General features: G+C 37.9%; 1 protein-coding gene across 1 annotated transcript; it reads right to left on the bottom strand.

Moving 5' to 3' along the window:
- Positions 1 to 5,690: 5,690 nt before the first annotated feature.
- LOC139745434 (uncharacterized) lies at positions 5,691 to 92,851 on the bottom strand. Its single transcript, XM_071655823.1, has 5 exons — positions 92,652 to 92,851; positions 50,586 to 50,687; positions 9,859 to 9,972; positions 8,503 to 8,580; positions 5,691 to 6,008 (listed from the first exon to the last, which is right to left on the bottom strand). Exons 3-5 carry the CDS (start codon positions 9,957 to 9,959, stop codon positions 5,744 to 5,746), a joined length of 444 nt encoding a protein of 147 aa, XP_071511924.1. The 5' UTR covers positions 9,960 to 9,972; positions 50,586 to 50,687; positions 92,652 to 92,851; the 3' UTR covers positions 5,691 to 5,743.
- Positions 92,852 to 109,955: the final 17,104 nt, after the last annotated feature.

Raw genomic sequence — 109,955 nt, 5'->3', positions numbered from 1 at the left:
GGTTTTATCCCTTTTCCGCTTAATTTCACAAATGAAACTATTATGGAATAATCTTCAAGTATAATTCTTTATTGATAGATATATCAGATTAGTGCCCGGGTACGCCCAGTCGTGTAATTTTCATCTTTATTTCAGCGTTTTTTGCTCAATTTCTGTTCGCTCATCCTCGTGTCTGTACCACCTACCTTTTATGAAAAGGGATAGCGAAAAGTAATTACCATCACAAAGGCATATCTTCCTTTGAAAGTGGCTGGTGATTATGCAATGAGACACGTCGAGTCAATTGTCTTCGTATCTGCGCGGCAGATCCTTTTTGCACTTGCCTGTTTGGCACATGCTTCAAATATTTTTGAGCGGCGGCTTCGAACATCTCTCAAAGAAAATGAGACGGTTGTGACTCCATTCTCTAGAACCTCCTTGTAAAACGTTCACCTCCGTTGTCACTCACAAAGCACTGCGCACACGAAAAGCTGCCTTAAACTTGAGGGGGGGGGTACATTTATTTCCTCTAAACGCGGTTTGTTCCACGACGTTTGCTCCAACGACAGTGGTTTCCATTAAATATCTGCACGTAAGCCAAATATTATTCTACCTCACAAACACAACTTTTACCCTAATCCTAATCCTCACATCAAACTAGGTACAACCTTAAATCCGACCCAAGGTCCTCAGAGGAAATGAGACCGGAGCAAATTGTCGCAGGAGCAAGTAACCGCTCTCGGCATCTCTGAGCCACTTGGAATATAGGAATAGAAGAAGTTCATCTGATTTGCAAACCCCTCTTAGAAGCGGAGTTCGTTTAGCTTACAATGTGACTTTGATTTTAATACGAGTATTCGCCTACTGAATGGTTTTTTGCAACTGCAGCAGGAGCTGCGGGCTTTGTCAGAGTGGCGTTGATTCGCCGTAGATGCCGCAATTGGCGGTCTTGAGATCCGAGAGAGAATAATGCATCAGCTATTCTTCACACCACCCACTTCATTATGCTTGTTGTATACTGGAGGCTCGTGGAAAGGATCCATTTTCACTGACAGACGCAGAAGAGATTGAGACTGAGGAAGATGATTTCAAAAGTCCTCCTCAGTAAGACGTGGATACGCGTCTTTCGGACTGGTCTTTCGGACAAAATAAACTATAGATCAACAGTAATAAGCCAGTTCGTAAATGACCTTTCTATTTTCTCAGTTGGCTAGGCGCTTCTCTCATATTCAAAGCAACATAATGCGTACCGGCAAGTTTGTCTGGCGTAACAATTTATGGAACTCGTGTTAAACAAAATATTATCTCGCATAGCGACACCAGGTGACCATAATGGTTCGTCAAACAACCCTCGGGTGAATCATCCATTTCTTTGTTTGAATTGAATGCATTAAAACATATTTATATTCGTATTGCCAAATACCAGGTTTGCAGTCACTACAGGTGGATGTAATGTCAAGTATCATGTACAAGGATTGCATAAATAATCATTGATGACAGATGCTTATCTCCGTGAATTTAAAAACTATCATGCGTTTTGGTACAAAAGTAATTACTTTTTTCTGCTCATGCGCAATGTAGAACTACGAACTGGCTTATTGTATGAGAGTTCCAATACCAAACAAGAGCCTTCAAAAACAGACACGGAAGAGAAGCCATGATCACCATACTGTATGTCAATTACACATTCTCAGTGAAGCACTGCCAAGTAATCTTCAAGAAAATGCCAATTCTATGACCGCCGGGACCGGCAAACCCTCGTCAGGAGAGTCAGGTTATTCCTACCACTTATCCGTCTGCCATTACCCCATCTACGGCAAGTCAACGCCAGTCTGACGACGCTTACAGAAACCAGCTACTTGTATTCTGAAATTTTGCTTCTAATCTCTAAAACACGTCTGGAATGGATAAATTATTTCAAAGATGGAATTAAAAGCTGGGATCTAAAATATGCAGTTATGGGCTTCTGGAATCACCCCCACCCCCTACCAAAGCTGGTAAACAAAGATTTTATTCAATGTTTTGGCTTAGTGATAAAAGCGTTTGAAAGCTGCGAAAAGTGTGATGGAGTGTATTGAATTCAATACTTTTTTTTTCTCATTGTGATAAAAACAAATCATGCCTCAAACAGTGGAGCTACTGGCCTACTACATGCTCAAACCAGGGAGGTGAGTCTCACTTCCCTGCTCAAACTGTGGCTTATTGGTGACATGAAATCAAGGGCTTTGTGTGTGTGTGTGTGTGTGTGTGTGTGTGTGTGTGTGTGTGTGCGTGTGTGTGTGTGTGAAAATTATTTTCAGTGGTTCATACATTACATTCCCTCTTTAGTGGTGCGTTACAATATAAGCGCACGCTTTCATGATAGCCAAACAACTCGTTCTTATAAAAAACAATACTGGAATGGCGATATTGTACAATGTATGACATTTTGTTGGCTATAACCTCAACCAGATTGGCTCTAACACAAATCACACTCATAAGCAACAAGTACTTTTGTTTAATTCATTACAAAATGAAATATGAAATACATCACATTTAAAGAATGCACGAGTCAGGACACACTTTATTTCTTTTTCAAAAGTTCGGGAAATTTATTTCAATTGAACATGACTATACACCTTATAGCGTAAGAAGATGCTTACTAGACTGTATTTAAACCAATTGTTACAATTTCGATTGCTTTGCATGCACGAAAATGACCTGTCGTTTTAATATTTTTTTTTCCATTCTTTGTATCCATACAATACTTGTCTGCGTTAAATGACTGTATTTAGAAAAGACATTAGTGAATTAATGATCAGAGAACGATAGTGGGTTTAATTTGCCGACTTTCATTTCAATAATCATTTTTTTTTCTCTTCTGATAAAAAGATAATCGTTGAAGATGGACATGAGAGATTCAAACGTATTCAATAAATAGCTACTACGAGTGTTTACAGTACAGATACCCTAGCGTTTTCTCGACAGTCAGAAATTAGGAAAGGTCGATAAGCTGTAACTTTTATCTAGTTCGGGAAGGGGGGGGGGGACTTTCATCCACAAACACTTTTGATAATCTTTTTATTATCGGAAAATAACCGCCTTTACATCGTTATACAATTGCTATAAGGTGGAGCGATGTCAACCCAGTCGTTTATCGAACGTTACTCAAAGAGAAACTACAGGCCTCAGAATCCACGGAATACCTTTAAAACTCAAAACCAAAAGCGATTGACATAAGATATCTTGCGAAAATGATTCAAAGTAGAATACGCAACCCTATGTGATAGTTGAAACAGTTAATATACCTTCATATTTTATGTACAAAATATAATGTACCTTATGAAATTCTTTTCAAATAAAAAAAAGAAAACATTTTTAGAGTACTGCCATTTTCGATCAGCATTTCCTTGTCTTGCATTGCTGTCATCACGTGTGTTCATGTTCCAAAATATTGGTACTTTTCTTCTGTGCTGATTACTTGACAAAAGCTATCCTAAAATCTGCGACGCAAAAGCTAAGACGACGCTCTGCAGCCTCCCGGTTTGGACGACGGAAACAGCCATCTCGCACATGTGCAGAACACAATTTTTGCCTAATTAGCGTCGTCTTAGCGTTCGCGTCGCAGATCTAAAGCTTCGTTATTATGTAACACAGTGAGTTACTCCTGTAAAGCTCTGACCCTTTGTACCTTGAAAGGATCATGAGCTATATAAAAAATGGACTTCAACTTTTTCGTGACGTACATGGTCGGCATGATCGGGGAGCTGCAATTGTCTAATACGATGGTTAGAAAAAAAAAAAAAAAAACCTTAATGTGAGTTTATTTTGATTGTGCCGCTCTTAAAGTTTTGACACAGACTGCATTGGTCTAGTACAAATGCCTGCTTGAATATGAGTGTGTGTGTGTGTGTGTGTGCGCGCGCGCGCGCGTTATGTGAGTGCATGTGTGTGTCTACAAATCGATAGATTGATGGGTTTATGCTGTAGAAAGAGGTTTCTATACTTTCATTCCTGTTTAATAACACGGAACATTGCAAGAATGATATTCGTCAGCAGCAGTCGCATGTGGTAACTCCATAGTTGCTTTTGGAATGTGGGTAAATTGTTGAGATGATTTGAAATAATGTTGAAAGAATACCATATTATCTATGGTGTACAAGAACTAAAGCATTGAATATTTACATAACACATACGGTGTTTTTATGGCTACATAACGATAACGATAGCTAACGATCGGAAACAGTAACAGTTTGCTACAAGCTTCTATATTTCAGAAAATAAAGTGCACTTTAAACAAAATTATTCTGATTTTCTCCATTTTGCATGCAGCAAAATCTTTTAGGGAAGTACATTTACGCAGAAACTACGTGCAAAGCAAACCGTTGAATGATACATGACTGAAACATATTTCAATTAGAATTCACTGCGTACTTGGACCAGTTAGCTGCTGGATCTTGCGAAAAACAAATCCCGACAACAACAAATGTACCAAACTCGCTGGCATCAGGGCAGCGAAATCGGTTTACAGAATAATAGGATATGATACGCTTCATACAAACAACGATATATACAGCACGCTCAGTATGAACGCAAACACATACGCCAAAACAATACAACTTCTACGACCACGTAAATACCTACGGTAAAATTCATACGAAAATAGAACACCTTATTTCTGGACTAAATAGCAGCTTGATAGTAGTTGCAATATATACCATGTAGTACTCTATATATGAAGCCATTGCGGGCACCGTCGTTGCATTTTAAACGGGTCGTGACATTATGCTGTCGTATACACAGGGGGAACCCTAGATCTTAATTTAATGTATTTTTTTTTCACAAATGATGTGAACATGATGAAAAAAAAATGTATATAGTAGCACAAGAAATTTGAATTGATACCATAAAACATACAAAATCAAATCGATAAAACTACCAAAAAAATCTGCTAATTTGCGAATTTCAAAAGTGTTAAACTGTTGCAAAATTCAAGTTTTCTTCTGATAACCGAAGTAAAGAACTTAATAAATTAACTTAAGTAAAGCTCGTGTTTTATTCTTTGCTAGTGTAATTGTTTATTTGGTTCTACTGTACAGATGGTTGGCAATTCTAAAATCAAGTTATCATTGCGTGTTTTCATTTATACCTTGCCAGTGTTACAACAAAACCACAAAAGCAAGCAAACCGAAAACAATCCCGAATTGATAAGAATAATTGAAATTTGAAAATTAAAGTAAAAAGAGAATTATTTTGCAAGGAATCTCGAAAATAAAAAATCGTTTGGGGTGCAACGTGTTTTGTGAAAGTGATTGTTAACACGATGTGCCTTCCCCATATCTTTGGAAAGTAACATGTCTTTCAAAAACGGAATGTCTTCCGAAAACGCCAATGCGTTTCGATATCACAAAAATGTTAGTGGCTTTTCAAAGTTAGATTGTGGAGGTACAATATTTTTATTATGAAGTTTTAAGGGATTTCACCTGTTTGCAAAATCGTTATAACTCCTCCTCATTCTATCGATGACAAGACAGCCTTGCAAAAACGATGTAAATTTAAATTTTGCTAAACAAATCTGAAAATAAAATATAAAAAGAAAACAGCTGTAAGATTTCGAGCTGGGGAAAAACAATACATTTTCCTATTTCATTTCAAATAAAAGTAGTGAAATCCAATCCGGAAGTAAGATAAAGAATGTTGATTTTATTTCTTTTTTTTCTATCTTTTCTTCGGAGAGTTGATCAGCTTGAAAGAAAAAAAGAAGCCGTCCTATTTTTTCATGGTGTTACAGGTCATCGAACTTCTCGCTCTCAAGGTCATCGAGTAGGGCTCGTACAAAAAGTAACTCGAGCTCCTTTTTCCTCAACAGGTCCTCGTCCCTACTCCTCGCTGCGAGATCCGCCTCGCCGCCGGAGGCAAGGCCCCACTGTTCGGCGTCCTGCCTGTTGTCGAAAGCTTCATTCCCCAGCTCATCCTCCTCTTGTCGATCCCCCATCTGCGTCATTTCATCTTCCCATCTCCTGGTCTCGTCGTCTTCGCCAGCTTGTGTCCTGCGTGAAGTATACAGGAAGGGGAGAGATTGGTTTGGTTTGGTTTGGTTTGGTTTGATTCGGTTTGGTTTGATTTGATTTGGCTTGGCTTGGTTTGATTTTGTTTGGTTTGGTTTGATTTTGTTTGATTTGGTTTGGCTTGGTTTGATTTGGTTTGGTTTGGTTTGGTTTGGTTTGGTTTGGTTTGGTTTGGTTTAATTTGATTTGGTTTGGTTTGATTTGGTTAATTTTCGCAGTCAATCAAATAGAAACCCAATGCAAATTTCAAAGCCAAAAAGACCCCCCCAAAAAAGATAACAAGTGCTATGACTTAAAATTATAACATTGCATTTTCAAACATATAAACATAAACAATAGTATTGTGCAGTAAACATTTGCAAAACATGTAAATAGGATGTAAAGTAAATATTTTTTTCCAGTGATATATGAGAGTTAATTAAATGCAAGAGACCACTATCGTAAGCAGTTAAGATAGAAATGGACAAAGCCTCTTAAAATTCGCCCACTGCACTCTGTCGAGATATGATACTATAAATGATGTTTATTTTTTCCGAAGGATCGTTAATCCGGAAATGAAACGAGTTTCGTTATTCCAAGGGTTCATTGCTCCGAAAATGAAACAAGGTTCTATATTCAGAAAGTTCAGCATTCCGAAACGTATGAATCCCCTATCCCTTGATGTTCAATAATCCCAAAGGGGGAAAAAGTTCGTTCATCCGGACATAACTGATTATGTGGTGTTCGAAGATTCGTTATTCTAAGGTACGTTAATCCGAAAATGAAATGAGATCAATTATTCCGAAAATTCGTTAATCCCTTAATGACACAACGTTTGATAATTAGGTCTATTCTTAAGTTTCCTTGGTCAGAAAATGAATTAGGTTAATTAATCCGAAAATATAATGCGGATCTTTATCTGAAAAGAAATTAAAGTTTATTATTCCGAAGGTTCATTTGTAAGAAAATGAAATAAGATTCCATTTTTTATTTTCGAATTTTCGTTACTCCAAAAAAAAAAAATGAAATGAAATTTGTTAATCCGAAAATGAAATGAGGTTCGTTTCAGAAGGTTTGTTAATCCAAAAATGAAATAAAAGTATTGATTTTGAAGGTGTGTTGGTCAGAAATATGATAAGGTTCCTTAATCTCAAAATGAAATTAGGTTCCTTAATCCCAAGATGAAATTAGGTTCCTTAATCCCAAAATGACATTAGGTTTCTTATTCTGAAGGTTCGTTGGTCACAAAATGATATAGGTTTTGATAATCCATCAATGAAAGGAAGGGGCATATCATTAGCGAACTACCGGAATTGTGAACTTTATTTTATTTTCGGATTGACGTATCTTGGAAATAACGAACCTCACGTTTATATTTCCGGATCGATTGACATTCGGAATAACAATCTTATTTCATTTCGGGATTAACGATCCTTCGGAATAACGAGCCCTTTTTCATTTTGGGATTGACGAACCTTCAGAATAACGAACTGTAACCGATATGATGATACATCAATCCTTTTTATATTGTATGCTTTATAATAGTTATTGGAATGTATCCGTAAAAGTTGATATCATGGTAATATAAATACACATTCGTACTCAGTTACACATTCACAAAGGTGCAGCAGTTCAGAGCACAAGATCTAAAATAAAAGGATGCACCTATTTTGCAAATGAAAGCATGCCATCTACGACGAAATGCCACGCAGTCATTTTAAGCAAGATTTATTACTGCACCATAAAGCAGGCTGGGTTCTTCGTGCTCAGTGTATGGTGTGCCTCTCTTTTTTTTTCTTCCTCTCTCTCTCTCTCTCTCTCTCTCTCTCTCTGTCGCTCATTCTCTACCTTTCAGTGATAAGACTGGTCTCTTGGTGTGAGGCGACGCCATTCCCTCAGCCACAACGCCCCCCCCCCCCCCCCGAAAGAGAGTGAACTGTCCACAATGAAAGCCCATAGATTAATGAAATGAAGTTTCTCATTAATTCTTTATAATAATTAGCTGTCATATTAAACGCAAATATGTTTCATTCCAGTCGTTTGTCTTCTCAGAAGATTCCCCACAATGTAAGAGCGAAATACAGCATTGCGTTTACGGTCGAGTAGCCCCAACTCGCCGGATTACCACTCTACTCCATGCGATAGTCACGCAGGCTTTCGCCACATTACGTCGTAGAGGTCGCACTCATCTTCATATCAATTGTCTGATTGAATGCCTTGGGATGGGTTTTACATTTTTGTCTTTCGTACAGCAAGACTATAGATTCATCAACTCTCAAAACTTCCATCACCTATTTTTTTTTTCGCTCGGTATTGCATAATTTCTGTTCATACCTCCAAGTTACAATACTTCTCTCAATTACGATAGTCCTCTGTATTGATTACAGGTCAATTCTGATATTTTTCTTTTAGGTCAGATACGTCAAAGATTAGTTAGTCAGAACGGCTTGTTATGACGGGGAAAAAATACTAACGAGTTAATTACAAATGCACTCACCTTTGCAAAACCTCATCGAGAATCCGTTTGCTTATGCTGATATTGCTGTTTGGACACGTTGGGCGTTTTATTAAACCTCTGTGGAAAGACAGGAAACGATGAATCGCAAATGAATACATTGTATGACATAATAAAATGAGACCTTATTATTTCTTGCCTTGATGACACGGTGAAAAAATGGCCTTGCATCACGAAGCCAACATACTATTTAAAGTTTAAATTTTAAAGTTAAGATTCAAAGTTAAATTCAAAGTTAAATTGTCAATTCAAAGTCGAAATTCAAAGTTAAAATGTTTTAACCAGTAAGAGAGAGAGAGAGAAAGAAAGAGAATTCATTCTTTCAGAAATGACTGTAGTTAATGACTGAAAATCGAACTTTAGGAACATTAAAAACTCTGTAACAAAAACCAATTGTGACCCTGCACTACAAAACACACAAAAAGTCGCCAGACATGGATTTTTAGTTAAGGGCAGATTCTGAAAGAGCAGACTCTAAACTTTAAAATGACGTATAACTCAATTCAAATGGATTTTCCTATCCTATATAGATATTGGAAAGAAAGCGCAGACTCTGGAAAAGTTTGAACTGAGGAAAGAGGCTGTGAAGTACGGGGTCTTTACTAAGCTGTGGTACCCGTGCCATGAATGGGACAAAAAAACTTGATGTAAACCACTGTAGCAACAACAATGAAAAGATTATTGGATTAAGCTAAAATTGAGCATGATTGATTAACACATCTAGTTCATAATGGATCTCAACTTTCAAAGCAGTAGATTTATTCTTTCAAAAGTTTTTAGAGTTGAAAGTGAAGAGTGTGCAAATGATTTTCAAGAAATTCAAAGGGGCCTCTAAGAAAAACCTGATCACACTACTTTACCAAAAAAGGGGTTGTAGAAAAAGTGCTGAAAACCCACTTTCCCATTCAGTTTATGATTTCAAACTTAGGGATAATATAGAAGAAAAATAGCTCTTTTAGAAAATATGGAAAACTCAAAACTGACTTGGTTGACCCGTATCACCTTTCTTGAGTCCTGACATGAAATCAAGGGGTGCGACTTTTTGTTTGTTTTGTGATGCACGGTCACAATTAGAGGAGGTTATTGTGATAACAAGAGAAATATCAACACAAGAAGGACAAACAAAATTAATTATAACGGCTACTGCAACAGCCGTAACGAAAGCTATCGTAATCAAGAATTAGATTCAGTGCTATGCATTGAGAACTTTTCCCTGCTGCGAAAGAAATACTGCGTTTTTCCATGGGGGCGAGGCAGTAACATCCAGGGCGCTTTTCTACGATCCACTTGTATGGATTCAATGCATTATACACATAATATTTCTATTTGCATACTTACACGCAGTTTCTACCGGGTTTCCTCGGCCTGCTTTCGCATAGCGGGCAGCAGTGGACTATAAGACATAGCACGTAGAACCACGCAAACAACTTCGTGTCCATTTCCTGACGATTTCTGTGTGACGTAGAACAGAAGAAACAAACGTCATCAGGTTAGCTTCAATGTCCAAATTCAAACGACACTTTACAAATAAAGACATGTGCTCTGGTGAGCAGGTTTCTCATCAATGTCGGGGGGCCCAACGCTTTTCTCGATTTATCTGACTGGTTTGAAAGAGATTTTACATTGTCACTCTTTTGACTATCATTGCTATGCTGATGATATCCAGATATATACATCAGTTCTACCTACCCAAACCAATGTCGTTGACATCATCCAGAAACTTGAGGCTTGTATCCATGATGTTAAAAAGTGGATGAGCTCGCATTCATTGAAGTTAAATCAGGAAAAGTCAGAGTTATCATTTATTGGCTCCAAAGTTTTACTTGACAAGGTTAGTCTTGCTTCTTTAACGGTTGACAACGATGTGGTTATTGCTCCATCTAAATCGTGTAGAAATCTTGGAGTATTATTTGATTTTACAATGTCCATGTCTGTTCAGATCTCTGCTGTCTGTAAATCCGTGAGGTATCAGTTACGCAATTTGGGCATTATTCGCAAGTATTTAACTCGTTCAGCCACAAAAAAAAAAAAAAAAAAAAAAATAGTCCATGCTCTTATATCATCCCGACTTGACTTTGGTAATGCACTCCTATTTCAGCTACCACAATCTCAACTTTCACGGTTACAAAAATTGCAAAATTTAGCAGCCCGCATTGTTACCCTTACCAGGAGAAATACTCACATTACCCCTGTTTTGTCCTCATTGCATTGGTTACCCGATGAATCTCGCATTGTATTTAAACTATTACTAGTTGTTTTTCATTGCAAAAACGGATCTGCCCCAGAGTACAATGTTAATTTGCTGACATTTTATAATCCTCTCAGATGTTTAAGGTCATCCGATTGTAGATTGCTTGTTGTTCCAAAAAAAAAAGAGAAATCATGAGGGGTGCTGGACGTGCTGGACGTGCTGGACCTTACCTGTGGAATCAGTTGCCTCAAGCTATCCGTTACATTTCGAATGTTGACTCCTTTAAAGTTGCCCTCAAGACTCATTTGCTCGTACCCATTTTCCAGTAGAATTGTATATTATGATTTTTATTTTCATTATCATTATTGTGTCATTCATTTTCATGTGCATGTTTGTGTAAGGATTTTTGTATTTCATAAGTTACTTCTACTGCGCCTTAAGCACGTTAGCTATGTGGAATTGGCGTATTATAAGCACCCTGTATTATTATCATTATAATGTTGGGTTACTTCAATATCTTTATTTGTCGAACAGCAGTAAAGTTGTATAATAATCAATTTCTCCGCTACTCTCTGCCACTATTATTATTATCATTATTATTATTATTACTGTTATAATAATAATAATAATAATAATAATAATAATAATTATTATTATTATTATTATTACTATTATCATCATTATTATTGTTATTGATATTATTATTATCATAACACTCTAAAAGAAACCAACAAAAACGTTCAATGGGGGTGAATGGGTGACGTGGGCATGTCATTTCATCACAGTATTCGTTCCAAATTACAAAAAAAAAAGACACCAACAATTAACATCAAGCAAGACATCTAAAAACATGAACGCAAAACAAAAAATGTATTAAAACAAACATTAAGAAACACACGGACACGCAGATTATCAAAAAAAAGGACAGACATTTCTGCGCCAAGCAACGTCATCAGAACTCGAACAGTGTTGCGTGTGTTATACCATCCACCATGCGATCCCAAGGTAACGGAAATAGGAGGGACAAAAATGAACACTTGCAGCGGACAAAATAAGCTAACGCCTAATTCATCCTAATGCTAGATGATATGACCATGCCTACGGAGGGACACGTAGTGTATCAAGTTTCTTTTCCCACCGAAACTCTCCTCCCACACTAGAGCCTAAGAAAGGCAAAGGCAAATATCTTACATTGACAAGAATAACTGGCATTATCTACATCACTGCTATCCTTGTCCTCCCCCGCGAAAATGATGAATTAGAAAGAGAAAAAAAAGCAACAAGAACAACAAGAAATACGCCCACGAAAAAGAGAGCAACAAAACCCCGCTACGATATCTTCATAGATTTGGCATCACTCGATAATCACTCCTTTGCGCTGAAAATGATTAGCGCCCCCTAGAATAATCATGAAACCGGTAGACGCAGGTTGCAGTTCCCATCATGAATATTCATTAATCGAAAGAAGCGACGCCCCCCCCCCCCCCCCCCTTCTAGACCCAATACACTTGTGACGCTGTTATGTAAATGAGCGAGGGAAGGAGAATACAACGATGGCATGGAAGGGATTGCATTGGTGAAAAAAATGGAGTATTACTATAACTCGCACCCCCCTCCCACGGGGCAATAATGTTACATAGAAAAGAGAAAGGGGGAAGGATAATAAAAGATAGAAATGATTTTAAAAAAAGAAGAGACAGAAGCAAAGAAGGATAGAAAGAGCTTTTAATAGTAATTTTAATAGTAAAAGGTATTCACAGCACGTCTCTCTAACTGTCTTTTGTCTCTCCTCTGTATCTCTATCTCTCTCTTTCTTTCTATCTATCTCTATCTATCTATCTATCTATCTATCTATCCATCTATCTATCTATCTATCCATCTATCTATCTATCTATTATCTATCTATCTATTTATATATCTATTCATCTATCTCTATCTCTCTATCTGTTTATCTATCTATCTATCTACCTATCTCTCTATCTATATCTATCTATCAATATCTATCTATCAATATCTATCTATCTATCTATCTATCTATCTATCTATCTATATATCTATCTATCTATCTATCTATCTATCTATCTATCTATCTATATATCTATCTATATATCTATCTATCTATCTATCTATCTATCTATCTATCTATCTATCTACAGCCTTCGCAATATTAGTGCATGCTGAGAGAGAATATACAGTAGTATGCCTCTCAGTTTTTTTCCCTCTAAACGTAACTTTGTATTTTGCTGATATGCATGTATGTATCTATCTATCTATCTATCTATCTATCTATCTATCTATCTATCTATCTATCTATCTAATGTAGTATTCTTAATTTCTTAACTATCATTTATCTTTTGCACAGTCGAATGTGTACTTATGATAATATAATTTCTGAGTTATTTTGTGTTATTCTCTGGAACTCATTACCCCTTTCAGTTAGGAGCATATTATCTTCCTTTGACTCTTAGAGGAAGTCACTGAAAATGTACCTGTTAGATTATTGATGATTGTATATGTTATGTCAAGCGCATAGAGAATTCATGATAATTCTTATGCGCTTTATAAATATGAATCGTTATTATTATGATTATTATTGTTATTATTATCATCATCATCATCATCATCATTATTATTATTATCATCATTATTATTATTATTATTATTATTATTATTATTATTATTATTATTGTCAATATAGTAGTAGTATTCTTTTCATTATCATTATTACTATTTTTATGTTATGTTAAAAAAAGAAAATGAATTAAATAAAAAGAAATATATGTCAGGTGGGCTAAAAAGAGATCGAAAGGAAGAAGGAAAAGGAAAATTAGAGAGGGGGCTAGAGAGAGAGAGAGAGAGGGAGAGAGAGGCAGTTCGAGGAAAGGAGAGGTATGACAGAGAACGTAAAAGAGATATAAAGAAGGGAGGAGACTGGGAAAAAAAGTGTGTTTGTGATTTTGCGAAAGGGAACAAAAACGAAACATATACCTCAGAGGGATCATAATTTCAGGGCTTCACACGGGAGGATTTCCTTCTGTACTTTTTTTGAAGTTATGACAGTTGTTTTTATGATTCAAAATTTGATCCATGCTCCTAGTCATATGAAGAAAAAAAAATCTGAGGCGGAAAAGCAAAAACTGATTCTATTCCTATTTTTGGTATTTTCTCTTTTGACGGAGACATATCGGTTTCCTGTGGCAGTGGATGGCATAATACGTCATAAAGCTCCGTTGCGACCTCTTTTGCGGAAAGATTCATGACCGAGAGAAAAAAAATAGAAGTTGTATTTTCCTTCTTTGTTTCGTTCTTATTTTTTTTGGATATGATAAAGGATAACAGGAATGATGCAATACGTCGGAAGCGTCAACTGGAGAATGTTCACATTGACCGAAAACTCTCGACAAAGCAAATCTAAAAGTAAGAAAGTTATTAAAAACGTCAATTTGGTATGAACTTGAAATTCTTCCTCAGAATTAGGCACTCAATATTGTCGTCTTGGAATGGTAAGTGTCTTTATTATGTCGGTGGATCTCCATTTTCGCACCGAATATAGATGCACAAATTCGCACACCGGTTGCGGTCCATCGATTGCGATTCGATGTATCGATCACCCCTATTCCATCACCAAGAAACCGAGACACGCGACCGGATGAGGACTGTCTCGGTTCGAAATTAGAGGAAAAATTGAGAAGAATATTCTCATTGCATGAAGTGTGATGTTGTTCACGTTGTTTCGAAATAATGTGATCAATTATCAGTGTCAATTCAGGTTTAAGAACATAGCGGGTAACACTAATTGGACGCAGGGAGACTATCGGTGTACGTGCTGCTCATATCGAGCTGGTGGGACGTTAACCCCATTGGGGAAGTGATTTGCCGCTTTTGGGTTTCTGTTTCACCTTACGAATTATGTATTTATTCTCGCTCTACATGAGGGTCTATATCACTAGAGGAGACGTCGGCACAACTGGTGCGACTCGAAATACATGTACCAAGAAATTGCTCGAGCTTTCCCCAAGGGGGCGGATCCAGGGCGAACGTCCGAGACGTCTACAAACAAGGTGACAACTTCTTCGCCCGAAAGTTGCGGGGACGTCTCGATGACGTTACCGCAAAAGGAAACAGTGAGGGGAAAACATCTCTGAGACGTTTTCACAGTCGCAGAGACGTCTCCAGGACGTCGCCACATCGTCACCGGTAGGTCTCTATGAATCTTTACAAGGTCTGGGAAATAAAACTAGTCTCTGCAACTTGGTCTGAACTGGAGAGACGTCGTGGAGACCTCTCCGAGACCAGCTGAAGACTGGAAAAAGTCCCCGAAAAAAAAAAAAAGGACGAGTTTGATATCTTTAGCAACTCCCCGGAGACCTAGCAATGCTCCGGGAAACGTCACGCAGAAGATTGGCTAAGAATTTTGTCTTAGCCAGAAAATAAGCAAAATTGCTTAGATTTTCTGACGTAAGCATGCTTATCTAGTTTATGGAATACCGGCCCCGGAGACTTCTCGACAACCAGCGTGACTCGAGTCGCTACCAGGCCTCTCGTCTCCATGTCGTCTCCAAGCCAATGAGTTTCCCACTTGAGCCTGCTGAAGTGAGAAAAGCCTTACCAAAAGAGGGCGCCATTCACAAAACAGACAAGCATTATCATTGAGTGTGCCTGATTCTGTCACGTTCCCGCACTTTCTTCCACTCTCTTTCGGACTAGTTCGGCTTAATCTGATTGAATCCCTCTTGAAACAAGCCTAATTTGATTATGGCGACTAGCAAGGATACAGCACAATAAGAGAAGTTCCAAGTATTTTTCTTTCGCTTCTTAAACCAAGCGATGTTGCTAGTTTTTGTTCCTGTTCCTCATTGTGATCCTGTGTTGTTTAATCATGAAAGAGGTTTTTGACCTTGACTCGATTTAGACACTATGATAAGGTAATTAGTAGCATAGAAAGGGGAAGAGCAAAAGGAGTAAATACTTAATAAAGAAACAAGTTTTAGATTTAGAGCACATTAACAATCAATTGTTCTTGATAAGCACAGAATGAAAACCCGTAATAGCAGCTGCAAACATGAAACAATTTTGTGACTTATCGCGCCGTTGGTCTGGGAAAGACTGAAACATCACATGCTGGTCCAGAAAACAGCAACTGAATAATGATGTAATGAATACCGCGGACGATGAATAAAGAAAATGCTACAGAAGCATCATAAAGTGTGAAGTTTGAAACTGGTTTTCACATTCAATAGTTTTGATTGAAATGAGTTGAAGGCATGATGAGTATACTGGCAGACGAAGCCTTTTTATGTTATTGGGGTTTCATCAAATTTCATCTTACTTTATTTAAGGTCATGAACCTTTCTTGCTATACGTACCAATGCAAAGATAAGAGAAATTAGATTTTCTAGCCAGACTGGGCAATCACCCAAGAAGTTTGGTATGGTCATTTAAAATGTATTTTTGTCCCAGTCGATTAAATCAGATTTCACCTGTCTCTTTTACAAAGAATTCAGCAGTATTACGAGAAAACAGAAATATGGCTGGCGCCGGGAGTTCAACCGTAGTCTTGTCATCTGGAAAATTGCTGATTCCGAGTTAAAGACTGGTTTCAGAGAATAGAGAGTCTGTTTCACATACCCAGGATTATGCAGCTAAAAAAGAATACACTGATGGGAACTTTAGAAATTAATCACAACTTAGCAGTGAGATGTGAGACTTTAAGACAGTACATGGAATTTCATAAGGAAGTTTTGCTGTTTAACCCTTCTGTATTCCGTCACTCTCTGGTATAATCAAAACTTTCACAGAGTGGACTTTCACGTGAACAGAGACTTTCCACAAATTCCACGATCAGACTTTATTGAAACATCCTCCCCCTCCCCCCCCCAAAAAAAAAAAAAAAATCTTGTTCATTTTGCATTGTATGTTTCCTCAGAAGAGACTAGACGTCTTACAAAATCATTCACAAGAAGAACATTGAGCAGGTTAAAGGTGACATCACAATGGATCAATACGATCAATACTTAGCCACACACACAAAAAAAAAAAACATGAAAAATTGACAGCTCCAACAAAGAAGAATAAAACAGTCATGCGGAATGTTACATAGTGAGAACGTCATAACCGTGCCGGGTCACGACCTCAGGTATAACTTTACATCAATTCAACATGATTCCATAACGGAACTGATGCACGGGGGCTGATAATTTCAATAATGCCGACACTAGGGGGCGGGCCTGTCAAGACCGTGACACGGCTATCCGTTTGTGAGTCACGCGCCGGAAATGTGATTACACGCATGCCTGACAATACAGTGCATGCCCACGTTATGTGGGGTAAAAGCAGGTCGTTGTACCTCCCCAAACATAATTATAAGTCCAACGACGTAGAAAAACTAGAAATATGATAGTAACAAAATACACAGATTCATTAATGAATAAGAGGAAATCTTAAACATGCTCAGGAGAAATAAAAGCAGAAAGTTCTATTATTTGACAAATAATATGGAAGAAGAATGAAAATACTAGTATACATTGCAACTCTGTCCCTATTAATAGATGTACAGAAATGAATTAGTACATTGTGTACGTGTTTGTGTGTGGGCGCGAGCTACATTTAGATAAGTGACTTTATAGAAAAAATAATTTTGACATTTCTGTGCAATTGACCTTAATTATGCCCTCAATTATGACAGGTTTGAATTTAGGGAAGACGACGGTATCTTTCCAAGATATGCCGAGAGTTGGATGTAGAAACTTCGAAAGCACCACCTAGCTTGTTATTTTTGTTTGTTTTTTCCTCACTTTCTCTACGTTGACCGTTGCAGGATTGAGAGTGGCAGGTGTTTTGTAGTGCATGCGTAATTTGCATACACCTCCGATTTCACGGAAATCCCTCTCTTAGTTTACTTACATACCTATACCTGGCTAAAATTAAACCATGTGTCTGACTCTATAGAAGCAACCGCCTCGTCGTCATTGGGAAACAGGGAAAACGTAATAAAAGAAGTCATCTTCCCACACACCCTCACGACATTTATTGTACCTATTGCAGGGAGAGTTTTGGCAAGACCCCCTTGTTAGGTTGCACGCACATCAATCGGACAAGAAGTGACGAAAGACTATGCTCTTATCTCGATATTATGTCATCACAAATCGATAACTGATCGTGTGATCTCACCAATGGCTGTTTATACCGACAGAGATTTTAGTCATATTATTCATTGATATATGTATTTTAGACCTACAGTATAATCTACTGGTGCATTAACGGTGTGACGATTCCTTGACAGTAAAGATTGGGAAAACGTAATTTTCTATGAGCAAGATTGTCCTGTAAAAACGCAGTTTTATCGTAATGCTTTCTACTAAGACATTCTTTTTTGAAGGGGGAGGGTGATTAATGTAGGACGACACTTAACCTTGCATAGGGGTAGCTTCCTCATAGATAGATACAGATAGATAGATAGAAAGATAGAGAGACAGACAAATTAAATCATTGATAGATATAAAAGGAGGGATAGATAGATAGAAATACAGAAAGAAAAATTGGTAGATAGATTGATAGAGGGATAGATCGACAGAAAAATAGAAATACAGATAGTTCCCTGTCAAATGTATGGTATGGTCAAATGTACACCATAAACTGCACTCTTGGACATTGACGCTGGTCCTATAGCCTCATTCATTTATTTACGCCATATATTTCTTCTTCGCATTGACCATGAATAAGAGATTAACTAAGCGTTCTCGACGCCAATAAAACACGAAGAAGTAATAGATGTCCACATCAAAGTGTTTTACTTGCCACCCTGGTTTTTTTTATATTCATTTTGAAAAAAGACAACAACAACAAGAACAATACATGACTTTTAATGTTTAAAAAAAGAAATTGCTCTACGTACGTTGGGGTGCTGTTTTATCTGACGCTATCATGGTTAAATCAATGCCACGGTTTTCAAGTTCGTTGTTGGATTGTTTTCTTCTTCATTTTCTTTTTGTTTTCCATTTTGTTTTACGGCTGGGTTCGCAAAGATATCTGCTTCAATGCTGTTTCTCTTTCGGTCTAGTGGCGGGCAATTCGTAGAAGGACAACCGGCAGTCAGCACTAGACAACGCAATCAGTATCGACCCAACCCGAGGTGCTTGTAAACTGGACACCTTTTCCATGGGGCAATGAATTCACTCGTTAGCTGATTTTACCATGACGTCTTATTGATAAGGACTTCTTCTATTCGATCTAGAGTACATAGGAGACGCATGTCGATAAATGGGACGTAAATTCATGCACTATTTCTTCGTAAAACGGCCAATCTATCTCTGTGCCTGTTCATATATTTCATACAAAAACGAGTAGGGCGACTAAAATCAATGTATATAAGCAGTTGGCTGTGAAATTCGAGTACATTTCGTTTGATTTCTTAAAGACAACATTATTAGGTGGGATGGCTATCATGTAATACAACCACTGCTGCACATAGCTATGCCCCTGAACTATGAGACCAATAGCAGTTGTTGCTTCCGCCATGTCCTGCAATAAGAATCTTAATGAGCGATTTGTGTTCGTGTCTTCTCTGAATTTACATCTAACATTCGATTGACAAGCTTTATCATGCAATTATCCATTTATATGTTTGTTCATTACTCTGGTTTGTTGTTTTTGTTGTTGTTGTTGCTGCTGCTGTTGTTGTTGTTGTCGTCGTCGTCGTCGTCGACGTTTTTTGGTTTTACTTTTTGCACGGATGTACCAACAAACTGTCAATTCTTGTATGGTACGCCACTGCTGTAGTAACATAGACACGAAGTATTCAACGACTATTTTCCATTGTAAAGCACAGTAATTTGATGAAAAAGATGGAATTGTTATGCCGTATCCTGGCAACCATGAACATTGAAATCAACTGTGCTTCGGAGTGAAAGAGTTTAACGCATTTCGCTATCTATCTCATCAGGGAGTGTGCGTTTTGCTACATTGTTTCTGTGGTTGTTTTTTTCTTTCTCTCTTGAAAGATCAACATTTTTTGTCGGATCCACATCTGTCTTTCAGGCATTTTTTTTTTCTTCCGCTTCTTAACTTCCGACAGCACCTCAACAATGGTCCTTTTGTCAAGGGGAAAATAACCGAGGACGTGCGGGGCATAAAACGAGCAAGAATTCGATTTTGGCGGATCGTTTATATCACATTTCGATCCAACTTCCACACACGAGTCGTCTGCTGTTCGCAGTGAATGGCGGGAAGCGTGCTTGCGCGATGTGATACCACCCAACTCAGGAGAACGCCGTCCAGGTCTGCCCGCTGTGCTCGCGAGGAATTGAGCAGTCATTAACGCTCGGCAATGGTGTTAGGAAGCCGAATCTTTATTTAAGTGTCTGCTGGATTTCATTGAAACACCTTGCGTAGAGTGGTGGAAGAGGAAAATGCTGAACAATCGGGAGTTTCCAAAGCAAGCACGCTCTTTAAATATCCCCCCTGCTTTGGTTTGACAGGAATGCATATCATCTGCTCGGGAAACGCGCCGCAATGGAAAAGAGAGGAGATATCGGATATCTGGAAGTGCGGTGCTCCGACAGCACCGGATAAAGGAAGAAATTCTTGCCACAAACCCTCATCTCAGTTTCTCCTCTCCGCCTCAGCCCCCCCCCCCCCATCTCCCCCATCTCAATCCCTTCCGCTTCTCTGACTACGCATCTTTCATAGGGTCGAATGGTATCAAAGATGTATTTAATAAAGAAATTATGTATTATGAAGCTAAGACGTGATGATGATATCCCATTTATAATGAGAGACATCGTCGAACTCGAAATCACAAAGTGCTGAGGTGAGGTTTAACCATGGTTACCAATGAATGTACTCCTGTATTCATGAAATCATCCTAACACCTGCACCTTTTTTTTTATTCATCTCTCGCGGAATAGTATATTTCTTTTTTTATAACTATGGATCATATCGTTACGATAAGTATTCTTACTGAATATAACATAGTTATGTATAGGCCTACGCGTAAGCTGTGTGCGTGCGTGTGTGTGTGTGCGTGAGTGCGTGTGTGTGTGTGTTTGTCTTTGGGTTTTTATGAATTATTTCATGCTAGATTTGTATATTGTATATCTTGTTTCATGCCTTTATAATACATGTGGAGTATGAGTTATATGATCCAATATATTTTAGGGATATTATGTTAGCAATGTTAATATTTCCCCATTAAGAAATTATCAGTGGGATCGATTGATAATTGAGTTATTCATGTTAAAGAGAGATTATTTGCAGAATGAATTGGAAAATGGATTGTTTGTGTTTAGAATTGTATTTGTATTGGTTTTTTTTTATCATGTTACACAAAGATTGTTCTGATTAATGAATGATTTGAATGAAATTAATAACTGAAGAGTTTGTTTGCTAAAACCGATAAGTCCATTTTTGAAGATTTTGAAGTACGGTCTCTGTCATAAAGTACAAAATAATACCTTTTAAATGATATATTGGTCACTACATATAAAGGTACATTTTTGAAGTTATGGTCAAAAAAAGCAAACATTTTCTTATTATTCTCTTTATTTTTCTTGACCTTTAATCGCAAATATCTCCATTTGGCAAGTATGGACTTATCGGTTTTTGGAAAAAACTCTTCAACTATTTAGGAAAAACAAAAACGTTTGAGTGCGTACTCATCTCATCTTGTCAGTTTGTGTGACGTCACATTCTTTACATTGTAAAGTGAAATCGTTTATCACCCAAAATTATTCATGAAGATGACATACTATAGGCCTAGACAAACAACCTCGTGTAATCACATGGCAATTGCGAGCACAAAATGCCGACAACTGTAATCCATTATACGGGAGTCTAATTTCTGTCTCATTTTAGAAATGTAGTCCAGATTACATGTTTGGATATGTTGTTACTTCTTATTTTTCAGAGCTTTTCTTAAATGTAGGGCTCTGATCAATCAGCCAAAAAAAAAAAAAAAAAAGGATTCAGAGTGACATTTCTGAGAAAAAAAAAATATCAATTTGATTTACCTGCACCAACAACAGCAACGAAAAATAACTGGACAAAGAAAATAAAATGTTTTTTGTTGGTTTTTTTTTTTTTATCCCAAGGCTCTCCTTTGGGGATTTTCCGTTTTCTTTTTTCTCTCTATTGGGGGATGGGGAGGGAGGGGGCTCACACACGACATTTCTTAGGATGTAATTCGTCATTCAATTACAATTCGGATTCAACTGACGATTTCTAAAAAAAAAAAATCCAGAATGAACAACCCCACCTCCTAAGGCATTGTTCTCGCTGCCCCAAGACGCCGATTACGCAAAGTGATACACTTCCCTTGATACTAAAGAAAAAGAAGGGAACAAAATCCCCCAAATAGAAATTTCTTGCTGTCGAAGCTAAGATGATATTGCAAAAAGCTCGTCCATTATAGAGTAGTCATATGTAGTAAGAAAAATTTTTACTCGGCAGATGTCCCAATGCCGGCAACAGTTGTTCACATACCAAGTGGTACATAAGGGAAACAGAGAGAAAGAAAGAAACAAAGAAAGACAATATCGACTCCCTCCCCTATCGCCCAATGGGAGATATCACTTTTTGCGGTGAAACGTGGTCCAAATTTAACGTAATTATTTCTGTGCAATATGCCCCCTCCCCCTTAAAAAATAAATTAAGATGAAAACTGCGATTACATTTCCGCGTGAGTAACTTTCAATAGATATGATTAAACCGTCTGAATGCTATTTCAGGGTATACAAATATAGCATCTTAACTATATTCTGCTGAAAAACCCTATTCAATTTGGTTAAATGTGGATCGTTGTAAAGCATGTCATGCACCGGGTCTGATTCTTCCAAGTTTAGCACTTGGATGCTCTTGGAACTGCATATTAACGTGTGGACACAATGGACAGAACTTGGAGAGAAGGGATTCCTGACATGATCTAGAAAGATCCTCATTTCTCTTTCACCACCTAAGCAAATCGGATGGGGTTTTCTGTTTGATCTAGGTTATAAGTTAAAGTTTCAAACCCTGAATTTGTATTTGGATTGATTTGCCATTTTTTCAAAGATATCTTTGCGGATTTTGTTTTGTTTTGTTTTGTTTTGTTTTGTGTTGTTTTTGTTTTTGTTTGTTTGTTTGTTTGTTTGTTGTTGTTGTTGTTGTTGTTTTGTTTTTGTTTTTTTTTTTGGGGGGGAGGGGACACCCGGTAGAGTAATTACCACAAGATACATGATATATTTCCAAGGAGAAGTAAGAAGGAGAAGGGAGGGGCGGGGAGGGGGTGGGGGACAGGTTAGTTCTTTTGGAGGTGTCCACAAGCCACCAGCTGCTTTTGGAATATAGTGATGGTCAAACTGTTTGATAGATTATGTTTCCCTCAATTTGATGATGCTATGATTTCAAACCAAATGGTTATCTTTTGCCAAACCTGCAAATGGTTGATCTATGACTTGAAGAGTGATTATACATTATGCATTTGCGCTCATAGGGTATCGCGTGATGTACTATCGTGTAGACTACATTAAAGGGATATTATAGTTTTGGCTGAGACCTAACGTCATGTTTCTAACATTTTTTTTTTTTTTGGTGAGATAGTGAGAAACCTCTTATGAAACATGAAAGGGCATGTAATTTTATGAGGAATTCAACGTTTGATGAAAATTGGTTTTGAAATGGCTGAGATAACCAAAAAAGCGCGATTCTAATAAAGTGTGGGACCCACACTTTATTACGATCGCTTTGTTTTACTTTGTGTTTGGATGTTTCAGTCATTCCAAACCCGATTTTATCAAATAAACTTGAATTCCTCTTAAAATGGTATGCTCTGTACTATATCATAAGTGTTTTCTTGGTATCTCGCAAAAAAGTTGAAAGCCCAATTCTCATCTCCACCAATACTGTACCATCCCTTTAAGCTTACAATTATCGTTTATTCGGTGGCGGCGTAAGAACTATATGACCTACTCGTTTTTCAAACACTGTAACTTATTCCGGCCATGTTGGGGGGGGGGGGGGGGGGGGCTTACGCAATAAGATGGAAAGATGATCCAATAGGTTATACAATTAAGTCAGGTGCATTGCTATGTCAGTGCGTACATTGCATGATTAAGACATGCTAGTAGTATTACGGAAGCCCCACCCCGTCCTCAGTAATGGCTGAAATAGATATTAACGCAAAACCAAACGGGTGTATGCTGAGCAGGTACTGGAGAACTGAGACCCCTACCCTCTATATTTTTAATGCGGTAGCTGTTAGGATGAAGTGCGGTACAAATAATTTCTATTATGCTTGTTTACGCTTTGTCCGTACAAATGCCATGACCACTGTGATGGGACATATCAACGTAGATGAGCTCATAATGTATTATATTGATGTCATGTTTGTGATCTAGTGTAACGTCCTAACGACAGTTAGAGCCTACAAATTTCTGCCGGGCTTCCCCTCGCAATTGATTGATAATGACTGCGTTCTGGAGAACTGCATGCATTTGTCCTGCAATGGCTTTGCAATGCGATAGGCACAAGCCCGCGAGCGCGCACACACACCCACGCACACACAGAGACAAAGTCACGCATACACACCACCTAACCAGCCCACCTCCTACACACACACACACACACACACACACACACACACACACGCACACACACACACACACACGCACACACACACAAATGGTCACAATCACGTGGATGCAGCAGTATTACATAAAACACGGTAGTTTTTCCGGTTTAATCTTGCTGAGGCTGTCCCACTCACACCACAATGTTGGCGCCTTTTATATTACAAAAAAAAAACCAAGAAAAAGATGAAAAAGAAAAGAACATGGGGGGGGGGGGGAGGGGGGACTCATGAGACGCCACGAGCGAAGTTTCCTGTATCTGATCTCGGCGGGAGAGTGCAGTGGCCTGTTTGTCAAATATCACTCAATCCCTGAGACTGAAACTAACGCACCTGCTCTAAAGCCAGCCAGCTCCCCCCCCCCCCCATCTCATCCTCATCTCAATCCTGATCCTTGTTCTTAACGAAACCATCCAGTGAGTGATCATTTGCTAACCATGACCCTCTTGTTTAGATATCTATGCAAATCATGTTAAAGTTGCACCGCTGTCTGCGAAAAAGTGGTAGTCTTAGTTTAAAAAGAAAAAAAAATCAAAGACTGCCACAAACAGAATATGTCAAAATCCCCAAACACACTGGTTAAACTATAACAAAGTTAATACATCAAGTCGAGTCTTCACAAAGACGCAAGTTTAAAAGCCTGTCTTTAAAAACTGGCAGGTCGGGCGCTGAATCGATTGGGGCAGATGCACAATTAACGTTAGTAGGGAAAACGTTAAAGCATTGTCCATGTTCCCTTGGCATTTCTAACGTTCTCTTACTGAAGTTCCTTTTTACGAAATTCCACAGAGAAATGCAATGTGATAATGAACAACTAAGCATGATTTGAGAAGAAAATGGCCAGGTAAAAAATAAAAAGAGAGAAAAGATTATCCAAATACCAGCTATTAGGTTTCGCTTCCTTCTTAGAAATGTCTAGAGACCACAATTAGAACCCGTTTGCAGTGACTGAACTTTTGAGGATTTCCTGAAAGTGAACAGAAATTTGTCAAGAATTAATGCGTCTCTCCGTGGATTTTACAGAATAGTTGTGAGTCAATATGTTCGGCGAGCATGCCAGTTTTTGAAGGGATACCAAACAATCTTAGAAGAACTTCAGCAAACATAAAGGAAGATAACAATGTAAAATGTAATTATGATTGGAAGTTATAGCTGTTACAAACAGATCCAAGGCAGGGAAGAATTTTCGAAAAGAAAGATGAGTGGATCAGGCAAGCTCTTTACATGGGCGCATGATTCTTATTGTTAGTGGATCCCCCCCCCCCCCTCCATTTTCAAGTGACTAATTTTCCGATCGCTTACATCAGATAAAAGCCTTAAAATAGCTCGGACTGGTCCTGAACGTACTTAATCAAAGCGATTAGCTAGATGGCTCTCGTGTACTTCGCTATCGTTAACCTGCTTCCTATTCACAATGAGTATACTCCCAATCACATTTGGGTACCAAAGGCTGAGGCACAATCCGAGCGATCTGGTATATACCGAGGGTTTCTTTTTAACTCTCTGTGGCTGATCATCGTGGTCGCATTTTCTACCCAAATTAAAATGAATGGTGTGGCGCTTTCGTTTGAACCTATTTTTTCGATTCTTTATTTCGTCATCACGCAAGGGCAACTAATTACTTGCATCATTGTGAGTAATCAAGGTTAACAGAATGGCACGGCGAATGGAAACTCTTTGCGGTGATGCATTAATTTGCACGTGCATATTTTAACTTTGGGAAGGAAAAGGACACATCCCGAGCATTATGGTTCGTGGGAAATGATAGGTAACAGCTTTCAATTTTTTTAGGCATCGTGGAGTTTCGGTAAAGAGACGGGTGCCTTTTAGCTACGATGGATACCAACTTACTATACAGGTGTACGTGGCGTTTAAAACTCGTTGCTATTGTATGTTTAATAAGGTCAGTTGGTCCGTTTTTACCTTGGAACGGTGACTGCAAGATGACTAGGTGCATTTAATTACCCTCAATATGATATTCACAGAATGATTTCGTTACTCATACACTATGTAGCTCAAAACGTGCCAAGAAGAACGCAGACATTGGCAATGACGCACATTAATAGTCGGAACTAGACGCCATCCTGAACAACAAAAAAAAAAATAAATAAAGAAAGGATGATGATAAAGACTTAGTGTGAACTTGGAGGATTTCGATGGGGGACCATTATCCTTTTGGTTACTGTGACAATATTTGCCCTTAAGAATGCGGTGATATTATGGTTCCCAGTCCATCTTACCGCCTCCCCCCCCCCCCCCCCCCCCGATCTGCATCCACTTGTTGCGAATAGCAAACGGTTATTATCGTTATGGTCAACACATGGTCGGACAAAAAGCCACCAGGCAAACCGAAACACTGCATGCCCCGAGACTCGTGCATAAGATGATTGAAGTAGGGGCTTGTGAAGGGTTGTTCAGCCACACTTAAAGGGGAAATCCAGTCCAAAAATAGGTTATAAAACTGAATAAAAAAGAGTAAAATCTTACAAATTCAACGGTAAAAATTTGACTGAAATCAGATAAAAAATAAGGAAGTTATGACATTGTGAAGTTTTGCTTATTTCTACAAAACAGATCTTGTGTTATCTAATTTGTCTCTAGCTTTTGATTTCATTTGTACAAATTTTGTGAGTTACATGTATTAGTTTCCCCTTCCTCTTTTTGGGCCTAGGGACAGCTGATAAATGTAACTTAAGTTTTTACTGTGAGACAAATTCAATTGTGTGTTTGTTTGTTTTTTTCATCTTCTTTTTTCTTTGTTCATTGTGCCAACAGATCCGCTTTCGAAACATATTTAAGAACAGAGAAAAAAAAGGATATGAAGAAGATTGTAAGCAATGTAGACAGCTAAAGGCATGTATGTAAGAAAAGCAAACAAAACGTTAATCATTAGGGGAAAAGACATTTTAAAAAAGAAACATATCGTTTGAATCACGATGCTGATGCTGTCTTCTTCGGAGAAATCAGCAAAAAAAAAAAAGTGACCCAGATACTGCAGCGATGTCACAGTAAGAGGGAAGTGGGGGAGCCAACCGCAGAATCCGATCCCGCAAAATGACCAAACCACAATAAATTTCATGCTAAAACCACAATGATCGTTTTTCTTTCTTGTTCTCGATCTCTTTTCTCATTCTTTTTCTGGTTTGTTTTGTTTTCGTTCTTTTTTTTGGAGGGAAAGACGGTCTAGTAATTTGAACAATGGTGGCGTGGGATATAAGACGAGACGTTAGGATTAATGGAATAAACTCTCTCATTACAAAAAGCGTGTCAGATGTTGAAAGGAAATGAATGCGTGAAGGAAATAAAAATAAACCAACACTAAATGTCATTGATGAATTGCATACGTGCATATTCATACAATCACCAGATATTTCTGTATCCTATCTTTCTTTCTCCCTCTCTCTCTCTCTCTCTCTCCACCCACTCACCCGCACTCTTATGTATATCATGCGTACATTTGCTATTCGGACTTTTGTAATTATTTTGTTTCTATCTAAGATCTGGCATCATTATCAGAGTACGGATAACATACTGTTGGGCAACGGACAGTCACACATACTTTATTTGTGCGCGCGTCTTTTTTATTTTATTATTATCATTTATTCAAGTTTGTTTGTTTGGTTGTTTTTTTCACGAGTGCGTGTGTCCATGTGTGTGCGTGCTTGTTGTGTATCTGAGTAAAGTCCTTATTCGGGGGATGAATACCGGTAATTGTGCTCATTATGTCCTTGTCATTCGCAATAGTATTATGATATTTATGACATCTGAAAAAAAACGTACACACTCATGCAAAATGAACGCACCCGCTCACGCACACACAAACACACGTACTTACACACACATTACAACATTGCAAAACCAACCCGAAGAAGGAGATCCATTTTGACAATCGCACACATGCATGTATACACACAAAAACGCGCGTTTATAATGCAACCTCCTAATTCTCAAACACAAGCACACACACACACACACATTCCCACACACGAGTGGACCTGTTAATAACTATGCATGATGCAACATAATCACACACAGCTTTGCTACATCCCGAATGTATGAGAACCTACAAGACGTGACATGCAATTATATCAATCGACGTGAAGCCTGGGCGACCCCCCCCCCCTCTCTCTCTCTGTCTCTCTCTCTCTCTCTCTCTCTCTGTCTCTGTCTGTCTCCCTATCTCTATCTTTTTCTCTCCATCTGTGATATAAATTGAGATTTAAGATGCTCAGTCAGCAGTACGATACTCGCTAGTGTAAAACAACTCCCTTGTCACTCTGTTATTTGTACGCGATATTTCCCGTGCAATCTACGGTAGATGGTGACACACCGCGTACTCTGTTGTAACCTAACCGCGAGTTGGAGTTGAGTGAATAACAAGAAAGGGGCGGGGCGGGGGGGGGGGGGGGGGGGGGGTTACATGGGGAAGTACCCACACGATGCGAAAACTTAAACGCCTTTTGGCTCCGGGAACTTGCGTCGAGCGTTTAGGCACGTGATTGAATTATACGAGGACCGCGGGATTTTCAGGGCCATTTTCCACTGAAGGAAATTTGGTTCGGATGTTGTGCAGTTACAGCCAGGTATCATAGCCATTTTATATCCGACTGTACACATTTTCTGGCTGTGAGGAAATCATGTTACAAAAACATTGGGCGACAGCGCGAAAGTTGCAGAGCTTACTGATTTACAGGGATGGAAAGAAAGGACGGGGGAGGACGAAAGCTCGGTATCACATGCATTAAAACTATACATACTTTAAAAAAGAAGAAAACCAAACGATATTATTGATAAGCGATGCATGGAATGACATAATAACCAATAACGACCAACATTCGAAACTTTCGATATTAGTGGGTAACTGCTGTACTATGTGCAGGCCTATTTTAAGCTGCATTTTGCGATTGTTTTGTCGGGTTTTTTTTTCATGTTTTTGTTTTTGTTTCTTTTTCTTAGGCCTCGTGTATCCAATTATACACTTTGTAAAAGAAAACGAAAAGGAAAAGAGGAACAAAACTATTGAATATAGCATATCTACTTTATTACACCGAAGCGATATCAACCCGTCATGTTGCACGAAAACACTGTGATGGCAAGGGACATACGTGCACATGAAAAACCGATGTAGCTGAAGGTACGTCAATTTAATATGAAGGCCTATACGTGCAATAACAAACACACGCTTGTGGAAACAATAAGATATTTAAATATTCCAAGCTTATTGTCATTAATCACACAATAATTTTCAATATTACCATCATGTAAAGCATCCAAACGCAGTATGGTTACTCGTTGTATCGGCAACTCCTTATTCCAGATGTTTTATACACTAAGTCGCTTTTTTCCCGTTCTCCTTTTTACCCGACGTCAAATAGGGAGGGACAACAGTCAACAAACACGCTAAATGGAAATAGATCCCAGCCTGACATTAAATACACATGCCATAACTTCACCGAGTTCAAAACTTAGCCAAAGGGAAGCCACCGGTATCAGTTCGGAGCAGAAATAGTCGACAAGAAAGTAAATTAGTGGCTGTGCAAGGTTATTTTAGCTGCTGAATAAAGAGGACAAATGTTGTGCCCGTAGGATTGAACTGGAATTCGACTTCTGCCAGAAATGTCGTTGTTGTCACTTCTAGTCCGAACTTAAAGGGACTGTGTAGTATTGGTGGAGATGAAAATTGGACTTGTAACTTTTTGGAGGAAGAAATCACTTATGAAGTAGTCCAGAGCATACCATTTTAAGAGGAACCGAAACAAAGCAATCGTAATAAAAGGTGGATGCTCTGTTTTAGATAACTCAGCCATTTTGAAACCAATTTTCATCAAATAAAAGTTTAAACCTCTTGGAATTACATGCTCTTTCATACTTCATGAGAGGTTTTTTCATTATCTCACCAAAAAATATTAGAAACCTGAAGTTAGGTCTCAACCAAAACTACACGCTCCCTTAAAAGGAGAACCATTCGCACCTCTCTTCTACTCGGTATTGTCTTAACATCCCCTCTCCTGTTGTCCCCTTTCATTCTCTTTTGTTTCATCTCTTGTCCCATTCTTCATCCCTTGACTCCCCATTTCTCTCTTTCTGTTAATACTCGACATCTGTACCTCAAAAAATTACTTGATTAATGAATAGAGTTTAAGAAGTACTATCATGCTTTTTGTTCTGTGCTGATCACAAAATCAAAAAATTCCATATATAAGATTATCGTCCTTTTTCTATATGTGTGTACCTTTATGTGTGTGCGTGTGCGTATGTGTGTGTGTGTGGATGTGTCTTTGGGCGCGCGAGGACGCTCTTGTTTCTTTCCTTTTTTTGGTTTCGTATATCTTTGATTAGCTATTTTCTTCTTTTTTTTCACTGTTCCTGCTGTAGGCGGGAGGGGCTCAACGTTTGCCTGAGTGTATGGAAATTACCTCCGTTCTAAATGCCTCATGAACTAATTCTCTCCCAAATGCCATCATTGTTATCCTTCCTTATCTCCGGAAATCCCACCGTGCCCGCCAAAGTCTCGTCGGATTTTCTACCAGCGTATTTTTGGCAGCGTGGTGTCACAGGGAAAACCAGCCCGCTGTCGCTCCGAGACACACAGGTGACCGCGCCGGCAGTCACCAACAACATGCCGTTGAATCCATGGGCTTAAGAAAAAGGTGCATCCTGGGACGGATCCTAGGCCCCAGTGGTGACGGGATTTGTGGCGCCGAAAATCTGGCGCCAAGTTCGCCTCTGGGTTGGGATCTTCCACTCCACGACGACGAGAGAGTGGAGGAGAAAAAAAAAAGGATGGCGGGGCTTAGAGAGAAGGTTAGACAGCCAGATACTCCAGCCTGCTTTTAGATTGGACTAGTTTGTCTTGGATAAGGTAGCGGCAGTTTCACTTGTTTTATTCAGATTTCCGAGTGTCTAGCTATTTTTTTAGCTGATGATCTACAATTCTATATTATACGAGCAGTTCCTTTATATGATAACGCAGAAAACCAGAGGTAATTATTACGAATGAAATGTTCACAGGTTTTGGAAGAACGTGATCAGGGAAACCCGGGATTGGCTTTATTACTGTGGTTACAGATGCTGTCACGAATGGGGAGAACATCTTCCCTTATTACGTTCATGGCCGGAAATATGCAAAGAACACACCGCATTAAATAAAGAAAAACATATTGTTACGATAATGCGTCATGGCGCGGCTAGTTCTTTCCTCTTTTTTTGTTAATAATTAAAGATATTGTTAGTAATTCGTTTCCTATTTCAATTCAAATCAGTATTTAAAGCTTAACACACAACAAGCTTATAGCCAGAAAAGAATGATTACTTTAGTACCAGCTGTCTTGCATTCTCTTTCTTTCTTTCTTTTTGTGAATTTGTAATTGGACAATTACCCCATCGTGGCTTTCGTCTTCAGAGGGTGAAAAAAAGGCAGACACCATGATAAAATCGCATTGCCATGGAAATTTCGTAAGAACTTGAGAGGCATTTGAATTTTGGCTAATTTTTGCAAAACAGTTTTTGAACAGTTGACATGAATTATATGCATAATATGAGTAAAGCTGATTATGTCATCACCACATAATTATTCATTGATCTTGTACAGAAAGTAATTGACAGAAATTCAATTTGTCTATTGTGAAACTGAAAAGCAAAATGTATTCCTGGCCGAAAAATATTAAGATTAATGATCACTCAAATAATCAAATTCATGATGTTAGGATCATCATAATCAAATTTTCATATTCCTATCGACAGTTCGAAAAGCGTTTTGTAAACACCAGCAAAACATTTTCAAAACTTCATTACTTTTTAGCTGATTTAAATCGAAAATTATCCGATGTGCTGGTGACGTCTTACTCTTTCTTCTCAGACTATTAACTCGACCGGAAATCCCCTTGAAAGTTCGAAAATGATGAGAAAAAAAAAATGCCTCGAAATATCATTGGCTGGTTAGACGGCCAGGAATTCATCATACGACGTCCCCTTCCTCCCGCTATCCCCCCTCCCACCCCACCCTGTCTCTGAATCCCTCAACCCCCCCCCCCCCCCCACACACACACACAGGGAAGATACAGGCGCACATCCCGACGACTGCCATGCAGAGTTCCTACGCCCACGGGGAGTGGGAGCCGCGGCAAAGAGTACTGGAAGCCGAGTTCAAGTCAAACTACCATCATGTTCAAATACAGCAATTCGGCATCAAAATTTCAAGAGGTCTACAGGTGCGAGCAAAGGTGTCCTACAGAAGGATAAATATTTGAACGAACTCAGCATAAATATATTCGTCCTTGCATGCCATGGGACAATCCAAACAACACCCCCCCCCCCCTTCCACGATGATTATCTCTACACAGTATGTAACGTCAAAACGTAGGATCTTCAGAGAGTACAGAGGAGATATGGGGAACTGAAGATACGGTGGGAAAAGAAAATGCAGTCCCGTAGGGTACCGGCTTGAATTGGATTACAGCTCGTTTTCTGAAGGTTCGTAATTCAGAAAATGAAATAAGGGTCGTTATTCCGAAGGTTCGTTTGTCCGCTAACAAAATAAGGTTCGTTTTTCCGAAGGTTTGTTACTATACGCTCTTTTTTTACATTTTCGGAATAAAGGACCTTATCTTATTTTCACATTGATGAACCTTCGAAATAACGAACATCATTTAAAAGATGTTCGAGTTATCACATTTGATGCACGTGTGTAGGTCAGATGTATCACAAAACATCCTACCATCTCAAAATTTCGCAATAAAGCCTAAGACATAAGGAGATACCACTCTTTTTCCTCAATAAACCACAACTGTAGACAGTTTATTCTAGGAACAATTTTTTATTACAACTATTGTTTACATTATTTTGCATGATTTAACAATACTTAACATTGATTAAACTGATTAACATTTTTACATTGGTTGTTTTTATCCCTAACTTGCGTTTGAGGACTGTTAAACACCTATTTTTTAAGCAATAAAACTGGGTTTTTGTTTCATCTACTAATGGTAAATAATACTTTTAATACACCATCGAGTCATTGATTACTGGGACTGTTCGACGCTGATTGCTCTGGGCAGGCCGACGTTTGAAAGAACTCTACATGGTGGAGGTAATTTGAATCTGAGGTGATGACAGGGACTACACTACTTGGAAAGAACTCTCGCGTAATCACGTTTAAATTTAGACGTATTGCTCACCAGGGAACAATACAGTAACACGTTTCTGCATTATTTGTAATGACTTTGCAGGGTGTAAGTACACACATGAGGAGCTGGTATATCAAAGCACACACGCCTACGACTGCTCGCTTGATTGATTTGACATATGCTGGAAATTTGCTGATCAATATTTCATAATATTCCTCTGTGGAGATGTACCGCGATTATTATGTTGTTCTTTTGGTCTATATTATAACGTACACTGCCGCTGTAAGCCATCTAAATGAGTATCCGCAGAAAGATAGACCAGTCTGTGTCGCATAAGGACTGCTTGCGCGGGGGCGAAGGATGCATGAAAGGATGTGGTATAAAAGGGGGTTGAAGAGGGGTGGACTGAAGGGTGTGGTAGGGGCAGTAAGATCCCATCTTAGAGATCGGGGGGTTAATGCTGGAACAAACTTAACGACGAATCTGAAACCAGTGAGTGGTATTTTGGTGATATTGAAACCACGGTCCATGCTAAAAAGATGGGGAAAATAGAGAGTCCACTTCGCCAGGTATTACCCCCTCCTGCATTACGCAAGTCTCCAGGAATTGGTGTTAGAAAGTGGAATCAAATCCCTTCCCGTAAGGACAGTCCTATAAAAGCAAAGACATCTCATCGAACATTTTCTTTTTTAAGTCTTTTTTTCTTTTGTAAACAAACTCTAGAAGTCGCTCAAGAGGTTGTGACAACTAACACATCCAAAGCTAGAATGCAAACATTGAAGCGTTAATCACAAGTTTGCTTAAATAATACAAGAAAATACAAGACTCAAGAAAACATGAACAGGAATGGATACATCTTCATGTGTTTAAAAGAAAATTAAGATTGCATGTTTTAAATCAGAATGCCGAAATGGTGTGATAAACTTTTTTCTTGTAAAATATGTCAGTGTATGTGTGTGTGTGTGTGTGTGTGTGTGTGTGTGTGTGTGTGTGTGTATGTGCGCGTATGTATGTGTGTATTAACTCATAAAGAAATGTACTCATTCAGTATTTTAATATTTTACGAGTGAAATAGTATGGGGACAGGACTTTTATATAAGGCATAGCATTTCTGTCTGTCTCCGAACACTTTCAAATGTATTTTATTTTCGTACTGATGCTTATTGTGATCATTTTTTTCTTGTTATTCATGTTATTATGGTGTTGTCAATTTTCTGTATTCTCCTGTTTGTTTTTTTTTTTTTTTACTGAAAGTGTTGAATAAATCTGAATCTGAATCTGAATCTGCATATTGATCCTTAAAACACTTCGCGGAAATGGCATTTTGAAGGAATCGTGCAACTGGTTTCTCGGGAGAAATGCATTTCATCTTTAATCGAGTGTCTCTCTACCTGCAGCTATGATAAACGCATAGCATATTATGCCTCCTTGTTTTAATCTAGGTCGTATTTTGGGGGTTGAAAAAAGCCGTTGAGATTGGAAATAATATCTATTTCACATTGTCGCATTGTCCATGTGAAGAGTCATAAAACCGATCCGAATTCAAAACATAAAAATTACATGTCCTTTAATTTCACGCAACATTTGATGAAGCATTCACACGAGTCACGAAAGGTTAATTTGGTTGTAACGATAGACATAGTCATTTCTCATGCCCATTCAAACCCAGACAGCGTGAAAAACAAACAAACAAAAAACATGACAGAACATTTCTCATCAAATAATTTTGACAATAACATCTTATTTTGTGGTAATTTTTATTTTGAGAGTTCTTTAGAGATTGGAATTTATATTAATCTCTCAAAATAATTTTTCATGTTAAAAGTCATAAAACCAATCCCACCTCGTCAACATAAAAATTTCATGTCTTTAATTTGACGCTACGTTTAATGCAGCATTCAAACAATGCAGGAAAATTGAATGTAAATGAAATGATTGACAAAGTCATTTTCTTGACCATTCAAACATTCATGTTGTAATAGTGTTAAAAAATCAGACTCTCCTCAAGTCGAGCAAATTAAAAAGTGTCAAAAAAATAACAAACAAACATAAATCGCGACAGAACATACATCACCAATGAATCTTGACAATAACGTCATTTTATTTCATTGTGATTAGGGGTCCTTTGAGATTGAAATTTCTATTCATGTCATAAATAATCTATGTAAAAAGTCATAAAACCAATCCCACTAATCGTCAATAATCAGAATTTTATGTCTTTCAATTTGACGCTTAATTTAATGTAGCATTCATACAAGGTGCGAAGAGATAAAGTAATTGACATGATAAACATTTCATTCTTTTCATGGCCATTCAAATATTCATGTTCAAGAAGTTAGACTACCCCTCCCCCGAGAAATCGAAGTAGAAATAGTGAAAACAAAAACACGGCAGAACATTCGTAATCAAATGATTTTGACAATAACCACACACAAACACAGACACACACACACACACACACACACACACACACACACACACACACACACACACACACGAACATATGCATATTGGTCACAAGGGATAAAAGAAAATAGCTGCTCACTGCAAGTTTGGTGAAAAATGCACTTTACACTGCAAGCAAATTACGGTAGGCTTGACGGGTGAGACGATCCGCTAATGTTATTACCGCATGCGACTCCTTGCGTCAATTTGCGTTCCTGCCCTTGTTTTCTGTATTTATTTTCTCAGGCACGCCAAGCCGAGGAAAACCGAAACCGAATCTTCAAACAACGCTCAGAAAAGGTTGTCGGTTTGGAACAGGGCGGAGCAGGTAATTGATTCGGAAGAGAAAAAAAAAGAACTGGACGGAAAAACAGAGTGGGGAAAAAAAGAAACCTTAATGGAGTGAAAGAGAGAGGGAAAAAAAAGAAGAAAGATTGGGGAAGACAAGTGACAGAAAAAAAGGGGAGAGGGGGGAGGATAGATTATGATCTCTTATGTTATCTCTCTCCCTCTCTGATATTATCATTGAGAGAAGGAAAGAGAGAGAGAGAGAGAGAGAGGGTGATATGGGTGTACAGAAATACTTCAATAATTATTACGCCTACACAAACGTGGAAGTTGGCAACCTGTGCAATTCTTGCGAAATAAACAATGTGCCAACATAAAGAAACATTCCAGACGATTAATGTAATTTCACATCATGTGGGGGAAAAAACTATTAAACGACTACAGACAAATGCACCGTTAATTCAAAATGTTCGGAAACGAAAGGAAAAATTGGAATGTGTGTGTGTTCAAGGGTGCGTTAAGGTGTTTCTGAATATCTGTGGTAGGACGGGTTGTGCAAGACTATTAAGAATCGAAACCCTTCCGGGCAAAATGGGCAAACACTTACGTTCTGTATTGACATTAATCTCTGTAATTTTCCAGCTATATGATTGATGACTAGTTTTCCATTCCATTGTCCGAGTTCGAGCGAAATAATATTCCCTGTGTTTGCACTCGAAATATTTAAAAACACTCCCAGGTAGGTCCCTATACATATAGCCCGATTTCCTAAAAGAAAATGAATTATTCTCAAGCTGGTCTGTCGTCAACACGACTTGTTACAATCATGGAGACTCGTATGACATTCTAAATTCCCAAAATCCCGAAGAAATGTTGATTTTAAAGGGCATGGTTCTCCAGAGGATTATGAAAGTTTGCTTTGCTTTGCTTTTCTGTCCTTTCGTTTTTGTTTTTGCTTTTGTGTGTGTGTGTGTGTGTGTGTAATCTATCAGCAGTGCACCGTTTTTATGCATGCTTTCTCTTGGATCTGAAATATATACAGTCCATGCTGTTGGATGCACAAGGTGCAATAACATAGCCCTGGTATGTCATGCAGCTTTATTGGTACATTAATTGACATTAATTGGGATGAAAGTGGGAGTTTTTGGGTATTTCAAGAAATGCCAAGCAGGGAAGGTTTTCGCTACAAAAATAAACAATCTCACTAATTTCTAGTGAGAGTACAACATGATCGAGGAATTAAGAGGTAATGTCATTCTTATAGGAGGAACAATTAGTTTTGCCTTTATCTCTGTTTTATTTATTTTTTTCCAACAAAACTGTAATTGCAGTGAGACATTTGAACACAAATTATGGTAGGAAATCAACAAAACATTTTGATGAAGGAAAATATCATGAACTGAAGTGAAATACAAGATGTCGTGACTTTATCGCCGCAAAGTTGTTAGAAATGGAGGAAACTGCTAAAAATAGGGCTTGTAGTTTGCAGTCTCGTTAAAAACAGTAACTAACTGCTGAACTGTCAACACTTTGCAAATTGCCCATCAAAGAAAAGAAGAACAAAAAGAAAAACTCACAAACACACACACGCAAGCAAACACGAAGCAGCTTTCTTCTATTTAATCCAAAAAAAGAAAGAAAGAAGATAAGTGTGGAAGGAAAAAACTGAAGAGATTCCCTCCTCATAATCATCTTCTATTTACCCCTTTCTCTTTCCTTCTATATCTATCTCTAAAGTCGAAACCATATCCACCTCTCCATCAGTAATTATTCCTTCTAACGATTATTTCTCTTTTGAGATGATTTTACGAACTTTTCGTCAGTTCTTAATCTGCTCTTCTATATCCAAAATTATTCATTTCTGTGTGTTTGTTTGTGTGCGAGCGTAAGCGCGTGTATATGAATTTGAGAGGAAATGCATACAACAAAAAGAGTTCGATAGTATTGGAGAAAAACAAGTTATCTCCATTCTTATTAATGTAATATATATGTAATTGAAGCTTCTTAAAACACATACAATTGTAAAAAAAAAAGATATAGGACATTTGTAATCATTACTTCTAGACAATTTCGTCATTTCCTTCATGTTTTGTTTTTTTCAAAATGGCGCATGACCTATTTTAGGATCTAACTCTTTATATCCAGAGAAAATGTGTGTGTATGTGTGTATGTGCTTGTGATCCCTTTCCTCGTCTAACCCACTTGTATTACTTCCTCGGATTCATCTTATATAAGAGTCCCATTTTGTTCACCTTTTTAGATTCCTTTTTTCCCCTGAATGTTACAAAAAATAAACCGGTATTTACCAACCACCGAAATGGCAAAAAAAAAAAAAAAAAATGTTATCGGGAGCTCGCATGCATCATCAATCTTATTCTTGTTTCAAACATTTCATTGTTACCTGGGTGTTTTTGTATTCGATCTCCTTTTTTTATCTTTCTCAGCGTAATCGCGACACAGAAATCCCAGTTTCCTATTTTATTTCTTTTTTGTTTAAAAGGTAAACACGTCGTAATCAATACACGTCTTTTCTTCTTCTTTTTTTCATCATTTTTTTTCTTTTTTTTTTGTGTGTGTTCTCGTTCACGCAGGTTAAGTGAAATTTATACCGCGGTAGGATCGCGTAGTAACGAAGTTCGGGAGCACGAGCAACGTTTGGATGTGGAGTAATTTTGTCACCGGAAAAAAAAAATGCCGGGTCTTCTTCTTGTGCTGTTTATGAATCGTTACACTTCGCCCCTTGTCTTGATGGCTTCATAAAGAAAGGGCAGCATCGAAAAGTGAGGCCTATGTTCACCTTGCGCCGCGAAAAAGCGTGAGCTGTTTCGCCCAAACTCAATTATTTCTGCGGATAAGAATGCCGTTCAAGAGGCAGTGTTTTTAACTTCATTTTTTATTTCTTTCCTTCGGCTCCCCCCCCCCCCCACTTTTTGTTTTAGTAGACCTCCTGTCCCTGTTGCGTTTTCTCCTCGTTCGTTGATATCTACCAATTCAGGGATGACAGCAGAAAGATAAGTAAGTTGCTTCTGTTGCATAAATTCATTTCTAGTTATACGATTTTACATCTCATCATATTCAAACAAAGTGAAATATTTAATTTGAAAATTCCATTAGTTTTTCGGGATAAAAAAAGAAATGAGGCAAATTGTCCAACCTGTTTCTTCCATTCACATGGTTTTTCTATGTAATTTTTTTTTTCTGTGTGACCATTCAACAAAGATTATTATCTTTTTGAAATACTTTTCAACGTGGCTCCTATCATTTTCTTATTCTTTTTTTTCTCTCTCTCTGTCATGTTCATCCTCTCAAACACACAAAAAACCTACACACACACAAACACACACAAACACACACACACACACACACACACACACACACACACACACACACATACACACATACATACATAATACAAGTTTCGCCCTCTGCTGTTTGAATGTTTTTCCTTAATCCGCGATTAACCCCTTTTGATACATAAGCTTTGAATGCTGATTGCAGTAGTAAACATCATAGCGTCCCTGACACTATGAGGGGTTCATCACCGTGTATGTCTGGAACATAACGCATATATACATGATCTGTCCATAGCACTTGCATGCGTGTCTGCCAAACGATCAATATCTATCATGTCTGGGTACTTATTGATTCATGTTCACCCAGCCACGTGGGTGTCTGTTTATCAGGGGCATAAACGGTTACTTTTTAGCTTACGGCGTAGTGATTATGATGTGCCTTTAAATTCGCAGATATTTCCAGTATGATAAAGTGTATTTAATTCCTAAGTTTTAAGACTGTGAAATTAAGAAATTGGTTTCTATTAGCCTATTTTATTTTATGGGGGTAAAGTGAAAGGCATGGAATCGTGAACAAAATGCGTAGTTTATTTTGTTGCATTTCTACAATGCTAATATCTATTCTTTTTTAATGTAGTTGTTGATCACTTTTTGTTTGTTCTTATTGAAACTGAGAAACTCTTGTTGTTAGGTATAATTGAACGTAAACAAATGTACGCTATTCTTTCATGTTTTAAAGAGATGGAGAGAAATAGATACACTGCAGAAGTGATATATAGGTCTTCTCCTATACTCCTGTTAGTACTATTTCCGTCTCTCAATTCCAGTATAAATGAATACATTGTTCGTATATACTAAATTCACGCAAATCACGTGGCACTATAGGAGGACCTCATGATGCGGGGACAAAATCAATAACTCTAATGGGGATTAACACACACCCGTCACGCAACTCAGCTCTAAAAACGTGTAGTGCGCTGTGTGATTTCATGATAGAAAGGCTTCCGGCGAGTATCCAGACATATGTGTCATAGGTTTGTAAGTAAAGAAAGAATATATCAAAATTATGAATATGATTACATACTGTTTATAGGGCAGCAAAAGCTTGAGATGGATCTCATTCACGCATAGACGAAATATTGTGAAACGCAGCTCTTCTCCCACACGCCAATAAGTTACTAGTGATCTTTACATCCTTTCTCCCCCTGTCTATCTATCTATTTATCTATCCACCTGTGTATCATCTATCTATCTGTCTATAATATATATATATATATATATATATATATATATATATATATATATATATTACAAAAATATTTCATAAGGAAACATTTGTCTAAATCTGCAGCTGAGATACTTATTCATGCTTTGATTTCTTCTCGATTGGATTTTTCGAATTCATTGTTGTGTAATCTTTCAAAAAAAGATGTCACAAAACTTCAACGGTTGCAAAATTCTGCTGCCCGATTGTTAACTTTTACTAATAAGTTTGATTCCATGTCACCAGTTCTCCGTTCCTTACATTGGTTACCTGTAGAAAAAAGGATTATTTTCAAGATTCTGTTATTAGTACATCATTCAGTTCATTCTTTTTCCCCAATATACATAAGTAATTCTGTTCAGAAATACATTCCGGCACGAAGGCTACGTTCATCATCAGATGCATTCTTACTCCAAACACCCAGAGTAAAACATGGGTATGGTGATCGTGCTTTTTCCGTTATGGGACCAAAATTGTGGAATCAGTTACCTCTTCAGTTAAGGGAACTGTCATCTACAGAGTCATTCAAATCCAAACTTAAAACTTATCTGTTCCTTTCATACTGAGGACTGTAATTGCTGTGTCATTAATATTGGATCAATATTGTATTTTTAATTGGTATATTATGTTGTATTCTTTATTTGGTATATATTTGGGTTTTTTTTTACCATTTTCTTATTTGTTGAAATGTTTGAATATGTATATGCATGTAAATATATGATATCTTTTCATTTTGAAGCGCCATGAGCACTGAAAAGTGGACCTGTGCGCTATGCAAGTAGCCACTATTATTATTATTATTATTATAATTATTATTATTATTATTATATATATATATATATATATATATATATATCTGAAGAGGCTGCTTCCAAGCAATGAAGAGCTTTCTACCTACCTATCTAGCTATCTATTTACCTCTTTATCAGTCAAAGTGCGCCCCCCCCCCCCCCACAGCCTTGCACTTGTCAATATGTCAACGGGTACTGAGTACTTGAATGAATACTCAGCACGTTTTGGGAACTGAGATTCCTAACGTGAAACACTCCGGAATCCGTTAAGGGGACAAAAGCGAGTGCAAATTGCTTCTGCAGAGAAGAAGTGGCGTATAAAGAGGGTGGCAGGGAGGGGCAGCAGGTAAACTATGGACTCAAGATTAACAACAGAATCATGGGGAGATCAAGTCTTGCACACTATTAAAGCATTAACCACACGAAACTTCCGCTGGAATCATTACGGGTGCTTCCATGGTGGCTGGTGGCGGATTTCACCTGCCTGGGTCAATTCATCATCCATCCCGTGTGCAACCAGTACCACACCCAAACGGCGCCCCCCCCCCCCCCCCCCCCCCCTCCTCCTCCCCCTCCTCCTGACGAGGAGATGCTATCTTCGCTAATTTTCCCCCATTAAGAGGAACGAACTCATTGTAGACACATCAATGGCTTTTTAAGCGATTGACTCAAGTAAGATGCGGTAAGGGACCCCCTGGTTTCTTGAGTGCATTCATCGTCTTACTGTCGTTAAATCGACAAGGGAAACCCATTCGATCGATTACATACATGCCCTCCCTAATGTCAGTAGAATCCATGGTAGAAAGATTGGAGAGCTCCCGGAAAACAAAGCAAAATAAAAACAATACAACAACGACAACATCTATAATAGCAAAAGCAAACACTCCAATAGACATCTTCATTCTAATTGTCTATCTGCGTGTCTCTTTTTGTCTTTTTTTTCAGACGGAGAACAGAATATATTCAGTTTATAAACATTATATCACTAACTTGGAAATGATAGCAAAAAATGTCTCCAGGGTAACCTGGTTTAGTGTTCTTTGATAAAAAGAGCTCCTCAATGCACTATAGCTGACGTGGCTCTTGATCGAGATCCGGAAGACTAGAGATATCCTTCAAAAAGAAGGTAAACTTTAAATGTCTTCTAACATTCTTTTCTCAACAATGCAATTTAATGGGCGGATTAATTTAAAGAACATTAAAAAATGCATTAGACCACGCACAACCTTGTTATTGTTCGTTGACGATAACAACTTTTTTAATTGTGAAACAATGCAGCGATGTGTCTCGTGAGCGAGATCAGGAAGACTACAGATATCCTTCATAAAGAAGGAAAAATCCCCGTGGTTTGTAACATTCTTCTCTAAACAATGCAATTTCATGGGCGGATTATTTTCAAAAACATTGAAAAACGCGTTTCCGACCACAAGCACCCACAATCATGACAATAATCATGTCTACATATTCATGACCTTTAGCATGTATCATGTGTATCCCCTCATTGTCAGCGAAAAAAAAAAAGAGAAAGAAAACTCATGCACTTGTACTTCCAAACACGCACACTAAGCTATCACTCTTTTCAACCTGCGTACACAGTTGCAGCGATCTCATCTAAGCAAACGAACAGCTTGTTGGGATCAATTTGTTAATGCATGTTAAAGGTGTCAGGTCATCATATCATTTACGTCATGCGTAGTCGCATTTGGCCTCCATTACTTTGCACATGGAAACGAAAAGTTACCACAGTAACCTTGTTATTTTTCTATCACGAAAACAACCTATTTAATTGCGAAACAATGCAGGGATGTGTTTGCTGTGAGTGAGATCCGGAAGACTAGAGATATCCTTCACAAAACAAGCTAAACTTCAGTTGGCTTCGAACATTCTATTCTTAACAATGCAATTTCATGGGCGGATTATTTTGAAGAACATTGAAAAAATTTCCGACCACCAGCGCCCACAATATGTCAACACCTTCATGACCTTAGCGTGTTACTAATGCCCGTGTCTTCTCATAATTATCGAAAAAAAAAGAAGACTGATATTTCCAACCACGCACATTAAGCTATCATTATGTTCAACCTGTATAAACACTTCAAACGATCTCATCCCAACAAAGGAACAGTTCATTTAATTTTTGATCGAATGCATAATGTTAAGGGGGTCGGGTCATCGTACTTATTTACGTCATGCAGAGCTGCATTTGATCTCTACTAATTTGGAAATGAAATAAAAGGAGTTACCGCAGTAACCGTGTCATTGCTCTTTGACGAAATAACTTATTTAATAGTGAAGCAATGCAGTGATGTGTCTCGTGAGCGAGATCCGGAAGACTAGAGATAACCTTCTAAAAGAAGACAAACTTCAGATGGTTTTTATCATTCTTTTCTTAACGATGCAATTTAATGGCGGATTGTTTTGAAGAATATGGAAAAATGCATTTAAAACAACGGACAACCTTGTTATTATTCTTTGATAAGAATAAATTCTTTAATATTGTTTCTCTTGAGCAGAATCCGGAAGAGTAAAGATATCCGTCATAAAGAAGAAAAACTCTCTGTAGTTTGTAACATTCTTTTTCATAACAATGTTATTTCATGGGGGGGGGTATTTTGAAAAGCATTGAAAAATGCATTTACGACCACGGACAACCTTGTTACTGTTTTTTGACGAAAATAACTTCTTTACCTGTGAAACAATGCAGCGATATGTCTTGTGAGCGAGATCCGGAAGACTAGAGATATCCTTCGGAAAGGAGAAAAACTCGCTGTGGTTTCTAACATTATTTTCTCAACAATGTTATTTCATGGGTGGATTATTTTGAAGAACATTGAAAAAGATTCCGACCACAAGCGCCCACAATGTCAACACCTTCATGACCTTAGCATGTTGCTAATGCCCGTGTCCCCCCATTAGTAACGCAAAAAAAAAAAAATGAAGACAAATACTTGCAGAGTTTGTTCGCAAAAACCGATAAGTCCATTTTTGAAGATTTTGAAGTACGGTCTCTGTAATACAGTACAAAATAATACCTTTTAAATGATATATTGGTCACTACATATATAGGTACATTTTTGAAGTTATGGTCAAAAGAAGCAAGAAATTCTTATTATTCTCTTTATTTTTCTTGACTTTTTATCGCAAATATCTCCATTTGGCAAATATGGACTCATCGGTCTTTGCGAACAAACTCTTCACTTCCAACCACGCACACTAAGCTATCACTGTGTTCAACCTGTATAAACACTTCAAACAATCTCAACGAAACAAGCGAACAGTTTATTTGATTTTTGATCGAATGAATAATGTTAAAGGGGTCGGGTCATTTTATTATTTACATCATGCACAGCCGCATTTGGTCTCCACTAATTTGCACATGAAAAAAAAAAGATTTACCACGGTAACCTTGTTATTGTTCTATGACGAAAATAATAATCTAATGGTGAAACAATGCGGTGATGTGTTTCTCCTGAGCAAGATCCGGAAGACTAGAGATATCCTTCACAAAAAAAGTAAACTTCACACCCCTTCTTACATTCTTTTCTTAACAATACAATTTCATAGGCGGATAATTTTGAAGAACATTGAAATACGCATTTACGACCACAAACAACCTTGTTATTGCTCTATGACAGAAATAGCTTCTTTAATAGTGAAAAAATGCAGCGATGTGGCTCTTGATCGAGATCCGGAAGACTAGAGATATCCTTCAGAAAAAAGAAAAACTCGCTGTGGTTTGTAACATTCTTTTCTTAACAATGCACTTTCATAGGCGGATTATTTTGAAAAACATTGAAAAATGCATTTCCGACCACAGGCACCCACAATATGCACCTTCATGACCTCAGTATGTAACGAAAAGAGGAATCATACTTCTAAACACGCACAGTAACGATCTCAACCAAACAAGTAAAAAATTTGCTGGATTTTGATCAAGTGCACAATGTTAAAGGGGTCGGGTCATCCTACTATTAAGTCATGCATAGTCTCATAACCTTGTTATTGTTCTGTGACAAAAATGATAATTTAATTGTGAAACAAGGCAGTGATGTGTTTCTCTTGATCGAGATCCGGAAGACTAGAGATATCCTTCAGAAAGAAGGCAAACTTCGTATGGCTTCTTACATGCTTTTCTTAACGATGTAATTTTATGGGCGGTTTTTTTTTGAAGAACATTGAAAAATGCAGTTCCGATCACAAGCACGGACAATCTTTAAACGTCTAACCCTTCATGACCTTGGCACGTAATGCGTATATCCCTTCATCATCAGCGCACATCATACAAGAAAAAAAAACACTCGTACTTCCAACCACGCACACTAAGCTAAACAATATCACTGTGTTCTACCTGTATACACAGTTGTAACGATCTCAACAAAACAAACGAACAGTTTGTTGGATTTTGATCAAATGCACAATGTTATAGGGGTCAGGTCATCATATTTATTTACGCCATGCACAGCCGCATTGGGCCTACAGTGATCTTATCATGTGTTTGCCTGCTGTACTATTCTCCGCTCCTTCTCTTGTTCGATCGCAAAGAACCTACAATACAAAAATGCAAATGGCAACAATAAGTTCCAAGGTCGTAGTCCATTCATAGAATATTTGTCCTTATTTTACGGAATGTACTTTGTATTCTTCTTCTCGTTTACTCAAAGTCGTATCCCACGCGTTTGTGTTTCGCCTCCCAGTGACAGCCCACAGAGAAAACTATAGTCAGTTATAAAGAACGGGTGAGCTAAGAAGAATACGAGCAAGATATGGTTAAGGAAAAAAGCAGGTGCATTCAATCTTAATGGTACGAACATGGTTCACTGGCATTTACCCGGCGAACTTGAAAAAAAACAATTCATTCTTTATCTCAAAGACATTGATATAGTTGCGGTTGATATGCCGCTGGTATATTAATACTAACTTTGATATGTTGTTTAAGAATCAACAGTTTAAAGGTCCCCAAACACAGCTGCGGGTGATCAATGCAATTTACAGTGCAAAAGGACCTACAAAACAACCACGATTTTATTCTCATCGACGGTTAAAGGGATGGTACAGTTTTGTTTGAGATCGTGATTCAGGTTAAGATTTTTTGCGAGAAAATTAGAAACCACTTGAATGAAATATTACAGAACATACGATTCTAAGAGGAATTCAGAGTTTATTCAATGGCAATTGGTTTTGAAATGGCTGAGATATCCAAAACCAAAGTGAAGAAAGTGGTCGTAACAATGAATTGAATTGAATTGAATTGAATTGAACTGAATTGAATTGAATTGAATTGAACTGAATTGATTGAATTGAATTGAATTGAATTGAAATGAATGTTTTATTGTCCGCCGTGCGAATGTGGAAAAGTTTCTTCCACCAGCGTTACATACAAGAGATACAAACAGATAGTGCTGTTCAAAGAATATATTTTATGCGTGACAAATTACAGATAACATGAGACAAAATGTTCTGCAAAGATTGTTGCAGAAAATAAAAATGATAACCGTTACATTCATAATACATATTACATATATCTCATTTTGATCAAGGGTATAAATTAATTCCATAATCATGACATTTATAAAAAAGAAAATAATATTCAAACAAATCTTCTGTTTCTAATCGACATTTTTGTCTTTTGTCTTCTGCATTATTTTCCTTCTTTTACGACTAATCATTAATCTTCGTATACATTATCTTCTCTATATATATAAATTAACATAATATTTATAATATTTTAATCAAAACATAATACATTACAATTACAACGTTACGGTTACAACACAATACAACAAACAAACAAACATCAATTATTCATTCATAAACATAAAATTCTCTGTTGACATATCACTTAAACATAAAACACAATAATAACAACCGTCACAACACAGCACAACAAACAAACGAACGAACCTCACCTATTCATTCTTGGACAGTTTTTTTTTTTTTTTTTTGATTCCCTGATGGCATGGCGATTAAACATGTGTATGGAATTTGGCATGAATGACTGTCAGGCGAAAACGAGTACGATTGGTGCGAGGCACGCGCAGTCTGATTCCGGAGCGATTGTACACATAGTGTAAATTGACAGGGTGCGTTTCGTCCCCAATGATCTTTTTTGAGTTTTGACAAAAGCATTTGTTCAAAAATGTATTTCACTGCGGGCAGTTCCTTTGTCTATTTCCCTTTGCGCCACCCGTCTTATACGATCAATGCGATTCTGATTCTTTTGCGTTGTATTGAGTAGAAGGCGGTGTTCCCTACTGGATTTGCGTGTAAATTTAAAGTTTCTGTCACCGTTTTGTGTGCAAAAGTCATGCCTTTCCAGTAATGTATCTACTGGGCATTTGGAAGAAAAATAATCTTAGGAGATTTGTCATATAATTTACATCAAAGCAAAACTTGGCATTTCCTCTACGACTATGCTCTCTGCATGTCAAATTCAGCAGAAATTTATAAAAGCTACACAGATTTGAAAAACAGAATGTTTTCTCAAAGCATGACTACATTGGTGTCTCAGAATAATGTGGCACACAGGGGGATTCCAGCATGGCATATAAAGAGTTAAATATGGGATGGATTTTTTTTTCTATTCGTTATAAATGTAGTTTAGTAGAGCAATGGTGATTTATTACTGATTGCAATCTTACCACCACTTTCTATTCTTGTCTCTTTGAAACTGGAGCCTTAAAAATAATTTGCTGCATGATATGATGATCATTTTCTACACCCATACAGAGTTGCTTTTCAGTTAGAACACTGAACGTCAAATGGGTTCTACCCTTAGTATTACTCTATCTTTGCCAGGTGACCCTTTTGGCAGCCTTTTGTTTGTTTGTTTGTTTGTTTGTTTGTTTGTTTGTTTGTTTCATTCATTCATTTCAATCTGAGAAGATGGTATATTCAGCCGCAATAGCTGGTCTTCCCTGAGGTCTAGATGGATGTGAGGTGGGACCCACTTCACTGGGTCATGCACCCTGCTGTTTGCGAAGAAGAATGGATAAAGCGCGATCTTTTACGTGCGTGAGTTGTGACTCACTCACACACGGGATATCCATTTTATGTCCTTTCAAAGTGACATTTTTGCCTATTACTAGAGGGGTCGGTATGACTACACACAACATTGCTCAGTTAGACTGGGGAATCGAACCCGGGTCCTACCGTCTGTGTCTTAATCACCGACCTGGGTCAAAAGGGATAGAAATCGAACACGAGTGCTTCGTCTGAAAGTCAAAAATGTTATTTACTCTACAGTCGGTGCTACCAATCTTCTATGATAGGATACATCGAATCATCGAAACAGTATAGTGCGTCAAAATGTTGTACATATCTCCATTGAGATATATGCTGCGGAAAATCATAATCATAGCTACATTATAGAACAGTAGCCAGAGAAAGAACACATCAATGAGGTTTCACATCCAATGACATCCGGTTTGCAGTGGAATAGACACGCCTCACTTCAAAAATGGCGTTTGAATCGAAATCATCTTTACCTTACTTGTTTGCCCGTTTCCACTTTTTTTTTCTATAGGTATTTATTCTATCTTTACGCCATGGTGAAACAAATCAGTCCACCCCATCCCCTCCCCACACAATGGTTGCTGGCGAATGGTATACTAAAACGAGTTTCCGTTGTTTGATTTTAATTTTTCAACAAATCTGTCCAAGATAACTTTATTCAAAAATATGGTTTCTACATTATAAGGTAAGGGGGAAAAAATCACTGGCATTTGATGCACTATTACCTCGCATACGATCGATGTTTTAGTGGAGGGGGGTATTACTTGATTTTCCATATATAGGAGATACGCGTGTACGTTCGACTATTATACACTTTTTATATAACTTCACTCGGTGTTGACAAATTTGAAAAACAAATCGGAAACGAGTAAACTAATTATCATTGCATATTCCTAATGGGTCAAATAATTTGCATTCTTGCAGAAGAAAAACTCCTTAAACAAAGTTTAGCAAGTTTTAAGACGGACTCCTACAACGCAATGTAGAACGGAAGTCCAGGGAAACTAATTTGCTTATTTTTGTCTTTGCCGTCCGTCCCAAATAAGCATAAATCGACTGGAAACAACAACGATAACAGCATAAAACACACACACACTCACACACATCAAACACACAAGCACACATTCACATGGCCCGTGGAGGTGAAATAGATCCTAACGTGTTAATGAGTCGTTAAATCAATTAATGCACACGTCATCTCAGTGGGAACACAGATTGATGACCTGTTATAGAGCGGATTTAACGACTTCGTGTGCACCGTCAATCAGCAAGGGCATATACGTATGCAAAACCAAACATGGTCGTACGAGTTTTTGTAACTCGTATGTGTAAACGCGTCGATGCTAAAGATTAGTAATTAGGACCAAAATCGATTTCTCTCATTGGCCATCTTTATTTTTCAGGACGTCGAAGAAAGGAAACGGACGCTCTATTCGCTCTCTCATTACAGATCGACCGTGCCCTTTGTACTTTAAAGAATGCTACAATTGTATTATATTAAGAGTTGCTCGTTCTTTAATATTCAAAACGATTGGATGGTATTTTGAATATTAAAGTTACCGCTGTTCTCTGATGTTACTGTTCGGCAGAATGATAAACAGTTGATTTTTTTTTTTTTTTTTTTTTTTTTTTTTTTTGCCGGTACAGCTGGATTACTGAACCATACACGTTATGGCCTCATTGTTCGCTAGTCAGCTTCAACACAAACCAAAATAAGCCATATCACATGCAAACAAATCAAGCCTATAGCAACAAACAGCGACAAAATAGATGACGTCACATCAAAGCACAAATGGATCGTATCATATCGTATTGTATCAACATAATATCGTCTCATATTATCATTACGCTTTGATTGGTCATGCCATATCACACATAATTTATGTCATATACCATATCATATCATTATCATATCCATCATATCATATCATATCATATCATATCATATCATATCATATCATATCATATTATATCATATCGTTAACTGTAATGCGTAATAATCATAATTATATTATACCACATAATGCCGTATTCTGTAAAATCAAATCAAAACTCACCTTAATATATCGGAGCTTCGGAGCTGAAGTATGCGTCCTGCGTCGCCAAACTCTCCCGGTAACTGACTAGTCCTTCGCGGCAGTGAACTATCCGATGAGGAACTACGGGAAGGTTGGGGGAAAAAAGAGAACCAATTCAAATCGATGGTGAGGGACTTGTTCGTCTCAAGAACACCGCAAAGTCAGTGAGAAATGGTCAGAAGCGTCCGAAAAGAATGAGATGCAATGGTTTGGACGTTGAGGAAAGACCGCTGGAAGCCTAACTTGGATGTAAAGTCCGTGAAAGACGCGCGTCGTGAAGTTAGAAAATCGAGGGGAGGTTTAAAGAACGGCGCACTGTTCGAGTGACGGGAACCTGGCGAAATGCAAGTTTAGAATCAGTGGGCAAAGTTCCCATTGAGCGAGTTCACCCTCCGTATTGTGACGTAGTCACACCACAATGATTCTGTGTACTACCGGCGGTGCTGGTGGCATGCACGCTTTATTCTCATTAATCATCTACATTCCTACGGTTATTGTTCACAAACTGTGGGCACGGCAGAGCAACACCGCCAAGCGAAACAAACACAAACTTGGATAACAATGGTGTCTGTCGATATTCCGCTAGGCACCACACCGGCAAGCACGAGCAAAATATGGTCGTTTCACCAAACTTGACGAACGAAAGAAAAAGTATGATATGATCACGCTTTTCTTTTGTCTAAATACCAACGGCGACTGTTCGGAAATCGAGCAGGAATGGACTTCTCTTGAAACCTGCGCCAGTCGGTGTGCATTGTAACCACAGACCTGGCTATTTTGTTGGGCAGTTACGTGCCGGTGTCGCTGCAATCAATTATGGATATTTAAAGCGCTGCTTTGGGATAGGTTGATCATTCAGGAATCAAGAGTGGTGTATGACGTAGACGTCAACTCTAGGGTTGGGACAAGCAAAGCTTGCATACTCTGTTAATGAAGTATTGCGGAATTTTTAGATGAAAAGGCTGGCAGGATGGTCCGTTTCAGGCATGCAGATAGGAAGATCACAAATTAATAATCTGCGATTTGAAATGACGAATGCTATTGAATAACTCGGGTGTACTGTTACGGTAATAGTGGTCGATACGCTTGTTGTCAGCTAGCAATAGAATTTCATACGCCACTGTTCTGGCATTTTCTTGTTTTATGCCATCACTGCACGAATATAACAGTTTTAGACGATTATTGCCTCCACATGCATGCATTTTCGTTTTTAGTCACAATTACCCACGCTCTGGTCAGGGTTGTGCCTTTAAGATGGTCATAATGTCAACATTAATGAATTCCTGTCGTAGTGGCTGCATGTAAAGATCATTACATTACGTAATCGTGCATATGTAGCAGTGGGGGAGGTGAACATTGAAACTCATGGGCCCGGAAACCGTGAAACTCCATCCAGTACTTACAACACCCCCACCTCTCCACAAAGAAAGTTACCTGCACTTTGAAATACAAAGAAACTAAACAAAGAAAATTATACCAAGAAAAACTCATGAAATACCTACTAGTTGTTCACTCGAGATAACTGTGTTAATGACATTAAACTCTGCAACTAATATTTTTTTCTGGAAATGTCACGGTAACTATTATCGGTCAAGAAACAAAAGGAATGAAACAGTCATGGACGACAATTTGGCCTTAAAAATAGACAAGCACCTAATTAGTCGTGGAATGAGTGCAATAATCTTCTTGGAACCATCTCAGAAGGAGTCTGCCAGTGGCGTGCTGATGTTCTATCCCAGACAAGCTGTCTGGCAATAGTCATCCCGAGGCAACGTCCCAAGGGAGTTATATCTTTATTGACCAACATTTGTGCCTACACCAATAGTCACTTCTTATCAAACTATTTCAAATCTTTAACGGAAATGGAATGTTTCGACACAAAGAATATAGCCAAAATATTCTCTTTTTTTTTCTGCAGGTTTTTGATTTGTAGAATGCACCTTTAAAAACTGACATTTCACATAATTTCTCTACTCTTTCTTTAAAACTGAATGTAGGGCCTACATAAACCAGGAGAATGGAATAAACTGTCCCCCTTTAATGATACGAGTTGTGCGGAGATTTTGGGGCAAATCCGTCTGTCAGCAAGGTGAACAGAATATCAATAATTCACGTGCTTCTTTCGGTTCGTTTTCTGTCCAGATGATTCGCTGCTTGCTTCATTTAATCTGTATATGATGACGTCACTGAGCGGACATGAAAGCGCCTTCCCCCAAGCCGATCTCGCTGTGCGTAAGTCCGCTTTCGCTAATCGCAGGTTAACAACTTATTGAACTGTTTAGACGATATACTTGCGGCGCGGACAGAAAAAGAAAAATCACAGTTTATGCGTTACGTAATGTGTGGCATGACGTCACTATGTATCGATCACATCAACGGAAACTCGTCGTAAAAACGTTTGACCTTCCAGGGATCAAACATTTCCGAAAGGTCAGAAATGATTTGTTATTGTAACACATTTTGACATTATCGTCTATGACGAACTAAGAGCAACTCGTTGGAGAGAGAATCAATTTTCATAATTCAACAAACGTCAGAGCAGCCGGTCATGCTTTTCCAATTTGTCTCATATCGGTTCGAGGCACACTGCATCACTTAAATCACACTTGTCAGTAAACATAGTGCATTCTATGCATTTATACCTAATGCAGTCTTTTTTATTTTGTGGTGTCTTTTTATATATCTTCCGTCATGATGATAACAAACATGATACATCTTGTTTTGTTCAATACTTATCTTTTTTTTCTCATCTCGTTTTTGAATCAGAGAAGTCGGCACTAGAAAATAATCTCTATCATGTTAGAAATTTAGTTGTCCTGATTGCGCCTTGTTATTAAGGTAAGTCCCAAGTACATTTCAATGGAACATCACTTTTTTTTTTCCTTTAAAATTTCATAACAACAATAATTATTACAGCACAGTTTTATTCTGCCATCCGTCCCCCGGAAAGTTATTCAGTAGCAGTGATTGGTTGTCACGCATCTTAAGTAATGCCTCTTGGCAGACATTCAAAACGAATTCCATTGGAGCGCCTAAGAATAGTGTGAACGAAAATCATGTACTCGTGCATGAACGCATGTGGGCGGCATCTTTATACCCGCCGTCAATGTCAATGTCCCGGAGACAATAGGACAAAGACATGATAATGTCTTTTTAACATGACTGTGATGATTTTTTTTTCTTTTTTTTCGGGGTCGGGGGTGAAGAATTATGAGAGATTGATCGGAGTTTGAACTCAGAAAACTAACTCCATTTTGTTCAGAGGTAAAAGCACAAGAATCATTGTATATATTTAACGCCGAAGACCTGTCAGATGTATATAATGACTCCAGAAAGAGACCCAAGAGAAAGGTTGATTGTCATAAACAGAGAAAGTTCAAATTCCCTCTGAGGAGAAGTAAGTCATTTTTTACATCAGATGGGCATAATATCATAATAATTATGTACTAGCATATATACATAGATATAGATAAGAACACTAACAAACTGCTCATGTACGTATGTCTGTCGATCTGTATGTATGTATGTAGACCTCTGTATGCATTTAAGTATGTGTGTATGGTTGTATGTATGAACATAATCATGTATGTGGGTATATTGTGTGCGTTTGTGTGTGTGTGTGTGTGTATGTGTGTGTGTGTGTGTATGTGTGTATTTGTGTATAATTATGTGGATATAAGTTTATTCAGATATCGTTTTGCACGTTTGGTAAATCGTGCTTAATGATGTGTTTTTTGGACTTAAACTTGTTTCTAACTGAGAAACAAAGGAAGAAGTAAAATACAAGACTAACAGAAACTCAGAAAAATAACCTTTCTGCTCTCAGAGCATTTTCAGTTCGTGTTTAACGTGAAGGTGTTATCGAGAATAGATAGTGGTGAAAAATATTTGCGAGATGTTTACAACCAATGCTGGCAAAGTCGTATTAAGTTGAGAACAGCAATCTATAAGTGAAAAAGAAATGAAGGGTCGAAAAATTACAATCACACCTTTCCCTCAAACAGGTAATTATTACAAAGGTAAAAAGGAGATAGTAAATCACGTGTGTATTTTATGTAAATAAATAAAATGAAAGGGAGACTCTCATGACAATCTTTGGTACTTCATGTACAAAAGTGGGCATCATTTGGAGGTTATAATTACCCCCCCCCCCCTTCAATCTCGCGATAGTCTGTGTCGAGGATTCCTGCGAGCGGCGCCATGCATGATTTAGACTCAGTGATACTTTAGGGAGTTGAGACCTAGTTGACTATGTCACCCCTCCTTCCCATTCCGTTCTCTTCTCACCGTAATGCAAACATCTTTTTTTTTTCCGTAAAAGGCTCTGAACATTTTCAGGCGCAACATCGCGGATATATTTAGAAACTGGAACGACACGACTATATGATATTCATGAATACTGTATATCTGGAAGTGTTGACAGTAAGAGGGCTAGGAAAGCTGTGACATATCTCTTCGAAAGAATAATTGACAGGATTATGAATGTATTGCGGTATATAGATACAATATGCAAGACGATATTGAATAACCTCTCCCCGCTCCGCCCTCCGACAAAAAAAAAAGAACAACAAAACAAAAATAGTCAAATAATAAACAAAACTGGGCTATCGTGTCTACAACGTCTACACACTTGGAAAGTGTTATTTGATATTTAGGACAATGTACCAAAATATTTGGAATTCATTGCCAAAAAAAAAAAAGCCACCAAGATAATGATATCTCCTTTGCTTTGAGTAAATTCCCAACGGACACCAGCTATGGAGGATGTGGATCGTTTGGTTTTTCATTGTGTTGAACAGACATCAGCAAGGCTATTGAATCACGTACAGTCAAACCTGTCTATAGCGGCCACCAAAGGAAGACGGAAAAGAGTGGCCGTTAAAGACAGGTGGTCCCTATTGGCAGGGTCTTTGACATTGTTTTTCTCTGGGGCTGGGGGGGGGGGGGGGTTATAGTGATCATAATTATACAGCTGGTGGCCGCTATATAGACAGGTGGTTGATAAGGCAGGTTTTACTGTATTTGATATCATAGGATATCAATCCACGCAAGTAGTGACAAGTACGCATTTAGATAATTGCTTCTTCTTCTCCTCCTCCTTACGTTTCCGTCTTCTCCTCTTTCTTTTCCCTTGGCTCTCTTCCTGAATCTTGTTTTCTATATTCCTTCAGTCATCTTGATTTTTTCCCCATCCCCTATTTCGTATTCATTCATTCATTTATTCATTCATTCATTCATTCATTCATTCATTCATTCATTCATTCATTCATTCATTCATTCATTCACTCATTCATTCATTCATTCATTCATGTTTTTATTGTATTCTTCCTTCTCCATGCTCTTTCTCTCATCTTCGTTCTTCCCTCTCCCATTCCTTCCTCTCGTTATTCTTCCAAATATGGCAATGTTAATGCGTCCAATCCTTTCAGCTCAGCTGACGAAGGTTCTCCTTATTCAACCTGACCGTCCTGACCATCAAACAAAAGGGGATGCTGTGCAGGAGTGCGTCTCACTTCACACGTGGCCGCTATATGTTTGCCGATGTTCAACAACCTGCGCGCAATTGTCTTCCAACCAAACACTCTGGAGAGGCGATCGGTCATCGCGGAGAACAGGGGTGAAAAAGAGCCCTCCAAATGGTTGGAGTGTCGTAGTTATCACGACTGGAGTGCGCTTTCAGAATACACAATCTAGTTGAGAATACGGTGTGGGAGGGGGAGGGGTGGGAGGTAGTGGTGATTTAGACATACACCTGTTGCCTTAGTATCCCCAACCTCAACTTTTACCTCTTCCTCATATTAAATGTCATAATTACCGAAATCTAAATTGGTACTCTTCGATCGCTTTAATCACGTTAATAGAGAAAAGCAAGATGTTTACATTGTATGGTTGACAGCAGATGTGGTATATTATTCATGTACAAGTAAAATAGACACAATTGTAACGAACGGTGTTCGTATGGGATTGAATAGTCCTTGCTGTTTTCAAAGCACCCCCGCCCCACGGCCATGTGACTTTCGAACTGTTTCTAATGGGGGCCTCGGGTCTGAGAGAGTCGACGCTACGATTTCGCACGTCATAGAGAACAGAAAAATGATACATGATTGTGACATATAGAGATGAAAAAAAGAGCGATGAACAGGAACTTAGCAAGGCGATATCACCCCATGCAAATCTATCACAATCTGCTAAAGTTGAGTACCATAACAATTTGGAAGAAAATGTTTGATTATGAAGAAAATGATCTCAAAATGGAGAGAAAGGACAATTTTCATTTTTTATCAAAGTCCATCATCAGATAGAGTAAAGTTATGATAAGAAATATGCCACATTCTCTTGCTTTTTCTTTTATCTGTTTTTCTTTCTAGTTATTAAGACAGCAGTGTGCAAAGCCGAGAGACAATGGGTTCATCCACAATTGAGCATATACAATATATAGTCTTTTCTTCAATGAACGATGGCCGTTTTAGCTGCACATGAGACAAATCTGTTCGCGTTTTCTTTTTTCTTTCGCTGTCGTGTCTTTGTCAACCCTGCTGCCTGAAAAATGATGGATCTTTTTCTTAGTTGACCCTGATTCTCCGGAGACAGAGAGAGACGCGTAGTCGGACACCTGGAAATGCATTCCGCAAGATGGATTATGGAATTATCACATCTTCAGTGTCTACGCGCTCTATAATGGTGCAATTATGGGGACATGAAGTTTCATCAAACCCAAAACATGAGTCCCTCTCCGTTCTTGTCGCCATGGCAACCGAGTGATATTACGGTGATTCTCTTCGCCAAGAATCGGTTTTCACACGTACGGCTCCACGATACGCGCTCCCAATGAACAGATCGTTTAAAAAAAGACAAAAAAACCCCTCATGAACATCTTTCTTTTATTTTGGGAACATAAAAAGGTGAATTTGGACGTTGATCAAAGATTCACCGACGGTTTTTGATAATGCCAAGTTTGCTGTTCGACATTCTGTTCTCTCGAAAGGGAGATGCCATCAGAGGAAAGACACCAACCGCTCAGTAACGTCAAATGAGGGCAAACAGCTCCCGGTGAGCGCTCCAAATAGGAGATGGATGCCAGGATCAGGGCAATGCGAAATTTCAAGGTTGGCGAATGTTAGGAGTCGCGACCAGTCGCATCGTCTGGCATGGTTGTCCAGTCTAATGTGACCTTAAAAGAGGGTAAAGGGGCGATCACTTCAAAGGTATCCAAGAGGTTAGCGCAAAGAAAGTCGAGTCGAAAGTAGGCCGCAGATTGTTTTTTCATTGTTATACTTACCTTTTTTGTCAACCTTGCAAAGTATGCATTGCTTGTCTTTATCATTCCGAAGAAGTAATTACAACTATATCTCACTACATTCTGTATAATCCTCACTGCATTATGTATTTCTCACAAAATGATAAAGCAAAGATAATTTGTGTAATGAATGGTTTGTATTTGTTTCAGTTCTCGTCGGATGGAATTAAATGGCAATTGAATGAAATTGGAACAAAAACAATGCGAGTGGGTCTTTCAACGGGTTTATCAAGTTGAGGGCTTAAACCCGTTTTCTGTTTAAAATTATTGTGTCTCCGTAAAAGCACTGTGCTCAACCCGCAAATTCCAACTGAAAAGGAACGAACTCCCTTCGTAACACTATAGATGGCCCTATAAAGCTCATGAGCTCATAACTATCAGCCTACTCACACACATTCTATCATTCATAGACACACAAACGCACACGTAAATTATTAAATAAAAGCGTGTGTGTGCAAGTAATGCATGTATTTATGTATGCATGTGCGTATGTATGTCTGTATACGTATACGTGTGTGTGTATGTATGTTGCATATAAGTGTGTGTGTGATGAAAAAAAAAAATCCCCTTGCCAAAGCAATAGTATCCAAGAACTACTGGTTATGCAAGCACCATTGAAACTGTCCGGAAATAGAACAAAGATGGACACACAACAAAAGGAATTTTCACATTTGGCTCTGATCGTATAAACTTTGGGTCATTTGTGAGGGCATCTTAAGTATCTTAAGCCATCGTATGACCGCCAGTGGAGTGTCTGAGGCTCAGACAGGAACTTCGTGAGCGGTGAAAAATTTCTGTAAAGCCAAAAATTATCCCAAAGATCTTGCATTTTATGATATTTCTTTTTCTTGTAACCTAGTGTGTTTCGGATGTTATCTCTTGTGTACGCAGTCAAACATTATTTTCTCAGTTGTTACAATATTGTATGCTCGAATGGTAATCGAAATGAACAGTGCAATTCGTGACGTAAGAAATCCAGGCTGAGGTGAGCTACTTTTAGAGACGGCAGCACCAAAATCCAATTATCTCTTTAATTGCCCTAAATGCTTCTCGCTTGACTTTTCGCATCTGACAGGAAGTGAACCTGCATATGAGAATATATATTATGATATAATAACACATGCGTTCCGTTCAGCAATTCAAATGAGCCAATATGGAATGTCGTAGAGCAATGTATCTTTCATGATAACATAACCACAGATTCATTTTCGTATTTCATGGCTATTTTCTTCTTCATTCATTTATATCGCTTCTGGGACTTCTTGCACGCTCTAAACAGAGATCGCCGATTAGTGTTGGCAGCGAAGATAGATCACCCAATAATTCACCTTACATAATTTATTTCACAACTGAGCGGAAGGAGAATATAATTCCGAAAGCATACCGATTTGACTGCATCTTAATGAAATGAACCCATCACCAAATTTTATCCATAATCGACTCTGATTGGGGTTACAGCCCGACGCCCCTTAATTGACTTGATCATCTTTTAAGTTCGGAGTAGACAGATGGATATTTGACGTAGAATTATGGAAGTAAGAATGCAGGTCGCAACTGAAACGAAACATATCACTTTTCATCTGTTATGTGTTTACGTCAGATGAATCGATTGTTCGGATATATTCTACTCACAGATTTAAATTATCTTTCTGCTGAATCAATCAAATAACGCAATAACAGGAAAGATCTGTCATGTACATGCCAAATACTTACACTATAACATGAATAACAAATGTAGTCAGTATGGATCAGACACACATATAGAGAAACATGCGTGTCAAATGAAAATAAAAGATAATCGTGCACGCAATTGACAATATGGTGTAGATTTAGCAAGGTATTCAACCTTGTCCTTCTTTTGATTCGTTTGAGTCATTTCTTATTTCATGCATTCTCACTCTCAACCATTAAGCTAATAACTGAAAAAAAAGGTCAGAGTTTATATTCACTGCTCTGACACGTGTCTGATTGAAATGATGTAATTATCTATAGAGTAAGGAAATCATAGAAATAAGAGACTTAGTGTTGAGTATGAGTTAAAACAAAAATGCATTCCTGCCTGAAACATGCTATGCTGAAATAATGATGTCAGCTTCTGTTTTCTTTGTATGTTTTTTTTCTCTTTCTCTTTTTGAAGACTGCTCTGACTTGCCTTCTGCAAAAGTCATGACAGATTAGTCTCCGGGATGATGACTTGTCGATGTATTCGCTAGAGAGCCTCTGAGAATTTTTCTTCAGATCAAACAGATTACAGCTTCGTTGCTCATTTAGAGGAACCGGACATTCTGTCCAAATAATCGCCAGACATGTTTCCGGACCGTGCTGTATCGTCCTAATGACGTTCACGCATCCGTCGCCGACTTTGAAACCTTCTTCCCTTTATTGTCCCTGGCGACTTTTCCCGCCCTTCGCGGAAATCAATTGACAAGACATAATCGTCATTGCCGTTAAAAAAAAGAAATCACGGCAATTTGACATGGCCGATTTAACAGTCGATCACTCAAAGAGAACGAAGAATATTCTTCAAACACCCTGTACTATCATGGAGGAATGAGGCAGTCTGTCTGCGGTGATGGCATTATTTCGCTTTCTTTTCTTTCGCTTGTTCGGACCCTAATTGGCATTCCACTTGCAAATGTCGAGCGGGTGATTTGCGTAATGAAGACGGCGATATTCTAGCCAATTTGGCGTAAGTTGAGCCCCCCTTGAACCGCTCGGAACGCTGGGAGGGCGCGAGGGTTTGAGCCAGTGGTACAGACAAGGGAAAAATCGATGCGGCGGTATTTAATCAGGGCCGCTGTTTGGCGGTAAACATTGCGCGGAGGTTGGAGGACCGTGAGACAGCCACACACTACTTGCCCCTACTCCCCGAGGATGGGTGGAAAAGTGGGGGCGTAGATTGTTTAACAGATCAAATCGAAACTTCAAGTCACGTGGTTACCTTAACCATTATTCAGTCTTATAGAATGACTTGCAGACAAAAAAAAAAGAAATACAGAAACATAGAAATACATATAATGTGATGGATATGGCTTTGACTTTTCAGTAAAAACATAAAAAGCGTTTCTTGAATACGACCACTAGAGAACACGTTTTGTTTACAAATAATCATTAAAAGAATTGATGATGTGCAAAAAAAAAAGAAGACATAGGCAGTAGTGTCCATGGAAATGACAACGAAACAGGATAAATAACATAATAACAACATACAAACAGAATGTTGAAAAGACTCATGACATCACAGGTGACTTTCCCTGATGCTGAATGTCAATTACAACAGCGTTTTCAATGTTCTCGTTGATAGTGCCCCGCATCATCCATCTTTCCGCATGGATGATGTACCATCCAGCCTCCTCTTCCGGAGAAACCATGGAAGGAGCATGTATTCTTTTCTTTTCTTTTTTCCGGTAGGAGGAAGATGTCTAGCATTTCCAGGTTAGTTCTCAGCTGCCGGCAAAAGCGAAAATTAATTCAGCAAAACAATGATTTCAGAAACAAAACGTCGAAAGTTAAAGCAGTCCTTTAGTTTCTACAATTCAACCAAGAACTTCATGTGTGCCTTAAGAGTTGGCATCGAGAGATGCATTATGCATCCTTTTCTTCATCCCCTTATTGTTACTTTCTTTCTTTTCCCCTTCATTTTCTGTCTTGTTCTTTCTATATTTCCTTCTTTTTTTCCTTATAGCTTGCAATGTAGGTCGGCCTTGTCATTTTCAAATTTGACGATAACTCCACTGTGTATACGAGTTACTTTCAGGAATAAATAATGGACCATTGATACGACTTCTCCGAGATCCTTTAACACCCATGGGTGCGGCAAATCCCCCAGAAATATTCCAAGATAAACTGAAAGGAGACGCTGAATTGACATGCCCTGGCTACAGGGGTGCAACATCATTGTCTCCATCGCTGTCGGAGGGAAGCGTTCTGGGAAGTATGAATATTCAACAGCCAGTGACGTCATAGAAAAGATCACATGTCCGAACTTGGGAATGAATAGAGTAGCTTTGCATTGGTGCGCCTGATGGAAACCACTTGCAGTCTGAAATGTATGACTTATAAACAGTGAAATCGATTTTAACATTGTTTGAAGACCTTGAAACGCAGAGGTCGAAATTTTAGTGAGTGATTAATTTTTATTGCGGATAGGACATGTTCATGTCTTACATCTAAGAAGATGCGTTGTCTTTTCTTTTATCTATTCTTTTCTTATTCTTCTGGTAGCATAGGTGTAAAGTAGAACTGCATATGAAGAGAAATAATAGCATGCGTAAGAAAATTGATACAGCTGGAAAAATAGTCATCAAGCCTTTAAGAAATGTAGCCTCCACACACCTTGGCGTGTAGTATATTAAAATGAGCATAATCGATCGCATTGTAAATGATAATGAATCGTCAGCCATCCGACAACACAGTCAATTTGATGAAAACAAAATCTCGACGACCCTCTACCTCGCCCCCCCCCCCCCCCCCCCAACACGAACATACAGATCTATCCACATCTATACACATCTATCTATTTATCTATTTATCTATTTACCTACCTATCTATCTATCTATCTATCTACCTATCTATCTATCTATCTCTCTCTCTATCTATCTATCTATCTATCTATCTACCTATCTATCTATCTATCTATCTATCTACCTATCTATCTATTTATCTATCTATCTATCTTTCTATCTATCTATCTATCTACTTACATATCTACCTATCTATCTATCTATTTATCTATCTATCTACCTATCTATCTATCTATCTATCTATCTATCTGTCTATCTATCTATTTATCCATCTATCTATCTATCTACCTATCTATTTGACCTAAAGATCGGTCTGTGTCTAGTCGTCGGGGATATGTTTCGCGGAGACTGCGTCTCTCTTCACGGATCCCCTGCTGGAGAAGAGCGATAACGACAGACGGATTTTTCTGTCTATACCTATCTATCTATCTATCTATCTATCTATCTATCTATCTATCTATCTATCTATCTATCTATCTATCTATCTATGTATATATATATATATATATATATATATATATATATATATATATATATATATATATCTTTCTATATCTATCTATCTATCTACCTACCTACCTACCTACCTACCTACCTACCTACCTACCTACCTACCTACCTACCTATCTATCTAGCTAGCTGGTTAGCTATCCATCTATCTACTTATCTATCTATTTATCTCTCACACACATATACACTTAAACACACACGTGGTGTTTTCTTTCTATTGTAGCACGTGTAAAGAAATAGTGTTGAGTTGTGAGACGCGAAGCATATGGGGAGCAGGCGAGTTGTAGCTGAGGGATCCAACTCGAAGAAATGTGATATCTTTGTAATGCCATCCTATCAAATCAACCTAATGTGTTTCTGATATACATTGTAGCGCTGTAACCCAACACAGTCATCCCCGGGCTAGAAAGGCAAAGAGACAGACAACAAACAAACCAACAAACGCACAGAAATCAAACAAATGCATAAACTCACCAAGAAACACTTCAGCCAAAATTCCAATCCAGGCCAACAAAAGCACTAGAGACTATGTCTTTCTCTTCATAGTTTCAGATAATATGAAATCGATATGATAGATTTAGTCATGAGTTCTCGGTTTACACTTCTATTTCAATGAAGACAAGCACGCCGTCGTTAATTACCCATGGACCTTTACTATTTTCTTCCTAAATCTGAGAAGTATGCGAAGCGAACCAAATCAGCTCCCAACTCATCAAGTGGGCAATTGTTCAGTGCATTTCTACGATCGAAAGAACTGTATCGTTTATCATGTACGCCTTGCGCATGATACGTTTCATCATTTGCTTGTTTAAAGATATAGAGAGGACAATTAAATGGAAAGATTATAAGTAATTAGCATTCTTTATAACATGTTATGTTTGCGAGTGATGAGAGACCAAGCACAAGTCCTTAGATTATCCCCATTCCTCCTCCCCTCCGCTCCAACCCGACTTCACTCTAATCCTCTGTGTGTTTCGAGGGCTGTTGGATCATACAGAAATCCCCATAGCATCGTACACTCTGCCCAAAGACCCGAATTCACGAAGGTGGTACAAATGAAACCATGAGGCCTCCATCCATTTCAAGCTTAATCGCTTATGATGGTGGTCTCCTGCATTCAATTATCTCTGTTGTTTACTGAAAAATACTGTATATTTTATTTTATGTTTCTGTGTATCTACATTGCTCAATGCAATCACCTATGTGAATCTATTTATGTACTGTTATCGATTTATTTCACTGCACTTGTTATTCTTTGTCTTTGTACTTTTTGAAGTTTGCATTCAAATTGCATCTGATTGAATGCAGAAATAAAAGCAAACAAACAAACAAACAAATGAAACCATGGTTTAAACCATGGACAAAAACCATGGAGCGCCAAGTGTCGCTGGGAATATTTCGTTACGAAATCAGTCATTTCGTCGATGAAGTGATCATTTTGCAACGAAATGACAACATTGTTTAACTTAATGAACATTTCTACCACGAAATGATAATTCCGTTAACGAAACGGTCATTTTGTCGACGAAATGACCAATTTCGTAACGACATATTCCGTGCGACACTTGGCGCGCCATGGTTTTCGTCCAACGTTGAAACCATGGTTTCATTTGTACCACCTTCGTAAATTCGGGGCAAAAATTACCTGGCGCTGATAGGATTAAAAACACAGTAACATCGGGACATCACTGAGTGGAAAACTTGTCTCGGTTTGGATAAATATCCCGTCGTGCCAGTACACACGAATTGTGGGCACTGATCTCTGCAAGTACACACAGCACGAGAATCTTGACTCGAGTCGAACGTTACCAATGAGTGCACGCTTCGATGCACATGGTATCTCCTGGTCGGTGCTAAATGAATTAAATCGGGCTACTCATGAATCCCTACGTTGCCCAGTATCTAAATTCAATTGCTGCCAATTACCTCCAAATTTTCATTTGCATGTTACATGAAAGTTGCGTTAAGTAATTTAACTCTCTATCTCTTTATTCCCAATTTGCCTGTTTGTTTGTTTGTTTGTTTCCTTGCTTGCTTGCATGCTTCCTTGCTTAACGCCTGTGATATCCCAGAGTGCACTGCCGGACACGCTAGTGATTTCTGAGCTACACATTTTCATAATGGAAGTAAGGATTTAGTCACAACGCGTAGCTATTGCAGGAAAATAGAACATGACTGAATTTACAATCTTATCCTTCCTTCTGAGTAATCATGTGACTTATTGGTAATTATGTGAATGAGGTTGTTTATCATGCAAAGTAAAACAAAATTGTTCCATACGATTTTTCCCCTGTAGGTTTTGCTTTTTCGCTGTGCTAATGCATTATCTCGTAATACTCTTTAGCTCATCTCCGGTTCTTTTCGTGTCGCCTTTTTTTTTTTTTTCGCCGAGGCGCATCCACTGTATGAACGTCGATCGCGCGCATGGGTCCCTCTTCATTACCCGCTCGACGTTCGTCATCGCCACAGAGCGCTGCCGTCCGATCTTTACGCCTGTCATTCCACCTTATTAACGGCTGCCAAATCACTGTCGCCTGCTGATTGTGATATGGCAGTCAGCCGGGTATATAGCGGACCAACGTATAGAAAATGAAAAGACTGTTGAAAGGGCACGAACGCCAGAGAGTTGGGGGAGGGAAATGAGAGAACGAGTATTAAGGAGAGACATTGAAATTTCTAGTCCTGTGTACTACGAGAGCATTCACTCTGAACAGGTAAATACCTAAGTTATTCATTCCTCTATACCTAACCTCGTCTTTAAAGTCTACTTCCGATTCGTATAAAACATTCATGACAGCAGATTTGCGGATTACTAGAGCTTGTAAATTATTGAATGGCAGCATAATGAATAAACTATTGACTATTACCTGTAAAGGTCACGAACTCCGACTGTTCTTTTTTTTTTTTTGGGGGGGGGGGCTGTTGTCTCTGGATTCTCTTCCACACTCTCCCTCTCTCTCTCTCTCTTTCTCTCTCTTTGTATCATATATATATATATATATATATATATATATATATATATATATATATCTGAAGAAACAAACTGGTAATGCATTTTTGACCTATGAATCATGAGTTTATTACACTCAAATTTTCGGCTTCCTACGCCTTCTTCAGGAGTCTTATAAAGTGCATTACCAGTTTGTTTCTTCATTTCTTCGTGGAGCCAATACGTGAAATCTCAACATGTTTGTGCCTATAATATGGATATGTTTAGTATTATGCAAAGGTATATTCAGATATTATTCCGTAATATCTCTTTATGATACTGTAGTACCTTTTATGAAATGAATTAATCGAATTGAACTGAATTAAACTACAGTTGATTGAGTCTGTTACGTACTTGCTTTTGGGAGGACATGGAGGAGGGGGAGGGGTTGTCTCTGCCTTGCGTTTCCTGCTTATTCCAGGTGACAGCATAGGTTTCGCTAAGTAGTAAGAGTAATACAATTTATCTATGACACATTCATTAAACTTTGTCCATTAAACACCTTAGGCTATGAGTCAGCAAACGCTAGTGTTGTTTCAATAAACCAATTCAGTGACTATGAAGTATATAATACATTATCTGCCTGACAAACCATATGCGACTTTTCTTTTCAACCTTGCAGATGTGATTACCGTTGAATCGTTCATTTAACATTTGCTATAAAACGTAAGTAAAAAGCAAACCCATAGCAAATAAAAAAATATATATTTATATTTCAAGTAGCGAGTGTAATCTGCGTGGCTTCAAAACAGAGTAGGTATGTAATTATCTTTCTAATGTAGGTTGCCAATGCCCCTGCATGTTTACTCGAGCACCTGTTAGGTCCCCAATACTCTTCGTTTGTTTTCAAGCAGTTTGTGAAAAGGACACGTACTAAAATAAAAAAAAATAATAGTTTTAGTACATTCCACTCTGACTTAATTCCAAGAATGCTTTTGATATTAGATACTTGCTCTAATACCTGTTCAGATAACCAAAAAAATTATAATAATAATCAGAAAATACAGGAAATATTTGATCACAACTTCAATAATAAGTAATCTTATTACACAACAAGTGAACGTTTGGTATCATGGAAGAAATTATTGCATTTTGCACTATCTGATGGTGGACCTACTTTGACATGTTTATAAATGGCTCTGAACCCGTTTACCGATCAAACTATAATACATGTCCATCTGGTTATGCTACAGTCTCTTTCGATCACTCCATAGCTTGACGTCAGACTCTTTTGTGAGGGATGTTATTCTTCAGGCATATTCGTGTTCTATTTGGCTATTCCATTCTTTGCTATTTCAATTCCATCTAGGCCACATCTTGATAAAACGGTAACTTCAAAATAGAAATCTTGTGAGGGAATTCTAGCAGACTGAGTCAAGGCGTAATGCTGCAGGGGCGATTGAGGTTATCAAATTTGATTTCATATCTAGTTCTTACAACAACAACAAAATGTAGGGGGTCCCGCTGATTTGAAATGAAAAAAAAAAAACTCTTGATACGACATCAGCAGACTGTCACATTGGTACTATGGATAACGATGTCGAGCGATTCTAACAAAGCAAATTTCGTTTGGAGCAACAATTAGCCTATCTTTGTTGTGCTATACCTTCAGGGGCTCGATTTGTATGTCAAAGGTTCAGCCATTGCCGGTAAAAATTTCTCTCACAGTTTGAAATCCCCTCGCTCCTCCAACAAACACAATCAGCTATGAATGTTGTCAGTATGATAGGAAAAAGGCTGTTGAGTATTAAAGTAAGAGTGCACCACCTTGCCTGTTACTAATTCAAAGACGCGAAGCTTGGGGATACCATGGGATGGGAAGCCTGGTCCGACGCAGATATGTTTGAGAATCCTTGTAACGAATTATGTACAGCTGACAGGGGCGTCACCAGCTTTTTTTCAAGGGGGGTGCGTTTTGACACTAAATGTTTACGAGATTTTTTTTGACAGACATTTGGAATATAGGAAGCTCTCAATCCCTAGACTTTTACTGTTTTTTGAGGGAAACCAAACGGGGAAAGGGCAACGGCGCGCCGGTAGCTAGGATTTCATCGGGGGGGGGGGGGGGGAGGGTGTGGAAGTGCCGGAGAGGGTTGCATCCCTTATAAATGGATTATGGAATGACGGTGTGAAACGACAAATTACTGGCAGGGGAATGGCATGACGACTACATACGAGCGAGCGGAGCGAGCGAGCTTGGAAATTTTGACATTTTACAGTCCAAAAAACTGCCGTTTGTAGCCATATTTTTTTTGCTTTGTAAACTAAGGGGGGCGCACCGAGCGCAACTGCTGGCAATTACTGGCAGCAATATCAGGTGAATGGCATGATAATTAAATGCGAGCGAGCAAAGAGAGCGAGCTTGGAAATTTTGACATTTTACAGTCCCAAAACTGCCATTTGGAGCCATATTTTTTCGCTTTGGAAATAAAAGAGGGGTGGGCGCAACGGGCGCAACTGCCGGTAATTACTGGCAGCAACATCAGGAGAATTGCATAACGACTACATACGAGCGAGCGAGCGAGCGAGCTTGAAAATTTTGACATTTTACAGTCCAAAAACTGCCGTTTGTAGCCATAATTTTTTGCTTTGTAAATTAAGGGGGGTCGCACCGAGCGCAACTGCTGGCAATTACTGGCAGCAATATCAGGTGAATAGCATAATGATTAAATGCGAGCGAGCAGAGAGAGTGAGCTTGGAAATTTTGACATTTTATAGTCCCAAAACTGCCATTTGGAGCCATATTTTTTCGCTTTGGAAATAAAGGAGGGGTGGGGGCGCAACGGGGGCAACTGCCGGTAATTACTGGCAGCAACATCAGGAGAATTGCATAACAACTAAATGCGAGCGAGCGAGCTTAAAAATTTTGACATTTTACAGTCCCAAAACTGCCGTTTGTAGCCGTATTTTTTTGCTTTGGAAATTAAGGGGCGCACCAGGCGCAACTGCTGGCAATTACTGGCAGCAACATCTGGTGAATGGCATAACAATTAGATGCGAGCGAGCGAGCTTAAAAATGTTGACATTTTACAGTCCCAAAACTGCCGTTTGTAGCCGTATTTTTTTGCTTTGGAAATTAAGGGGCGCACCAGGCGCAACTGCTGGCAATTACTGGCAGCAACATCTGGTGAATGGCATAACAATTAAATTCGAGCGAGCGAAGAGAGCGAGCTTGAAAATTTTGACATTTTACAGTCCCAAAACTGCCATTTGGAGGCATATTTTTTCACTTTGGAAATAAAGGAGGTGGGGGGGGGGGGTTCACCGGGCGCAACTGCCGGCAATTACTGGCAGCAACATCAGGAGAATTGGGTAACAATTAAATGCGAGCGAGCGAGCTTGAAAATTTGACATTTTACAGTAAAAAACAAACTGCCGTTTGTAGATATATTTCTTCGCTTTAGAATTTAAGGGGGCCCATCGGGCGCAACTGCTGGCAAATACTGGCAGCAATATCAGGAGAGCATAATGATTACATTCGAGCGAGCAGAACGAACGAGCTTGAAAATTTTACATTTTACAGTCCAAAAACTGCCGTTCTTTTCTTAGCCATATTTTTTCGCTTTGGAAATTAAGGGGGAAGGGCACCGGGCGGAACTGCTGGCAATTACTGGCAGCAACATCAGGTGATTTGCATAACGATTAAATGCGAGCGAGCGAAGAGAGCGAGCTTGAAAATTTTACATTTTACAGTCCAAAAACTGCCGTTCTTAGCCATATTTTTTCGCTTTGGAAATTAAGGGGGGCGCACCGGGCGCAACGGCAGGCAATTACTGGTATCTAGCAACATCAGAAGAATGGCATAAAGATTAACTGCGAGCGAACGGAGCGAGCGAGCTTGAAAATTTTGACATTCAGTCCCCAAATTGCCGTTTGTAGCTATAGTTTTTCGCTTTGGAAATTAAGGGGGGGGGGGGGCGCACCAGGCGCAACTGCCGGCAATTACTGGCAGCAACTTCAGGAGAATGACATTACGACTAAATGCGAGCGAGAGGAGCGAGCGAGCTTGAAAATGTTGACATTTTACTGTCAAAAAACTGCCGTTTGAAGCTATATTATTTTTTTTTTTCGCTTTGGAAATTAAAGGGGGGGGGGCGGACGCCCGGTGCGCCCGGTGCGCCCGGTGCGCCCCTCCCCCTGGATCCGCCACTGGTAGTCAAGGGTGTGGGTTTATGTTCATGACTGGGGGAAGTATGACCAGCGAGGTGGCGTCGAAGTGACCAAGTGGGGAAAGGATGTCCAAAATCTGCACTTTAGAGCATCCCCTAAACTAATTGTGCGTGTTTGTTTGTGTGTGTGTATTATATGTAGATGGAAAAGTTAGGAATTAGCCCAGGTCAAGTCTTTTTATTGGCAATGCAAGACATTTTTACATAGACTAGTATGTAAAGCAACACTGCAAAAGCAATGATCTAGCTTTGATATAACAAAGCGTAAGGTACAAAGGTGCTGTACATTCTACATCACATTGCGCAACATTGTAGCGACTCTTCATTCCGATGTACTGAGTACACTGCGCACATCCTGCTTATATGCAGAATGCCAACCAGGAATCACGCTGAATCACAATCTTTTGTCGGGTCCGGGCTTTTTGAACAATGTTTCACACTATATACCTATCTAATTATGGTTAAAAGAAATCATAGAAAAATGTCTTATTTCTTGATCACCCTTTCATTCAAAAGCAGTTTACTAACACTTGAATTACTATTTCGGTAAGTCTTTTTTTTTTTACCAGCGGATTATGAGGGGGCGCACACCCCCCCCCCCCCCCCGTAGTTACGCCACTGCTTTTGGGTGAAATAATTGGACAGATTTCTTGAATTCTAACAAAAAAGCAAGACAATCTTTTCATCGCGGGAATTATGATCATGTGGGGTGGGGCAAATGGTGCGCTTGCCTTCCAATATTTTTTATGGGGGCAACATTTTTGTTTTATTTCAAAAGCAAGAAAATTTCTCATTTCGGAAATTATTAATTATGGGGGGGGGAGCAAAATTAAAATATGCTTGCCCCTCCAATATTTTATGCGGGTAACTTTTTGTTTTTCGGTCCAAAAAAAAAGATAAGAGAATCTTCTCGTCTCTGGAATTATGGAGGGGGGGGGGGGTTGGGCAAAATAATATGCTTGCCCCTCCATTTTTTTTTTCATCTTTTTTTAATGAGGCTAAGGCTCGCTCTTGGGCTGGCAATATGGATTGGTCAGAAGTAATGTACATAGACCCTACTATGTACTTGTAAGTAGCACACGTACATGCAAACGTGTATAAGTGCTCGGTATCGTAGGGATGTACAGTACGGTCGATAAATAGTAAACACTGTAGAATACTAATAGATATGTATAAAATCAGTGCTGCCAGAACTAGGGGTGCGAATTGATTTTGTGTGTGTGTGTGTGTGTGTGTGTGTGTGTGTGTGTGTGTGTGTCCCTGGTGCAAAATATGAAAAAAAAAATAGAAAAGAGTAATTATTTAGCGTCCGGCGTTGAGGTCGCTCGCAGACTGATTTTTTTTTTTTTTTTTCAGGATCTGAAGGGGGGTGCGTTCGCACCCAACGCACCCCCCCCCCCCCCCCTGGTGACGCCCATGGCTGATCTTCATGTAAGTACACAGACAGAGCCGAAGAATCTCTACTGGAATCGAACGTTTACGATGATCGTACGTTCCGATGCACACATTCGCTGATGTGCATTTCTATTCTATCAGACTTGCGATAGTCGTGGTTTTCGAATGTACATCGGGGGCATCGAATGAAGATTGATATTATCAGACCAACCCTTTCAACCAACGCTACACAGAGTCTTTAAGACAAATCATTAACTTTGAACTGACTCATTTGATTTACACCTTTTCCCTTTTCCAGTTCAGTTCGAAAGCCCTTATCTCAAAAGCTCGTTGGTGGGATATGAGTAATCCATACAACTAATGCACTTCCGATTTACGTACATATTTTGCCTCGTCATTAATGCCCATCAACGCAGCTTATCTGCTCTTTACCATTAGCCTCTTAAAAACAAATCTGCGAGCCACGTCCAAATCTCCCTCTTGGGGTAATAAGGCGAAACCCCAAAATTGAAGAATAATATCACTATAACGTGTATGAATCATCATGGGTGTTAAGAGAGTGGTGCTCAAAGAAGACTTGAATCGAATTCTGTTTGTATGATAATGTCGAAATAATGACTATGCCCTTTACTGCACTGGCTCTTTTACTGAGGCGCCAAAATATAAGATTGTGTCCAAAGTGATAATCATTTTGATGATCAAGGATTAATGTCTGTAGTTAATCATATGAGTGGACTCTTCTTTCTTAATGGAAAAGTTGACATCTTTTTTTTGTCTATCTTCTTTTGCGTTATGTATCGTATACATATGTTTATACTTTACAAGACATAATATTATGAATGTACCCGTACACATATGCACGCATTGATAAATTATGCGATATATTCTCTGAACATTATCTGCCATGTATTTCTTATAGTCAAACATAATGTTTAATATCCTTTCTGTTTGAGGAATGTGGAAGTTTATCAGTTTCCCTACCAAAGGAGGAGCCTTTGGATGATTTCTGTACCAATTCCCCTTTTTTTGTTTTGTCCTTCCTTGATGACGTCAATGACATCATCCAGTCTTTACTTGCACCATTTTCTAATTTTTTCCTTTATGCCTCTGAATATATTTACTTAAAAATTAGGATGTAATAACCTTACACGAGTTCAAAGTTTTCATGGAATTTGCGCATCATCATCAGATATTTCTGACGTGCAATTGAATTATCTTCAGATTAACCCATTTCTAATGGGGCTCTACACTAGATAAGGCCTACATCACATAACTTTACGTATCAGTGCAATGGTTTTATTATGGATAAAAGGGGACAATTTCTAAGATATGTTTCCCTCTGTATTTTCGCCGTTTTCACAAAGAGAATTTGTAACTTTTTTATAGCATGTGAATAAGGATCTAAAATTATTTACAGATACATTATTTTTGGATAACGCCGGTAAAGATTGGCAGTACGAGATACTGATGTGCCATGAAGTTCTATTATAGATAGTGTTCCAGTTTTATCTTGATTCCTGTATCAGACATGGCGCATTCATATCAAAGCGAGGAAACTGGGGGAAATGCCTTCCGGCATTTCCAGCCACTGGATTCTCGAGACAGTTATCGTTAAACGTTCGTCGACGAAACGCCGAGACAGTTGGGCACGTGCCATAAAAATGTTAATTGTCATGTACAGATAACTGATAACTTGATACTGATTGAAGAGTTTTGTGTGATACGCTAACTTGTTATTTGCACGGCAAGCTGTCGCGATATTGGAATTATATAGGCTGACTCTAAAATAATTTCCCTACTCCTTAATCTCCTAGATATGCTGCCTGATAGTCTAAGTTTCGACGAGAGAGAAGAAGAAAGATAAAAAAAAAGGACTGCAGAGAACAAGTCAACAGAGGGGATTCCAACTTGACGCCATATTAATTCAATAGATGTGATACTCTTGAACTGCCCCTTATTACTTTACCGGCGAATATTGGGGGGGGGGGGGGGGGTGGTGCGGTCATTTGGCACAGTCAATAACGGGTCTGCCTCCCTATCCAAATGACCCGGGGTTCGATTTCTGAGTCTACTTGAGCAATGTTGTGTGTAATCTTACCACCCCTCTAGTATTAAAGCGAAAAAAAAAAAACACTCTGTCCCTCGGATAGGACATTAGGAAATGCGTTGTGTGGGTTACGTGTATTAAACTCAAGCAAGTAAAAGAACCCACTTCATTTATTCATCGCAAAGAGCTGAGTGATATCCCGGTAAAGTGGTCCAAATATATCTATCTACACATGAAGAATCTGACGAATGATGTCGACCCCTCGTGGTTCACACCAGGTGACTAGCAATAGTCAGCAAACGTTTATCGCCATACAGGCACATTAGGGTGCGGTCAGACTGGCAAAAGATCGAGGAGTTTAAGATCGCGATTTTTAAGATCTCGAAATTTTGCCAGTGTGATCGCACCTGTTGATATTACTTTCCCGGTATGGATTACGGAACCGCAAACAAGTTGGAACATGAACACTGATAAACTAAATGTTATCTGTTATCATTATCGTCAAGGGACAAGTCAAGTCAAGGGCAGAGTCTTTTGATATCACTGCTTGACCGGCAATCACAGCTTTAGTATCCAAATACCAAGGTGAACCGGCCCGAACCTTGTATGTATGACAAACTATGGGATATTGCTCCATCTCCGAAGCATCGGGCTGTAGGGTTGCAAACTCACCGAACGTTTTGGTATCTTATTGCAAGGACATAGTCATTTCTCTTACAGATTAGGGACAAATGTCTTTTTTTTTCTTGTTACCTATGTGCTATATCTGTACAGTGACAAGCTAACAATTTGCCCTGAAGGTCTGTGTGTACGATGACTAATATCAAAATACTGAAGGTTCGTTCAAATACATTTGGCGCCTTTAGCGATGTTTGCAGTAAGTAAAGTATAATTATTATATGGTGCATGTAATACATAGACGTGTTCTGCTTTTAGTTAATAGGATTTCTTTGGCGTCGCATCCTTGCAGCTGACATACAATCTATATCCAATGCTTCTGAATAACGCCAAGTTATTGACGCAATAAAGAATCGCGTCTTAGTGATACTCTGATTGGCCTTGTATAATATCTTTGGTGGGGCTGAGGCGTCTGTCTAGTCAGCTACTGGTTTGCTGATTGTTGGAGGTCACGTGGGGCGACTTGGACGGCGCCGCTATTACCGGCGCCCGCTTTGCAAACTTCTTGTGCTTCGCCACGTGTTTTGTTTTTTGTTTTTCAAAAGTGAGGCAGAAACAATTGGCGCACATGGCTTTAATAGTTGTTGACTGTCTCTCACTCGGAAAATCTATGTGTATGTTCTTGGGTGATAAAATATAATGATGCAAATATGTTGTTACGTTGCACAGAAATACCAGTTAAGAATACTGTCCTTAACTTATTTAAATGAAAACGAATAATGATGTATTACTGAATAAAAGCGTGTGTGTAATTACCATTTTGTGTGTGATGGTGTGTGTGTCTCTGTGTGTCTGTGTGTGTACTGTGTATTAAAGTCCAATCGGAAGATCAAGGGATTGCATTTTGCCTCTTGCTCGTATGGTAAGCGATCGCATCCATGTACTTTTTTTCTTCTTCTTCTTGGGTCTCGAACCCAAGACACCAAGGCAGGCACGCAACATCATCTGACAAAAAAAAAATGTGAAAATACAAGAATTTAACGGAATATTGATAAACAAAACGATCTCATATTATCAATTTCGAGAAAGATAATAACGAGGTTTTATCAGGCGCCCATTGCGTTGAGGTTTTTTTTTTCTATATTTTGATGTAAGAGAGGGTGTTAATGAAAATTGGTCAATTGTTTCCTTTCTGTTTGTTTTGAGAGATAGATAGATGGATAAAAAGATAGATAGATAGATAGGTAGATTGATTGATTGATTGATTGATTGATTGATTGATTGATTGATTGATTGATTGATAAATTGATAGATGGATTGATGAATAGATAGATATAGAAATTGATATACTTTAATGATACTAAGGTAGATTGATAGATAGATTGAAAGATAGATACATCAAGAGATAGTAGGCCTTGCCTGATTGATGGATAGAAGATAGATAGATAGGTAGATAGATAGATAGATAGACAGATAGATAGAGAATACAAAGTGGTGTGTAATCAAGCTGCTACTGACAAGCCAGCAAGATCTCAACTAGGTTACAACCTACACCCTTGCCTTGCTCAGGTTTGCCTGCGAGTGAGGTGATTGCTATAAATCTAATCAAACGACGGCTCGAAGAAAAAAGCTGGATTTTTCTGTTTGTTCTCTCGCTTTATAAGAAACAAAAGATGTACTTTTCTGTTCCCTAATCTGGCCATCGAGTCTCGGTATTTCGTCGGTGTTTCTCCCTCCGTCAAACTAAGGACGACAGTTAAAGTTTCCGAAAACCAAGCTCCAATGTACCAACACGCAACACTATTCGGTGGATTTCGAACGTAAAGTTGACAGTTTGACGTTCTTAGAAAAAAAAAAAAAACCCCGACAACAACAGGTTAAAAAACAAACAAACATGCACATAATTCGCCAAAGGAAAGCATCATTAAATCCATCACCCGAACTTTCTATATAATCATAATGGTAATAATGTGCATAAAACAACAACGTGTGTAAAAATATACAGGTTGAAAACACGCGAAAAATAAAAAAGGGAAAAGGCCACACAAATTAAATGCACCTAAAAAGAAAAAAAGTTCATCACAGACATCTAGGTCAAACTGAAGGAATAAGAAAAAAAAAGTTTAAAAGACTTGCATAAACAGAAAGCAGGACAAACCAATTGATCAGGGAGCGATCGTGGTGAGAAAAGTAATAAAAAGCAAATAAAGTAACAATAGTCGCGACTAGGCGAAAGAAAACCAAAACAACAACAACAACAAAATAATAAGAAAAAACCCTAATCATAAAAAACACCAATATTTCCTATAAAACAGTAAGACATTTATACACTTATGTTATGCAATTATGTTTCGAAATACCAGAATTTAGGCACAAGAATATTAAAAAACAAAAGGACAAGAAAAAAGTAGTAAAAGATACTTAAAATACTTCATCATGGACTCCAATCGAACAAATCATTGTCGAAACTGGTATAGCCTACGTAAGGATGGGGATAGAATTGGTGGTGAGAGAGAGAGAGAAAAGGAACTCTGACAAGTGGCTCCAAACTACAAGTTAATAGACGATTATATCCCATTTCTTACGTCTGCCACAGACACGGCACGAGATAATTCTAAAGTCACACGGCGCCGGTTTATGATGCCAGGACCACAAGTTCACAATCGCGGGTGAACGGTCAGTCACTGCAGAGTGGTATATTGAAACTCGACCCAGCATGAGGAAAGACAAAGGCATTATTCAGATTGAGCTATTATAGAAATGACGTTTTTAGAATTCAATATGTATTGGAATTCAATGTGCATTATAAAAAAAAAAATTTCGCCTTATTTTCATTGTGTTTGTGAAATTCAAACTTCATCAGGGTATTTCATATTCATCCGTGTGTTAGCGTATGTGTGTATGTGTTTGTTTGTGTGTCTTTTGGTTTGATTTGTTTAGTAATAACTCGGTGATTTTCATATAAGCTACACGGCAGCGGCAGAAAAGGAATAGAGAATAAATGGGAGGGAGTTAGCAGGGTCGCAAGCGAAAAAAAAGCAGTATAGATCCTGCACAAAACAGGTATCGTCACATAAAAAAACAACATTGTGCAGAAACTGCATAAAAAGGGAGGATTTGAAAGAAGAAGCACTAATAGATGTGAAAAGGTGTTTACAGATTAGTAAAAGGAATCCATATTTGAAAAAAAAAATGATAGGAAAACATAATGAAGCAGAATGAGTGATATATTACGTAGGGGAAAAAAGCTTCAACACCTGCTGGCGACAGCAAGAACATAAGGCCTATTCGTCCGTGAATTTCTACATTAGTCACACAATACTGTGTGCAGCAACGAACAAAGGGCAGTAAATGTCACAAATCGGGAATGTGGATCAGGGAGTGTTAGCTTCTGTCATCGATAAAACTAGTTTGCAGCTAGACACATGTCCCATTACGTAGAGGTATATTCACTTTCATCTTTATAGATCAGAAGTTCTGTGAACAATGAATGCATATCAATATGGGTGCCTCTGATAGAAGATCCGTGTAGGACGCAGGACCTGTCTTTTCTATGTATCATGAATATCATTAACAATCCATCTTTTGTCTCTTTCAGCCCTCCCTTTCTTTCTACGAATGTATGAATAGATAAAAGTATATTCAAGAACGTACTTCACACCAGGACAACTACTTTACCATTAAAACGCGAGGTTGATGTCGGGGAAAAGTGCAAAAATTAATGATCCTGCCATGTAAAGAACATGACATTGTATGCTTTTCGCACATAATAGCATAAACCAACCTGTTCGAAAGTCAAGTCGCGCGTGTTGCTGAGTGTACTCTATAATACCAGTCGCAAGTACATGAATGAAACGTTTTTGATAGATGTCATTATGGCTCGGTGGAATTTACGGATCACTCTTTACGAGTGCACGGAGATTCAACGCATACTTCTGTCGTTAGACGATGAATGATATGAATAAAAAGAAACATGGAATATGATGAAAAAATAATGATGCCCGCAGCAACAGCAAATCTTGTTCAAGGCCTGCCACAGGCATTTGAGTCCCGGGAATTTTTGTGTGTACTCAAGAGTGTATACAGCAGGTGCAAAGATAAGTCCTTTTGAGAGACACGCAAATTGCCAGGTTTATCCTCAAATTTAAAAAGCATTATAGTAGGATCGTGGCTATTCGACTCCGTACGTGCATGACTGTTCGCCCTGATGAACGCAGCGACGCGTATTACAGGCATCAGCGCCCGTCCATAATACTGCCATCTTTCAAACAAGCTTCCATAGTGTATCTCACCTACAAGCGCACAAAACACACACTTACACACGCACACACACAAACACACGCACATACGCACAATCACACAATAAAAGAAGGAACGAATAGCACGTATTAATGCCTAATCACAAAATGTCTCCCTACCGTTTTCGACAAAACAGTCTCATACCCTCTGTATATTTAGATGGCGTAGTCGGGGGAAATCTTGGAGTACAATTTGTCACCTATACTAGGTCTAGAATCTCTCCTTCTTTTTTTTTTTTTTCTTTTTTTTTTGGCTGTTCATTCACTCCTTGGGCGTCTATTACTGTTTTCTATTCTTGCCTACCTTAGCGCATTGTTTGCGACGATGGCTTGGGAATTTAGCAAGAATGTTGCGTCAGTTATTTCCTCAAAACGTTCTGAATGAACAAAGACAAAAGAGGTCACTAACCACGATGTAAGAAAGCAGGTGAAAGAAAACGCAGGAAATAAGTTTTAAGGGCCATGCATATCTCCATGGAAGAACCTGAATAAGATCTGTAACGAGGTAGTGGATGTTTGATTTTACGAATTTCTACTTTAAGGGAAAACAAAACAAAACGAAATAAAGTGTTAAAAAGAACAGATAATAAAACTGAAACAGGTCATGCCGAGGGGAACATTTTAACCCATTTTATGGGGCAAGGTTGATTTCGTTAATGTCGTCAACATTGACAAATTGTTGACACTGTGCATAATTCGGACAATTGTCACGGGACAGATTTAGCCGCCAGGACAATGATCACTAGGAAAAGATGCCTCCCGTGGTACTCGCCTCCTTATCAAAACTAAAGACATGAAGGTACTATGGGATATCTTCCGGTTTCTTCTAGACGGAATCATATTACGCTGTCTCTCTCCAAACATAATTCTCAAACAATGGGTCGACACTTCGAACTTGCTAAAAGAAGATATTTTGCGTAAAAGCCCTAGGAATGAAGGGGGGGGGAGGGGAGTAAGTTGAACAATGTTAAGCAAGTAGATTAAGTGGGGCCTATGGGATTATGTAAGCTATAATATCCTTCCGACAGTTCTAGGTCACAAATCGTAAGACGGATATACAAAAACCAAATCCATAGAGGACAAAATAATATCAAGCAAGAGGGAAGAGAAAAAAGAAGAGAAAATAGTTCGTAAAAAGGAAAAAAATCCTCCAGAAATTTGAGGTTCATACACTTGATCGTCACTGACTTTACGCGGAGGGTTGCTTCTGCCATGTCTGCGATTCTCTAAACGAAACGATCAATATGCCTTGTTTTTAGAAAATTAATACCGACCGTTTGAAAGTAAGTCACACATGCCTAATTGATTAACACTGGCGTCTCTTTTGAGGCATAAAATTGCGTCATGCAGCGACCGCTAACGAGATGATGTCCATGATACAGGCGACACGCTAGATAGAATATAACGTCGAGGGAATAGACTCGGATATGAAGCCTGGTGTACGGGGCCCAACCCTGTGGTCGGACCGGTCAATGCACCTGGGTGGGGAGTTCATTGGCTTTAAAAGACAAGAGCAACAAAAAACTAAGCAAATAGAACACTCTAAAATTAGACTGGTAGTACAAGATTTTAAATGTTGTCACTTTCCAACCCGCGGTTTTTATATTAAATTTAACACTCAAAATGTTTTATTTATATGTTAAATATTGGAATAAACAATTTCAGAAACGGTAAAGCCCAAATTCTGAGTGTTAAATTTCATCTTCAAGATAGGTTGGAGGGGTAACAATATTTAAAAGGTTGATATAAAATCACATTTTTAGAATGGAAAAAAATACCATTGCTACCTGTTAGGTGAATGAGCAGGCCTATGATAGAATTATAGTTTGTTTTATATTTTGAAAGATATTGTAAAGTACTTTTGATTTTTCAAGAGATCAAATTGTTAGAGTATAATCAAGTCCCTCAAACGAGCAGTCGTCACGAATTCCCGCCATATCAGTTTGATGCTTTTCTTGGATGATTTTTTTCCTTCTCTGTCATTCTCCCTAGAGTCGCCCTTTAATGTAAACTAATACATGAATACACACAACATCACACACATACACACACACTCGCAAACATACATACACACAACACGCACAGGTGTTCACGGGTGGCTGCTCCCAGGCTAAAGCATTGCACCCTGCTTGATAGTGGCATGTAGTTCCGTGGAGCGTGTGTTCTCGTTTTACCCCCCTCTCGATACGTTACCGCCGAATTCGAGACACATTGTTCGTGATAAGACAAGTAACTTTTTTTCTTTTTTTGCAAGAAGAAAATTGAACGTTTAAAGATATCAATATCAGTACAGATACGTGATGCGTGATAGATTATCTTGTTATATGATTCATTTAAATACATTACACATTTAATAGACATTTTGTTCTGCACACCGCAATGTAAATGATAGTAGGCTGTATCATTGTACCAGTATTAGAGTTTATGACCCGGTCGTATTGCCGGGTATAACACAAGCAAAACGGAACATTTCTGAAGTGTTGATGAGTATGAGAATTAATGGATTCTTTTCTGAAAACAAAGTTCTGAGTCTCTAATGTGGGCCTACATTATAAATGTCTGGCTTTCACGAGCCAGGAGGTGCCGAAATAGTCAATAAAGAATATAAGACATATCACACAAATATTATCCATGATCACCTCATTTCACTAGTACAGAGCATCTTGCAACCATGCACGACCACATGGAATTTCTTATAGACTTTCCAAAGTTGTCTATTTCTGAATATTCGAAAAGTTACATTATAAGAGTTTTGTGTGTGTGTGTTTGTGTCTGTCTGTTTTTTGATTTACACTAAGATTTTTTTTTTTTTTGCTTTTATGTTTTTTAAGGTGTTATAATGTTTGTTTCGGATTTAACATCTTATTCCACCCCCCCCCCCCATGCAAAGTCTAAAATGACTTCGATCTGAAACTTGCATTTGATAAGATTTGTTTTGACTTTGCACTATCAAAGGGGAAAAATGTCCTTTTACGAGTAGAAAGAAACTAACACAAATCCCAAACATGTTTAGACTGATGTAAAAAGAAACTGCAATGACATGAAATGATGTCCCTGCTTTGTTTTCACTTTTCAGAATTATTTGTATTTTACCATCTTTGACATTATTGACAAAACCCTAAAGAGAGTGCCAAAAACAAAAATGGAAAATTTCCTTCGACGAGGCAAAGGGAAAATCGAAACAAGCTTGTAATTCGTCAACCATTTTAACAGGAAACTTCTTCGCACACAGATTCATCCAGCATGGTTAAAATGATTTATTTATAATAAAATTTGTTCGCCTCATTAATGCAATAAAGCCATCGAGATGCAATAACCTGTTCAGTTGTAAGCAATTACGATCACACCAGCATACTCCTTTTTGCAGGGGTGATGAAGCCACGATTCTTTAGACTTCGGAATCCCTCTAAAAAATGTCAGTACACCATGTGCGCCTATTCTCAGAGAAAAAAAAAAGCAATTACAGCTGCCTTTTATTGACGTCATTAATAACTATAGATAGAAGTCCGCAATATGTCACTTTTTACAAGTGTTATGTCTATTATGAATTGATTGCATTTCCTTTTCTTCTCTCAGGAGATTGATAACACGCGGAGGAGCAATACACGCCTTGCCAGCTGTAAGCAATAATACCAATGTTAAGGACATTTTCCTCTTCAGTCGAGGAGACGTGTGAATAACATTCACACCAGTTCATGGGTATAAATCAATGAGGCAAAAATGGACTTAGTCTTTGACAAGCATCAATCAATGATATTTCACCTTCCTGCTTTGATAGCGATGTCAAGCAAGCAAGAGTGTGAAGAAAATGAGCGCCATCTCTTTTGCCACAAATGGTTGATTACAAAAATAAGTAAATACATATGTGATTTAACGAGCGCAGTTTGCGACTACAAGAGGCAAAGATGATAAATTCATCGTTCTACCCTCAAGTTCCAGATATCACATTATTCTCTGCGATAGTCCTATTAAACTGCATCATATATTATTGTGTTTATGTATATAAATATCTATATTATTATAGTGACAACCAATAGTTGTGTCACCAATGGACGTCGATGTGTTGAACATGGCGATCAATGCTTCCATCATGTACTAATATTTCCATTCATTTATTTACTTATCTAATTATTTATTTATTCATTCCTTCAGTAATTTGCTTATCAATTAACTCAATTATTTAATTAACTATTTATTCATTCACACGTTAATTATGTATTGCTAGTACTTCATAGGGTAAAACTCAAACCTTTCTTTATTTCTAGCCTTTTTTCTATTTCGGTTTTTCAAAATTACATGGGTTAGTAAGTTCATTTGCCTATGATTTTGGAATTTACTTGAATTCTAAAAGCGTTCTTGAAGATGAAGTAGAATGTCACTCTAAATTTCAGAAGTCCTACCGTCGGAGTGGGCCTGTAATTTGCTACAAGAAGGTAAATGTTTGTTGTAAATGAGATTCAAATTCCCCAACTATTAGGAAATAATTCCATTGAAATTGTAGGTGTGTACGATGAATTATTTTGACAGTAACGCTAATTACTTTTAATGGCTTCACACACCATTAATATTATAAAAATGTCAAAACTGCAAAATTTCAAGACGTATGAAACATTTTGTTCATGTCTCTTCTATCCTCAAGCCAATCATTATCACTTGCAGCGACAGAGCGTTAAAAAAAAATGAAAATGATTTTATCTTTTATTTGTTCCTCTTTTACCTTGGGGAAACGATATTAAGCAAGCTTTCACGTATATATGCAATGCATTTTAATTTTCTCGCAAGTGATTTTTCATCGGGAAATGGTTTTCGTGAGAAGATAAGTTGGCGATGATAATAGGCAAGCAACTAATTGCAATTATAGTTAAGGACGCTAATGGAGTGTTGTTTAGCAACGACTCCATCAGCACGTGTTACTTTGAAGTAACGAGATAACACTTGTTATTCCCTCATCTGATTCTGTGCTGAAATAATGACCTCATTGGTACCGTAACTTGTCGCAAGGCGAGAAAATAAGCGCGTATTTAATTCCCATGAATGTTTAATGAAAAGTTCGATTGGTCAACCTTGGGAATTCGTCTCTCCAAAATACTGTTGTACGAAACCATACGAAATGTCTGGGCAAGCGAAAAAAAAAATGCAATAAAGAGTGGTGAGATAGAGATTCAGAAAAAGCCATACCCTTGGGATGCAGCATATGACGCAAATCGGCGGACATGGACATTCAAGAAAATATAACATCAAGTTTAATTTTCTCTTTTAACACAACAACAACGAGCTAGATAACAGATAGCAAATCATCTTGCTCACTGCATCATCATAAAACATTTTAACAAGAATGAAGTTCGGAAACAAGCAATTATCATGATGTTAGTAGAATATAGCGTTGTCGGTAATTTTCAATAGTTTTGTATAACCAAAAATGCAATGAACCTGGCATCTTAAAAGCACCGTCCGTAACATGCTACGTTACTTTGGTGTCTACGAATGCACTTTTTGTACATGTCTAAATTTAGAGTCACTATTGACGTAGCAATGTTCTGGAAAAGCACTTTTGATTACGAAGTAGACCTTAAAACTCAACTATAACTTAATCTCTTAGCACCCTTCTACACTTGTAAGTTTCGACTTTTAAAGGAAGGATAGGAGACTTCCACATGTCGCAGAAACCACCGCTTGTAGCAGTTTCATCGACCTTAAAGTTGCCTATCTTATCACGAAATTGAAATGACAAGGCTCTAGAAATGGAAACATACGTACACACACACACACACTCACATTTTTAAGCACTCTTGTCTCTTATATCTTCATGATAAAGCAAATAGTGTAGTTGTTATGGTCTGCGGTTGATTTTTTACATGCCTACTAATGGCATGATCATTAAATACTGTATTCTTAACAGGTCCAAATTTCCGATTACGATGACAATCTCTTCTTCTTTTTTTTTTTGCCATTTTTTGATGCAAACTGTGTCCTTGCCCACTTTTGATGAGCACCGACTAATTTTCGACAGCCTCATCACGTTCTGAGGCAATTACTCTATTTAATTAACTAACCTTCGTTTTTTTTTCTTGTTTGTCATGTTTGTTATTGTGCAATAAGTGGACTGTGGTCTATATCGCGGCCGTGATAAGGCAAAGGAACGTAACTCAAAATTTGGGCATTTTGAGTTATGAGCATATGGCTCCAAAATAAAATGCGCTCTTTTTAATGGTGAATGTCTCAATTTTCAAATGTTTACCATTTCAGAGATAAAAAGCGTATCTTACACACCTTTTTCACAACTTTGCCGTTTCCAGCAAGGTAAAACAACGTAACCTGAGATACGTATAGAAATGACAAAGAAAGCATGTTCGCTGTTGCGGCAAATGAACGTATCTTTACATACACTGTTTTTTCATGGTGGTTTCTCAAGAAAAAAGAAGGAAATTGCGACGCCAAAAGAACGTATGTCATCATACAGCGCTTTGCTGTATAAAATCAGAGCCATGCGCGCTACAGTCAGCACGGCAAAACAACGTATCAACATTGTGGCCATCGCAACACACGCTACACTGCATAACTCTATGTGTAAGACCTACGGGCACGTGCAGCAGATCCATTTCAGCCGCGGCAGTGAGTGTAGTGCCGCCGCTGCTGCCGGGCCGCTTGCGACTACAGCTGCAGCAGTGCTGCAGCAGAGTACGGGTTGACTGGCAGGCAATCTTCGCTGCAGTGTGAACCATGAAGTCATGCCAATTGTTCTGTTTTGCAGTCATAGAATGGATATTCTCCTGACCAGTTAATGCTACCACAAAGAAAATCAGCGGTAACACCGGTAAGTTTTATTTTGTTTTTGTCAGGTCTAAGTTTGATCTAGCCCGACCAGACGCCATGCGAAGTACGGCGATTGGGCTGTACAGAGTGGACGACAGTACGCTTTGCTAGTAGGGTCCAGTACTTTCGATAATAGTTTTCACTAAGATTAAAGAAAACGATGAGTAAAAAAAAATAAACAGAAGACACAGCAAGCTATGAAAATAAAGAGCAAACTTAGATCTAAGAGTATGACAGCCTTTCCTGTCGGTGGGTTTTGGCAAAACTTGGCTCATTGTTGTGGTTGTGGTTCTACTTTGGACTACTGTAAATGTAGGATACTTCTACTACTAGTGGTCTAGTAGATCAAGAAGTGACTCTCAAAAGAAATTTACCTATACGCAAATAAATTATCTGGACCCCAATATACTGTATGATAATCGACATCATTCGACTTGACGTCTTCTACCTCAAATTCAGTTTTCGTCTAAAAGTCTAAAAAAGTAACAGCTTTATAGTAAACAGTAGACTCGACTTCAAGCTAATGACAATGAGGCTTGATAATGATGAATTCTATTTAGTCTTCAGCGGCAACATGAACTGTTGGCAGACGACATGTTCTAATAATGACATTAACATCATTACTTTGGCAAGAAAAGTAGGGACAAAAAATAATGTTTGGTCTACATCTTTGGTTAAACACAAGTAGTCTTAGATCTTGTTTGTTTTTTCTTGAAAGGATGAAGAATGTGATTGTGGTGTTTTCATACATACAGGAATCTACCCACTTAAAATTAGCCCAAAAAATAAAGTAATATTTAATGGTACTCTGTACCTGCTAACTATGGAGGCCTGATTTCTTTATTTTTTATTCTTTGTGCAATTTTAGTCACCTGTACATATTCTTTAAAACATTTATATTTTTTTTCATTTCGATTCAATATAATGCATTGTAGCCATGGTAGATCCTATACATGCTATACGTTCCACCCCCTCCCCCCCTCTATAAAAATGTTGAGGGGGCTAAAGCTCATGGAATTCAAATATCTATTCTTAAGTTAGGTGGTTTTAAATACAATGGAAAGTTCAAATATTCAGACCCAATCGTCTACCTTAGATGATATTAACATTCGTGTTGAAATACATAATTGCTTGTCTCTCTTTTCAGTGTCCACACCAACCGCCAGCCTAGACCAGCACAGAAAAGGAGTGCAGTGTATCAAGTACAATAAAAGGTACAAGTTGAATAATCACCTATTAATTCATACCACAAAAAAAAAAGTAGTAGAAGGGGGCAGAAATGAATCCCACCTTTGTCTTATCACTGGCGACACAAGCCGGTATTTGGTAAAATTATGAAAAAAAAATAAAAGAAGGCAGAATCCATGATGATGACTCTCTGATAACTTGAGAATACCACATTTCACAGTTCATTCCTTAGCGATAAAAGATATAATAATGTTAAATGAAAACTGATGAAATAGTCACCATATTCTCTCTCAAAAACAAGCACACAGTCTTGTGCATCCTCAAGGGGGTATCTGTATGATGTTGAATAATAGATATTCTGAGTGTATTTAATATTTGAAGAGTTTGTTTGCAAAAAAACAACGATAAGTCCATATTTGACAAATGTGGATATTTGCGATTAAAGGTCAAGAAAAAGAAAGAGAAATTGTTTGATTCTTTTGACCATAACTTAAAAAATGTTCCTATTTATGGACTGACCAGTATATCATTTAAAAGATACCTTGTGAGAGAGACTGAACTTCAAAATCTTCAAAAATGGACTTATCGATTTTTGCGAACAAACTCTTTATAAATACTCATTCTCATATTCTTTGTTTGTTTGTTTTTTTGGGGGGTGGGGTCTGTGAGAGAGGATTTGTTACACACAACCATGTCTAATGAAGAAATTAATCACATAATGTAACTAAAACAGAGTTGAAATTCACTAGCTGTCTTTTATGGAAAATACAGAGTGCCTTATTTTATTTTGTGTTAATTATTCTCTTCCGTTTCTTTTACATTCTCCTGCAGTGGTCTACCGAGCAGTTCGACAGCAGAGAAAAGAGCAACTATACAAATTTCAGAACAGCTGTGCACGCCCGTCAGAATCTCATGAAAGATGGAGTGGATTGTGCACTAGATCAGTCAACTCTAAAAGAAAAATAGTGACTCGGATTGTTTATATAGGATCAAGTAAATCTTTCACAGTTAAATTAAGAACTCGCAAAACTCAACTGTGAAGTGTTAATGACTGTTCTCACGTTAAGAAGGCACAAGAAAGTTTTTTTCTTAATATCAATATGAAACTAAAGATTCTATTTCGAAAAAAAAAGAAAATATGTTGAGGGCTTATTGCCCTTTGAAATGATGATTATCAACTCTAGGTAAAACTATCACTTGTTCATATCAAATGTTGTTGTAAATGCTTGCCCTAAAAATCAATATCATGTCGATTGAAACTTGTCAACATATTTCAGAAAACCAGGAAAATAGTAACCTTATATCCTGCATAATTTTGATTTATTTTAAGCCTAATCCCTCCGGGAATTCTCAGACAACGCAGATGTATTGCAGCACAGCAAATTACTGTTGTGATAACACGTTTATTAAAATGTTTATAAAGTGAATACTGTTGCAAATTTTCCCTTCCTTTCAGCTGCCTAATGATTGTTCTTTACCCAAGTATTTACTTCTTACTACACTTGATCTTCAACAACAGTAAGGATTGAAAATACTTTGTGTGCTATTTATAATTTGTAATTTGTAGATGTTCTGATCTTCCAAGGTAAAAATTGATGCGAAGGTCTGATACGGTAATAGTATAACTAATCTCTAGAAAAAAACAAAACAAAAAACAGTTATGTAATGTTCTATTGAAATTGAAAATTTTGTAAGCTACTTTACTCGGGAAGTTAATTCCATTTTTTTTCTATTTCTTATTCACCATCATGATAATGTTTAGCTACTGCTGATTTGCTTTCAATGTGATAAAAGCATAATGGCATATCAAATTCTTAAAATCTTAAATTGTAAGAAGGAAGCGTAGATATCTATTTCATATTTTTAAGACTTGCAAATAATCGAATGATTTCTGTAATGCTGTTGTCTTTGATAAACAGATGTACACACTTTTTTTTTTCATATAAACCTTTCAGAAGATGAAAATCAGTCTCTGCATCTACGTTTCTGTCATGTTTATCTCAAAGTTATTTTACTGAGAGAATGTTTGCACCTCTGACAAGTCTGAGGTGTGTGTGTGTGTGTTTTTGTACTTGCTTGCGTGTGTGTGTGCGTGTGTGTGTGTGTGTGTGTGTGTGTGAGTGGTCAAGTTACACCTAAAACATTAAAACCTGGATTCATAATTACCTGATAAATCACTGTTATTATTGTTGTTGTTCAAAGAATTGAGGCATATTATCATTAGAAGTTTTAACCTTACGGATACAATTCATGCAATCAACCAAACATTAACAACTTATAACGATAAACAAAGTACACAATATTATTCTTTTTGTTGAAATCCTTTCATCTCAATGGAAATCGTTAGATAAATCAAAGAAAAGATAGAAATTAAAATAGGAGTCTCAATATCAACACATTAAATGCGTGTATGTGTCTTTAAAACAAAGTGTATGTACAGATGTCTATACAATTCTTTTTTTATACCCATTTTTTTTTGCCAGTTCTCATACAGTCATTATAGTTGCCACTCTTGCATTTTCATACTAAAGATTATACATATTTCAAGTTCACATGGCATAAAACGTGTAATGAAATCAATTTTACAGACTTTACCCAAACTCGTACTTTAGTGGTCAATATTAAACCAAATCCATGTTTTTGTTAGAACATGAATGATAAACCAAATATAATTGTGTTCCCAATGAAAAATCTTACATCAAGAGATAAATAACATACACTTAAAGATAATAAAAAAGAATGGACATCGCAATAAACAATAAACTGTATATGCAAATGAAGTACATATTGTAAAACAACAATTTACGGTTATTGGTGGATAACAACTAATTACATTTTAGTACATACTCGGTAATTTTTCAGAAAAAAATGAAAATATTCCATTGCATCGATAATTTTGCAAGCTACTGTGCTTTACTATTCTTAATATATATTTAAAAAACATATAACGGGACTTTTAATCAACCAGTTAACAAAATTGTGAAAGTAAATAAATGATAGAGATTGTTGCCATTGAGTCGGGATACGTCATTCTGCCTAATTACATTGATGAAAGGTTTGAGGCGCAGATATTTGTAAGTCAAGATACGTTCTTTTGGCATACTGAAGTTGCTTCACGAGAAAATGCTTACGCGCCGTAAGTCAGGATACGTTCTTTTGCCTAATTCATATGTTGCCGCGTGAGGATTCTCGCACAACGTAAGTCAGGATACGCTCTTTTGGCAAACTAGAATTACTCATCAGCACAGTGTTGTGATTCGGTAAAATGCTGTATCTATTCTAAACATGGCAATTACTCTAAAACGGAAAGTCCTATTTAACTGAAATTTTTCCGAGATATTCTTTAGTAATGTCTAAAGAACTTCGCCGCTTCACAAGAGATTTGCTTTTATGACGGAAAAATGGAAACCAATTGAATTTTCAAACTCGTTTTTCTCAGAACATGATATTCTGAGTTACGTTGTTTTGCCTTATTACGGCCGATCGCCTCAACGGGGGGGGGGGGGGGGGGGGGTGCAAGGATGGTGAGAAATGATGCAGTTACTAGATTGTTTTGGAGAAATGGTTTGCATTTATTGAACATGAGCCCAGGATCGATCTTAGCATAATATGTTCAGTTGAGCTGTGTGATGTACAATGTGTATTAATTACTTGACAATCATTTTGCACGTGACAACGGTCACCTTAAGAAAAAGCTTAAATTTCAGAATCCTTAAATATTCATGAAAGCACAATTTCAATTTTCCACGAACACTTTCTTTAAGGGAAATGTTTAAGTTGTCTTTGTTTATTTCTGAGGGGTGTTTGTGTATTTTGTTAATTTGGTTCACGTCCTTGAAATTTGTCATTTTCCGGACAAGTTAACTCTTTTAAAGGTTATGGAGTTTTGCATGTTAGTTTTTTTTAACTATCTTGCTCTTTGTTCTAATGTGTGTATATCACGGCAATTAAAACAAATGTTACACTACATTATGCAAAGGATGTGAAACCAGAAAAATTATAATTCTATTGCTTATTGTCTTTGTTAGTTCTGTAATATGGGAGAATTGGTAAGAAATTCGTGCAAACAAATATTCTTGTCGGTGTTTTGTGAAGAACAAAAAAACGAGTTGACTTTATGAGTGAGACCATACAGCCGCGTTTATTGGACAGACTTTTAGAAACATAAGCAGTATGTCTGGTAATAATATTAGTTAATGAGTTCAAGAAATAACCAAGTCTGGATACATCTTATGGTCTACACCTGGAAAGATGGATTGCTTCTTCTTTTTTTAAATTTGCTTTTAGTCTGCGCCTTCGCCGATACATCTTTATCTTGAAAATATGTATTACAGAGCTCCGGTCATGCATAATAAAGTAATATCTTGTTTGTTTGTTTTTTTTGCAATTACTTTCTGCGTCCTAATCCACGTCTTTCAAGTGAATATTTCCCTCCCCAATAGGTTTATGAACGTTTCTATATCTCTACAGAATGCCCCATGAAATCTTTTGACTTGAACGATCTTTGTGATTTGCGATTCAAATGTGGCATCATGGAACATAATTCATTTGATTTTTTTACAGAATTGGAAGGGGAGAGAGGTGAAACTCAACTACCACACAATTATGTAAATTCTGTATCAATTTGTTACTTTCAATCTGGCAAGACTACATTGAGATTGCTATCGGGGCAGAATTCTACGAGAAAGTAAATAATGTAGATGCGGTCCTGGAATTCAATAATTCTGTCTCTTTGAATGTCATGATATTTCAGGAGATATCAGTCGAGGAAAATGTAATTCACCTTTCCTTTAACCCAAAGGAGGCCCGTAATTCAACTTTTATGGAAATTTCTAGCGCGGGGAACAGAAATTACGTTTGTAACACCCGAGTAAGTACATGACGCGGAAGAAGATAGATTCGTGATAATATCGCTGCTGCTGCTATACGTTAGTATACAATATTGAATGCCTACACAACATGAATGTTATTTCCACCGTACAACTGTCTTCACCAACTGGATGATCACTGGTATTTGAAGAGTTCTTGAGAACTTCCATTCATCGTCGGCGATGATGACGACATGCGTAATTATAACTTATTTTCAGCAATACTTCAAGATTAGCCTACGCGTCGGATTATCGAGCCAGGAGCTCATTCAAGAGACCAATCCCCTATTAAGTTCCTAGTTGCTTCGTCATTAGATACAAAACACTACAGACTTCTTTTGCTGGTAAGCGGAAATTCTCTAACAATGCGAAGTTTGGGGTTCACTGTAGGTGTGTTAGTATACGATTAACAACACACTTGATCGTGCTGCAATTATCTTGTCCATGGAATGTCTACCAATATCTTTCAGTACTCTACATGCAATACATTTTGAAAAGAGGATAACGTAGAGTGTGTTTGCTTTATTATCTTGGGTCAACAGTTGAAACGATCTAAGGCTTTACGACCCCTGTACCTTTACATGATTACTTTAGCTTTTAAAAAAGATGCAATGCATTGATAAAGACTGGATATTATCATGGCAGTTTGTATATCTCTGGCTAAACACGATTTCGCAAGTAAGTTCATAGTTCCTCCCGCACAGATCCACTCTGTTGAAAAAAAAAAAGAACACAAACGGAAATAAGGGGAGCGTATCGAAATTCCTAATGCACGTCGGTAGGCAAACAATTCCTGCGCTGAGCATACTTTCGTTCTTTTTGAATGAAAACGGTTGAGGCAATGATATGATGGCTTCTATATACATCGCCTCCTAATGACTAAAAAGACAGTTAACTAATCAAATGATTAATCACAGTAGATTAAGTGAAGTGTCCGTGTGCGAATTTTTCTGTTTGTTGCGCGTATATGTGTGAGTGATTTGATGGAAATGCACAAAATATGTTGCAAGACGAAGACAATAACGTTCAACACAGCTCTATCGCTTTGACACAAACGCGATCGCACATCAATTCGAGATACATGATATTGTATAAACGTGATAAAAGAACAATGATTTTTCCTCCTTTTATACTTTTCAATGAACTATCTGGCAAAGAAACCAATCAAATAAAAGAGTGAATTGATACAATCTCACTGAAAGCTACAGAAAAATCTCAAGAGAAGAGGTACCAAGAACCAGGTATCTGTTAATCTAATCACTGGTTTAACTTTGCAATATTTTGCAATTGTATAGACCAGTTAACTTTTGTCTTAATGATCAAACTTACCTGTATTTGGCAACCACTCTTCAAGAGCTATGGTTTTCCGGCGCGGAGAGTTTTCTGTGCATTAGTTTGAGTGCTGTGACAGAACTATTTAAAGTTAATCACTGTCAAGAGGGTTGAGTAAGTTCAGCAATTTAGAAGATGCGTCAACTGTTGTTGCTGAAGATCGTCCAAATATCACTTGTACCAGCGTGCCTTTTCTTGTTGCACTCGATGCGTTATTTTCATTCACTCTTCGTCACCTGTTTCGAACAACGAAACACCGTGTCTCTCCCCTCGGTCCTGTTAGTCGTGTGTGTGCGAGCACGAACAGGTAAAGAAATGAAATGGAACATACACCAAATGGACCAAAGAAAAAAAGGTATTGGCACAATGCCCTGATGACGGGACCCGTTATCTCCTAGTCAACATTGTCTGGTGTGGTGCTATAACACTGCTGCTTCTTTTTTGGGAGGGAAATTGTGTGCGCTCGTACGACGGGCTGCGGAGTGTTGTTAGAACGCGTTCGGTTGCCAGCATGAGGTTGCGACGGTTGAACAATGGGAATGCGCCGCCCTTCGGACTTTATATGAAAAGAGATATAGATAGAGATGATAGAGAGAGAGAAAAAGAGAGGGAGAGAGAGAGAGGCAGAGAGAGACTGAAAAGTATGCGAGGAAAGTCACGGTATAGTGGCAAGTTCTCGTACAAAAGGCGGCGGATAATACAAGTTACGCCCACGTCAAATCTGTGGTACACCCAATAAAGAAAATGAAACCTGATTAGACTCCTGCCAGTTGTTTTTACATGAAGTTAAATGATTTGCTTTTTTGATCCTTCCGCTTTGTATGATTTCAACCAGAAAATGTTTCTAGTCTGACCTCATTAAAAAGAAAGGTTGATAATAATCAAAGGGTTAGGTTATTGTGAAATTCAGTATTGTCAGATAGATTGTGTACAGTGCATCTCGCTGACTCTTTGGTCCTACTGTTGTCTTTTAAAAAACGTGGATTTCTGACATCGAATTCATTGGATCTTTTCATGTAGCACAGTCGACAATGATATTGCATACCCTTTAAGTTTAAATTCCCAAGCACGATTAAAATGTCTATCTGTTACTCTGCATTGCGTCGTAGGAGTAATTTTGGTCAAAATGACTTCACGTTTATAGTACATTGTACTTTCAAATTCGTTTTTCGGCACCGAAATCAGTGGTCACAAGTTTAAATTCGGATTTGAACATTCATTTTCACAATTGATAATTCAATTTCGTAATACACATATATACATAATTATATAAGTATTTATAAGCAAGAGTGATTTTGTGCAATAAAGCATTGAATATGACTTTTACTTACGTTATTGATCATGATCAGCATTAATCTGGACATTCATATTTATTCTTTTTCTTAACATTTTATGGAATCTTCAATATAATTTTTTTAATCATTTTACTTTCATCATAATCATCATAGTGTTTATGATTTTCATTTCACGCCTTTATATATTTTTCATATTTACACGTTTTTGTAACCTTCAATTCAAAATACAGTACAAGTGATGTATTTTTCGAAGGACTTATGCATGTTTAACCTGAATGCTTTTTTATGACCTTGTTTGCCCAAATGCGAATTTGAATACTTAGTACATGTACTTGAAATGACAGGTTGAGACGAATTTGATAACCGTTGCCGAAAATGTATGCGCATTCTATGAATAAGGATGCACAAATTCGGAATTAGGCTGCCTCATTCGTTAATTTGAACAACAAAACACGATTTTTAATGACTATATTCGGAAGCCTGAGCGTATGATATAAATTGCTTCTTAAATATAAATTGGAACGACATGCAACGGGACGAAAAACCTATATCTGTACTTTATTTCTTTGTTTTGTTTAATCTTACTTCATGCTGTCTGTACGGGGATTCTTTTAAACGCAGGTCTACTGGATATCAGCAGAGCGGAAAGTCCCTGTCAAAAGAAGAAAATAAATAAATGAAATAGAAATGAATAAGCTTACGTTAAAAAAAAGCGTTCACAAAACACAAAACGTCATATACTGTCGGGGAAAATAACTTGGGGGTGTTTTGGCCGAGATGATTAACTTTATATTGACATATACGACCTACTCCATTGCATGAAAAAAAAAAAATAAAAGGACTTAATGTTAGAAAACTGCAAAGATTAATGACTGTTGCCAAAGTTGGCTTTACGCGCATTTTTGCTCCTTTTATGACCCCCGGTTTTGTCTGAGTAACATGATGACGCACAAAAAAAAAAAAATATATGAAAATGAAACATTTTCTGTCCAATAGCCGAGAAACAAACATTTGCGTGGGTGATTCTAGATGCATCTTGGAGCAATAACTATGCTTATGATACAAACTGTTACTTGGCGCTTCTTTTCCAACACTGTCTGGCGCCTGACAAAAAAAAAAAAGGAAGAAAAAATGATGTTAAAGATGTTAAACATCTCTGCACTGGCGCCGACCCTTTATCGTTTCAAAACAGGAGACAATCGTTTTGGGGTGTTCATTGTATGCAGGGTTTGTGGGTGTGCGTGTCTTCTTCTTTTTCTTCTCCTTATTTTTATCTCGACGATGTCAGTTAGTTTATTCTAACTGATAATGGAGATAGGCACACAGGTCTGGCAGCAGTTCAGATCATGTCTGAAAAACAAACAAGTTTGGTAATTCCATTCACCGATATAGCGTTATTCAAATATATATTTCTTCATTATGTGGTATAACCACCAGCGATACATACGTTATATAGATGCGCTTCACACTGCCATTCTTAAGTATATTATGTATCATTGATGTGTACAATGCACTTGGATCACGTACTCACGCACACACACAAATGTTTATGATATATTATATATATACATATATATATATATATATATATATATATATATATATATATAATATATAATATATAATATATATATACTTATTATCTTATATATGTTTGTGTGTGGGGGGGGGGGGGGCGGGATAATTGTGTTTGCATAGGAGCCTATGTAAAATTTGGCCGATGCATATAATACAATCATCAAAAGGGGATATTTGCTATTTTGTCCTCTGAAATCTCAAATTTCACATTGCGGCACTAAGAATACAAAAATGTAGAAAAATCTCATCACTTCTGCATAGTTGGTATGGAGCTTTTCTGAGGTTTTTGTTTGTTTGTTTACTCCCCCCCCCCCCCCTCTCTCTCTCTCTCTCTCTTTCTCTCCCTCTTGACAATGACGTAAGTTCCTACACATGAGAAATAGTTCGAATCTATGAAAATATTTCACAAAGTTTCATGTTACTACTGGTATTCCGCTACATTTGATATTAAAGTGCATATCTTCAACACAGATGAACTAAGAATTCTAGATTGTATTAGCACTTTCTATAGATGAAATCTGAACTGCTGAAACATTAAGGAGTGGGTGTATCAATTGTGTAGAGCCTTCAACAACTTCGTCTCAACTTATATCAACGACTTTGCGTTAGCTTTTTTTTCGTGGTTTCTTTGTATTGTTGTATTGTTATCTACAACACAAGCCCCGAGGATATATGATATCTTCAAATGGACTCTGTATATGCAACGCTATTACACTCACCCATCAAGCGAAATGTGCTTGCGGGCAGACATATTTTCATTCAAAAAGGTCTTTGTGTTCCACGTATGATTAAATCTCTATAGTTAGTTGATGCTCTTGTGGTTTTGCAATCGACAAACTAGACTTGAGACATCTATTCAAATTCAATAATATTAAAGCTATTCGTTTCCTTTTAAAATTCAGGTATGCGCGGAAGTATGGTAGTCCCAGGAATCTGCATTACGCTTCGTAATCTTGAAGTAAATCATTACAAAGGACAGTCCTACAAAGACAAACAAACACATTTTCATAATGACACATTTTGAGAAGAATTTGATGGAAAACGGGGATTTTAAAGGGATGATACAGTATTGGTAGAGGTGAGAATTGGGTTTTTAACTTTTGGGAGATATCAAGAGACCGTCTGTAAAATAATACAGAGCGTACCTTTCTAAGAGGAATTCAAAGTTTATTTGATGAAAATCGGTTTTGAAATTGCTGAGACATCCAAAAATATAGTAAAACAAAGCGATCGTAATAAAAGATGGGTCCCCACATTTCATTGATATTGCCCTGTTTTGGGTATCTCAGCTATTTCAAAACGAATTTTCATCAAATAAACGTTGAAGTCCTTTTGGAATTACATGCTCTTTCATATTTCATAAGAGGTTTCTCATGATCTCACCCCAAAATGTTAGAAACCCGAGGTTAGGTCTTAACCAAAACTATACGATCCCTTTCAAGTAAGTCCACCATCAGTGATCGGAAAGGGCAAGTCAACCGACACATTTCCAGTGATAGCTCGCTTGATGAACAGTAAGGAATATTCTTCAAGTCATTCCTAAAAAACGGTATATACTGTAATTTCTAATATCATTGTCTGATTTTACCAGATTTAATCGTAAATTTCTTAAAGTAAAAAGAACGAAAATAACTCGATTTGCGATCAAACTCTTTTAAGAATAAATTAAAAATGTTCAAATCTTGTAACAAACAAATGAATTAGGTTCGACTCATCATCTCAGTCAAGTTACTATTTCTTCAAACATCAAACAATTAAGTGTTAATATCTTTTTTATTAGAGAAAAATAATTTGTGCAATCTGTTGAACACAAGTGTTCTGCGATGTTCCTGTTATTGTACCGTATGTATACCATGGTGTCCATTCTCTCCTTCTTTTATGTCCATTCTTCTGCATTCTTACCGGTTTAACCAAATTCTTTGCATTATATTCACTCCAGCTAGGTTGTTTTTATCATTACTCTTACATCATAGAATCCAGTTTGCTTGCGTCCACGCTGTCACGTGGTGTAGTTTCTCCTCTCTCTCTCTCTCTCTCTCTCTCTCTCTTCTTTTTTCCCCTTCCCAATGTGATTTCATGTCAGTTGACAATAGTTCGTTTGATTTTGATTTACATCGGTTAGTAGCTTTGTTAATTTATCATACATAACTGTCTTATATATGTGTTTTTTTTCTTAGAGTCCTATATCGTACGAGCTTTGCTTTTCAGTTGGACCCTCCATTTCCATTCCCATTCTTAATTGACTTGCACTCTATGCATATGTACTGTAGGCCTATATATTTTTTTAAATATATATATATACATATATATAATTATGTTTTCTTCATTTGTTACTCATTTTCGGATGTACATTTGAACTTTGTTAATTTATCAGTATTGTATATTGGCCTATGAAATAGTTAATGATATGGCGCCACCTTACCTTTGTAGAATTCTATCTCGACGTAACGTCATATATCCTACCAGACATGTCCTAACAAATCAGTTATATTTACCTAAGCCAAAAACAGACCACAAAAAAACGTTCCTTCTCATACTCCACCTGTAAAATGTTCGATTCATTACCAATTTCCGTTCAATCATCCCCTTCATTACAAATTTTCAAGAAACGCCTCCGGCTTCACCAGTCTATCTTTTGATTTAGTCATTAATTCGTATGACCACCACTTGTATTATGTTGTATTATGTTTTCATAATTATGCTCTCATTTTATTTTCCATTTGTATATAATGTTTCTCGATATTATTTGTAATCCGTATTTGATCTTGTAACCTTTGTATCTGATACACGGCTCCCTTGCAAAGCAGGCCATTGGGGGTCTTAACGGGACAACCCTGCTTTTAAAGAAAACATGAATAAAAAAAATAGATAAATGAATGAATTTAATTTTTGGCAATTGTCACAAATATGTCCTGCTTATACGTCGTATATAATTTCTTTGTTTATTTGATGGAAATGAAAATAAATTTTAATCTTGTATCCTGGACTCTTATATATATATATATATACATATATGTACGTTTTTTTTTAAATAAAAACCCGTAGTTATATAGATATATAAACGTTAAAAAAAAGTATTGTGTCTAATAATGGCGAACAGCTTAACTTACTGTGGAGTTAGGTTAGATTTCAATGTAAAATTCATCAGTATGAAATTATGGATTGAGATTTTGGATTGAGGATGTACCACACAGAACGACCTTAAATGGGACGATATCTTGAGGTCGAAGTTCAGGCAGACCATTTGTAATTGATTATTTTATACATCTCTTATGGCACCATTTAACCAGGATGCCTTCCATAGTATGGAAGCTACCGTGACGGAGCCCGGCCTTTATTCTCGGACGACCATTACAGATTGCTCATATATTACTTATCATACAGTCAAATTACAATGTATGATATGATGTGATATGTGACCGTGCACCTCAAAACGAACATAAAGTCGCACACACTGATTTTGCGTGAGGACTGAAAACAAGTGAAATGGGTCAACATAGCCGAACTTGACTTTTTCATATTTTCTGAAAGAGCAGGTCTTCTTTTACATTATGCTAAAATTTGGTATCATAAAACGGGCAGGAAAGTGTGTTTTTTAGCAGTTTATCTCGAACATTTTTGATAGAATAGTGTGATTAGGTGTGTCTTCAGAATCCCTTTTTCATTTCTGAAAAACCTTGTCCACACTCTTCACTTTCAACTCTAATGACTTTTGAAAGGATAGTGCTACTGCTTTGAAAGTTGGCATTAATTGTGGACAGATTGTGTTAATGAGGCATGCTTAATTTCAGTTTAATCTGATGATCTCTTCATTGTTGTTACTCCAGTGGTTTACTTCCTGTTTTTTGTCCCATTCATCGCACAGCCAGCACGGTTTGGTAAAGATTAAGCGCTTGAATAGACACTGTACTTCAGAGCCTCTTTTCTCAGTTCACACTTTTTCTGAGGTTGTGCTTTCTTTCCAATATTAAGATAGGTTAGGAGAGTCCATTTGATTTTAGTTATACATCATTTTAAAGCTTAAAGTCTGCTCTTTTAGAATATGGTCTTAACTAAAAATTCATGTCTGGCGACTTTTTGTTTGTTTTGAGGTGCACTGTCACATATATGCCATTAGAATCATGTAGACATGTATATAGACATTACATAATCATGTGATATGTCACATGTTTTAACTGTGCATTTGTAGATCAAGTTTGCATATATATTATTGGTATATCTTATTTCCCATAACTAAGTGTGCAATGATTTCTGTTTATGTCATTTTCTGTACATAATTCTCTCATATTTTATGACTTGCATTATTCAACAATATGAGTTGACAAGTAATGAATAATTCATATGATGTATTAGGTTGTGTTTAATTCAATAAAGTGTTATTCACTTCAATTCAATGGTAATTATAACTTGAACACTTGTAATGTTCCATGAATAGATGATTATGGTGCAAAGAAAGCAGAGAGAGAATATCTATGAATGGAGATATGAGAAATAGGATGAATAATTAATAATAATTCACAACATTTATATAGCGCGTTATTACATAAAAATCTAAGCGCTATGGGAACAAGAAAACAATAGAAAGGGAAGAAGAGGAAAGTAAAGAAAGAAAGAAAGAAAGAAAGAAAGAAAGAAGAAGGTACAGGTTCAGTAACGGTATAAGACATGAAACACAGTCATAATACTATTCAATAAACAAATACGTTTTTAACATGGATTTAAATTTGTCTACTGAGTCTATTTGTTTCAAGCATTCAGGTAAACTGTTCCAGAGTTGAGGTGATGCTGACTGAAAAGCTCTAGAACCATAAGATTGTGTATTGACAGGAGGAGGTATTAAAAGTGATTTGTTGTTAGACCGCAAGTTCCGGGAGGGTAGGTATTCAGTTATCAACTGTTGAAGATAAACCGGTGCAATATTTCGCAAACATTTAAAAGTTAACAAAAGAATCTTGAAGTTAATTCGTTCGCGGATTCTTAACATATGGAGTTCTCTCAGTAGTGGGGTAACCGACTCACGTGAACGACGTTTAGCAATAAGCCTGGCAGCTGAATTTTGAACTCTCTGCAGTTTGTTGATTTGCGCATCAGGCAAACCATACAAGAGACTGTTGCAAAAGTCAATGCGAGACATAACTAGTGCCTGAGCGAGTCTCTGGGTTGTCTTTTTCGTCAGAAATTGGCGGATGCTGCCAATTTTGTGTAGGGCAAATGAGGCTGATCTGCACACATTGTTCACATGAGTTTTCAAAGACAGATTGTGATCAAATATGACACCCAAGTTCCTTGCATCTGTGCAGCATTGTATAGTAGTATCATCTAAAGAAATTGTACTAATTGGGCTTGAAATCCTGTGCCTGCTTGTGAAATGTATACATTCTGTTTTGCTTTCATTTAGCTTCAAACCATTCCGTATTGACCAACTCTTAATGTCCGAGACACATGCACTGAGTCTTTGTATAGAAGTAGACTGATGCTGCTTTTTGAAGACAAGGTAAATTTGAGTATCATCTGCATAGGTCATACACCTTATGTCATGGTGCTTGATGACATCCTCTAATGGAGATGAGAAGAGTGTAAAGGCCAGTGGGCCAATCACAGACCCTTGGGGAACTCCGAAGTTGGAGGAGGTGACTTGTGACTCAGAACCACCAACGACGACAGACTGGGTTCTATTAGTAAGGTAGGAATGGAACCATTCTAGGTCACTAAGTCCAAATCTATCATGCAAACGGCTAAGCAGGGCATCATGACTCACGGTGTCAAAGGCAGCCGAATAATCCAATAGCAGCAGAACTGCCTCCTCACCCTTGTCCAGAGAGAGAAGAATATCGTTTGTGACTTTTAGCAGGGCAGTTTCACAACTGTGGTGTGGCCGGTAGCCTGACTGCATCTCAGAGTAAAGATTGTGCTCAGACAGGTGATCTTGAAATTGAGACAACACGAGTCTTTCAATAATCTTTCCGAGAAACGGAAGATTAGAGACCGGTCTATAGCTCTTAAGTTCATCCGGACTAAGTTTAGATGACTTCAGGATCGGAGTTATATGAGCATGCTTCAGAGAATCAGGGAAATGACCATCCTTAAGGGAAGCGTTGACAATGGATGTAATAACCGGAGTTAATTCATTGACACAGTTCTTCAGCAGCCAAGTAGGAATTGGATCAAGTCGACTGGAGGTTGATCGAGACTCTCTAATAACTTTCTGAACTTGGCTCCGCACTATCGGTGAAAAAGCATGAAAACAGTGCTGAGTGCTTTGAAAACTGATGTGAGATAGATTATCCGAGGGTAATTTCTGAAATGACTTGACGAGGTCATCGATCTTGTCGGTGAAGAAATCAGAAAACCGATCGGCAAGAGATTCGTTTGGGTCGTTATCAGATGGGAGGACCTTTTTGGCACTGGCTGAAGTCAGACGATCAACCCTCTGGAAGAGTTGATGAACGTCACAGTCGTCAAGCTGCTCGGAGTAGAACTCTTGCTTTGCCTTGGCAAGTTGCTTGCTGTAGAAATGACATTCATTCTTAAGGATCTGGCGATTGATTTCAGTTCGGGAGTGACGATTCTCTCCAGTTGTCTTACCCTCTGCTTAATATGGCGAAGATCATCACTGAACCAAGGGGAATGCGGTCTTGCAGTTACACGTCTAGTGATCATAGGGGCATGATTCTCTAGAAGAGCTTGAAGTATTACCCTGATTGTACTGGAGAACAAGCTGATCAAGATCTGAGGCGGGTGACTCATAAAGTTCAGACTCAAGAATATCTGCCCGGAAAGCCTGGATGTCAATATGTTTAAGTTTTCGAAAACTAATATCAATTTTCGATGGATCCGGCTTCTTGATGTTAACATAACAGCTGACAGATGAGTGGTCAGATGGAAGAAACTGCGATGATTGAACTTGGGAAATGACATCATCAGAGGCTCTGGTAAGAATTAAGTCCAACGTATGGCCCTTTTGATGGGTAGGAAAGTCAACGTGCTGTGTAAAATTAGCTGATGATATCAAGTCCAGAAACAGAAGAGCTTCTCGATCTTTATCATCATTGACGTGAAAATTAAAATCACCACAGATTACAAGATGGTTGGATTCAGATGCCAGTTGTTCAAGAAATACTGCAAATTCATCCAAAAAGATGGATGAAGTTGATCTTCGGTTCTTTGTTCTCTGTGGCCTGTAAACTACAACCAGACGAAGAGGCTTTTGACGTTTGGCAGAGATCAAAACATTGATGTATTCAAAAGATTGAAGTGTACCCACATCTCTTCCGAGAATAGTGTAGCTTCGATGAAGGCATATACCGACACCACCACCTGATCTCTCCTTTCGGGGTGAGTGAATAAACTGATGAGAAGGGAGGTCAGTAGAAAAATCAGACAGGGCTCGATCATCACGTGCGTCTCCTGTGAGCCATGTCTCGGTGAGTGCCAAGATATCCACATGTTGCGAGATTACCATGTCTGACACCATATGCATCTTGTTATTAAGAGATCTGGCATTCCAGAGAACCATCTGACAACGTCCGCAGCCTGGTGGTGGGACCTTTGGATCCTGGGAAAGCTTGTTGGTAGTTTCAGCATGCTGACGTTTGTGTCTGCCCCCTTTACAGCCTCTATGGGTAGGGCGTCTTCTTGAGATCCCTAGTGTTTTAATGGTATCCCAAGTACCCAGGTCAATTCGTTGGATGCAGTGTAGGTCAAAGAGTTCAGATCGGCTGTATGATACTCTTCGATCCAGACTCTGTATCCTGGGTACAATGGCCTGTGCAGAAAATGCTGAAGAAAGCCCATGATTCTTAGCGTTTTCACCAGGGCCCGGATTGGGATGTACATCACCAGCTTTTGTCAACTCAGTGCGAAATGTGCTGGTGGAGTTGCTGTAGTATAGAATCCTTTTCCCTGCATAGTGATGGCGGTGATGGTCATGGCTTCTATTCACTGTCCTGCCATGAATAGATGAAGAAGCATAGTCCACATTCAGGTTGATGGACAAACACAAAAGAACCAGTGAAAGGAGGCTAATGGTGCAAGGCATTGCTGTCTTGAGTGTACAGTTGAGTGAACAACAATGTACTGCACAGAAGTAATGGCTCCAGGTCCCTGCAGTGCTGTGACCAATACAGCCTGAAGCCAGAAAAGTTGATATCCAAAATATCACGTTCAAATGCAAAATCCAGGCACCAAAGTTGTCTAGCAGTGTCAGCAAACTAGTGCAATCAGACTAGCAACAGCCTTATAGAAAAATTCCAGCTGAAACTGATAAGAAGAGCAAAAGTAGAGAGAGCTGTGGGAGGCAGCTGCTAGGCGCACTCACCACACTCACCAAAAAAAAAAAAAAAAGATGAAGGAATCAGTTTATAAGATGTGTGTTTTGATAACCAGGTTTCAAATGAACTCCTATCAAATGTTTATTTCTCTCTTTTCATTTCGTTTAAATATGACAGTGTCATGTCGCATTTTCTTTCTCCCAATAATATACACAAGTCAAAGTAGTTACAGTTTTTTAGTGTGTCTCTTCGAGCAAAGTGTTTAGAAAATTCCATCAGAACAAAATCACTAAAAGTCACCAAAAAGGCTCCAAATTTGGAAAAAAAAGTCGTATAACTATCCCCATGAGCTTTTGTTTTGTAACTTTGCCCGGTATCTGAACTCACATTGTGAAAATATTTCCGTTTGGTCACAAACAAAATACAAGAAAAAAGACTCTAAAACTCAGATAAGAAAGGGACGGTATAGTAGACCATTACGCAGTAACAGTTTGCGATGCTATAGCGTCTGCTGCATGCACTTTTGCAGAAAACATAGTCGAAGTTAAAAGAACAATACGTACAATGTGTGTGGGTTTTCTGTTGTTGTTGTTGTTTTTTGTGTGCGGTGTGTGTTTGTGTGTGTGTGTGTGAGTGTGTGTGTGTGGTATGTTTATGCCAAGACAAGTTTCTGCAAACAAATTCCATATAATAAACTAGTTTAGATTATATGTGACCCTGCACCTCAAAACAAACAAAAAGTGGCCAGACATGAATTTTTAGTTACGACCATATTATTCTGAAAGACCAGACTTTAAGCTTTAAAATGATATATAACTCAAATCAAATGGACTATCCTAACCTATCTAAATATTGGAAAGAAAGCACAAATTCAGGAAAAGTGTGAACTGAGAAAAGAGACTCTGAAGTACAGTGTCTATTCAAGCGCTTAATCTTTACCAAACCGTGCTGGCTGTGCGATGAATGGGACAAAAAACAGGAAGTAAACCACTAGAGTAACAGCAATGAAGAGATTATCAGATTAAACTGAAATTAAAGATGCCTCATTAACACATTCTGTCCATAATTAATGCCAACTTTCAAAGCAGTAGCACTATCCTTTCAAAAGTTATTAGAGTTGAAAGTGAAGAGTGTGGACAAGGTTTTTTAGAAATGAAAAAGGGATTCTAAAGACACGCCTAATCACACTATTCTACCAAAAATGTTCGAGATAAACTGCTTAAAAAACACACTTTCCTGCCTGTTTTATGATACCAAATTTTAGCATAATGTAATAGAAGACCCGCTCTTTCAGAAAATATGAAAAAGTCAAGTTCGGCTAGATTGACCCATTTCACTTATTTTCAGTCCTCACGCAAAATCAGTGTGTGCGACTTTATGTTCGTTTTGAGGTGCACGGTCACATATTGCAACATGAAGAGAAAATCTTTTTTTCTTCTTCTTCATTCAGAACAATCATTTTTGCTGTTTCAAAAAAAAAAATGCATCTTCCAAAATCACTCCTTTCATTATTGATTTGGCCCCAGGTCCAAGATTTTAACACTATAAAATGGTTTAAAAACCAACAACAAAGAAACAAACCAACAAATTAATTTCACCATCTTTGGTGACGCACATCACTATGTCGCACGGCCGATTGTGCACACCTGCAGTATAGTAAAACAAAGAAAGCCCTCATGCACTTCGCAATCCCTACATGCGCTCGTTCGAACGTCGCCTTGCAATAATGCGCATGCGCACTTATGCACAGGCAGCATTAAACGTGTGACTAATTGAAGATTATTATTTTGTTGTTGCCAGCTCATTAGCGATGCACTGTAAAATTGTCTGGGCAACTGTCGGTGTACTTACATAATTACGTGTTGCCAAAGTAACATGGTGAACTAACCAGAAGAGTCACTTTAAGCTAGATTGTGCGCGTAAAAGAGAGAGGGGGGAGATGTGTGTGTGAGGGATCAATAGACACGATGCCTGTCCTAATGAAGTATGCTAATTGCCGAATGGGTTAAGTTCATTACAGCCAGTCTGTTCACGTGGAAATTGATTACCATTCATAAATTAAACAAGCTAGACTTACCGTTCTTGTTTCATTGTTGTTACTATTCTTGTTGATGCTGTAGTTAATGAAATCCAACTAGATCTACGTCAGAAAAAGATTTTCTCGGTGATGTTGATTTCCAAATAAAAGTAAACCATTAGCATACCCCTACCTAGCCTTTTAATAAGGGTCTCAATGCAAAATGAATAGTAGACTTTTTGAGGGAGCGAAGCGACCTACCGTTTAAGGGTCTGAAAGGGGCAGGGCCTTTGCATTTTTTTTTTGGGGGGGGTGAAAATATGTACAATCTTTGGAAACAAACACACACAAACAGACCATACATGTGAGGGAGTGTAGAAATCGAGCTGGAGATTAGTGTGGGTTTTGCCTTAAAATTTTCTAGAAATGAAACTCAGTGATCTAGTCAGATTTGGCGGAAAATTTGGAAATTGTCTAGAACAAAAATTAAGATACGTGGGTTATAACCAATTATATTCATATTTGCAAGTAAGAAGGCCCTGAAACTAAATTCTTATCAATTGTTGCGCGATTTTTTTTTTTTCACTTAATGATCACATGATCTGAAAGCGTAACATCTAAACGCAGTGGACCCCAGGGAGGGGGGATTTTTGGAATTTCATTTTTAGAATTGCGACTGAGAGATTAGGGGACGCTTTGGAAGGAATATTTGGAAAATAAACGCCCCACCCTAAAAACAAAGAACAAAATGTGATATTCTTTTGTTTATTCAGGAAATCATTTGAAAACCGAACATTTACACTCGGCAAAGGAGGGGAAAAGAGGGGAAGAGGAGATATTTTCTCTCCCACGTAAGAGAAAGTTTTTGCAATTATAGAATTGGATCTGGGATACCCGCTGGGTGAGGGAATATTTGGAAAATATTCCACCGTAAAGTAAAACGATTCGTTTGATATTGAAACGAATTAAAAAAAAAAAAATCGTTATTGTTGCCTGACTTCCCCCCCACATGTCCTCACCCCCCCCCCCCTTCCTCCACCCTCGCTGCGTGTGGCCATGGAGATGAATATCGGTCGAAGAAATTTGAAGTCAGTTTAGTTGAATTATTGTTATTATTATTATTATTATTATTATTATTATTATTATTATTATTGTTATTATCATTATTATCATTATTATTATCATTTTATTTGGCAGAAATCATGCAATACATAATCAATTACAAAACTCAAAGTAATCAATCAATACAATAACACAAAAATACCTAAACACTGAATGCACCTGACAGGGCTGCCAGGCGTTGGGCAAGTTAACTAAATAACTGTAGTCCGCGGGCCGCCCTAATCTATATCCCTTCCAGGTACATCCAGTGTTACAGATTTATGTGCCACTGATTATCATAATGTACCTTTTAACTGTACTGTACCTTTTAATATCTCTTGCATAAAAATACAAACTATGTAAAAATCCTTGTATATTTCACAATATCAAATCACAATTTACAAACTCATGATCACACCGATAAAAGGGTGACATAATTACAAAACAGATCCCTTTACTCTCCCAACCCTCACCTCACACACTCCCCAAATTAGAAATCCTATCACAAAAAAAAATCAGCTACCCGTCGCCCCCCCCCCCCCCATATTCCCTCTCTAAGATTAAATTCTTAATAAAGTTTTACATTAAATTAAATTGAATTGAATTGAACTAAATAGACAGGTCATGGTCCCTTGTTAATCACACATTGGCTGAATTTAGTGGGGATATTTTGTATAATTTGTTTATTTCCTTGTCATTGTCGTTGTTTGTTTGTAACTATACTATCTGATTTCTTTCTTTTTTTGGCAAAAGGATGCGAGTTATTAATGTGCTGTAAAAAAATAGAAGTGACTGCTGTATTCATGATATTTGTAAACGGGATCAGAGCGAGTTGGTGCTCATCAGATTAATTTGATGGGGGAAAAATCCTACCGATAAAATGTTTTGTGATTAGCGAGACACGTGACGAGAAGGGGCATAACCTGCTTTTTTGTTTCCTCCTTCTTCTTCTTCTTTTTTTTTTTTTGTTTCCTTTTTACTAGTTGCGCTAGCGCATAAGAACAGAAGCTGTATCCGGAACAGCGTTCCATTGTTTAGTTCCTTAAAGGAAAAGAAAAGTGAATGAAGTGGAAACAGAATCTGAGTTCTGATGTTTCAATAAAATAAATAGGAGCCAAACCAAAATATGCAAATTGGAGGTGGAAAGTGGCGCCTCGCAGCAGTTGGAATTAAATTGTAAGACCTTGCCGTGCTTGCAAAACGGAAGTCAATAACTTTGCGCTCTTTAGATCAGCATCTATAAAAAAGAAGAAGAAAAAATTGGCTGTGTTTTCCATGGTAACATCTCGGCAGGCTTGAAAAGGTTTGGCGGGTATCCACCTCCTCTTCCTCCTCCTCCTCCTCCTCTTTTTTTCTCCATTATTCATTCTCTATCTACCTTCTTCAATCTTCTTTATTTGGCTCATCTCCTCCACTAGTTTCTCCTGTACAACTTTAACATTGAAAAGAGCTTCGTGAAGAAAAAGAAAATAAGAAATTTTTTAATGTAAATCGGTAGAGAGATTAATGATTATAGTATTAGTAATTACCATTAGTAATAGTGTATAATTTTACAGGAGTGAAAGCGATTTAGTGTAGTAAAGTTTGGGAATGTAAATTTTAATGAGGAGTAGCGTCAGGGTTTACGAGTTAGAATTCAAGAGGACGGAGGAACATGAGAAAGAGAAAGAGATGGAATGATAACGAGATGGGTAAAAAAAAAATGATAATTTATGATATAATCATCTTTCCAGACATCATGTAAGCATAGCATTTTCTAACATCTTTGTATTTTCATTGTTGAACGAAGGCCATCCTGTGATTTATAAGAAAAAAAATGGATATCATTTCCTTTCCGATTCCATTATTTCCTTCCATTTTGATTTTTAAAGTTTAATTGTAATTTACACAGCATTTTGCAGAAATCCATCATTTATGATTACCAACAGTATAAAGAAATCTGACACCGCCTCATAAATCCCTTTCTCAGATAGCAAATATATACAATGATAGATAAAGATGGATGGATAGATAGATAGATAGATAGATAGATAGATAGATAGATATGATAGATATGGTAAATTTGTCACGCGTAAACGGGGGAAGTTCACAGCCGACTGCCATTTTAGAGTTTGTCCTGTTGAGAGCAGGAGATTAATAACTTTACGTGTATGTTGACTAGATGAAAGGCAATGTAAGTCGATTCAATTTTCGACGAGAAGTAATCCTCATTACGGAGAAACAAGCCTATCGGGTTGAAAACCTGACAGAATGAATCAAAAAGAAAAAGAGAATTAGGAATGGTGAGGGAAGGAGAGAGCAAAACAAGCATTAAAAAAAAAGTATTCAGCAATAATAGAAAATGTTTCGCCAAACCTTATTCTGTTTTCTAAACTGCCTTACTGGCGCTGTATCATTGTCACACGGAAGCTATGGCAGAGGCACGCTCTTTATTATTGGATGACTGATAAGCGAGTCAAAGTGGGCAAATTGAGGCGTTGTTCCGAGAAAAAATATACATTATTAGTATTTCGCTTCCTTTCGAAAGCTGTCGACATTCCAAGGGGATGACCGAGCAAGGCAAATTTGATCGACAAGTGGCAGTTTGAAAGGAGCGGAAGCGATGTAGTTCCGTGTGATGTGATCTAATGATCTAATTCTCGCCATCCTCAATGCGAAGCTGTGTTTTGCTGCTCGATTTTCTCTCCTTGTTTTGTGTCCCATTCCTCTCGATTCCATATCTACTCCAAAATTGTTGAATAAGACTTCTAGTACATGATCGTTTTTCCTTTCTTCGACACACATCATTTGACAAAGCGCGCTCCACTTATTGTTAAGAAGAAGAGTTCTATTTCAGAAAGTTCCTAAGCATTTTTTTTTTTTTTTGTTCACGTGTCGGACTTTTTGACTAAAATGTATTCATTTCTGGTAGTCCCATACAGTAAACTCTTCAAATTTTCACATTCTTTTAAGAAAAAGGAGATCTCGGCAATACAAAAATGATTTTGTTCAAAAGGTGCTAAATACACGCACGCACACACACACACACACACGCACAAAG

Source organism: Diadema antillarum, unplaced genomic scaffold (assembly GCF_040938485.1).
Source record: "Diadema antillarum isolate AM-2024a unplaced genomic scaffold, OU_Dant_1.0 seq00001265_RagTag, whole genome shotgun sequence".
NCBI classification, from domain to species: domain Eukaryota; kingdom Metazoa; phylum Echinodermata; class Echinoidea; order Diadematoida; family Diadematidae; genus Diadema; species Diadema antillarum.
The sequence above is the reverse complement of the archived record's forward strand: the minus strand, read 5'-3'. Positions and strand labels throughout refer to the sequence as shown.

Excerpts from the sequence above, each read along its gene's own strand:
- LOC139745434 (XM_071655823.1), bottom strand. The coding sequence starts at position 9,959 with ATGGACACGAAGTTGTTTGCGTGGTTCTACGTGCTATGTCTTATAGTC. Across the intron at positions 8,581-9,858 it reads AAACCCGGTAGAAACTGCGT|AGGTTTAATAAAACGCCCAA; the intron begins GTAAGTATGCAA and ends GTCTTTCCACAG. Across the intron at positions 6,009-8,502 it reads CTCGATGAGGTTTTGCAAAG|GACACAAGCTGGCGAAGACG; the intron begins GTGAGTGCATTT and ends TACTTCACGCAG.